The 144,179-nt window shown below is 40.1% G+C and overlaps 5 protein-coding genes across 7 annotated transcripts; 1 reads left to right on the forward strand and 4 right to left on the reverse strand.

Moving 5' to 3' along the window:
• Nucleotides 1–293: 293 nt before the first annotated feature.
• LOC137096982 (fatty-acid amide hydrolase 1-like) lies at nucleotides 294–26,876 on the reverse strand. 2 transcript variants are annotated; one of them, XM_067467903.1, is made up of 15 exons: nucleotides 26,616–26,876; nucleotides 22,498–22,611; nucleotides 20,421–20,564; nucleotides 18,970–19,103; nucleotides 17,525–17,731; nucleotides 16,501–16,541; nucleotides 14,199–14,323; nucleotides 9,577–9,702; nucleotides 7,874–7,971; nucleotides 6,147–6,246; nucleotides 5,262–5,302; nucleotides 3,886–3,925; nucleotides 2,330–2,438; nucleotides 752–897; nucleotides 294–638 (listed from the first exon to the last, which is right to left on the reverse strand). In XM_067467903.1, exons 1-15 carry the CDS (start codon nucleotides 26,868–26,870, stop codon nucleotides 510–512), a joined length of 1,809 nt encoding a protein of 602 aa, XP_067324004.1. In that variant the 5' UTR covers nucleotides 26,871–26,876; the 3' UTR covers nucleotides 294–509. The 2 variants fall into 2 exon arrangements, with proteins under 2 accessions (XP_067324004.1, XP_067324003.1); XM_067467902.1 differs by having other exon boundaries at nucleotides 20,379–20,564.
• A 1,871-nt stretch (nucleotides 26,877–28,747) lies between these two features.
• LOC132773876 (5-methylcytosine rRNA methyltransferase NSUN4) lies at nucleotides 28,748–41,206 on the reverse strand. 2 transcript variants are annotated; one of them, XM_060773438.2, is made up of 6 exons: nucleotides 41,071–41,206; nucleotides 38,038–38,429; nucleotides 36,473–36,627; nucleotides 33,637–33,791; nucleotides 31,664–31,788; nucleotides 28,748–29,873 (listed from the first exon to the last, which is right to left on the reverse strand). In XM_060773438.2, the coding sequence occupies exons 1-6, from the start codon at nucleotides 41,164–41,166 to the stop codon at nucleotides 29,597–29,599; spliced, it is 1,200 nt and encodes a 399-aa protein (XP_060629421.2). In that variant the 5' UTR covers nucleotides 41,167–41,206; the 3' UTR covers nucleotides 28,748–29,596. The 2 variants fall into 2 exon arrangements, with proteins under 2 accessions (XP_060629421.2, XP_067324005.1); XM_067467904.1 differs by lacking the exon at nucleotides 41,071–41,206 and adding an exon at nucleotides 39,980–40,230.
• Nucleotides 41,207–44,246: 3,040 nt separating this feature from the next.
• Nucleotides 44,247–50,898, reverse strand: UQCRH (ubiquinol-cytochrome c reductase hinge protein). The gene is made up of 4 exons (XM_060773437.2): nucleotides 50,772–50,898; nucleotides 46,547–46,573; nucleotides 45,239–45,400; nucleotides 44,247–44,494 (listed from the first exon to the last, which is right to left on the reverse strand). The coding sequence occupies exons 1-4, from the start codon at nucleotides 50,820–50,822 to the stop codon at nucleotides 44,462–44,464; spliced, it is 273 nt and encodes a 90-aa protein (XP_060629420.2). The 5' UTR covers nucleotides 50,823–50,898; the 3' UTR covers nucleotides 44,247–44,461.
• A 68-nt stretch (nucleotides 50,899–50,966) lies between these two features.
• LRRC41 (leucine rich repeat containing 41) lies at nucleotides 50,967–65,792 on the forward strand. The gene is made up of 10 exons (XM_060773435.2): nucleotides 50,967–51,206; nucleotides 53,969–54,055; nucleotides 55,286–55,356; nucleotides 56,688–57,849; nucleotides 58,401–58,652; nucleotides 60,285–60,449; nucleotides 60,668–60,766; nucleotides 61,671–61,793; nucleotides 63,283–63,358; nucleotides 65,512–65,792. Exons 1-10 carry the CDS (start codon nucleotides 51,098–51,100, stop codon nucleotides 65,744–65,746), a joined length of 2,379 nt encoding a protein of 792 aa, XP_060629418.2. The 5' UTR covers nucleotides 50,967–51,097; the 3' UTR covers nucleotides 65,747–65,792.
• A 287-nt stretch (nucleotides 65,793–66,079) lies between these two features.
• On the reverse strand, nucleotides 66,080–89,655 carry RAD54L (RAD54 like). The gene is made up of 18 exons (XM_060773436.2): nucleotides 89,341–89,655; nucleotides 87,163–87,249; nucleotides 82,685–82,804; nucleotides 82,454–82,514; nucleotides 79,907–80,042; nucleotides 79,239–79,308; nucleotides 77,475–77,763; nucleotides 76,549–76,673; nucleotides 74,943–75,093; nucleotides 74,388–74,514; nucleotides 73,750–73,824; nucleotides 73,347–73,477; nucleotides 71,080–71,190; nucleotides 70,845–70,968; nucleotides 70,483–70,561; nucleotides 69,332–69,511; nucleotides 68,492–68,655; nucleotides 66,080–66,869 (listed from the first exon to the last, which is right to left on the reverse strand). Exons 1-18 carry the CDS (start codon nucleotides 89,341–89,343, stop codon nucleotides 66,668–66,670), a joined length of 2,235 nt encoding a protein of 744 aa, XP_060629419.2. The 5' UTR covers nucleotides 89,344–89,655; the 3' UTR covers nucleotides 66,080–66,667.
• Between the last annotated feature and the right edge of the window lie 54,524 nt (nucleotides 89,656–144,179).

Below are 144,179 nucleotides of genomic sequence, written 5' to 3' on the forward strand. Positions count from 1 at the left end.
TGGAACTCTCTGCCCCAGAATGTGGTGGAGGGTCCTTCTTTGGAGGCTTTTAAAAATAAGTTGGATGGCCATCTGTCGGGGGTGCTTTGAATGTGATTTTCCTGCTTCTTGGCAGGGGGTTGGATTGGATGGCCCGAGTCTCTTCCAACTCTATGATTCTATGAATCCCCAAATAACTCTTGCCTGTTAATGTCGATGTTCTGGACAGCCTAATGGTCTGGATGTGTTATGTAGTAGATTTCTATATGTCTGCTGGGAATGTTGGATAGGGATACTTCTACAATATCAGCAGCTGCAATGACTGTACACTCTTTAATGAAACACTTGCAGGTACAATGGGACCAATGCAACACACCCTTTCCATGTTCATGGCAGTCCCATAAAGTAAAGCACGAGGCAGAAAAGCATTTAGGCATTGAATCAAAATTTGGTCTGATGAAATAGTCTGTTATGGGTCTACTAAATCCAGAAGTCAGTTTCCCATTCTTCCGTTTCTAGCAAGTTTACACTCAATGTGTTCTTCTTTTTTCTGAGGTCAGTTTTTCTATTTCCTTCATGAACCGAAGGCACAGTTCTTCCTGCCATGGCAAAGCCACGCACTGGACGGTCACAGGGAGCCCCACGCCCCCTTGCACCGCCTGCAAGGATAAAACACAGGACAAGTAAGGATTTTGTGCTATACTTTTGATACAAAATGTCCAAGAAAAGCGGCTGACAGCCCTTACAAAGCACTAGATGACACAGGACGTACCTTGGCAAAGATTTTGTCCCACATATCGTTATAGTACCCTCTGAAGTTCTTCAGTTCCTCCTCATCTTCCTTTGTCACTGTTGTGACAGGAACCACTCCAGCAGGGAAATCCAAGTAGTTATACAACATAGTGTAAACGGCTGCCACTGGAATGACAAAACCTAATAGGTTACTAAGAGTTATTGATTCAGAAGAGCTGCCAAAGTAAACTTTTTTCCTGACAGCTTGCAATGTTTTTGTAATTACTGATATACTACTTTTGAGAAGGAAATGACTTTATAACCACAGTCTCCTCAAATTTCCATTACAAATCCAAAAGAATGTAATTTTTCCACACCCAGTTTATGGAAATACTGATAAGTGAAGTGCTTTAATCATGGTGTGATTTAAATTTGATTTGGTTATCTGCTTTGAACTGGATTATATGAGTCTCCACTGCCATATAATCTGGGACAAACAGATAATCTGGGATAAGATTCTGGGATATAGTGCAGTGTAGAGGGGGCCACAGACAAACCTCTACATTTTTTGGTTTGGCCTTTGTAGATTTTTCACTGATTTGATTAAAATGTTCTCTCTAGTAATCTCCAGTGCAACTCTATGCCCAGTCTCTGCTTGATGTTGATCATGGAGGAACTAAATATTCCCAGGCCCCTTCTACCTTGTCATATAAAATCCAGATCATCTGCTTTGAACTGGATTATATGGCAGTGTAAACTCATATAATCCAGTTCAAAGCAGATAATGTGGATTATCTGATTTGATAACCTGGATTATATGGCAGTGTAGAAAGGGCCCCAGTGAGGTGTTGTCTCAGGTAAAAAATAACACTGGACTTTTATTTTTCACTTTTGTGAAAGCCCTGTGCCCCTAACCTCAGCAAATATGGAGGGCAGACTATAGTCTGGATATATGATTCAAAGGCTGGCGCCAGTGGAGGGGGACGCCTCTAGGACTCCTAGAAAGGCAACATCTTCAAAACATTTCCAATCTCCCATAGGCAGAGGGGAATTCTTTTTTCCAACACAAAATTACTTAAAACATCTACTTGTGGAATACTGTTGCCTCCTAGGGGTCACTTTCTCCAAAACCGAATAGACAGAGCCTAAAGCCCAAGAAACCTCTAAGACCCAAAGACAAGAAAATCTTGAGACCCAAAGCACCTTTCTCCTGAAATGGCAACCTTACAATATAACTTAAAATTAATACCTAAACACAGCCATAACGTCTAGATTGCCCAATCCTGATCAACACAGAGCTAAGAAACATCTGATAGCATGGGGTACAATGTCACCAGTATACAGATGACATGATTTTCCTTGTTTCCTTACATCACTAGAGTTATAGATATCTCATCTCAGGGTTTGAATTGGGAAAAATAATTTTAAAGGTGTAACACCAAAGAGTTAAACAAAGAAAACAGCTGAAATTATAATGTTCCCGATGCATTCTGACATCTTTGTTCTGAGAAACTAGTCTCTGAAATTTCCCCCAAAGAAGTGTTTCACTTCTGACTTAGCATTCTAAAGATTTACAGTGCCCTCTGGAAATCTGATTTCACACATAATGTCCAAGTACTTGAAATTTTGCCAGGGTATCCAATCTTGTAAGCAGGAGACAGTGCGGGGCAAAGCAACACATCCAGCTGTAGTTTCTTCCACTCTGCAATAAATTTGTAGCAGTATTCCTAAGTAAGGAAGAATGGGAAAAGATAGCAAGATTTCAGTATTCATGTCTTAATTACACTGTTCCTTGACTAAACAATATACTATGCATGCAAGTCCCCTCATTCTATTATTGCAAAATTCACAGGATAAGCTGTCTACTGATATATAGAATGAATATCATATTATTCTGGTACTGGGCTAGTTGCCAGCTGCTTTTTGGGTTCAATTCAACATGCTGGATTTAATATTTAAAGTCCTAAAAAGCAAGACACCTGGCTATTAAAGGGACTCACCTGTTACATTATGAACCTGATTATATATGTTAAGATCTTCAGAAAAGGTCTTCTTCAAAATAACATCACATACATAGGTACACTGAAACTAGGGAGAACTTGTACAAATGCATCTATGTTGCTCCCAGACTTTTTATTCTCTCAGAAATATAAAGTTCCCTCTCTTGCTGCTTTAGTAAAGAGTATGAAGAAACTGTATTTTAAAATTGTATTGATGTTTGCTAATTATCATTTATTTCAATGGCTTCAATGGCCATTAACTTGGTGCTTTGTTTAATTAGGGATATCAGCATCTGCCTTAAGAGCATTTTAGTGGAGAATCACAATAAAATAAAAATATTGTGTTAGTGTTCTAAAAACCTCAAGACCCTAGGAACACCATTATTATTATTATTATTATTATTATTATTATTATTATTATTATGCGACAGCAGAATCAATGAAAAGCAACTGGAAAAGCTTACACGATATGAGGATTTAAAGACTGAACTGCAAAGACTATGGCACAAGACAGTAAAGGTGGTCCCAGTGGTGATCGGCACACTGGGTGCAGTGCCCAAAGACCTTGGCCTGCACTTAAAAAGAATTGGTGTTGACAAAATTACCATCTGTCAGCTGCAAAAGGCCACCCTACTTGGATCTGCAAGCATTATTTGCCAATACATCACATAGTCCTAGACACTTGGGAAGTGTCCAACGTGTGATCCAATACAAAAGCCAGCAGAGTGATCTTGTCTGATGTACTAATCTTGTTGTGTATCTAATAATAATAATAATAATAATAATACACATATAATAAAATACAATTATTTACAATTGAATACAAATACATAGATTAAAACAAAAAAGAATTTAAATGTAAAATTCACAGTTTAAAATTGACTGGGTAGGCCTACTGGAAAAGATAGGTCTTAAGTTCTGTTTTGAATGTTTGAGATGATGCAGAGCCATACTAATGCTAAAATGACTCTGGACTAGTTTTACTTAAGCATGTACCTATGAAATAAAGCACTCAGTAAGGTCTCTGTACATCAGTTTGCTCAGAATACACTTTTTAAAAAGGATGTTAAGTATAAAATAGAAAAGGCTGCGATCATTCTTTTGGACAAACCTAGACACTGATTAGGATTACTTAGACTGCAAATAGACTCAGGGCTCTTAAAATAAAATTTACCTCAATTTCAAAGTGAAGTTCCCAAAGTTCTTTCACAGATCTAAAATTTAAAAGAGAAGAAGGTAGTAACCTGGGAAAGGAATAGCATTGTCCTTCCATGTCCTGTCCAGTCTATATAGCTTTGCTCAACCTTAAGCTCTCCAAATGCATTAAGACTACAAGCCTCATCATCCCCACCTATTAATGAGAAGGCTGTCATCTGAACATTAGGAAGAACTTCCTGGCTGTGAGAGCCGTTCAGCAGTGGAACTCTCTGCCCAGGAGTGTGGTGAAGGCTCCTTCTTTGGAAGCTTTTAAACAGAGGCTGGATGGCCATCAGTCAGGGGTGCTTTGAATGCAATATTCCTGCTTCTTGGCAGGGGGTTGGACTGGATGGGCCACGAGGTCTCTTCCAACTCTATGATTCTATGATTCTATACACTAATAACAGATCTAGACACAATTTTGTCAAATGACTGCTGCTGGGTAACTGAGAAAGAAGTCAATAAGCCACTTGTAGGAATGAATCATTGGACGGGATGAATGGACACTTCAAACTTCTCATGTACACAAATATACCAAAGGTACAATAACTAACCCTGGGAATTGCCCTCTGTTCCTTAGAAAGATGAAGAGATTATGGGTGCATCTATACTGTAGAATCAATGTACTTTGACACCACTGTAACTGCCATGGCTCAATATCATGTCATCATGGGAAATGTAGTTTTACAAATAACAACAACACTAACAATGATAATAACAAAATTGAGGTCACTGAGGTCTCTGCCTCATACTGGGAATAAGTAGTAGGATGTTTATAAGCTATTTACTTCCTATTCAATTAGTTCTGGTGACAAAATTACCATTTGTCAGCTGAAAAAGGCCACCCTACTTGGATCTGCACGCATTATTCACCGATACATCACAGTTCTAGACATTTGGGAAGTGTCTGACGTGTGATCCAATACAACAGCCAGCTTAGTGATCTTGTTTGCTTCGTACTAATCTTGTTGTGTTTCAAATAATAATAATAATAATAATAATAATAATAATAATAACTTTATTCTTATATCCCATCACTATCTCCCCGGAGGGACTCGGGGCTGTTTACAGATGGCACAAAGTGCCTTAAAAAACATGAAAGTGAACACAATATAAAATACAACAAAATAAAACACATGCACATATAAAAACATCAATTCAAACTCAATCAAGCTGTGATCCTCTAACCATGGCCGAGATGTAAACATTGGAATAAAATAAGTCTTTAGCCTGCTCCCATCAAACTACAGCCCACAGGTTTCCACAGAATTGAGCCGTGGCAGTTAAAGTAAGCCAAACTGTGTGGATTCTACAGCGTAGATGCACCCTGAGTTTCCACCAAGAAGTCCTTACCTCTCTGTCATGCTTTCCAGAACTTTTGATGTACGAGGACTCTAAGGAAGTGAAAGAATCGACAGAACAGACTTTCAAATTAAAATAATATACTTTTTATAATATTATAAAATAATACTTTTGCATCAAAGTGTGTCTAGCCAAGAAAAGTAATTTGAGATGGGGCTTTCCCCAGTCCATGAAGCAGACAAGGCCTCAGTAATTGACTCAAGTTTGTTTGTCCCAATCCTATCTACTGCAGACTACAGAATAATCAATACGATAGTCAGAGCCAGGAGCGCTCATATTTCTGCACTTCACCTTCTCCCAAATGAACCCATTATTTTTTGCACAATGACAAATGTGCATTCGAGTATAAGCCAAGTTTTTCAGCCCTTTTTTAGGCTAAAAAAGCCCCTGGAAGGATACGTAAGCACATTTACATTGAAGAAGATTAGAATAATGATTTAATCAGAGTTGGACAATCTTATCGTAAATTACAGTTATATGTAAATATTCAAAAACATTTAACCTACTGATGCCTCAATTAATGTAATTTTATTGTTATCTATTTTTATTTTGAAATTTACCAGTAGCTGCTGCATTTCCCACCCTTGGCTTATACTCAAGTCAATACATTTTCCCAGTTTTTTGTGGTAAAATTAGGTGCCTTGGCTTATATTTGGGTCAGCTTACATTCGAGTATATACAGGTAATTATTTTATTTATATTTAAATTAATTTACATTGCTTTATTTTGCCCTGATTTATGCTCATTATTAGCCGCCTTGAGTCCCAAGGTAAAAAAATAAACAATAACTCTCCTCAGTTCACACCCTTGCAGTGTGCTCCTCATATGATGCTTGTACAGCAAGTTAGGAAAGGTCAGTGAGAAAATAAGCCTTACTATTGGTCTGCTGATCCAGCTTAGGAGGCGTTGTATCCAGTTAGGTAATTTGGCCAAGAGCAAGAAATCCTTTATTGAAGGATCCACCAATTCTCCTTTGCTGAAAAACAACCAAGACCATTCATTATATAATCGTCACAATAATTATCATTTTAACCACCAGTATTCTGGCACCAAGACTTTGACAATTGCAAGGGGCATATTATAACAGGATTATCAACTATCTGAACTCCTCAAGGACTCCCATGCGTGAGTATTGGGACTCAGTAATGTGTAACTTCATCTCTTGTCTCTATTTCATTCTATTCTTGTAACCCAGATAAAGTGAACCCCCAGTGGCGCAGTGGGTTAAACCGCTGAACTGCTGAACTTGATGACCAAAAGGTCGGTTGTTTAAATCCAGAGAGCAGATGAGCTCCCACTGTTAGCCCCAGCTTCTGCCAACCTAGCAGTTCGAAAACATGCAAATGTGCAATCAATAGGTACTTTTTTTTTGTCGTGTTAGGAGCGACCTGAGAAACTGCAAGTCGCTTCTGGTGTGAGAGAATTGGCTGTCTGCAAGGACGTTGCCCAGGGGATGCCTGGATGATTTTTTGATGTTTTATCATCCTTGTGGGAGGCTTCTCTCATGACCTTGCATGAGGAGCTGGAGCTGATAGAGGGACCAATATTTTTCACAATGAAAGACAGTACAAATGAGTAATTTGTATCTTTTCTTAGCTTCCATATCTTCCCCAATGTATAAAGCAAGGGAGGGTCATAAGCAAGGTTTAGACACACAATTGTAATACACCACTGAATGTAATGCACATCTCTATTTTGGCTAAGCAATTTAGCCAAAAAGGTGCGCATAATAATAATAATAATAATAATAATAATAATAATAATACATATGCATTAAAACCAATAATACATATGCATTAAAACCAATCCCACCTTATTCTTTTGCATTACATCTGAGTAAATGTGGTAGTTACAGAGATGCACCTAAGGATCCAATCCAGGATTCCAGTGAACAATCTTAAGCTCATATTCATTTCTTTTATTGTCAGTTACCATCTTCATTTACACAGCCATCGCTCTTTCTTATTTTTCTCATTAGGATAAAATCCCTGCTTTTTGAACATAAGCCTTCCTCTTTGGTATACTTCCCCTGATATCAACAACACAAGCATTCTAGCTCACCGTTAAACATGCAAGCAGACAGGAGTTTTTTCTCCCACCCTGGACATGCCACAGATATATAAACCTCACTTGCCTAGTTTCCAACAGACCTCACAACCTCTGTGGATGCCTGCCATAGATGTAGGTGAAAGGTCAGGAGGGAATGCTTCTGGAACATGGCCCAGAAAACTCACAGCAACCCAATTAAAATTTTACTTGAGATAGCATCTTAAGGGTCTTTTCTAGATCACAAGAGATGCAGGGTGTCTAAGAAAGCTGCGTTAACCTTAATTTGCAGAAAAATATTATGTGTTTAGTACAATTTTGCTTCATCTACAACAGCCTAGAAATCACTGTTAAGCCACAGGCATGACAATTCAGAGGTTAGAAGTATCAGAGTAAATAGCTTTTTCGCATCCAAACATTGTGAGCCTGCCTCTTCCTGCAATGGAGGTGGTAGGAAAATGGAGCAGTAAGAATGGAAGAAGCAAATTTCTTTACACAGAGTCCTATCATCTCCTCTGTCTTATAGAACATTAGGATTTAGGTAACACGGTACTTACAAGTGTTCTAGGTAGGTGGTATAGCCATCAGCAGAGATGCCCCTTGAGCAAAGCTTATACACAAAGTAGTCCATATTAATGGGCTCAAAGGGAACCAGCTGGAGAAAGAATTACACAAACAAATCTAGATGAAAATAATTATTTCTGTAAAATGCCATTGTGAAGATAAGACATAATTTGCCCTGGTAATGATATCTACAAAGATTTTCAAGTTGTTCCATGAAATGGACCCAAGTCATAACTATTCAGCGCAGGCTCTGGCATTTCAGAGACATAGAATTATTATTAGCTCAGCCGCCACACATCCTCTGGTGATGGCATCAACAGATACAGAGAAAAGGTAAAGGTTTCCCCTAACATTAAGTCTAGTTGTATCCAACTCTGGGGGTGGTGCTCAGCTCTATTTCTAAGCCAAAGAGCCAGCATTGTCTGTAGATGCCTCCTAGGTCATGTGGCCAGCATGACTGCATGGAGTGCTGTTACCTTCCCGCCAAAGCGGTACCTATTAATCTACTCACATTTGTATGTTTTCGAACTGCTAGGTTGGCAGAAGCTGGGGCTAAAAACAGGAGCTCATCCCGCTCCCCAAATTCAAACCACTGACCTTTTGGTCAGCAAGTTCAGCAGCTCAGCAGTTTAACCTGCTGCATCAGCGGGGGTCCCTAACAGATATTTATGTCAAATATAGCAATTCTAGAATGTGTGTACTCTTGGATATTTAAAATTTACATGCACATCCTTTCCCACAATACTAAAAGGATATATGGCAAAAGCCTACAGATTATTTCTTCAAGGCATCTGCCACAAGAAGGTACAACAGTATCCAAATTGAATACTCATTGGATTTACACCTTGTAACAATACGGTGCCTGGAAATAATCTGAGCTCAGAGAACATAAATAAAGTGTGTTGTTGTTGTTGTTGTTGTTATGCTTTTAACTGCCTGCTCACGAACCCCTGCTCTCAAGGTGCCCTTAAAATTATATCCTCCAATCACAATACTGCATACAGTTACTAAAATATAAAATGAACACCAAATTATCAGAGAATGAATCATGTAATACAAAACAACTATTCTTCTTTGTCTTCTCTAGGCTTTGCTGTCTCCTCGTGATGTGGCCAAAGTACTTCAACTTTGTCTCTAGTATCCTTCCCTCAATGAGCAGTTGGGCTTTATTTCCTGGAGGATGGACTGGTTGGATCTTCTCGCAGTCCAAGTGGAAGGTAAAAAGAAGAGGGGCCGACCAAGGGCAAGATGGATGGATGGTATCCTTGAAGTGACTGGACTGACCTTGAAGGAGCTGGGGGTGGTGACGGCCGACAGGGAGCTCTGGCGTGGGCTGGTCCATGAGGTCACAAAGAGTCGGAGACGACTGAACGAATGAACAACAACATTCTTCTTTGAGCACATCAGTGATGCATCAGTATAAGGGACTACAGACAGTCAATTGTTGGGTCTTTAAAATGCCCCTGTAATGAAATGTTTTTTATTTTTTTCAGCATCTGGAGTTCCCACCATCATTTGTTTCATGTTGTGATGTTATCACCATTTTTGTCTGTTTTTATCCCATACTAGGCTTTTTTGTTTGTTTTTTATCTCATTCTAGTATCACCTAATTCAACATATTTCATAATGGGCTGCTTTCAAGCCAAATTCTAACATGTATAGTAGAAAGTGGTGAGTTGAAATGGAGGACACATACCACATGGCCAGCCTTTTCCAGAAGCTCCTTGGTTTCCAGTATAGCTCTTTTCATGGAAGGGGTTGGCATAATAAATGAGTCCGTGACATAGTACCCTATTCGGAGGGGATGAGAGCTAGAGTACACCTAGAGCCGTGAGGGAAGGGAAGAAAAGAATTTCAAAGTGATCAGAACACATACAAATGCTATTGGAATCTGCATGGATCAGCCAGCAGGCTGGGTGAGCATGGGTGTGTCTACATTGCAAAATAATGCAGTTTGACTCACTTCAACTGTCATGGCTCAATGCTTTCGAATCATGGGAGTTGTAGTTCTCCAAGGTCTTCAGAATTCCTTGCCAAAGAGTGCTGGTGTCTTATCTAACTCCAGATCCCAGGATTCCATAGCACTGAGTTGTCGCGGTTATAGTGATATTAAACTGCATTAATTCTACAGTGGAGATGCACCCTATGTGAGACAGAATTCATGAAAATCCATGGCAGAACTTGGAGAAATTACGCTTTTGAAATACAGCTCCCAGATTCCCTCATCCAGCCTAGGTCACACTAGTTGGGGAAATTTTGGAGGTTGTATGGATGTGCATTTGTAGAGAAATGTTTATTATAAAGTGTTTATTATAATGTGTTTATATCGGTATTTGTGTTTTACATTGGTGTATGGCCTAGCTGTGAGAGATAGGTTGCCATGGAGACAAGGCAGCAGAGGAGGTGGGCGGAGCTTAGAGAGAAAAAGGTTTGAAAGTGACAGTTAAGTTTCAGTCAGGAGGAAGAGACCCTGAGAAGAGTAGCAGAGTCAGATAGGACTCTGGGAGAGTAGCAGAGTCAGGAAGGACTCTGAGAAAGTAGCTCAGTCAGGAGGAAGAGACCCTGAGAGAGTGCAGAGTCAGTTAGGGGCTCTGTGGAGTGAAGCAGTGTAGAGACAGTTAGTTTTTAGTGTGTTCGTGAATATTTCTTCAGCAAGGGAGCTGAAGGTGAAACCTCGTTAGATTACTTTGAGGAAAAAGAATTTAACAGAGGGGTTTTAGGATCGCCAGTAGTGGAAGACTGGAGATCAGTGGTTTGATCCGGTATAGGACAAACAGTGAGAATATTCACAACAGGGAACACTGAAAGAATAAAGCGCTTCACTAAAGAAAGAGTTTATAAGTTGTAACATCTAAAGCCTGAATTGTATCTCAACCAAGCCATATTGTAACCATCAAGCATATGCCAAGCTCAACATCTTCATATTGAAACAATACGCTTTGTTTAACAATAAACTTGTTCTCTTTGTTATGTTAAAACTGCCTCATCTCCATTGATTTTATGTTCGGTGCATTCCACTCTACCAAAGTTACCTCACAACGCAAACAGAGACTAAATAGAGACTTTAAGACCAGCGTCTCTATACATATTGGTGGCAGTTTAATTTAGTATTCTCGGAACTCCTTACAATTTATGGTGGCATTCGGTGGCATTAATACTTCTTCGCAGCATTTATATGTATGCATTTCTTGAATTATATTTCCACCTTTCTCCTAAAATGAGATTGAAAGTGCCTTACAATAAATTTAAAAGATCAAGCTAAAATGTTAATCTACAAAAGTTAAAAAAAAAAAACAACAACAATGCTATTAAAAAGCATGATTAAAAACACTTTAAAACAAATTTGGCACATTTTAAATTCATATCCAAGCTTTCTTCCAAGCAGAATTCAAAGTGACTTACAAATTTAAAACAGAGCATCTGAAGCAATATGAAGTATAGAATTTGAAAAAGGCTAAATCATCCACCATTTTTTAAACGTGTCAGAAGCGATCTAAGAATATACTGCAAGTCGCTTCTGGTGTAAGAGAATCAGCCATCTACAGAGACGTTACCCAGGGGGCAACCCTATGTGTTACCTGTCAGAGTTTTTAAGTTAGTCATTTCTTAAGTAGAAATAAGAAAATGTAAGTAAATGTAAGGATCAAGCCCAAGCATGCTGTGAGGATGAAGAATAAAACCACCTGGTTAGTCTTATCTAATTTACAGCCAGGGTACAGCAGTTGTAAAGGTACTAAAGTAGTACAAAGCTTCTGTTTTGTTGAGAGTTGGTGTTGAAGGAGTTGCATTGATTGAGAGAAGAGCTGCAAAGTTCCAGAAGAAGGAGAAAGCCTTTTGCAAGTAAGGTTTCAACTTTACCTACTTGGGAGTGCCTGGCAGAAAGGATAAAGAAGAGTCCCAGTATTCTGCTGTATTGTAAATATTCCTTTGTATAAAGCTACTACAAAGACAATTGCTGTATGTCTACTCCTTAAACCAGAGGGGGAGAGCTTCTGCTGAAAAGGAGGTTGTTTCTGTTGCCTCATACAGAACCTTTTTAATTCCACCGCAACATTACCATCCTTTGGGAGACTTCTCTCATGTCCCCACATGGGAAGCTGGGGCTGAAAGACGGAAGCTCACCCCATCTCGCGGATTCAAACCACTGACCTTCAGGTCTTCAGGTCAGCAGTTCAGCCAGCACAAAGGTTTAAACCAGAGGTCCTCAAACTTTTTAAATAGAGGGGCAGGTCACAGTCCCTCAAACTGCTGGAGGGCCGGATTATAATTTGAAAAAAAAAATGAATGAATTCCTATGCACACTGCACATATCTTATTTATAGTACAAAAACACAAATACAATACAATAATTAAAATGAAGAACAATTTTAACAAATATAAACTTATGAGTATTCAATGGGAAGTGTGGGCCTGCTTTTGGCTTATGAGATAGGATTGTTGTTGTTGTGTGCTTTCAAGTCAAATCAAAACATTTATTTCGGTCATTGACCAGCACAGGAAATAGTGTCACATTTCCATACAAACCCGGCACGCCTGGCACATTAAAAATATAAATATAACTACTAAAAACACAATATGGGTGAGGGAGCAGAAGGGGAAACAGGGTGAAAACATACAATGCCCAGATCCATCACCAAATTGTAGATTCAGGGAAGAAGATTACTGGACACACAGTTGACTTTTGGAACTAGTCATTCCCTGGCGGATTTTGTATGCTGCTGCACAGAACTTTGCAACACTGTAGGTTGTAGCTGAATTAGTATCTGCAAGTAGCAGGGAGGTATAAAATTGTCCTGAATGGCCTGGGTGCTTGTCTATCAGAGGTAAGATAAGCCTGGCACGGATATCCCTGTAGAACGGGCACTGAAGGAGCACGTGTTCTATTGTTTCTACATGACCCGAGTCACAGGGGCAGAGTCTCTCTGGGAAAGGGATCTTCCGGTAGCGGCCTTCGAGTACAGCTGATGGGAGAGCATGGCATCGGGCCAGGGTGAAAGCCCTTCGATGAATAGGAACCTCTAAGTATGTTAAATATGCCATAGGGGAGGCAAGGTATCTGCTGTCTTCACTGATAAGGAAGGTTGGAGCCAAGGCCAGATCTAGTTGGCGCTCTGTGTCTGTGATACGTTGTTTAATAAGTGCTTTGGCTTGATTGTAATCCATAGCTAATAGTAGACCTGGAGAAAATCCCAACGAGGAGATTTTGGATGCTACCGCCTGCTTCCATGTGGATTGGAAGTCATCCTCCATGGTTAGTGGGGCAAGGCCAAGGGGTGCACGGGACAGTCTGAGCCAGAGGTTGAGTATGGCCACCCACACCCTGGCCTCCACTCTTATAAAACCCGTCTCTAGTCGCAGGGTGGCATTAGAAACGCATTTAGGTACCTGCAAGGCCGATCTCAGAAACTTGGACTGAACCACCTCTAATGGGGCAAAAATGGGGAAGGGGCCCAGCTGAGCACCATACAAGAATTGGGCTAATGACTTGGCTTCAAACAGCTTGAGCGCTGCCGGTGTGAAGTGGCCCCCTCTTGTCCTGAGATATTTAAGAATGGCAATTGAGCTCCCCTGCGCGGTGTTGGATACTTGATCCCCATGAGCTCTTCTGCTACCATTAGATTGGAAAACTACACCTAGATATTTGAAGGATGTAACTTGTTCAATTTTATGACCATCTATGCTCCAAGAGTAAGTCCTGGGCCTATTAGCGAAAGCATGATTTTGGTTTTATTGTAATTGAGTTGGAGCTTTCAAGTCATTTCAGACTTAGGTTGACCCTGAGCGAGGGCTGGGTAAATGACCTTGGAGGGCCATATCTGGCCCCCGGGCCTTAGTTTGAGGACCCCTGGTTTAAACCATTGTGCCACCACAGCTCTTATCCATTACATTAAGACACTGCTTTTAACATACTGGATTTAAAAACAATGTAAAAGTACATCTCAAAAACAGTACATGTTTTGTCTACCCTGGTCAATTAAGTCTGTTGAAACATGATAATCTTTGCTTGCTGGCCAAAAAACAAAACAAACAAACAAACAAAAAAAACACCAGAAAGGGTGGAAATTGGACCTCCATTAAGGCATTCCATAGCTCTCCACAAATGCTTTTCCCCCACCCAAACAGATAGCAACAAGAAATCAAACAAGCACCTGCAGTGCTGGGCAACAATATTTATTTTGTTCTCTGGTTATCAGTAAGAAAACAACGTTATCACAAATGGCACAGCCATCAAAAGAGAAGGCAGAGAGATTTCTTGAACACTTTACTCCTTTCTCTACATTTTCTACTTCGAGTACCTACACAATCAAGATGTCTTACCTGCTCATTGAAGGGAAGAGGTGGCACCTTGGGATCCAGGCGGAACATTTCCTCACACAGCAGAGCTCTCAGACAAAGAGCAAGGCTCTCAACATCCCTTGCCATAGGTCCTACGGCTGCAACAACTAGGATCAAGAAAAGAATGGTAGTTTTCATAATCTGATCTTTCAGACTCAGGAAACATTTTTGGGAGAAGTAAGAAGTTATGTTTACAACAAGAATCAACAAAGCTCGGGGCCCAGAAAAGATTACTTTTTGCTTATATGGAGGACTTGGCCATGGTGATCCATGCCTTGGTTACATCGCATTTAGACTACTGTAATGGGCTCTACGTGGGGCTGCCCCTGAAGAGTGTTCGGAAACTTCAATTAGTTCAGAGATCTGCAGCCAGGTTATTGACAGGTGCAGGACTCAGGGAGTGTACTATCTCCCTGCTAAAGCAACTGCACTGGCTGCCAATTCCTTTCCGGGCCTAATTCAAGGTGCTGGTTTTAGCCTTTAAAGCCCTAAACAGTTCAGACCCTACTTACCTATCTGACCACATCTCCTTATATCAATCCGCCTGAATGTTATGATCTTCCGGAGAGGCCTTTCTCTCATTGCCACCACCATTACAAATACTATTGGTGGTGGTGATGATGGAGCGGACCTTCTTGGTGGCTGCCCCAACTCTTTGGAACTTCCTCCCCAAGGAGCTTAAAACAGCGCCCTCCCTGACATCTTTTAAAAAGCAGCTAAAAACCTTCCTATTCACCAGGCCCGTAGCCAGGATTTCGATTCGGGGGGGGGAGGGGGGGGGCTGAGTCTGAGTGAAAGAGGGTCTACCCTAGCAAACCTTTTGTATCGTTACCCCAATACCCCCATGCATATGGGATATATTGAGTATGGTGATCAGATCATGATATGAATAAACATAACAGTTTAAATAATGCACCAGTAAGGCCTTTTTGCGAACCACCATGAGAATTTGGGGGGGGGGTGAAGCCCCTCAAGCCCCCCAACCCCCGGCTACATGCCTGCTATTCACACAAACTATTAATGACGATACTTAATTTGGAAGAACAGGAAGGCTAACTTTCAGAGAGTCATGTTAAGTTACCATCTGTATTAATGATTTCCCTGCAGCAACTGTATTTGTTAAATGTTTTTGAAAAATGTTTATAATTAATTGTAAAGTTGGTTTTATAGGTTATTATATATATGCTGACTTGTATTGTTTTTAAAATGTTGTAAGCCACTTTGGATCCTGTTTAGGGAGAAAAGCGGGATACAAATAAAGAATTATTATTTGAAATACAAGATTAGTACACAACAAACAATGTCACTCTGCTGGCTGTTGTATTGGATCACAAATCAGATATTATTATTATTATTATTATTATTATCTTCCCAAACATTAATTTTTTACTATTATCGCTCCAAATCATTTCTGAGGGAATTTGGTAGCCACATTACAAAAATTACAATTATAATTTAACAAGTCCTGATCTCAAAGCGGAAAACAACCTAATGTGCCATTTACTTCTTAGAAGAGCTGAGTGATGCTGGCAGCTACAGCATAAAAAGTAATTTTCTGAAATCCCCACCACTACCCCTCATATGTAGCAAATCAAAATGATTTGAAAAAGAGACAAATCAGATGTTTGTGCACCAGATATTTGAGACAACAACTTTCCTTGCCATCTAAAACTGTCCTACGTGAATGTCACATATTCATTGTTGATATCAATTCAAAACTGAAACCTTAAAAATGTCTTTAATAATTAAATATGGCAAAGGAGATTGTGGAAGAACCTATGTGCACCCCACAGGGATGTGGAAGATGCAATGCCCGGTCAGAGACCTTCTAACCCAGGCGTGGGCAAACTTGAGCTCTCTAGGTGTTTTGGACTTAAACTCCCACAATTCCTAATGGACTCAGGCCCTTTCCTTTTCCCCCTCAGCCGCTTAAGGAAGGGGCTTGAGGCTGTTAGGAATTGTAGGAGTTGAAGTCCAAAACACCTGGAGGGCCCAAGTTTGCCCATGCCTGTTCTAACCCCTTACCACCACAACTGTTTCATTTTCATAAACCACTGCAGAATTACATATCAATATGATAGCACATTGTTTAGAAACCAAGCAAATCAAATAAATATACTAATTGAAAACTCATTCCAACATGAGCAATGTGTGTGAATGTTGTGGTAGTGCTGGTAGGAGGATGATATAATCATTAATGTGTAGACCAGCTGAGGAGTAAGACTTCCACAATGCTGATTATCTATCAACTAGTCTTTCCACTTTATTCAGACAAAATACATACCTGATTTCTGCCCACCAAGGACTCGTATGACTCCTCTCTTGCTGTAAAGATAACCAAAATAAGAAAGGAAAGCAGTAATAGTATGTTGTCTAACCCTCATGCTGAACTATGAGTCATTCGTAAGTTGGATGTTTGTAACTCGGTGACTGCCCGCATATAAAAATTCAACTTAAGAACAAACGGACTGAATTTATCTTGTTTGTAACTTGGAGCCTGCCTGTATTGTACCTTTTAATGCCTACTGTTCTTTTCTTTAGTGGTTCTGCTTAAACTGCTTTTAAATCTATTGATAGTTTAACTATATTTTTGAACATTTGTATTTTTAACATTTTAACTTTTGTAGGCTACATTTAATCACAAGACTGAGGACAAGAGGGATATAAATGCACACAATGTAAGTTGAACATCCCTTATCCACAATTCCAAAATCTGAAATGCTCCAAAACCAAAACAGTGTTCCCTCACTACTTTGTGGTTCGCTTTTCATGGACTTGCTGTTTCACAGTTTAAAAAAAAGTAATTTAAGTAGCGAGGGAACATTGAGCAGAAATGAGAGAGAGAAAGGCACCTCATTGCCGTTTCTTGACACTGCTTGGGCCCTGTGAAGCCTCCGCCACCTCCTCAATCACTCCAGAAGTGGCGGCAAAACGAGGAGGAAGAGGAAGGTAAAGAGGGTGAGAGAGGGGGCGTCCCTACTTCACAGAATTTCACTTATCATGCGTGGTCCTGGAATGTAACATCCACAATAAGTCAGGGAACACTGTATACGGTATTTGCAAATACAGTGCTTCAAAATACGAAAAAATAAATCCAAAATCTAAATCATTTCTGGTCAAATAAGGGATACTCAACTTGTTGTTGTTGATATTATCATCATCATCATCAACAACAACAATAACAGTATTTATAGTGTTGACTTGTAAAGTTCCCATTCATTCATTAAGTCTAGTCTAGTTGGGACAGATAATGGGATATTTCTCCTTAACCTGGCACTATCATTTAAGGACCTAATTTGGCTGAGTACCTTATTCGGTCGCCTGTAGTTTTGAGTCCAGAAATCCCACAGAAGCCAGATGGAATACGGATGCTGCCTCCTATATCTGTGCCGATGCCCAAGATTGATCCACCACTTTTAATAAGAGAGGCCTCTCCTCCTGAAGAACCACCTGGGGTTTTGGTGTGATCCAGAGGATGCACTGTCTGGCCAAAGATTACGTTGCTACAGTCATAGCTGAAAATAAAGAAAAGACAGCCAATAAAACAGACACAGATCACCCCAAATCTTTCAAATAGAGGTCTGGCATACAATTTCAACCACCCCCTGCCTTCAGCAACCCTGTAAATTGCTTGGGAAGAGAAATCTTTATCTTGCTGAGGGACCAGAGAAGCTCCAACTACCCAAAACCCCTGCTTTCACTCTATTCCCCACTAGTGGGAGAAATTCCCCCATCTATCACAACCATTTGCCTGTCTAATTGAATAGTGATAGGCCATTGATATGGGTCCAGCTTGATACAAAAAGCACACCAGCTCCAAGATTTAAGGCTGCTCCCTGTCACTGCCTTAGGTCTTTCAAGGAGGTGTAATCTCCTGGTCTTTTATTTAAACATGGCAAATATAGCCACAAGCTGGCTGTATTGCTGGGTATTGTGAGGGGGGGGGGGGGAGATGAAGGGAAAACAGCTATGGTGACTGGGAAGCCAAAAGGAACTGTTTTCGAACTTCCAATTGAGCATGTAGAGTCTATCTCCTTTCGTACACCACGAAAACAATAACTACTCATTGTATTTCTTGGATGAGGTGGAGTGAGGATGGAGAGATGATTACCAGAATAAAAATGACCACTTTCCAAAATAAAAGATGTGCATGCTCAAAAAAATTAAATATCATTGAAAGGAGTACAGTATAAATTGTTCCTTGGTAGTATGGGAAACATGCAGTTCTCCAAGGTGTTATTGGGTTGCTATTCTCATCAGTCTACATTTCCTTAACCAATGGGAGGGATCATGGGAGTTGTAATCTAGGTTCTCCCTCAATTTTCCATGAAGCATTTGATTGTTATTCCAAAGCTAGTTTCAGTATATGAGAGACGTGGGCTAACAGTCAACAAGCTGATTTTTGCAGAGCTAACACAACCATTTGCCTTGTCCAATTGTCATCACCATAATGTCAAGTGTTTTCATGCTTTTACACACTACAAAGGTGGACTCTAGAAGCTCCATTGTAAGCCAGACAGGGGCCAGATTATGGCATCCAGTTACATATATTGTGCTTTATCTCCCTGGAAACAATTGAAGCTTTGTTCTAAGCAGTATTTGTAAATCTGCTTCGTATCTCCATAAACAAGGGCCTTCAAACAAGTTGCTGGATAGAATTTGGACAGAAATTATTCATAGTTAGTAAACAGAAAGTTGCATTCTGAGTATCTATGTAGAAATCCATATATACAGCAGTTAAGGAAAGATTTACCTCATCAAAGACTGAGGGACATTGGTTTTTACAAATGGAATTGCTCCTTGATGTTTCAACACCTGGACTACAACAGCATCTTCCGTAGCTGGATGGTTGAGACGCTTCACAAAACCCAAAGTAGAGTCAAGGCCCTGGAAAAAATAAAAAGAGATGATTCATATTCCCTGTGGAAACTTTATGTATTATGCAACAATCCTGATCATAATATAAGAGAACATCACAAACAACACAGTAATCATAAATAACATGCAACTCCCATAACCTGTGCACAAAATAGTTTCATTTCATTTTATATTCAGGTCAGGGACATACGTAGGAATGTTTACCATGTGACATTCCTCCAGTTCACCAAAATGTTCACATTAGCAAAACAAGATTAATATCTTATATGTTCTTGTGATTAATTATGTAAAAAATATTATCACATTGTGAATTACTTTGTTACATTTCAAACATACGAAGTAAAAGAAGGAAATATATTTTAAAAACGCATTTCATTATGATGCATATATCTCTTATTTGTTTGCCATACTTTTGAATAGATCAAAATAATTTTGAATATGAATTGATTACTAATATTCTTGAAACCCATGGACAATTGTTTCCCAAAATAAAGTTAATCTCAACTGCACATAGCATGACTAAATGATTGAAAATATATACCAGCAGACTAATCAAGGAAACAATTTTGTTAAGTGTCAAATCCACAACTGTACAGATTTTTCTCAAATGTTTCCAGAATAGTGAGGCTTTGCATGATTTGACATGACAAGATGACATATCATAGGGTGGGAAAAGGACTTTATGATTGAGTTCACTAAGCCATAATAACACATTTCTCTGCTTCAATCTATTTATAAAAAAAAAATGAAATGAAATTTCATGAAAAAAGAATGAAGAAAGGGTATAGGGTTTGGGATCTAGCATCTCAGAGGGACTGGAAATTGCCATTTAGGGTAATTTATAAGATCTCTTAACTAATTGCACTTAGATGATAGATCCCAAGCTCCACATCTATCCTTTGTTTTTGTTACAAAAGTGGATAGTGTCATACTATAACGCCAATCCCACCCACTTCCCTTGGTTCTCAACTTTAGTTTTTCTTGGGAATGTGTGTACGGTTTACCTTTGAAAAAGCATTCTTGTTCCAGGTTTTGGCCAATATATCTAGACACTCCATGCTAAAATGTTCTCAAGACACCTTAGTGCCCATAAAACAGTGGTTCTCAACCTGTGGGTCCCCAGGTATTTTGGCCTACAACTTCTAGAAATTCAAGCCAGTTTACCAGCTGTTAGGACTTCTGGGAGTTGAAGGCCAAAATATCTGGGGACCCACAGGTTGAGAACCATTGCCATAAAGCATGCAAACCATTAAGCAACTCCATGCCGAAATCATGCTTTGTTACATGAATGTGAAGCAACCTGCCCATGGTCCATTCTGGCTGTACCTTGCAGTCAATTGAATCCTTTATACTGACAGGTACTCCATAAAGCAAACCCTTCTTTCCTTGACTTTTCACTTGCAGAAGTTGTGATTCACTGTCTTCAATATAATCAGTCAAACAGTTGACATCTTCAGTCACTTTCAAAGCCTGTGGAAAGCAGGAAAAGGAAGCAAGTTAAGCAAGACAGCTATAGTGGAAATATCGTGGAAGACAATGGTATATTGAGGAAACAGTACAGTGTCACAGTTGTGTTGTCTATTTTCCAAAAATACCTTATGGGTTAAAAGTTTATTTATGATTTGCATTTGCTGAATATGTGTCTTAGAATCAAATTTAATTGGGAACGTATGGCCTTGGGATGTGGGATGCCTTGACCTGGACAGGTCCCAGTCTTGATTATCAAATTTGGCCATTATTCACCATATGGTGATCTGGCTAGTGACTATTTGTTTAATGGTTTAGTTAGTCTATTAGTCACTTGATTGGGTGACCTGGCCAGTATCCTCTTGTTCATAGCTGGCCAGTGTTTACTTGTTTAATGGGTTCAGATAGACCAGAGTTTCTCAAACCATGTTCCCCCAGATGTTTTGGACTTCAGCTCCAACAATTCCAAACAGCTAGTAAGCTGGCTGGGATTTCTGGAACCTGAAGTCCAAAACACCTGGAGGAGCAGAGTTTGAGAAACACTGAGGCAGACCATCATTTACCTGACTGGGTACACTGGCTAGCATCTACTTGTTTAATGCTTTGTGTAGCCCAATTAAAGACATACACTGAGATTAGCCCAATCAATTAAGACAAAGTACTTAGGCAACTGAAGTGCCTAAGGGTCCTTCCACACAGCCATATAACCCAAAATAACAAAGCAGACAATTCCACAATATTTGCTTTGAACTGAGTTATCTGAGTCCACACTGCCATATATTCCAGTTCAAAGCAGAAAATGTGGGATTTTATTCAGCTGTGTGGAAGGGGCCCAAGTTAGCTTTAAGCTGAAGTTCACAATTGATTTATTTAAAACTTTTCTATCCCGATCTTCTCTACCTCCGTAGAGGGACTCAGACCGGCTTACAACAAAAATTCAATGCTAACACTAAAATCTAAAATATCATACATCAACATTAAAATTAATCAATACATATAGGATAAATTACATAACAGCCATTTGCCAAGATAAAATCATATCAACTCAGTCTATATATTGTGGTTAGTAATTTTGGTCAATTGCCAGTCTCAGACATCATTCTGCAAAAGCTTCGTTCCACAGCCAAGTTTTCACTAGCTTCCTAAAGGTCAGGAGGGAGGGGACAGATCTAATTTCATTCGGGAGGGAATGCCATAGCCGAGGAGCCACCACAGAAAAGGCCCTGTCTCTTGTTCCTACCAGACGCACCTGCGAAGGTGGCGGGACCGAGAGCAGGTCCTCTCCAGACGATCTTAATGCAGACTTAGGTCAATGCTATAGGATGCGATTAGGGCATATCTTTCTGTCAGACTAACTGAGACGGACTTGCTATGTTCCCAACAGACTAACTGAGACAGACTTGCTATGTTCATGTGCTTGCTTTGATGTCTTGCTTGTTTTTCAATAAAATCTTGTATCACTTGTATGTTTATTGTCTTTGAATATCGAAAGAACCCTTTGCCTTTGGCAAAACAGCAGCTATCTCAAACACCAGATTCTGGAGGCATACACCAACAGAGACATGTTGCCCAACAGCGCTATGTGTCACTCCCTAAGATACCTTGCTAGGAAGTAGGATTTGACTGGCACTCCACTTGGCTTCTGTTCATGTCATAGTGGGTGGGGTAAAATGTCACCTTATCCTTTGCCTCAGAGATCAAAAATGATTTGAGTGAGCACTGAGATACGTCAATTGTAAGCCAAGACACAAACTGATGGCACTATATAAATATACAGTACAGAAGCATCTCAAAATAAACATTTTCAAAGGCATTTCCCCTGGATTAATGTGGATGTTCTTTGTTCAAGAACAAGGACAGGGTTCACACTGACTATTGTTGGCCTTTTCCACTTACTTCACAGTATTTGTTTGCTTGTTCAGAAGCCATCTCTCACCTTGTCCATGTAAGTATAGAGAACACTTTCAGGCGAAAGCAAACCATCCCTGAGTTTCCTACAGAGTTCAGGCAGGCTCAAAGACAAGATTGATTCTGGTCGGTGGTTTGGATTCTGAATGAGAGAAAGAAATTGTCCATGCATTAACTAAAGCTCCCAGTGATCAAATAACTCTGCCCACCCTGGTTGCTTATACCACAAGTGCCATGTGTCTATGTTTCTTTTGAGAGAGCAGAGCTGAGGACACAGAATTAGGAAATGCTGTTGCATAAACTGATTCAAAGTTGTTTGATTTGCATCTGAAGAGTCTGGTCTTGGATTTCATTTCTCATTGAACCCTAAAATGAGAACAGGAACAGCCTGTTTTGGAAGAGCCCTTGGGAGGCTGCACAAAACAAAGTCATTCAAGATAACCATCTTAGGTTTCAGGTTGCCACACTATTTTAAAATTAATCATATAACTAAGAACAAACGCATATAACTGGGAGGTTGCACAAAACAAAGTCATTCAAGATAACCATCTTAGGTTTCAGGTTGCCACACTATTTTAAAATTAACCATATAACTAAGAACAAACGCATATAACTGGGAGGTTGCACAAAACAAAGTCATTCAAGATAACCATCTTAGGTTTCAGGTTGCCACACTATTTTAAAATTAACCATATAACTAAGAACAAACGCATATAACTGGGAAAAATGCACCATCTTTCTCTCTTTTTAGCTCAAAGCATTGAACCATGTTAAAGTGGTGTCAAACTGCACCTGTGGATAAAGATTCTCAACCTGTGGCAGAACAGGTTAAACCACTGAGCTGCTCAACTTGCTGACTGAAAGGTTGGCCATTTGAATCTGGGGAGCGGGATGAGCTCCCGCTGTTAGCCCCAACTTCTGCCAACCTAGCAGTTCAAAAACATGCAAATGTGAGTAGATCAATAGGTACCACTTCTGTGGGAAGGTTACAGCGCTCCATGCAGTCATGCCAGCCACGTGACCTTAGAGGTGTCTACGGATAATGCCAGCTCTTCAGCTTAGAAATGAAGATGAGTAACACCCCCAGAGTCGTTCACGACTAGACTGAATGTCAAGGTAAAACCTTTATCTTATTGTAACTGGACCCAGTTTGACAACTGACTTGAAGAAATAATAGCTGACTACTAAGCCTAGCCATCCATAATTTAATGAACCCTCTAAATATTCACATATTCAAAACATCTGAAAATGATTTCAGTTCATTTGATTGCAGGTGCTTGTTGTTGTTCATTTGTTCAGTTGCTTCCGACGCTTTGTGACCTCATGAACCAGCCCACGACAGAGCTCCCTGTCGGCCGTCACCACCCCCAGCTCCTTCAAGGTCAATCCAGTTACTTCAAGGATGCAATCCATCCATCTTGCTCTTGGTCGGCCCCTCTTTCTTTTTCCTTCCATTTCCCCTCCATTTTCCTTCCATTTTGCAGATGCTATTTGGTTACAAAAAGTCATTCTGCTTCTTCAATAATGAAATGATCTCATCAAATGAAGAATTATTTTATTCTGTTCTTTTGTTTGCAACCATCCACCAGTAAATATCTCCAGACTCTGGGCATGTTTAACCTGCAGAAGAGAAGGCTGAGAGGAGACATGATGATAGCCATGTATAAATAGATGAGATGAAGTCATAGGGAGGAGGGAGCAAGCTTGTTTTCGGCTGCCCAGGAGACTAGGACATGGAACAATGGCTTCAAACTACAGAAAAGGAGATTCCACCTGAACATGAGGAAGAACTTCCTAACTATGAGAGCTGTTCCGCAGTGGAACTTTCTGTCTCCGAATGTGGTGGAAGCTCCTTCTTTGGAGGATTTTAAACAGAGGCTGGATGGCCATCTGTCGCTTTGAATACGATTTTCCTGCTTCTTGGCAGGCGGTTGGACTGGATGGTCCACGAGGTCTCTTCCAACTCTACAATTCTACAATATGATTCTATGAAATGTGTGTGCACTGCAACATGCTGTGTACATCTTACTGCTTCTCTGCTCCATTTCCCAAAAATATGGACTTTTTCTGACAGTGACATCTAAAAATCATTGTAGGAGTACAGTAACTATGTAATACAATTAATAGTTAGTGAATGTTAGATCAAGACCGACAGCACTAGGGCTCAAAGTCTCTTTGACCAGGAAGCTGGTTTCGTCATAGGGCAGGACCAGGTCTATTGGTTTGAAGTTACTGAACAATAGATTTCAACTGAACTTTAGAAGGCACAATTTGACAGGAAGAGTGGAACTTATTTTATTCCAATGCTTACAAGCCCGGCCATGCCACCAGTAATTTACCACCACAGTTAGAGGACCGCATCTTGACTGAGTCTGAATTGATGTTTTTATATGTGCATGTGTTTTATTTTACTGTATTTTATATTGTGTTCACTTTTATGTTTGTTTTTAGGCACTCTATGCCATCTGTAACCCGCCCCGAGCCCCTTCAGGGAGATGGTGGTGGGATAAAAGAATAAAGTTGTTGTTATCATCATCATCATCATTATTATTATCTGAAACACAACAAGATTAGTACACAGCAAACAAGATCACTAAGCTGGCTGTTGTATTGGATCACATGTCAGACACTTTCCAACTGTCTAGGACTGTGTGATGTATCGGCAAATAATGCAGGCAGATCCAAGTAGGTGGCCTTTTGCAGCTGACAGATGGTAATTTTGTCAGCAGAACTAACTGAATGGGAAGTAAATGACTTATAAATGTCCTACTACTTATTCTCAGTGACCTCAATTTTGTTATTATTATTGTTAGTGTTGTTGTTGTTATTTGTAAAACTACATTTCTCATGATGCATAGTATTGAGCCATGGCAATTACAGTGGTGTCAAAATGTGATGATGATGATGATGATGATGATTAGATTAAGATTTCTGTACCATTAAATTATGGAACACGATTTTGTCCTGGGTGATAAAAGCCATTTGCTAACTGGTTCTGTCATAAAAACATGGGAAAACTGGTTTGTTGTGAGTTTTTTGGGCTGTCTGGCCATGTTCCAGAAGCATTCTCTCCTGATGTTTCACCCACATCTATGGCAGGCATTCTCAGAGGTCGAGGGGTCGGTCAAAGGTTGGCCCCTCAACCTTTGGCATGACAAACACAATACATGCATGCCACTGGTACACAAACTTTGCTTGTTTTAACAACAAACTATTAATCTTTCATCTGTTTTGTGTATTTTATATGTATTTTATAGAAATACGTTTTAATATGTATCTTTTATAGAAATACATTTTAATATGTGGTATTTGTGGTATTTTTACAATGTTTATGTGTTTTTATTATTGTCCTTGCAGTTGTATTGCACAAGCCTCCGTCTCACCCCTTAATTTGGAAATGCCACTATGCTTGGCTACTGGTTGTTGTTTGATGAATTCAGTTTGTAATTATGTTATGATGTTTGTATATGCATTTTATTGTTATATTTCATCTCTGTTGACTGGGCTTGGTCCCCATGTTAGTCGTCGCGAGTCCCTTCAGGGAAATGGTGGCAGGATACAAAAATAAAATTGTTGTTACTATTATTATTAAGTAACCCACCTCGAGGAGAGGTGGGTAAGAAATAAAATTATGATTACGGAATTGCCTGTGAAAAAGTAGCCCATGTAGTTCAAGACTGTGACTTGCAGACTTTAGGTTTGTGGATGTGAGCATGTGGAAAGTGCCAACTGTGACCCCAAAAAGCCCTTTTTAATGTAAACCAATACCAAGGACATGGGCAATTCTGCCAGATCACGTATGTTTTTTGATGTTCTACCATCCTTGTGAGAGGCTTCTCTCATGTCTCCGCACGGGGAGCTGGAGCTCACAGAGGGAGCTCATCCGCACTCTCTCCGGATTCGAACTTGTCGCTCTTCGGTCCGGTTGGCACAAGGGTTTAACCCACCTTAGGCGAAGCACTAGAGCTCTCTAGCTGAGGCTGCATTGAACAGTGTAAGAATAAATGCAGTCTGATCCTATTTGAACTGCCAGAGATGTTGCAGCTTTGCAAGGGCTGGAGCCCCCTCTACCCATGGACAATTCCTAGGATCCCACAGGAGGACGGAGGCATGGCAGTTCAAATGGGGCCAAGCTGCTCTCCGCACCTGCTCCGTGAACCTCCGCGCCGCCGCCCCCATCCGCTCCAGGGCGCCTTCCCGCCTCTGCCGGGCCTCCTGGATCTTCCTCCGGATCTTCCTCCGCCGCTGCCATCTCAGCCACAGGAGCGTGGCGGCCGAGCAGCAGAGCAGCGCTGAGAGGAGGCCGACGACACTCATCCTGCTGGTCTCCCGGTTTCCCTCTCCTTCCTCCCTCCTAGTAGGGCTCTTCCCCTTTAAGAGTAGGGCGGGGGGCGGAGCCATTGAGCCACCCACCTGCCTTCCGGCGCCCGCATCCCAGCGGCCAAGATTGAATCCCACGCTGCAGAATTGATGCAGGGCGTTCTCCTTTAGCACTCTTGCCACTGTTCTAGAGAAAAAAAACCCACTGTCTGCTTCCTGCAGAATTCTGGGGTTTGTAGTTTACGGTGGGGGTTAAAGGCTCCTCCCTAAACTACAAATCCCAGAATCCTGCAGGAAGCAGAAACTGGGTTATAAATGAATTTTTCTTTAATGTGATGAGTCCCTTTTCCCCCACTTCATCACACTAGAGAGAAAAAACTCCATTTAAAATCCAGTCTGCCTCCTGCAGAATTCTGGGGTTTGTAGTTTAGGGTGGCTGCTCAAGGCTCCTCCCTAAACTACAAACCCCAGAATTCTGCAAGAAACAGAAACCGGATTTTAAGTGGATTTTTTCTCTAGTCACTTTTTTCCATGTCATCAGACTAGAGGGAAAAAATCTACTTAAAATCTCTAGTGTGGTGAGTCACTTTTTTCCAACTTCATCACACTAGAGAAAAAAACCCCACTTAAAACCCACTGCCTTCTTCAGAATTCTGGGGTTTGTAGATAAGTGAGGCTGGTAAAGGCTCCTCCCTAAATTACAAACCACAGAATTCTGCAAAGGCAGAAACCGGATTTAAAGTGGTTTTTCTTCTTCTCAAGTGTGATGAGAAAAGACTAAAGACCTTGTGACGCAAGAGCTCCCATGATCCCATAGCCTTGAGTCATGGCAATTAAAGTGGGGTCAAGCTGCTGTGATTTATAAATAACTGTTTTAATTTATATGTTTCAATGGTTCCATTTTAATGTATACATTGCTTTATTCTGATGTGTGTAATATGGTAAAGGTCCTTAATTTAAAGTATACTAGCTAGGGGATCTGGCAGTGCCTGGGCTATTTGAAAAAGGCAGTTTCTTTTGGGGTGTTCAAGGTAAAAGGTAAAGGTTTTCCCCTGACATTAAGTCCAGTCCTGTCTGACTCTGGGGATTGGCGCCGAGGGCTCCAGTATTTGCGATAGAAAAGTATTACTACATAGTAGTGAAAAAAAGATTTCTAGAAATGTAACCTTGGTCTGGTTAACCCCGAAATAGAACCGTTTCAGAAGAAGGTCATGATAAACTCCCTGTGATATTCCTTGCCTTAAAACACTATATGAAATTATATAGGTCTCGGCGGTGGCCGGGAGAGCTTTTGCACAGTTAAAACTCGTGCACCAGCTGCCCCCGTACCTTGGGAAGTCAGATCTGGCTACGGTGGTCCACGCTCTTGTCACATCCTGAATAGATTACTGCAACGCGCTCTACGTGGGGTTGCCTTTGAAGATTGTTTGGAAATTGCAATTAGTCCAACAGGCAGCAGCTAGATTACTCACTGGAGCGTCATACAGGGAGCATACCACCCCCCTGCTGTGCCAGCTCCACTGGCTGCCGATCCAATTCCAAGCACAATTCAAAGTGCTGGTTTTGACCTACAAAACCCTATACAGCTCTGGTCCAGCGTACCTGTCCAAACGTATCTCCTTCTATGTCCCACTTCGGAGCTTAAGATTGTCTGGGGAGGCCCTGCTCTCGGCCCCGCCTTTGTCTCAAACACGCTTGGCGGGGACAAGGGACAGGGCCTTCTCGGTAGTGGCCCCCCGCCTGTGGAATTTGCTCCCCGAGGAAATTAGGTCATCGTCATCCCTCCTCACCTTTAGAAAAAAGGTTAAAACATGGCTGTGGGACCAGGCCTTCGGGCAATCAGGTTAAAGGACAATTGATAATGTTTGACTATGGCATGGAAGAGGATTTGGATAAGTTAAGCGGAGTATTCATTAGTAGTTGGCTAGTTAAACAACCACCAGACGGGCAATAGCTAATCAGAGTGTAAGTATACTGTTTTAATCTTTATTTATTAATGTTCATGTTAATTGTTATATTTGTTATTCTGTATTCTGTATTCTATGATGCGGCATTGGATTATTGCCAATCGTAAGCCGCCTTGATTCCCCCCAGGGGTTGAGAGGGGCGGGGTAGAAAGGTTCGAAATAAATAAATAAATAAATAAATAAAATTGGTAGGGGTTGTCATTATATAAACAAATGACTTGTAAGCACATAAATATGTAATGCATATGTAACTCAGGTTGTGCATCCCTTATCCAAAATGCTTGGGACAAGTAGTGTTTTAGATATAGATTTCTTATATTTTGAAACACCTGTATTTGCATATATATACATGATGATAAACTCCCTGTGATATGATATTGAAGATTGAACCCAACTCTACATATTAAAATAATTTATGTTTCATCTATATCTTGCACACGTCGCCTGAAGATAATTGTAGAAAAAAACAGGGGAAATTGAGGAACAGAAAGTAAAAGCATCAGTATCTCAAACACCCATATGGCCAATTTCAGCATTTCGAATTCCAAATAAGGGATACCTAACCCGTATTCATAAAGCAGTACTGACCACAGTGATGACTATGTACTGTTTTACAAATGTCTGCAAATGTTGGGTAATGCTTGTGTAACAACCATCCTCTCCATGTCGGGTTAAGGATTATTTTCCACTGCATTCACAAAAATCAAGTAAGACATGTCCACAAATGTTGCTGATAATACAAGAAGTTTCAAGCGTTTTCGCAAATTGCATTTCAGCTTTAAATTTTAAAAGGCATTCAAAAAAATAGTTTCCCTTCTGTTGTGTCATGTACTGTCCATTCTAACTCATCCTGTGCAATTTACAAAAATACATGGGTCCAAAATTAGCTGTCAGGTGAGGAAGAACAAGTTCTCCAAATCTGCAATCTGGATAGAAAGAAAACGTGCTCTGGAACAACCTCCGAAAATAGCTCAAGTCTTCAACCTGTACTTCAATGTGATATTGGATTGCCAGTAATTCCACAGCTCTCTCAATTACATACTCATTCTGAAGCTGAGACAAGGAGCATGTTGAGTAGACCACTTCCCCTCCTGGCTTGGCAGCAAGGATTCCAGCTCTGGAAAAGCGGAAGAAGGAATGCGTATTGGAAGAGATAATGTTGCATTTGTCTTTGCAGAATTTTATTTTCTGAATTTCAATTTTCTAGTTTATCAAGGTTGTTCTGAATTCAGTTCTTCTCTTTCAAAGCCAATAAGGATTCTCTTTACCTCAGCCTCTACATCACTGCTAAAAATATTGAAACATATTGAATCTAGAATAGAACCCTGCGACGCAAGTCTGAGACCTTCTTAATGTTTGAAGCAGAGATCCTGATGACAATTCTTTAAGTATGGATTTCCAAGCAATTATGGATCTGTCTGATGGTGTTTCCATCTATTCCATATTTAGTCAGTTTGCTAATCACAATATCATCAACATATTACATGTCCGAACGCATCTCCCCCTATGAACCATCGCGGAGATTAAGATCCTCCGGGGAGGATCTGCTTTCCATCCTGCCATTTTCACAGGCACGATTGGTAGGGACAAGAGACAGGGCCTTCTCGGTGATTGCCCCCCGGCTATGGAACTCCCTTCCTTGTGAGATCAGATCGGCCCCCTCCTTCCTGTCCTTCAGAAGGATGGTAAAAACTTGGCTGTGGGATCAAGCTTTCAGGGCAGGGCAACAAAGCAGCAATAGGAAAGATTACCAGGCCAATTAGATTTGACGCAGATGACTAGGACAGTTTTAAATGGTGTATTTTAATATTTTGATAAATGTTTTTAATGCTTATGTATGCGTATATGAAGACTGCACTTTTACTTTCCCTCTTCCTTATCTTCCTTTCCTTAAATTTATCTATCTACCTACCTACATATTTAACCACCATCCTTTTAAACCCCTAACTATTCCCTCCCCACATCTATTTCTATTCTAATTCTATACTATATATCTAACTCTACTGATATTTTATTATAATTATGTATTCTATTCTATTTTTAAACCAAATAAAGATTACTTTTTAAAAATGTATGCATATATGAATTTGTGTCCCGGCATTTAATGTTAGCCGTATATATGCTGTGCTCCGCCCTGTGTCCCCTTCGGGGTGAGAAGGGTGGAATATAAATGTTTTAAATAAATAAATAACAAAATGTTTTCAAGAAATTCAGCTAAATGACATCCCACCATCTATGAAACAAGCGACTCAATCAAACACCGATAGATTAGTTCAGTGGTTCTCTACCTATGGGTCCCAAGGTGTTTTGCCTACAACTCCCAGAAATCCCAGCCAATTTACCGGCTGTTAGGATTTCTGGGAGTTGAAGGCCAAAACATCTGGGAACCCACAGGTTGAGAACCACTGAATTAGTTTGACAGAATTTGTTTGTGACTAACCCATGCTGGCACTTACTAACCACTGCATTGTAGAGCAGTGCTCCTTTTCTCCTCTCCCTAATATATTCTATATCATAACACATCATTAAAAAGTCTTTTACAAAAACTTAGAGTGGAGGCAGGACATTTCCGGTACATGAGGTAATTACATTAAGCTGAAGGTTCCAATTTGGCTAGAACCTCACCCAAGCTTTTAAATGAATTATTTGACTTTCATGTTTTTCTATAATGGCAAATAAAATTATTGTAATCTCCAAGGAAGAGAAGCATTAGAGAAGCAGTCGCCTTCATTTCCTAAACTATAACTATCCATGGTATGCTAATTACAGGCATGCAAAACATCTACTCCAGCTGCTAACATTGGACAAACCTCTTTACAAGTGTAAGACCAACCTACAACATCGGACAATGTGCACAGATCAATATACATCATTCAAGGTCAACATATATCACTCGAGGCCACTCACACAAGCAACTCCAGTTGTAGCCTGGGCAAGGCCTGACGCTCCCCTTTTCTCATACGCATAAAGATATTGTTTTCCTCTTCCCTGAGTGAGTGTCGATCATTTGTGCATGGCGCATCTACAAGCACCTACATAAAAAAGAAGAGAGATTTTACTCTAAAAATCCCATACAGAATGTTTCAGGAATACGCTGCAGGCAATCATTGATCTGAACATGGTCGAGCTCATAGATATCAATGTGTAATATTAACAACACAGGAAACAAGATAGTGGAGGAATAGAAGTGCGTGTCTCTAGCTCATTCCACTTTCTTCTATCCCATGACATAATCAGTACTATTAGAAGTATTACTGTGTATTCAATAGTATTCACAGTAATATTTCTAGTTCTTTAGTATTATGTCACTAAGGTTATTATTATTGTATATTTTATTCAATATTCTGTAATATATTATTATTCTAAATAAAAACAATAGGAAGGTGTTTTTGGAATAATCATCATCATCATCATCATCATCATCATCATCATCACTGCAGTGATGTTGACCAGTTCTATCTACCTAGAAAGTCTGGTGGCAGAGGACTTTTACAAGTAAAACAAACAGTCAAAGAAGAAAAACATGCCCTGGCAGAATATATAAAGAAAAGCCAAGAACCTGCTTTAACTGAAGTCAATAATCAGAAACTTCTCAAAGCACAGCAGACAAAGAATCAGTACAAGAAAACTGCACTACAAACCAGATCTGACAACTTGCACAACAATGCATTGCATGGGCAGTTCCTTGACAATTCTGAAGGAAAAGTTGATAAGGAGAAGACCTGGTTATGGTTCATGAATGGAACAGCGAAGAAGGAGACAGAAGGCCTGATTCTTGCAGCCAGGAGCAACAAATGCCATTAAGGCCAGGATTGAAAAATCAGCTAATGACCCAAAATGCAGACTGTGCAAGGAAGCTGATGAAACCATGGTTTCAACATACCTTCTAATATTTCACGAATCCTCAGCTCTTGCAAGAAAATTGCACAAATGGACTACAAACCGAGGCACAACTCTATGGCCCAAATGATTCATTGGAATTTATGTCACAAGTAGTGGAAAAGAAAAAAGTTTGGATTATTGATGTCACCATATCGGGTGACATTCGCATTAAGGAAAAACAACAGGAAAAACTCAGCTGTTATCAAAACCTCAAAATCGAACTGCAAAGGCTCTGGCATAAACCAGTCCAATGGTCATCGGCACACTGGGTGCCGTGCCAAAAGATCTCGGCCGACATTTGGAAACAATAAACATTGACAAAATCATGATCTGTCAACTGCAAAAGTCGACCTTACTTGCATCTGCTCGCATCATTCAAAAATACAACACACAGTCCTAGACGCTTGGGAAGTGTTCGACTTGTGATTTTGTAATACGAAATCCAGCATATAGATCTTGTTTGCTGTGACATACTGTGCTTTTGTGTCAGTAAAATAATAATAATAATAATAATAATAATAACAACAACAAACTTTATTTATAATCTGGCCTCTCTCCCTGAAGGGACTCAGTTCAAAAACAGATATTCCAATAAGAATCAAATTCCAACATTCTCTGAATTAAAAACAATACACAAGACAACAGAATAGACATAGTTGTAAGCATAAGCCTTCTTATCTATAGACACACGAGAAAGAAAGCTCCAATAGACACAACAGAAAGAAAGATCAGTATCAACAGTTTAATTTATCCACATCTGAAAAAATATGTCTTTATCTAAGTCTTCCAGGATGACTCTATGGTATTCTTTGGGCAGAAGTCCTTCATTTCAATAGGATTTGCTACTATCAGAAGTTTTGCATATCCACACCTAGTCCAGAAATGTATCCTCCATAGATATGTGATAAGTACATGATAAGGGGCAAATACTATTCTATACAAGAAAAAGGACAATTCTAAAGAGTTTATTCATGTAGTATTCCCCTGGTATTATTTACCCTGTCAAAAGTGCTTCTCTCCAGCTCACCCCACCTCCTTCCATCCCACGATGTAACCCGTACTACTTTTTGGAGCTCTTGTGGAAGGTATCCGTGAAGAATGTCACGCAGCCGACGAGTGCGAGAAGTTGAAAGATCATTGGCGGCCAGCTCTCCTATTGCAAAACAAAACAAAAGGAGCAGCATAAACCAAAGTCAATTAAAAAAATGCAGGCTTTTCAATCACAAACCAAAATCTGCATATGGTTGGGATATGATGGGTATGTAGTATAAATAGCATAGTCTAGTAGTCTGAGCACTGGACTATGACTCTGGAGACCAGGATTTGATTCTCTGTTTGATCAGGGAAACCACTGGGTGTCCCTGAGTGAGCCAGACACTATCATCCTTAAATTAAAAACAACTTGAAGGTACAGAAAAACAACACTGATATAATAAACACATTTTCTCTTCCATACATGCAAGCAGTCTCAGGGTTTCTATACTTGGGGAACAACCAGCACAGAACATTCCCATTGCCCTGACATCTTCAATACAAGAGGAACTACTGCACCTCTTTGATTTAAGGAGTTGACACTGCTCTCACTTAGGTTTGATGTTTCTTAGCCCAGAAACCCCACTGGAAGCTAGGGATATACACAGCAGTCCTCAGCTGCTGAAGCAGGACAAGAACTTTAATTCAAGGGGTATCTCACACAGAACACAAAACTGGCCACCCACATGGCTTTACCTAATGATGAAGTAATATGAAGCCTACTCCCATGACACACAGACTAGAAGTGTATAAAGTTAATACAAAGCAACCTGTAACCTAAACTTCTTCAAACTAAGTTTTCGGGAACCTGATGGGGATGAGAGACAGGGCCTTCTTAGAGGTGGCCCCTCGTCACATGCAGAAGTGGAAAAGGTGTATTAATATAGATTCAAAGGTCCTATATAATTCAATCACCCTATGGCAATTAACCTAAACTTCCTAACCTGAAATGAGGGCCAGAGGGAAGTCTAAGACTGCATGCCCATACATTATCTGAAATCTGGGGGGACAATGCCACATAAACTACTACAGAACTGAACCTTAAAATTCACCAGTCGCCCTTAGAATGACCTGCTGGAAGAGATCCAGCAGCAAAATGAACAGACAGCATTCAAGACAGAACTGAAGACCTATCTCTTACGACTGGCCTCCCCAGTTTTAAATTTGCATTCTATTCATATTTTAATAGATGTATTTGCATTGCATTTGATCCTTGTATTATGTGTTTTAATATAAGTATTTATGATGGTAGTGTTTTAATGTATATATTTTATGGTGATGTGTTTTAACTGTGTTGTGCTGTACCTTGAGCCATGAGGATAGATGGGTAACAAATAAAATTATTATTATTATTATTATTATTATTAGGAACAATACCTCATTTGTGAGACAGACAGAAAGGGGAATCAATAAGCAACTTATTTCAAAAACAACTCCTTTCTTTCTTCTTTTCTAATCTACCTTTCTTAAGTTCAGGAAAACAAGACAAATGTATATATAAGAAAACCTGATCTGCTTTTGTTATTGATTAGCTACAGTTTTGCCAAGTGCAAAGTGTAACACCTACAAACGTTTCATGAATAACTAAAGAAATTAATAGTTATAGGAACAGAAGAAACTATTTTACACAGATTATCCATTTTACTCTGTACTATGTGCACATTGGGGCTTAGGTGGGGTCTTTTCCAGCCTAACATGATGTCAGAGATTGAAGCCAAGATTTTCTCTATGCAAAGCATGGAATCAGTCAAGAAAACCCATACAAGGCACACCACATATGTATCTTTTCTATAGCATTTAAAAGTAAAGCAGAACTGCAGTTATCAAATCTACTCACTAGGATGGAGTTCAGCCAAGATAGGCAGGAGAATTTTTTTAATGAATGTGTTTAAGAATACATTGTTATATTGCTAACTCAAAGTCCTACAATGACCAAAGAGGAAGAGACTTTGTACAGAACACAACTACTATAGTAGTAGTAGTTTTATTCAATGCTTAGACCAGAGGTCTTTCACATATAAGGCAAACAAATAAATACATGAAAACCAGATTATTAAAATACACCATTAAAATTCTATATAAATCATTAAAGTGCTACATATATAAATGTTGAGACACCCTTAAAATACTACATAAGATGTTGTATATTAAAAACCAGGTAAAACCAAGTAAATATAGCATTATTAAAACTTAATCAGGGAATACCTTGGATATAAAGAGCCACTATTAGTTAAAAGCATCCCCAGCACATTCAGCAGCAATATCAGAAATTAGTCTTGCCTGGATTTTCTGTGCTTCTAGGACAAAAAAAGACACCTTGTGAGTAACCACAAGGTTAGTGTCAGCCAAAAGGTAGAAAATCTTTTCTAACACAGTATTGGTTTGAAGGAGATAAAGAATAGGCCCCAGGGTTTTAGTTCTTGGCTCAGAATACAGAAGGCAGGAAAACAAATAGTGAGGAAAATCCTCAGTTTCCAGGGCCTCACAAACACATAAACCAGTGTTTTTCAACCTGGGTCCCCGGGTGTTTTGGCCTACAACTCCCAGAAATCCCAGCCAGTTTACCAGCTGTTAGGATTTCTGGGAGTTGAAGGCCAAAACATCTGGGGACCCACAGGTTGAGAACCACTGACATAAATGAAGATTCAGAGGGGTCTATATACTATAGAGATGGCTGTCCCCCAAATCAGCTGACTAGTGATGATCCCTCACACTGAAAGCTTGTTTTTCTTGTTTCTAACTGGTCCCATTAACACCACAAGTACCACATGAGCACACAGAGAGGAAAATAATGTTACTTACGACAACACCCGGTCTGTAGAAGGGCTAATGTCTTTCCTCCAGGTGCTGCACAAAGATCAAGAACTAGGTCATTCGGCTGTATGTTGAGAGCCAAGACAGGCAAGACTGATGCAGCATCGAGGAGATAATAGCCCAGGATTCCTATCACATCTGGCCTACAAAGGAAGCAAACGCATGAAGCTTAAATACGCAGTAGATATAATAAGGCTTGAGTTCTACAGTGACTTCCACTTAAAGTCACTGAATGCATAGAAGAACAGTAGATTTCCAAAATGTTTCAGGCTCCAGCCTTGGCATTTCCAGGTACAGTGGGAAAAGGCAAATGCTAGAGAGTTACTATCTTCCCCCAACACATCATATTTGCTGTATGAGATAGGTCTCATTCTACCCCATGGCACGACCAGTCCAAGTGAGATTGTGAACATACAAACGAGAGCACAGTATACTACATGGCACTTCAGACCATCCTGCTCCATAACACCTGTTCTCCTGGGGTGGGATGAGAGAAATTGTTTACAGTCCACATTTACAAATTGGAAAAGATCTAAATCAAAAGCCGGGCACATTAAGAATTTGAAAACAAGGAATACAAGTGTTATTATTGACAGCAACCAGAGAACTCAGGATATGCTTTCAAGAAGCATACAGCAAGCCTTTAAGGCAGTGTTTCTCAACCTAGAGGTCAGGACCCAGGGAGGGGGGTGCGAGGGCGTTTCAGAGGGGTCACCAAAGACTATGAGAAAACATATATTTCTGATGGGCTTAGGAACATCTTTGGCAGAGAAGGTTGAAGATCTCTCCACCTGGCCTTCTCTTTCTTTTTGGAAATAGAGTGTGAATCCTCCCACCAAAAGCCCTCCTCTGCTGTGACTGGCTGACCTTTTAACCAAAGGGAGGGCTGTTTCTGAGACTTCAAGTGGGGAGGGAAGAGCAGGTGTGCTCAGTGAATGGCAGCATGGTGCTCATGTGTGGGCGAGGGAGTGTGTGAGGCTGGAGGGAGGCTCGCACCAGCGAATCCCTTCAAGGCATGGGGGTTCTGTATGGGATTTTTGGCCCAATTCTATCGTTGCTGAGGTTCAAAATGCTCTTTGAATGTAGGTGAACAAAATCAATCTCCTCCAACCCCACCAGTATTCAAATCTTGGTGTATCAGATATTTGTGCCAAATTTGGTCCAGTGAATAAAAATACATCCTGCATATTTGATATTTACAGTACGATTCATAACAGTAGCAAAATTACAATTATGAAGTAGCAACGAAAATAATTTTATGGTTGGGGTCACCATAACATGAGGAACTGTATTAAGGGGTTGCAGCATTAGGAAGGTTGAGAAACACTGCTTTAGGGTTTGGCTGCAGGACCATGTGCCAATATATAAAATACTGAGGAGATGGTGTTCCTGATATAAAATGACAAAATCAAGGTTTGCTTTTAGATTGTTTTCAAGATGTGGATTGTTGAGTCTGTGAATGCAGAATCCATGGATACAGAGAGCCAGATATATTTATTTTCATACGACAAATATTTCAATGTCCCTTCCTTGAACACAGACAAACTACTCACTTGGCTGGATGAAAAGTGCTGATGTCTCCTTTGGGAAATGTATAGCATTTGATGTTGGGACTGAGGGAAGGAATAGGCTGCTCTTGTTGCAGGGAAAGCTCAGTCTGGGTTTCCGAGGCAGAGGATAATTCACTGGAACCTAGCTTAGCTACAGAATCAGGTTCCTGTTCTACTGTTTTAGATTCCCAGATGAAATCTGTTGCATTCAAGTCTTCCAGTTGCTGGGTTATCTGCAGCACATCAGAAAAGTTGTTGACAAGAGCACCATATTTCTGCTCGGATAGGAGACTGATGCGGATTGAAGGCCAAAGACTGCCAAACTGTGTCCCGTAGTTCATGTCGAAGATCTGCAGAGCCAGCCTGATGGAAGATACCCGAGGAGCAGTGGTCGCCTGCCAAAATATGAAAATATCTGGTAGGTAAAAGTTTTAAATTCCTCCATTGTGACAAAGAGTTGTAATTGGGGCTGGGATTACTATGGGATGATATACACGACTCTCTCTGCGTACCCCCCATACTCAAATTCATGTACACTGGGAAATATTGTTTACCCAGTCTATGAAACACCAGTGAGTTACATTAGTATTTCCTGCCCCATCAGCATCCTATCAATCTTAGATGAGAATACTCATATGATCAGCCCTTTGCCTGTGGAATCATATTTGGTCTCGGGTGCATAGAGTGCATCTACACTGAAGTATGAATGCAATTTGACACCCCTTTAATCACCATGGCTTTATTTTTTTTGTCGTGTCAGGAGCGACATGAGAAACTGCAAGTTGCTCCTGCTGTGAGAGAATTGGCCGTCTACAAGGACATTGCCCAGGGGACGCCCGGATGATTTGATGTTTTTCCATCTTTGTGGGAGGCTTCTCTCATGTCCCCGCATGAGGAGCTGGAGCTGACAGAGGGAGCTCATCCACCTCTCCCCGGATTCGAACCTGCGACCTGTTGGTCTTCAGTCCTGCCAGCACAGGGCTTTAACCCACTGCACCACAATGCTATGTCATCCTGGTTTCTGTAAGGATGGCTGAAGACCTCGTAAAACTACCAGGATCCCATAGCACTGAGCCATGATTGTTAAACTGGAATCGAACAGCATTTGTTCAGAAGTGTAGCTGCATCCTTATGTCTGCTCAGAGCTTAGCCTCGTTACATCCAATTGGCTGGATCCAAAGTTAAGTCATACAAATTGATTTAATGGGACAAACATATTAGGGAAAGAACGCTTTCGGGTGTCCCTATTTTATATCCGGGGGGGGGGGGAATAGACTGTACTGTACTATTATCCAGGCAGAAGGCAAAAGGGGGCCTAGACAGATGATTGTTCATTTCCCCCTTGGCAGAAAGTCTAATTGTGTCTGACTCTGAGGGGTGGTGCTCATATCCAAGAGCCGTTGTTGTCCATAGACACCCCCAAGGTCATGTGGACAGCATGACTGCATGGAGTGCTGTTACCTTCCCGCCAGAGTGGTTCCTATTGATCTACTAGGTTGGCTGGAGCTAACAGTGCGAGCTCACCCTGCTCCCCGGATTTGAACCGCTGACCTTTTGGTCAGCAAGTTCAGCAGCCCAGTGGTTTAACCCGCTGTGCCACCGGGGGGGGGGGGCTCCTGGAGTTGAAGAAGGAAAACCATTTTCCCCATTTTCACTGGTCATTCCCCCTCCCCACTTCCCATTTAATAAACAAGAGTTGTCTTCACAATGAGAATATGGGTGGAGGGAATCACAGGAAACAGGGGAAAATGGTTTTCCTCCTTCAAACCCCCTTCCCCTGTAAAATGAATTATCCTTCTCTGTCAACCCCCCCCCCCCCCTTTTGCCCTCCTCCCAGATAATGGAACAGTACCAATCATACTTTCCCCTCTATGGCTGTAATTTAATGTCAATTAAGCAAGGTCAGCTCGGACTACTACTTGGATAGGAGACTGCTGAAATATACCTCCTCGCTATATTTCAGCAGAAGGATCTGGCAAAACCACCTCTACACCAGGCATGGGCAAACTTTCTAACTTTTGGGCTGCAAGCTAGCACTCCCTGCTAAGAAGACTGGCTGCTCGGTGATGGAAGGAAGAAAAGAAGGAAGGAAAGAGAGAAGGAAGGAATGATGAAAGAGAGGAAGGGAAGGATGGAATAAGAAAGAGGGAGAGATGGAAGAAGGGGGAAAGAGGGAAGGAAGGGTGGAAAGGAAGAAGAAAGAGAAAGGTAAGGGAGGGAGGGAGGGAGGAAAGGAGGAAGGAAAGACAAAAAGGGAGAAAAGGAAGGAAAGACGAAAGGGTGGAAGGATGGAAGGAAGAGAAGGAAGAAGGAAAGAGAGAAGGAAGGGCAGAAGGGTGGAAAGGAATGGAGGAAGGAAGGAAGAGGGAGGGAGGGGAGACGGAAAGAAAGAGAAAAGCAAAAGAAGGAAAAAGGGAGGAAGGGGGAAAGAGAGAGGAAAGAGGGAAAGAAAAAAGGGTGAATGGGAATGGAGGGAGAAAGGGAGGGGAGAAAGGGAGGGAGAGGAAGAAGGAAAAACAAAAGGGAAGGAAGGAGAGGGAAGGAGAGTGGAAAAAGATAAGGAAGGATGAAAGGGTGGAAGGGAAGGGAGAAAGAAAGAGAAAGATGATAAAAGGAAGGAGAAAAGAGGGAGAGAGGAAAGAGGGAAGGAAGGAAGGAAGGAAGGACGAAAGGGTGGAAGGGAAGGAAGGAGGGAGAGAGGAAGACGGAGGAAAGGAAGGGAGGGATGGAAGGAGGAAGGAAAGAGAAGAAAGTATAGGATAAGATAGGGAGAGAGGGGAGACTGTGGGGGAAAAGGAAAGGGCCTGGGGCTGTCAGGAATTGTGGGAGTTGGAGTTCAAAACACCTGGAGGGCCCAAGTTTGCTCATGCTTGTTCCATAGCATCATGGGAGTTGCAGTTTGGTGAGGCGCCCACACGCTTTGGCAGAGCTTGTAAAACTATAGCGGAGAGGAGGAAGCTGGAAGCCTCAGCAGCCCGCTCTTTCCGGAAGGAGACTCTCCAGCCTTGGGAGGCGAAGCGCTTCCCTCCCACTCACCCATTTCTTCTTGTAATGCCGGCGAGGAGCCGAGGCGAAGGCCGGGCCCGCCAGGAGAAGGCGCTTCCCTTGCTTTGCCCAGCGCGAAGCCGCCATGGCCGTGGCTTGGACGCGCCTCCCAGGCCGAAGCGCCGCCTCTCCAGGCGAGACTGCCCCCTCCTGCTCTGGGGTGGGAAGCTCAGGTGGCAGAAGCAGCACGGCTGCCTATTGCAAAATGAATGCAATTTTAGGTCACTGTTGAACTGCCATGGCTCAAGGTTACAGAATCCTGCAAGGTCTTTAGCCCTCGCCAAACTACAACTCTCTGGATTCCATCGCATTGAGTCAAAGTGCTGCCAAACTCTATTAATTCCAATGTATTGTCGAAGGGGGAAATCACTGGGTTGTTGTAGGTTATTTATCTATTTATAGTATTTATATTCTGCCCTTCTCACCTGGCAGGGGACTCAGGGCAGATTACAATGTACATCTACATGGCAAACATTCAATGCCATCGATGCACAACATATATAGACAGACAGTCAGAGGCTATTTAACATTCCAGCTTTTTCATGAGGTAAGTTCTGGCCCGACTTACCCGTCCGAACGCATCTCCTCCTATGAACCAGCTAGGACATTAAGATCATCTGGGGAGGCCCTGCTTTCGGTCTCGCCGGCATCACAAGCATGCCTGGCGGGGACAAGAGACAGGGCCTTATCAGTGGTGGACCCTTGGCTGTGGAACACCCTTCCTACAGATATCAGATCGGTCCCCTCCTGGTTAGCATTTAGGAGGAAAGTGAAGACCTGGTTGTTCAAACAGGCATTCGATTAGGCAGTGTAATTGATTATAGGAACACGGAATAACGTATGATGAGATTGGATTCTGATTCTATTGATGAGACGTGAATGATTTGTCATATTGATGTTTAATTGTTGTTATGCTATTGTTTTTAAATGTTCCAATGGCTTTGTAATGTGTGCATTGAAATTGCTGCTGTTAACAGCTTTGAGTCGCCTAAGGACTGAGAAAAGCAGTATATAAATGATGTAAGTAAATAAAGCAAAAATAAGTAATTCTGGCCACCAGGGGAGCTCTCACTTCACCGTCCATTTGTGACACTGATGAAGTACTTCCTCATTCTTTGCATGCTTGCTGGAGATTTTTATAGCATTGTAAATTAACCTCCCCACATAAGTGGTACCTAAATTTCCTACTTGACAGATGCAACTGTCTTTTGGGCTGCAAAGGTCAACAGCAAGCTACACAAATTGGTCAGAAGCTCACTCCGACCCGGGCTGGCTTCGAACATATGACCTTTCTTTTGGTCAGTAGTGATCATAATGCAGCTGACTCCCAGCCAGCTGTGCCACCATCCTGGTGCTATATGTCCATGTTCTAGAAGCATTCTCTCCTGACGTTTCGCCTGCATCTATGGCAGGCAACATCAGAGGTTGTGAAGTCTGTTAGAAACTAGGAAAATGGAGTTTAGTTATTTCGTATATTTCTATCCCGCTCTTCTCCCCACAAGGGGGACCCAGGGTGGCCTCACATAGGCATCCACGATGCTTGCAACATATACATCATAAGAATAATTAAAACAGTAAAAACATCATAGAAATCAGCCAATAAGTTCATTTAACAATAATATTATGTCTGTGAAATGTCCAGGATGGGAGAAAGAACTCTTGTCTGTTGGAGCTAGGTGTGAATGTTTCAATTGGCCACCTTGATTAGCATTTGATGGCCTGACAGTTTTTCGGTGTTGCTTGTTAATACGTTTGTAGCCAGAACAAAATCTGGCTACTAGTATTAAAAAAACTCAAAAAATTATAATAGCAAATAAAGAACAACACTCAAACACAGGGGAACTCCAGACAAGAAACTTATCAAGGTCAGCTATTCACCCCTCAACAAAGGATTCCCCCAGACAGTAACTACAAGAAAGGAGATTCCACTTGAACATTAGGAATATCTTCCTGGCTGTGAGAGCTGTTCAGCAGTGTAACTTTCTGCCTCAGAGTGTGGTGGAGGCTCCTTCTTTGGAGGCTTTTAAACAGAGGCTTGATGGCCATCTGCCGGAGGTGCTTTGAATGTGATTTTCCTGCTTCTTGGCAGGGGGTTGGACTGGATGGCCCATGAGGTCTTTTTCCAACTCTATGATTCTAGTGTTGATGATGCACCCTAAAACTCCACGTGTCAATTCAGCCAGTTTTTATTGTGTCAGAAGCAAATTGAGAATATACTGCAAGTCGTTTCTGATACGAGAGAACTAGCCGTCTACAAAGACATTGCCCAGGGGACGCCCAGATGTGTTACCATCCTGTGAGAGGCTTCTCTCATGTCTCCGTGAACAGATGGGAACTCACTATGGACACTCACTAGGGATCCTGTGCAAGTCACTTTGAGCAATGGCAAAACTTCCCTGAATAAATCTCACCAATGAATTTTGCCCGAGGGTTATGAGTTGGAAACGAAGGCACACACCACACATGCCAGCACTTAAAGTAAAGATGGACTTTCAAAGTATTCTAGATTTATAATATCCTTACCCATTATTGTGCCAAAAACATGTGCATGTCCATACCCAAATTTCTTCAGGGAGCTATAAAACCAGCTTCTAAGTTGGCTACCATATTATGACCTGAAAAACATGTTCCGGTGTCCCTTGTGTTATTGCAAAGACTTGAAATATCCTGTTGCTTTAGATCCGGATGAAGTCTGGGCAGTACAGTAGATACTGTACTACATTTCCTGAATACATTTGCTCAATTTCAGCATGCGCTACGATGCTGTAAGGCAGGGGTCCACAAACTTTTTAAACAGAGGGCCGGGTCACAGTTCCTCAAACTGTTGGAGGGCCAGATTATAATTTGAAAAAAAAATGAATGAATTCCTATGCATACCACATATCATATTTGTAGTGCAAAAATCACTTAAAAACAAACAATAATTAAAATGAAGAACAATTTTAACAAATATAAACTTATTAGTATCTCAATGGTAAGTGTGGGCCTGTTTTTGGCTCATGAGATAGGGTTGTTGTCATTGTTGTTATGTGCTTTCAAGTCATTTCAGACTTAGGTTGACCCTGAGCGAGGGCCGGGTAAATGACCTTGGAGGGCTGCATCCGGCCCCGGGGCCTTAGTTTGAGGACCCCTGCTGTAAGGCCACACAAAAAACAAATGCTTTCACATTTCACAGGAAATATGTTTAATATGGAAATCTACAGAAGTTTTTTTAACAGCTGTTAATCTCCCACAGAGCGCAGATGGTATCCTGATGGCCAGAGACTGCCAGAGACCAAGTTCCATTTTTCTCTAGACACAGATACAGAGCAGCACATCTATTCAAATGGAACATTGCTCGGGGATTCAGGTATGAAGGAGAAGCAGACAGACTTGTGAATTGTTACTTCAGTTTTGGGAAGAGCTTATGAGCCACCTGAAAACCAAGAAATGAACACATTAAGGGAAATATATTTGCAATATACATCATTAGTCCCTTTGGGAAACAGTTGCCCCATGCACAATATTTTTTGTTTCTTTGTACTCCAGAGACCTGTTTATACTGTAAAAGCAGATTATTGTCCCATAAAATTTCATAAAACTTTTGCATAGTTACTCAAAAGTCTATCTAAACCACCAATGTAAATGTTTAACATGTTTAAACATCATACATTTTCTGTAAGGAAACTGAAAATTATTCCATGGCTATAGACCCCCCGAAATTGATTTTTTTTTTTGCAAGTTATTAGATACCAGATGCAGCCGGTTAAACCACTAAGCTGCAGAACTTGCTGACCAAAAGGTTGGCAGTTCAAATATGCGGGACGGGGTGAGCTCCCATTGTTAGCCCCAGCTTCTGCCAACCTAGCAGTTTGAAATATGCAAATATGAGTAGATCAAAAGGTACCACTTCGTCGGGAAGGTAATGGCACTCCATGCAGTCATGCCAACCACACGACCTTGGAAGCGTCTATGGCTCTTCGCCTTAGAAATAGAAAGAGCACCACCTCCCAAAGTCAAACTTGACTAGACTTAATCTCAAGGGAAACCTTTACCTTGAGTGGATACCTAGGTTCAATAACTGTTCCTTATTTCATGTTAATGACAAGTTTCTATGATTCAGCAATAGAGCAGCAACAAGGTAACATCCACACCATAAAATCACTCCTAAGCCACTTACACAATGATCTCTGGCATGCAAGAAGTCAAAGAGTTCCTCTGTACACTTTTCTTCCGTACGGGACCTAGAGGACACTCGAGCATCACACTCTTCCAGACGTTCCCTGGCTTTCACGCATTTTTCTGTCTGTTCACAGTGTTCCCTGATAGCAGTTAAGGGATCCTGGAAAGAAAGCAATGTGTCAACAATTAAACCAGATCTCACTTCTAAAATAGTAGTTCATGTTTATCAAGACAAGCTGATAACAAAAGCTTATCTTCTGTAGCCCCACAATTATAACAAGTTAAGATATCCTGAAGGATGCACTTATCATTTCATCAATTTTATACCACTTGAATAGTGTCTTAAAGTGGTGCACTGTGTTAATAGTGTCATTTCAGAATAATGTACTCCTAGTCTACCAACCTTCCTGTTAAAAAGATAGAATTAAGAGACCTAGAATTATAAATGAGTTATATATGACTCCTTAGGGAGCAGACCCCACATATGATGATGATGATAATAATAATAATAATAACACTTTATTTCTAGATTGCCCTCTCTCTCCAAAGGGACTTAGGACTGTTTACATACATATAAAAAGGCAAACATTCAATGCCATAAATAAATCACACAAATGAGAAGTAAACATTAGCAAACTTTTTACAGTAAAAGATATCTGATTAAAATAAGAGATGCAAATACAAGAAAACACAAAAACACATACCCTAATATAGCCTACCGTGCATACAAAATTCATTTTTACTCTAAAATAAAATAATGTAAGTGCTCGCAAAAAACAAACATGTTCTGAGCATTCTAGACAGCACAATTTAAAAGAATATTTTTAAAAAGCATAGAAAACATGCAATACTGATATTTGCTCAGGATATCAAAAAGGTTTAACTAGACTTTACCCCTTCAATCTATCTATTAATTTACCACTGTTCTTAAATTTATCAGTTTCCAAGAAAAATACTGTATACTTCTGGGGATTAAAGCAAGCTGTACTTAGACTTAGCAAGATCAACTTTTCTGAATGTGACAATGTGCAGAAGCCAGTGTAGGGCTCTACCAATATTAAGTTGGCAATATGCTAAGTTCCATAAGAGACTGCATTATGATTCTATGGTGAAGTGTTATTCGGGTAAGACTACCAATATCGAATTTTTACTAATTAACTTTTGTTTCTGAACCTGAATAGTAATTACTACTTTGTGCCATTAACAGCTTTCAAGATCTAATACGGAAATTTGGTAGAAAGTATTTTTTGTTGTTGTTCATGATTGCCAGAGAAACTGGTCAGTTATTATAATTAAAATTACATACCACAAGCTCTTCTTCTTCTTCCTCCTCCTGAATAGGAAAACAAGAAAATCAAAATGGACTTAAGTCTGCTTACATTCACACAATGAGAATATACCCCCAGTCATAGCTAAATCAACAACTATGTCAATACTTTCCATTTTCACTAAATAGTATAGTTTTATGTTACAACACAAGCTTTATATTTGCTTAGTACAGAAACTTTTTTTTTTTAATATAGTGGTACTTGTCTCAAATTTAAGCAAGTTGATTTTCAAAACCAATATGAAATTCACAGTTTTATAGGCCAGGCTGTAAGTAGGAACCTAACCTGAGATATAATACAAATATAAGGGCCCTCAAAATCGTGTGAATTAAATCAGAAGAAAAACAAAGATAAACAGAATCAGCATTGAAGGGGATATTGCATAGAATGTTTTTTTCAAAGTACATGTAAAGGTATACTAAGTACTACAGATATAAAGTCATAACTCTTCTAGGAAATACAATTTAAAGTGTGCCCCATAAAATAGTAATGGTAGATCTGTTTGAAGATCAGATCATACAGGTTCACACACAAAAGAAGTTAACATCTCTATGAAAAGTGGGACAGGGGAGGGCATGATAAATACAGTAATTGTGAAACTAGAATGCTTTAATATAAAAAAGAGAAGGTAGCAAAGCAAGTAGTGATGAAATAGCTAATATAAATTCAATAAAACAACACAGAAATTGTTTAGAATATTTATATGCAGATTTCAGTGAAGCATTTTGTCTCCTGCCATGACCAGTTCTAGGGGGGCTAGCTAATGCACATGTCTATTTATGTATGAATGTAAATTGGTTTGTCTCTGTCTAAGGCTTATCCCCAAAATCATCCCAATCTACTAGTGAAAGAATCAGAAACAGTCACCAAAGGCATCTACACTGTAGAATTGACGCAAGTTTGAGTCCACTTTAACTACCGTGTCTCAATGCAATGGAATCATGAGACTTTTCATTTTACAATGTCTTTATTCTTCTCTTCCAATGAGCGCAGTCATCTTAACTAGGCTATGACAGTTAAGCTGGTGTAGAAATGTACTAATTCTACAGTGTGGATGCAACTGTTGATAACACACTCCTATACACATAGTTCCCAGGAAGTAAGGGCTCTTCCAGACATGCCCTATATCCTAGGATCTGATCCCAGGTTTTCTGCTTTAAAATAGATTATATGTGTCTCCACTGCCAGATAATACAGGATAAACAGCAAAACAGTAAACCTAGGATATAGGGCCTGTCTGGAAAGGCCCCTAGTCTCTTAGGGCTGAAAGAATCATTGATTTTTTGCTCTGAGTAAGTAATTTTAGATAGAGGAGGAGTAGAAGTGAGCATCATAATCAGTGGGAGGACAAATCAATCCAGTGTGTTCATTGAACACTGAAGGAGAATAGGATATACTCTTATGTAAGGGGGGGGGGTCGTCAAAGTATACTAAATCCACTAAAACCTATATGATCTTGGAAGCTAAGCAGGGTATGCCTGGATTAGCAGGTGGAGAGGAAATCAACAAATGCCTGGTGCTGCAGATTATATTTCAGAAGAAAGAAATGACAAAGCACCTCTGAGTCTTTGGGTGCATGTATAACTAATGAAGTTTGTCACCACTTTAATTGCCCATGGTTCAATGCTATGGATTCATTGGAGTTGTAGTTTTGCAATGTCTTTAGCCTTCTCTAATATGTATTTAATGTATTAGAAGCCAACTGAGGTTACAGTTGTATTTTAAAAAGACACAAAGTTTAGAAACTTGGCATTATATTAACTGTCCGTTGACCAGTGGCTGGCCACTTGGGAGTGCCTCTGGTGTTGCTGACCTTCATTGTGAATGTGGCAGGGCTCTGACTGCATTGTAATAGGTGGTTTGCACTTCTACACACTTGCATGTCATAGACTCAACTTCTTAAGGTTAGCTCTGCATCTCGTGGTGCCTTCCAAATTGCCCAGTCTTCTGTGTGCCCAGGGGGAATCTCTCATTCGGTCTCAGCCATGGCTTGAGGCAAGGGTTTTCACCTGTGACTTTTGGACTCTCGCTTGCTGAGGTGTTCCTGCGAGTATCTGTAGATCTTAGAAGACTATTTCTTGATTTAAGGCATTGGCACGCTGGCTGATATCCAAACAGAGGATGAGCCAGAGATGTCACTGCCTTGGTCCGTTCATTATTGGCTGCTGGAAAGCAAACAAAAGCAAACTATTCTATGATTTCCTAGTATGCAATGAGGGCAGTTAAAGTGGGGCCAAACTGAATCACTTCTACTGTATAGATCAGGCATGGGCATACTTGGGCCCTCTGGTAGTTTTCATAGAATCAGAGAATTGGAAGAGACCTCATGGGCCATCCAGTCCAACCCTCTGCCAAGAAGAACAAAAATTGCATTCAAAGCACCCCTGACAGATGGCCATCCAGCCTCTATTTAAAAGCCTCCAAAGAAGGAGCCTCCACCACACTCTGGGGCAGAGAGTTCCACTGCTGAACAGCTCGCAGTGTCAGAACTTCTTCCTATTTATTATTTATTTATTTATTTGATGCACTTATTAACCGCCATTCTCAGCCCATAAGGGCGACTCATGGCGGTGTACAGTACACATAAAAGACAATTACAAAAAAGCCAGTTTCAACAACATATAAACTATACAACAATTACAGACTACACTAAAAATCCGCTTCGTCTCTTAGTGGAATCATAGCCAGTCTCATATTCCTTGTTCCATTCCAGTTCTCATTACCGTATTGTTTAGCACTTAATTAAATGCCCTCTCGAACAGCCATGTCTTAAGGCTTTTTCGAAAGGACATGAGGGAAGGCGCCTGTCTGATGTGTGCAGGGAGAGTGTTCCACAGCCGGGGGGCCACCACCGAGAAGGCCCTCTCCCTCGTCCCCGCCAGCCGTGCCTGTGAGGCAGGCGGGATCGAGAGAAGGGCCTCCCCAGACGATCTCAAGGTCCTCGTGGGCTCATAGGCCAAGATGCGGTCGGAAAGGTATTTGGGGCCGGAACCGTTTAGGGCTTTGTAGGCCAAAACCAGCACCTTGAATTGGGTCCGGTAGCAAATCGGCAGCCAGTGGAGCTGGGACAACAAAGGCGTTGTGTGCTCCCTGCCACCCGCTCCAGTTAGTAACATGGCTGCCGCGCGCTGAACCAGCTGAAGCTTCCGGGCCGTCTTCAAGGGCAGCCCCACGTAGAGAGCGTTGCAGTAGTCCAGGCGGGATGTGACAAGAGCGTGTACCACCGTGGCCAAGTCAGACTTCCCGAGATACGGGCGCAGCTGGCGCACGAGCCTGAGCTGTGCAAATGCTCCCCTGGTCACCGCTGAAACCTGGGGGTCCAGGCTCAACGATGAGTCCAGGGTCACACCCAAGCTGCGAACCTGCGCCTTCAAGGGGAGTGCGACCCCGTCCAGCACAGGCTGTAACCCTATACCCTGTTCGGCCTTGCGACTGACCAGGAGTACCTCTGTCTTGTCTGGATTTAGTTTCAGTTTGTTCGCCCTCATCCAGACCGTTACAGCGGCCAGGCACCGGTTCAGGACCTCAACAGCCTCCTTAGTAGCAGGTGGGAAGGAGTGACAGAGTTGGACATCATCTGCGTACAGATGACACCGCACCCCGAAACTCCGGATGATCATTGATTCCTAATGATCAGATGGAATCTCCTTTCTTGTAGTTTGAAGCCATAGTTCCTAGTCTCCAGGGCAGCAGAAAACAAGCTTGCTCCCTCCTCCCTGTGGCTTTCTCTCACATATTTATACATGGCTATCATATCTCCACTCAGCCTTCTCTCCTTCAGGCTAAACATGCCCAGCTCCTTAAGCCGCTCCTCATAGAGCTTGTTCTCCAGACCCTTGATCATTTTAGTCGCCCTCCTCTGGACACATTCTAGCTTGTCAATATCTCTCTTCAATTGTGGTGTCTTGAAAGGCTGTTAGGAATTGTGGGAGTTGAAGTCCAAAACCCCTGGAGAGCCCAAGTTTGCCCATAGCTGGTATAGATGCACTCTTCCTTGCTGAAGAAAATCCTGTAAAAACCATGGGGTGAGGATAACGTTGTATAGGAAGGGAGGCAAGGAGGAGAACAAGGAAGCAGAGGGAGGCCAAAGGGTGGCCAAGGCAAGGGAGGGGGACTCTCAGAGAAGGAAATAAAAGGCTCGGCGTTCCCTGAAGTGAAAAGATAGGCCTCGCTCCTTCTCGACTGGGAGAAAGTGGGGCTTACCTCCGGGTCCCCGCTCCGTCCCTCCAGCGCGGCCTCATCCTGCCTCCCCATCTTGAATTGAAGCCTCAGAAGGACGCCCAAGGGTCATCCCACGCACGCTCCAACGGATATCCCGCCCTATCCGAGTGCCGCTTCCGGTCGACCTTCAGGTGGCTCCTCCCCCTTCCCGACTCCGCAGGCGTTGGTGGGAGCGTTCGACTCTACCAAGATGGCCGACCTCCTCAATATGGCGGCCGCATCACGCCTCCACCTAACAATGAGGGACCCTCCCAAGATGGCGTCATCCAGCCAAGTTCTTCCAGGAGGTTGCTGTCGCCTGGGCGATCATGGAGGCCGAGTCTGAGGAGGAGACTGAGCGAGGGCCTCTCAGCCTTTTTGAGCTCAGTGGGAAGAGAGTCAGCTCCATCATGGGACGCGTGGAGAAAGAGGTTTGGGGTAAGAAGAGGAAAAAAGGACAAAATAATACACACAGGATGCATCTGTATCAGGCCTGGGCAAACTTGGGCCCTCCCTCCAGGTGTTTTGGATTTCAACTTCCACAATTCCTAACAGCCTGTAGGCTGTTAGGAATTGTGGGAATTGAAGTCCAAAACACCTGGAGGGAGGGCCCAAGTTTGCCCAGGCCTGATCTATATTGTGGAATTAATGCAGTTTAACACCACTTTAACCCCCATGGCTCTGGAATCCATGGGAATTGTATTCTAGTGAGACCCCAGCCCTTTTTTTGGCAGAAAGAGCTACAGATCTTGTGAAACTACAGCTCCCAAAGGTTTCAGCATTGAGTCATGGCAATGGTCCCAAACTGCATTCATTCATTCATTCATTCAGTGTAGAACTAAACTATCATAAGGCAACTTCTTTCTCATCTTTTGAAATTCATCAAAGGACGTTGAGAGATCCCCTGGAGATTTTGCCAGGTGGATTCGGCCTCCACCACACCAGGCCTCAATACCCTAAATTCACCACATCCTACCTAATCTTGGAAACTAAGCAGAGTCACCTCTAGTTGGTATTTGGGTGGGAGTCCCCCAACAAATACCAAGTTATTGTCGAAGGCTTTCATGGCCGGAATCACTGGGTTGTTGTAGGTTTTTCGGGCTATATGGCCATGTTTTAGAGGCATTTTCTCCTGACGTTTCACCTGCATCTATGGCAAGCATCCTCAGAGGTAGTGAGGTCTGTTGGAAGTAGGAAAATGTAGGAAGTAGGAAAAGTAGCAAAAGTCCTTTGTCCCACCCTGGTCATTCTACAGATATATAAACCCATTTTCCTACTTCCAACAGACCTCACTACCTCTGAGGATGCTTGCCAAAGATGCAGGCGAAACGTCATGAGAAAATGCCTCTAGAACATGGCCATATAGCCCGGAAAAACCTACAACCCAAACACCAAGTTATATTTCAGAGGAAGGAATGGGCAAAACTACTTTTGGGGGATTATTTGCCAAATGAAATCCATTCAAAAATCATGTTGTTGACAGGTGCCATGAAGGTAAAGACAGTACAGTCATCCCTCCCTATTTGCACAGGGCTCCTGTGACAATAGGAAACTGCAAATGAAGAAGTTGTTTTCTTTTTTTACCTGAGAGAACATCTCTCTACGAATTTTTGTGTCTTCCAGCTTGACTCTGTAGTCAACCTCTGCAGGAAGATTACCACAGAATTGCATTGGAAAAACTAGAGTGCATCTGCACTGTAGAATTAAGTCCCACCCATGGAATAAAAGTGGGATAAAAATGAATAAACAACCACAACAAATGTAGTTTGACACCATTTAACAACCATGGCTCAATGCTCTGGAATTGTGTGAGGTGTGATTCCGTGAAGTCTTTTGGCTTCTCTGCCAAAGAGTGCTAGTGCATCACCAAAACTACAACTCCCAGGATTCCATGGCATTGAACCATAGCTGTTTAAGGGGTGTCAAACTGCATCAATTCTACAATATGGATGCAGCCTTCGAGAGGTGATCTCCCTATAAATCTCTAGGCCTTTCAGCATGATTGTGGAGGAAGTTGATCAGAAACAGCAGTGAACCTAAAGAGTTCCAGACCCCTTTCACACAGATGTATAAAATCCACATTGAACTGGATTATCCAGCAGTGTAGACTCAGATATCTGAGCGCCCTTCCATACAACAATATAATACAGAATATCAAGGCAGACATTCCCACAATATCTGCTCTGAACGGGTTCATCTGAGTCCTCACTGCCATGTATTCCAGTTCAAAGCAGATAATGTGGGATTTTATTTAGTTATGTGGAAGGGGCCCCAGTTCAAAGCAGATATTGTGGATTATTTGTCTTGATATTCTGAGTTATATGGCTGTATGGAAGGAGCCCTAGAGAACATTTACAATCTAATCTATGAATAGTCAAATCTGCAAAAGTCAGAACCACAAAATGGTTAGGACGACTATATGATCCCAACCGATATATGCAGTTTCACTTATCCATGGTCTCCCTTATTTTCTTAGGGCCTCTTGTACAAACCACAGCCTCATCTCACTTTCTCTGTTGTTTGTCCCATTGACAATAATAGGGTTCGTTTTTATCCACAGTTTGGAATCCACACAAAATCCTAGAACATATCTCCCATGGATATGGGATCATGCATGTGTACTCTTTTTCAAAGGATGTTTATTTATACAGTATGTCCTTAAGCAGGGGTCCTCAAACTAAGGTCCGGGGGCCGGATACAGCCCTCCAAGGTCATTTACCCGGCCCTCGTTCAGGGTCAACTTAAGTCTGAAATGACTTGAAAGCGCGCAACAACAACAACAACAACAACAACAACAACACAACACTCCTATCTCACCAGCCAATAGCAGGCCCACACTTCCCATTGAAATACTAATATGTTTATATTTGTTAAAATTGTTCTTCATTTTAATTGCATTGTTTTTAAGTGTTTTCTGCACTACAAATAAGATATGTGCAGTGTGCACAGGAATTTATTCATTTTTTTTTTCAAATTATAATCCGGCCCTGCAACAGTTTGAGGGACTGTGACCTGGCCCTCTGTTTAAAAAGTTTGTGGACCCCTGTCCTAAAGAGTTAAATTATGTTAGACACAATGAAAGAGATTTTCACAAGGGTGAAAATGCAAATGCATCTGTATCTGGTTTTGTTTTTTGTTGTTTTTTGTTGTTTTTTTTGTGTCAGTGACTGAACTTTGGCTTTGTCTACTCTCCACAAAAGCACTTCCGGGTCCAGTACTCCAGGGCATCTTGCCTCTCCTTAACATTTACTATCTGGAGCGAATTGAAGCGACTGCTGTGAAGAAAGGTCAGTTATTTTGGAAGATGTACTAGAGGAAGGATAAATAATGTTCAACACTATAGTTCCTGATGAAATAGGCTTCCTCATTTTAGATTTCAAAATTGTGCTACACGTCTCAATATCAGGTCTTGTGCATAACAGAACAGTATGCATTATAAAATTGAAAAGTAGTGACACCTTTATTGGGCCAACTTCAGTTTGCAAGCTTTTGGAATTTCAGTGGCTTCATCATCAAGCAAAGATGTTAAAAATCATACAGGAGCAAAATGGTGATACTGTTTGTGACAGGCATTCTGTTTGAGATGTCAGTTCAGATGGTCTTGAGGGATTTCAAAGCAGGCAGAGGTCCCTGTTCTAGCCATGTGAGAACAATGAAAGACATAGTCATAAAATTTCAACTTCAGCAACAGAAACATAAGTTCTCTTGAAATCCAGCTCTTGTCATGTTTCAACTAACTGCTCCTTTCTTAGGCAAAGAAGCATTGAATTTTTCAATGAGTCTCTGTACTGGTACATCTGGGAAATTGTAGGTTCTATATAGTGAAATTGTTATTCCATAATGAAAGAGTTTTATCTTTGTTAGAGATAGAAGAACTCAAAAGAATCAAGTTCCAATGTTTACAATTGCCTTGTTGCAACTAAATTTGGTATTTTGAAATCCAGGAAGTAAAGTTTTGAAACCTTGCACACTGTATTTTATATATTGTGCTTGACCCAATCAATGTGGATTTTGTCATATTTTGCTGCATGGCCAACATGACTACTCCTGAAATAAATAGAGAGGGCGGGGGATTGACTGTGAAAGTGAGAAGAAAAGGGAGCAACAAAAGTTATACAAATAATTTGCATGTTGAATGTTCAGTCTAAATTTGAAATAGGTGTTCTATGGTGAATCTTACAAGAGTGCAGAGGAACAACTTTTGTTAGATATTGAATGCTTAATCCTGTACATATCAGCTCACCAGTAAGGAAGTATAATTGATTTTGGTGGCACTTGCAACCAGATAAATGACAGAGGATTGCAGCCGACAGTGTGTTGATACATACTCCGAATAAGGCATGTGTGTGACTACTCAAAAGGAAATCCCATTGAATTAAATGGGATTGACTCTTAAGTAGGTGGAGGAGAAAAATCTTAATGTGTTATAGATCAAGTTTTATAGTAAATCATATTTTTGTAAAACTAACTGCAACATAGTCCTTTCTGTAAAAAAAAGTGCTATATATTTTTTTCAGGACTCTCAACCCAACCTATATGGTGCAAGCTCTGGTTTGAAATCATCAAAACAAGACCTTCTAGATTAGAGGTAGGTTAACTCACATACACATAACTGACTGGCTTGATTAGACCAACCTTCCCTCATTAATGTCCAATTTGGTTATTAATCTCTGCCAAGTTCTATAATGCTGCTGGAAAACTACAGGAAATCAGTTACTTTTACCGAGGGCAGTCAGCGTAGTCTTCTATTTTCATTTAAAGATATTATCACTCTTACTAATGGTCTTTATTTATCAGTGCATGTAACTAATTGTTTCTGTTTCAAAACAAGCCACAATCTTGCCCATTTTACAAGGATAGTCAGATTAGTCTGTTGTGGCAAAACTGAACAAGAGTCATGACCTAACCAGTCTGGGACACAATAGACCCAAATCCAAACCCCTTCATGATGCTTTATTTCTGGGCCTGTTATTTAGTTAGAACTTTAAAATACATATGTCAAATCCAAGCCTGTGGGCCAATTTTGGCCATCTATGTCATTTTATGAGGCCCACCAGATGCTGGACTACCACTCCTGTATTCCTCATCATTACACATCATGTTTTGAGTTGAGATACAGTAACCTCTGGAAGGCTGCCGTTTTTCCTATTTAGTCAGGATAGACTAGATACAAGACTTAGATACAAGACTTGTGGATATGTAATGAAAAGTGATGGGAGTTGTCATTCAATAACACCCGGGGACTCAAATTTGGTTAAAACTAGAGAGCACCAACAACTATGTAAAAATAATTATAGTTGGCTGTCTGTATCCATGCATTCAATTACCATTTGAAATTAACCATAAAGCTGAAGTGTCCCTAAATAAAAATGAGTTTGACACATCTGCTTTAGAAGCTTAAACATATGGATCTCCACAGTTGTAAGGAGATTGAATATTTGCCCTACTCCTTGACTGCCTGCTGAAATAACCCATATCTTTTGGAAAAGAAAAAAAAAACAATTATTCCATCTTTCAAGGTAAAAACCTTCTCAAGCCAATTTACAGGCAAAAATAAAAAAATAAACTTAACTTGTTCAACACTATAAAACCTTTAGCCACAAATTAAAACTGTAAGTCAAAGAATATAGGCCACCACAGATTAAAGCAGTCAAAAACAGCCACATCTTTTAAGATCCGTTTAAAATTGAGTGTGGAAAAAACAAACAAACTTGCTGTAAAATGTCATTCCTTAATGATAGGACCATGATAAAAAGGAATGGAACAAAAATTGCTCTTTAGCATGCTCACCATGGTTTAATTGGCATTTCTATGCACAGCTTTACCCAATTGGAATCGCTTAGGTTTCTTCTAGAATGAACACAGGTAAGGGCTTGCTGCTTAAGACATTTTTGGTAATTTTGTTTTCTCTGATTGCAGAATATCAAGTGTTGGAGGCGAAAGTTCCTTGAAACTTTCTTCTCAAATGTGTTGCGTGGGATCTTGGATGTGTCTTCACACCAGCGCCTGAATGACCCTTCCTTTTTGCCCTTGCTTTATACTTCTCGGCATGTTACCCAGCTTACCATCTACAACATGCTCGAGAGTGTTTCAGAGCTCATGGCAAAACACAATCAGGATGTTCTAGAAAGCTTGGCAGTGTCACTCAGATCCCTGACATTTCATCACCTTCTCTCTTCCAGTATGTCCACCAGGCACCAGTTGAGTTTGTTCCTTCATCGCCTAATTCATCATGGAGCTGTGGATCATTTATCAATGTCCTCATGGCCAGATCCTAATCCAGTTCTTTTATCCCTTGTTCTCAAAATAAGTGCTGGAGTTTGGCATCCTGGAAAAAATCCAATGAACCAAGAAAACCTTTGTCATCTCTGCAGAGAGAAATCTGCCAAACAGAGACAAACGCTAGATCAAGAGCTTACATTGTCTCAGGATTCAGACAAGCTGCTTCATACCTCAGCTGACCAGTGTAGTGAGGACATGTTGCCCCTTATGTCTCAAGAATCAGTTTCAGACTTTGAAAGCCATGACAGTTTGGTGAGAACTAGCAGTGAGAATTTTCAAGACCCACCAAATTTCAAATTGGACAGCAGTTCTTGCCAAAGTACAGCACAGTACAGTACATGTTCAGAAAGTTGTAATGCTGAGAACCTTTCCACCTTCCAACATGGTTCTCCTTCAGGAAGAGTTAAGAAGTGGCGCAAAGCTGCATCAGCAAAGAAGGGCTGCCATCAGAAGTCCAGCAAAGTGACTGAAGACTCAGAAGACCTTTATGATTTTGTTTTTGCAGTTGCAAGAGAAGAGCAGGAAAAGAGATGTTATAGCAAAAGAAGGGAAACAGAGGAGAGAAATACTCCTGCTAACTCTCCCCCCTTCTCAGCAGAAGTGGCTAGTGGTAGTGGTATGGATTGGGTAGGAGGAAGCCAACCTCTTGGCATCCCCTCTCTGAGGACAGCAGGGCACTTCCGAAGCGTGTCCACACTGGAAGTGTTTTCTATCCCTCTGACTAAGAATATGTGCCAGATGCTTGGTAACCTGCTAAGTTCTTGGGTGTCCTTGGAAAAGCTTGTTCTTACCTTAAATGGTAAGCAATTAACCAAACATTTATATTTAGGTGTTTGTAGCAATTTTGTGCCTTCTAAATTAGACATGAAGAATTTGTGGCCTTCCAAATGTTTAACTTCAGTAGATGAATGACATGTAGAGTGCCATAGCTTCCATACCCCTGTTCTAAAGTACTAAAATTTTGCAATGTTTTGGGTTGTCACAGCAGACAGTATTCATGGCAAGATATTTCCCTGGCAAAAGCAAAGTAGATTTTTCTCTCCACCATGCCCAGCATCCTATTAAGCACACTATTTTATCGCTGACACAGATTCAGGTAAAATTTGGCTAAGCTTTAAGGATGTGTAGTGTTACACTGATTGTGCGAAATTGTAGCTTTTCTCAAATTACAACTAGTGATTTAGTCTATCCTAAATATGTCACATTTCTGAGTTCTGTCATCTAGTAATAGTAGTTTGTTATCCTGAAGTGCCAGGATCCTCTTTTGAAAATGTGTGTAAGGTGCACATCTATTTCGGGTAAAGTAATCTTGCTCTGTGACTATTTCTGTCTTTGAAATTCTGGTTCCAGGCCTAGGTTCCGGGATTTTGAGTATCCTCTCTGGGCTCCGGACCCTCTCCCAGAACAGTGGTTACAGCCTCCGTGTGGTATGCATTAGTGACATGTTCTCATGTGTCCCCTGCATGAACCTTGTGCATTCCTTTTTGGGTGCTGTTCCGTTGCTTCAAACAATCTTGATTGGCTTTGATCTCAAAACTACAGCAGAATGGAGCAAGCTGGAAGAAAACCTGGGCTCATTGTCCTTACAAGAAGCAATTCCAGGTAAAAGATTACTCATCGCCAACTGGGCACTATAAAATGTGACTCTTGTTCCAGTATGTATAATCTATTTAGGTGTGACTTTTTTGAGATGTTCCTATGATAGTTTAGAACCATATGTATATGACTGCTATCATGGTGCAATTACAACATGGTTTGAATGCTCCCCATAAACAGCGGATTCTTCTAATAATGTGATTATTCATTGCACGCAGCCACAAACATTCTATTAAAATTGGACTTGCAAGTAAAACAAAGAATTATTGCATTCTGAACACCTGTGTGTATCTTTTCTTGATGGGGAAAAAAATCAATAATTCACCAGCCGGGCATTAAGATCAGATGGAGAGTGGTTCCCTGGCTCTAGAACGCCGTCCCCAGGGAGATCAGGCAAGCAACCACCCTCATGACCTTGCAGAATGATATAAAAACAAGGTTATTCAAACATACCTTGGAAAATGATGAATACTATCCCCCTTAATGTGGACAAGGTCTTTTTGTTCTATGAAAACTCAGGTATTTTGGGTTTTATCTAGTTTATTTAATATAGTAGAAACACTGTGTTTTCAATGTGTTTTAATTAATGTTTTTACTGTTTATTGTTCAATTTGTTCATTTTGTTATTTGTTTCCTTGTTATTATTTTGTTATCTATTTTGATATATTATGCATTGTATTTATTCATGCAGTGAGCCGCACCAAGTCCTTTCGTGGAGATGGGGTGGGATAGAAATAAAGCTTTATTATTTATTATTACTAGTTCTAGCTTGTCACCTGACTAAAACTCACCCCTCTTTGTATATAGAAGATCCAATCTGTAGGCTGAGATAATAGATGAAGAAGAGCTAGGAATGCCAAAGACATTACTAGGCTAGGTGGACAACGATTTGGCCAAGTCAAATGTAGCTTCCTATCTAGCAAATGCTATTTGCAGGAGTCACTCCTAGTTTGGGTATATAGACTGTGATGGTTGGGTTGAGTTTTGAGATTTATTGCGGCAGCTTAGTTTAATGCTAATGCTTTTACATTTGCTTGTGTTTCTTATTCTGTATTGTGGGAATTTATCTGTGGACCAACCAAAAAGGCATAAAAATACGTATTTCTGAGATCTCAAAATTTTATTGGAAAAGTAAACTGAGGTAAAGATTTTGGAAGCTTTCACAAATGTTTGCTTGGTCTAATTAAAGATACTTGATTTTGCTCTTTTTTTGTAGCCTCAACTATCTAAGCCTTTTCTATATTTCTGGTCTGACTGTTTATTATAATTCTTTATTTCGTGGGTTTTTCATACGCAAAATGAGTCTATAATTCAAATGTTCTGCTTATCTACAAAGCATTGCTTGGGAACATTTTTGTATCAATCCTTGCACAGGGCAGTAATTTATTTCAGCATTTCAATGTACTTCTGTACTGTCTCCCTCAAGTATGGGAGGAATTTATCCTGTTTGTTCAAGATCCTCAGCATCTGCTGGAATGGAGGAAATTGCTATAAGAGTGTGGTGAAAAACCTATTTGGAACCTAAGTCTATTTAAAAAAAATAGTTTCAAAAAGTCTCCCAAAGCATGATTTGCAATTATTAAAAACTACAGCTTTGGCTAGTGAGCAGAGCCTTTATTTTCTCTTCCTCTTGTCTAGAGAGCCAACTGGAAAATCTTGAGATCCGATTTCCCAGGGAACCTCTTCAAACGAGTCTCCTGGTGCCAGTATTGAAATCTTCCAGGTCTCTGCAGAGTCTCTCTCTAGACAGTGCTTCCATTTCCTGTCCACAGGAGGTTGAGCTTCTCCTTTGTGCCCTCAAAGGTATGATGGAAGCCATTTTGACTGCAGAACAGAATATATTAATATCTGCATCATGTCAGTCTAGCATCACAGATTATTGGGTGAAATCTAGGCAAAATAAAAAATGTTAAACTCTACATTTTGAAGTTATGAATGTATTCAATATGCATAGTGATGAAAAGAAAACTTTTAACCACACAGTCCAAACTTTTTGTCTTAAAATCTTGTTTGTCTCGCAGAATATAGTCCAAGCCTGAAGAGGCTAAGCTTTCATGACATCAATCTTTCTGGTCATTCGAAAGAAGTCCTCTTTCTGCTACAGGACCCTGTCCTTCAAGGTATATTAAACTTACTCCAGCCCATGCCTCGGACTGCTTACAGCTTTATGAGAAATTACAGTTGTGTGCAGTTAAGAAAATTAGTTCAGCAGAAGATTGTCAGTTTCATGATTATTCTGTCTTGGAGACTATTACAGAGCTAGTATAGTGGTTATAGTGGGTGGAAATTGTATGTTGGATTGTACCTCCTAGGAGCCTTAGGCAGCATAGCCAGTGACAAATGTGTAGGGTGCATACCAGCATCTGGAGAGTCGCACAATTCCTCTATCTTGGGTTAGAGTGTTGGACTGCATGTTGTGAGTACAGGTTAAGTACCCCAAACCTGGAATTCTGAAATACTTCAAATCCCAAATTGTCCTCACATAGGACTGAGATAGTAACAACTTTGGTTCCAGGTGTAGAGCACTAATTGACTTGGCCCTTCTAGCCCTAACTTAATATCTGGCTCTTGCATCTTACTATCATCCCGTCCTTGCAGTTGTATTGTATAAGCCTTGCCTTTTCAGTTCTGAACATGCCCACTGTGCTCGGCTACTGGTTGTTGATTGTTGATGGTTTATGTGTTTATGATTTTTTGTATATGTATTTTATTGTGCTATATTTTAATCTCTGTTTGACAAGGCTTGGTCCCCATGTAAGCCACCCCGAGTCCCTTCGGGAAGATGATGGCAGGATACAATAATGTTGTTGTTGTTGTTGTTGTTGTTGTTGTTTCAACTTGGAGTGCCAGAATAGAAATGGAGTATTTGTTCATATTTTTAAGATAAACTCATAGGGTATCATTGTGCTCTTTAATTTATAGTATTGACTATTCCAGAATACATTGAATGACACTAATTTGACATTTCAATGCCCAGAAAAGAGGAAACAATGTGTTTTTGCTTTGGCTTTTGTCTTATAATAGAAATCACATTCTCCTTTTGCCGGCTGTTTGAGAACTGTACTTCTGAATTTCTGTCCGAAATAATCAACCTTGTTAAAAAGAACACATCACTTAAGATCCTCAAACTCCCTGGAAATAGGCTGGGTATGTACGACAAATGTATTAGCTATCCTGCTATAATTTATTTTTGTCCTTTCTGAGCAAGGACTCTAGCATTAAACCCTAGCCTAGTCTAGGCATAATTTTGGTTAAAGTTACTTCCTTTCCCATTTTTCAAGCCCAGCTGGCATATCAATGTAAAACAAAAGGAGGAAAGAGGAAAATAAATTATTTTAAATACGAACTGACATGTAAAGGCTACGTGGAATGATTGACAGGGAAGATACTTATGGGATGGGTGATAATAAAAGTGATAACAGGGACCAGTTGAGAGCATGAAGTACCTATAGAATCTTAGAATCATACAGTTGGAAGAGACCACAGTCCAACTCCTTCCCTACAGGAACACACAATCAAAGCACACTTACCAGTGTCATTTGTCCATTCAGTGGAAATAAGACAGGTTCTGTCTTTAGACGAGGTTACAGAGGCATTCTTTTTAGTAAACAAGTAATAAGTCAGTTTAGGTTGCAGATTAGTATTGTCAATATAGAAGCTCCCTGGCCCTCCTTCCTCTTTGTTTAACATTGCTTTGCACCTCCTAAGCAAGGTTGCTCTCTCATCTTCAGTGCCAATTAAGACTGAACTGTCATATTCTCTTGGAAGAATGGTGTATCACCTTATACATTTTCTCAGGAAGCAAAACTAGTTGAGTTCAGCTCTGTTTTGCTGTCCTTGCCAATCTCTTGTTGCAGAAACAATTTGATTCCTTCATTGGACCCTTTGATTGTGAGCTGTAAAGCTCAATGTAGCTTAGGCCTAAGCTGTCTGATACTGCGTTTCACAATATAAGGCTGCCTAGACCCAGAGGTCCACAGGAGAGGTCCTTCTCTGGGTTCTACCACTTATACAAGTACAGCTACTAGGAGCACAAGAGAGAGCTTTTCCAGTGGTTATATGTTGGACCACCCCCGCCACCACCGCCAACTTGGGAAGGCTGAAATGGCTCCTCTCTTTGATGTCCTTCTTCAGCAGGCCAATTTTGTTTTAATCAGACAGGGTTTTAAAATTGGAAAAGAGCTATACTGTATTAAGTTGTATTGTTTTAAAAATGTTTAGAGTGTATTAATACGGTTTTTAGTTTAATTCAGTCAGAATGTGGCTTATTGTATATTTAATTACATCTTTTTGATGTGTAAGCCACCATGAATCCCAGTCTTCAGGAAAAGAATATAAATGAAACTAATCTTCATCTGGTGAAAATATTGAACAACTCAAAAATCGTCTCCTTAGAATTGTTTCATCTGGTTACAAAAGCAGAATATTTTAATCCCTATTATCTGAAGATTGCTGCGCAGAAACTTGGTGTTAATTTACTCACATCTAAACAAAATAAGGTTGATATGACAAAGATATTTTATTGCTTCCCATGCAGTTGGTTCCCAGCATTTATCCTGTTCGTCTTGACTTGCGTTATTCATATTTGCCCTCTAGTGTATATAGTTTGCACTTGTTATATTTCTCTCGTTCTTAGGAAATCACAGGTTGGTGGCACTGGCTGACATTTTTTCTGAAGATTCATCATCTTCCATTTGTCATTTGGATGTGAGGTATGTTTCTCCTTTCTTAATCCTAGAAACTTATATAGTCCATTTTAAATGGGATAAAAGAATGGCAATGGAATAGCTTCGTTTGAACTCATATTCTCATCAGTTATTTTTAAACAAAGTTGTCTGTTTGCAAGAGAGTGAATCTGTCTGCTGTGAATTTCTCAGAAATGCTATGTGATCTTACCAAATCCTTATTTATTTTATCACTTACAAAGATGTGTATAATGTATCTAGGTAATTTACATTCAACATTAAGCCCTGTTTCTGGGTATATGCTATTATCTCCATTTTCAGCAGACAAGAAAGTGAATTTCCCCAATCAATCCAGACTATATTATTGGTTCAGAGAAGCCATTGTTAAGCCGTATGATTTGTCTCTGATCGGAACAAACGATGAGTGAACATTCACTGCATAGAACTTTCTTTTTTTGATCAGCTAGGTAGATATATAAGCCAATAGTGATGTTTATCTCAGCAAATGCTTTCCTCTGGTTCCTACCTGCAATATGAAGGTATAAGGAGAGGGAAGATGATGGCTGAGATTGCTTCCTCCAGCAATATAAATAGATTCCAAAAAATCACAGTATTCAGGGTTTTTTTAATGTCATGAGTGACTTGAGAAACTGCAAGTCACTTCTGGTGTGAGAGAATTGGCCATCTGTGAGGACGTTGCCCAGGGGACACCCGAATGTTTTACCATCCTTTGAGAGGCTTCTCTCTTGTCTCCACATGAGAAGCTGGAGCTGACAGATGGGAGCTCACCTCGCTCCCCGGATTCAAACTGCCAACCTTTCTGTCAGCAGTCCTGCCGGCACAAGGGTTTAACCCATTGCACCACCGGGGGCTCCATTCTCCCAGTGATTAGTTACTGTTCTGCAAGACAATTCAAATCTTTCAAACCTGTCAAAGGCTGTATCTTTGAAACAAATTAAACATGACTGCAATAGGAAGGATGGCAGTTTACTTTTGATTATAGGAGCAACCCTCTTAAAAGTAGTCATTTGATTCAGCCCAGTCTGTCTGAGATTCAAAGTCCTGAGACTGGCAGGAGTTTCTTACAAGACAACGCTGAGAAAGTTTAATCAGAAATAAATTATCTGATTCATCATAGCGAACTTGTGCATAGTCTTGTAGCTATAGCTGTATATATTTTACAAACTTTGAACAGAAATAATGACAATGCATTATTTATAAAACTATCTATCTGGAAACATTTTATTGCGCCACACATTTTATTATGCCCCAACTTTCCAGCTATTGATGTCTGCCTTATCTAGTCATGACTGAGCTATGTTCCAGACGATGTTCATCGTTTGGGATATGTTTCTATAACCCAATTCTGACTAGTGATTCTGCACGCGTTTATCCTGGTCTGTTAAAAGTTTCATCTTCATGGCATTGTCTAGGCATGCTTTCTAATAAATTTGGGAAATTTCAAAGAACAGGAGTGTTTAGGTTGTGATAATGCAAACTGGAAGTACACAAAGTATCTCCCATTTAACTATTTACAGTGGCAGGCACCAGGGTTTACTGAATATCTCAGGAATGGGATTCAAAACTGATATAACCAACAAATGCCTTTCTTTTTACTTAAAACAATGCAATTAAAATACTTCACAATATCTGCTTTAGCTTGTGTTCATTAAGTGACAACAATACCGATTGAAATGGATTTAATTCCAGGTTGACACTTCTGCAAAGGTACCCTTTAGAACACGCATGGGCAAACTTGGGCCCTCTGGGTGTTTTGGACTTCCAACTCAGGCCCCTTCCTTTTCCCCCTCTGACACTTAAGCCTGAGGCTATTAGAAATGGTGTGAGTTGAAGTCCAAAACACCTGGAGGGCCCAAGTTTGCCCATGGCTGCTTTAGAAGGTGGTTGGCAGAAAAGCCCATGGGATGCAAGTGGGACTCAAAAGGTCCTCTAGGGGCAGTGGGGTCATTTTCTTCCCTTTCTAATAACAGAAAGCAACTTGCACTCTTTTTTTAAAGCCACTCCTGGACCTAAAAACATGGTGAAAGTGACCTCTCACATCTTCCAGGTGGCAGGGTTTGTGTGCAAATTTTGGCATTTGTGGTGGTTAGACTCTCGCAACCTTCCAGAGTCACTCACTCTTTGTAAGTAGCAATAGTAATCTTAACGTTCTCTTACAGCTCCAACTGTATAAAACCCGATGGGCTCCTGGAGTTTGCCAGGAAGCTGGAGAGTTACTTAACACAACACAGAGAACAAATCAAGTTTATGAAACTGTGCCTCTATCAGAACTGGCTGGACCAAGATGCTGCAACTGCACAAGAGGCCATTCAGCGTTTGAAAGCAATGTGCAACGTAGTCAGCGACACGTGGGACTCATCTCAGGCCTTTGCGGACTACATCAGTGTAATGTAAAGCACACTTATGGGACAGTATCTTGTAATAAAGCTGCTTAGTGATATACCACGATTCAGATTTCCGTTTTTTTCTAGCCAACTGAAGTAAAAACAAACACCATTTCTTTTGACATAGCAAAAGTTTAATTTTTCAGATTTTATAGTATAACCCAGGGGATAAATTCTAACATCAAAAAGGAACACACATAAGGTTAGTATAGCTTCTATATGAGTGAAATTTGGAACGTAATTCAGCTTCCTGCATATGGAAAAGAAAGCTCATCAGTCTTGTTTTTAAATAGGTATTTTTATATTGCTCCCTACCACAAACATACCAAGTTCAACACAATAATTTAATTTTAATCATGCCTTTATTGTAGAAAACAAAAAATTGCAACAGTAATTTTGATATGAGGTCACCAAATGGGATTTTAATCTAAAATTTATGGTATATCTGATTAAAATTGGTTCATATATTAATCTGCCTTAACAAGATAAGTTAAGAGGGACACAGCTTTCCCAAATGATTAGACAGGCCTTTTTTTCTAGGGAAGTGGCAATCAACTGGACTGATATGGGGGAGGAGGATGCATCATCTTGCCCACTCATATTTTATGACACCAGGGCCTTTTGTGATCGATCAGGAACTGTTTAACCTTTTCCTTGCTGGAAATGTTCAGTACATGGATGCTAAAGGACAAACATTTCTTTCAAGTACTGGTATTGGTTAGTGTCTGCTTCACCAAGTCCATCTGGTAGCCAAATGCTTTTTGGTCAAGTTTGTCTTTTTGAAAGGCAGCCTGTAATATATCATGCAGAGGAGAAAGTTCTTTCGCTACATTCTTCGTGAAGGGATTGTTTATCTTATGAAGATAACCAGCATAGTGGTAGCAAATACATTTTCTTAAATAAATTGAGCTTCAGAAGATGAAATCAACAGTCATGGAATTCCTCGCTGCTCCTCATGGGAATGATGATGGAAAGTGAAGGTGACGGCAGCATCCCAGGCAGCCTTGAGGACAGTATCCTGGAGGCCACGTTTATCAGCACAGTGATTCCACTGAGATAGATCAGAAGTGCAGTCAGACTCTTCCGGAGGTGGCCTGACTTGATGGCCGTTCACACAGCGGCGACACTTGATCCTGCAACAAAGAGCATCTTACATTTGCAAGCACCAAAAACTTGCCATAACTTGATTCCAGACAACCATATTTTAGTTGGGAGGGTTTAAATTTCAAAGCTTAATAAAACTAGAAAAGCAAAACAGTAGATGCAAGTTGTACTCTATACAGGCAGTCCTCGAATTACAAACACCCAACTTACATATGACTGAGTTACAAATGGGGGTTAGATAAGAAATGAGAGGATATACCCCTAGGATGGGAAATTCACTCCTGTAAAAGTTATTCTAGGGAAAAGGTGTCTTTGTGCAGCTTTAGCACTAATCCTTGTTTCCACGACAATACAAAATTTTCAAAATCCAATTATCTCGAAAAAGAAAGTGAGGTAAAAACTCCTGAATATGGGCACAGACAGCAAAGCAATCTTTACAGGTATGTTAGCCCTTCCTTATGCTACCCAAAACTAAAGAAAAAAGAAATAATTGACTGAAGTTACACTTAAAAATATACCTGTTCCAACTTAAATACAAATTCAACTTAAGAGCAAACCTATAAACATATAATGGGAACTGGACAATAGAAAGGCATTCATGAAACCAACTAAAGTAATCATGAGTAGAAAAAATCTAGGCAAAATTTGAAACCGTTCTAGAAAGCATATATACTTATAGAATCAAAGAATCATTGAGTTGGAAGAGACCTCGTGGGCCATCCAGTCCAGCCGCCTGCCAAGAAGCAAGACAATTCCATTCAAAGAACCTCCAACAAATGGCCATCCAGCCTCTGCTTAAAAGCCTCCAAAGAAAGCCTCTACTAATGATCAGGTGGAATATTCTTTCCTGTAGTTTGAATCTCCCTCCTCCCAATGACTTCCCCTCACATATTTATACATGGCCATCATGTCTCCTCTCAGCTTTCTCTTTTATGCAGGTTAAACAGAACGTTCTAGTCTACAAGGCAACATGGTGTGACAACTTATGTGAAGAAACAAAACAGCAGCCAGTTTATGTCTCTTCAAAAGATTTAAACATAATACTAGAATTATCTGCAGGGTTTCAGTCTATACAGCTGTTTGGGAAACCAGCCAATACATTGGACTTAATGTTGTGCCAGCACACACAGGGCCAATCTGATCTCTACTCTGCAAAAATCAAGCCATGGTTCACAAGACCAACATTATAGGCCCTTATATTTTTTTAACTCCAATACAAGACTATACGTTAGCAGGAAGTCATGAACCTTATGTAGATTGAACCTTATGCTCTGGGGTTATATACAGCTCTCTCACAGCTTCATTTTGTGGGCCTCAACTTTTGTAAATGCTTTCTGCAATTCTAAAAAGGCTGAAATTCCTTTTCCAAGCCTTCCTTACTGGTGGAAAAATCTTTAAACTAAAATGTGAGGTTTCTTGGTCTTAATTTTTTGATTTTGTGCATCACTGAAATAAGCCCCCCAAAAAACCCTGGATTCTACCCTTGGTGGAAAGATGCTGCCTGCACTTGGTACATAGCATGTCTTTTTTTTTGTTTCTGGAGGACTTTACAAAAACAAAATTGGCACACAAACACATGCATTCTTCACCCACATCACCCATCTCCTGCACACATAATAAAGCAGTCCACCTAAGGCTTTCCAAGACCTACTTGTCATGAGTATCACTTGTGGTAGTCTCATTGAGTGTGAAAAGCTCCTTCAGTTCTCCAAGAGAGAAGTGTCTTTCCACATCCTGCTCTTCATCGACTACGCAGCTGCTGAGAGCCTTCTTGTGCGTTTGGCGCTGGAAGATTTTTTCCTCAATAGTTCCTGTCTATAGGCATAAAATTAAGGGAGATGATGTGCTTTTGTGAGATCTGTTGAACATGCCCCTTAAACAAATGTAGAAGAATTTATACCTTTCTTAGGCAAAAGAAGCAAAGTATTTACATTAACTGCTAAGCAAGGTGGAAAGAGCCTCCATACATTTTTATCTGCCTGTAGCCTTTCAACAAGAAAATATTTTTTTATAAAGATTCAAGAACAGCTATACAGCTTATCTTGCAAATCTTCCTTTGTCCAGCTTAAGTTTTAGACGGTTCTATAGGCCAGTGATATCCATTATGATATAAAGAAAGCTTTGAAAAGCTATTGTTTGGGACTACAAATCCCAAGATTCTCTAGTAAGCAAGAGAGGTACAGTCCAAAAAGTAACTTCTCTAACCTCTGATCATAACACAATAGTAAATAACTACACTCAATTTTAATGAAAGAAAATAAACTAAAAGGTTTTGCATGTCATGATACCACACAGTCTTTGCACAGTAGGAAACAAATCTAGGATCATTATCCCCTGATGGAGGTGCTACCTTGACATTGCTAATCAAAAAGCAATTTATGCTGACCTGACTCTTCCACCAGCCTGAATTATTAAGAAGCTTCCAACCATGGGCTTCACTACCTATATAACCAATAGCAGTTAGGTTTATTGGACCCAACTCAGATCTTACCGAGAGCAATCGATAGATATAGCAAGTCTTCTTTTGGCCATCCCTCCATACACGGGCCATGGCTTGTTCATCATTGGCTGGATTCCAATCTGGATCAAACATCACAAGTCTGTTTGCTCCAATCAGATTTAAACCACAACCACCAGCTTTGCTGCTCAGCATAAAAATGAACTCAGGGCTCTGTGGAAACAAAAAAATTAAGTGCTTTTCTGAAGTAATTGAAAAAATAAACTTCTCTGCACTACTTTTAAAGTTCAGTAACAAAGTTATAATCTGATGTTTGCAGTGTTCTTTCAGACTCAAGATAATGGAATTTCACTGCTTCTCAGTAGAGGACATTACACTGACCACATAAATATACAATTAAAGTGGAGTCATATTGTCTGGCTGTTTAAATTCAAACTAAGGATACAGCTAATGATATATGAAAGCACATAATGAGATCGAAGAAGCACTAACTGGTGGAAAACCAGCCAAGGATTTTCTAAAAGATAATAATAATATACTAACAACTAAAAGCATTACAATTTAAAGTATAACATTTTGGTTGTAAGGATGCAAAACAAGAAAGAAATGCATTCCTGCTCTCTTGTCATATTATAATCAAGCACAATTGTGTGAAATGGCAGTGTATCTTGATAATAGATTTTACATGCATGCCCCTATGTGTATAGAGCAGTGGTTCTCAACCTAGGGTCCCCAGATGTTTTGGCCTTTAACTCCCAGAAATCCTAATAGCTGGTAAACTGACTAGGATTTCCGGGAGTTGTAGGCCAAAACACCTGGGGAGAAACATTGGTATAGAGCAGTGGTTCTCAACCTGGGGTCCCCAGATGTTTTTGGCCTACAACTCCCAGAAATCCTAACAGCTGGTAAACTAGCTGGGATTTCTGGGAGTTGTAGGCCAAAAATATCTGGGGACCTCAGGTTGAGAACCACTGGTATAGAGGGAAGAAGAGTGTTATCACCAATAAATGTGATTATTGAAGTGACAACCTTTTTGTATATAAGCTATACATATTTAATTGGAAGACATACTCAAAATATCTTCCCCATCTTAACTAGCATAAATCACATGAGCCTAAAAAGTTCTTTGACTAAGAACTATAATCAATCTAAGAAAAGAAGCAGAAACTAGAAATGTTACTTACAGAGACGCTGTTGAAATGCTCCACTACTTTTGCCCTCTTTTTAATGGACATGGTCCCATCCAGACGGACATACAAGTATCTGACAAAAACATAGTAAATTGGCACAGTAAATTGTGTTTTCATCACAACATCCTTTGTATATTGCTAGATCTAGACAGCAGTGTTAAACAACATCAAGTAAGATTTGAAAACTTTGTTGAACATAGTCTAAGCAAAGGCATTATTACCACTTTTTAATAAAAAAAATCAGAAAAAGAAAAAAAAGTTTCTCACAGCTTCTGAAACATCTAAACAGCAGCATGAACAGCAAGTAGTCTCACAACCTAATTCACATATGCACAAATGAATCTCTGTCATTGTACCTCCTATTTCTGCAGAGTTTCTCAAAGAGGTCCAGTGTCTGGGTGTAATTTGATACCAAGACTACTTTATCATTGCTAGTGCTCTTAGTAACTGCCAGAATGTAGTCTAGAACCAGCATCTTCCCTGGAAAGGAAAGAAAAGTATCAGCATGCATGAATTACACAAGTTTTCAGACATCATTCCCAATACAAATCCACCTACTAACTCATAGATCATATTTGCAGCAACATTTACCTGAGAGCTGGGGTTCCAGAGATTTTGTGCTGTAGCCAGGAGGGAACAACTTCAGCGCACCCACAAACCCTTCTTCCTCTTCTACACACTTGTCATGGATGAGGGCGGGGTCTGGAAACAAAGATTAAAGAGTCACTGCATAGCCCTGCAATTGGTAAGCCCGCTAATCAATCAGGTGGAAGGGCTCCCATTAGTTCAAAACCATTCTTTACAGTAATAGATTTGTTGAATAGCAATAACTAGATTTCCAATTTGCCCAAATTTGAACAGATCAAGAATTAACAACCCCATGCTGCAATTAGAACTGATGGGGTAGCCACCAATAGCTACATTTATCACCTCTAGCATCAGAAGCAGTATATCTCGGTGTATCAGTTGCTGGAGAACAAGTGATAGCGGATGTTAGTGTACTCATGTCTTAGGGTGCATTGACACTGTAGAATGAATGCAGCTTGAAGCTACTTTAACTGCCATAGCTTAATGCTATGGAGTTAAGGGAGTTGTAGTTTGCTGAGCACTCTGTGGAAGAAGGCTAAAGATCTTGTAAAACAACAATTTCCCAGATTCCATTGAGTAATTATTGGCTGTTAATCTGGTGACAAACTGCATTATTTTTCCATTGTAGATGCACCCTTACTCATTGGTTTCCATTGGCTGACCATTGTGTGCGAACAGCATGGTAAACTAGAAGCCGTTTGATTTGGTTCACCATAGCTCTTCCTATGTTCTCATTTAACAAAGTTTAATCATTAGCCTTCCACATTTGCCAGTTTAAACTTTTATGGATTTGATTAATGACAAATTTGTTTAATTTTGTCTTTCTAGGAATCTCTGAGGTCCTCTAAGCACAACTTCCTTGACAACAAGACCATAGCATTATCTTGGAGAACCAAAAGATTTCTAGAAAAAATTCCCCAGTTTTTAAAAAAAATGGGTTTTACTCATTATTTTTCAACTTTTGAAGAACAACCCTGGACACCTAACCCCACTTTCACCAAGTGTATCTAATATGCATGTCTACATGGTGACATTAACTGGATCACCAGCTTATATTATTATTAAATTATTATATTATTATTAGTAAAAGTCAGCAATCCAGTAACAGAAAAGTCATGGTAGTCATTCTTTAAATCCTTTCTTTCACGCAAACAACTTTGTGAAATAAGCTTATAATAATTTCCAGCAAGATTGAGCAGGATTCTGAATCTGTTATTTCCTCTTTCATTCAAACTCCAAATATTTATTAATTTACCATATTTCTCTATGTTCGCCCCCACCTCTGGAACTCCTCTGTTTGCCCCACCAGCTCAATAAATATCATGAGCAATCAATTTGCCTCCAAAGAACTGGAAAAATGGATGCTTCTGTTAGATGTTTTGTCTTATGTCTATTATAACAGGCTGTGTTTTTTTTAAAAATAAAATTTGGGTTGTTAAGTCATAATTTGTTTTTATATGTTGGGTTGCCAAATTTAATTACTATGGATGTATTGTTGTTGTGTTTGGGCATTGAATGTTTGCCTTTTATGTCTGCCCAGAGTCCTCCAGGGAGATTGGCTGAATATATATAAAAAATAGTAATAATCTTCTTCATCATCATCACCTTGGAGGAGACTCAAGGAGGCCTTACAACAGGCAACAATCCGATGCCATACACACATGTATCAAATAAACAATTACAATTAAAACCAAATAATTAATATATGAATTATAACAATATCAATTAAAATCGCACCATCCAAAACATATTGTTCTATTTGTCAATCACATTAATTCATGGTCACTTATTGCACTTCTCCAATTACTTGTCAAAAACTTGGTCCCAAAGCCACGTCTTAATTTTTTTTTTCCTGAACGTCAGGAGAGAAGAGACTGATCTGATTTCGTTGGGGATGGAGTTCCACAGGCAAGGGGCCACCACTGAGAAGGCCCTGTCTCTCGTCCCCATCAGTCGCGCCTGCGACGGAGGCGAGACTGAGAGCAGGGCCTCCCCAGATGATCTTAACCTCCGAGATGGTTCAAATGAGATACATTCGGACAGGTAAGCTATGTTCCATACCAATCCGTATATAGTTGGCATCCACATTTGCAGGTAGTTAGGGATGCTGTACCTCCCACCAAACTATAAAAACTGTGAATACAGGCCCACTATTTTTTCATCCTGAGAATACCTCTCTGGGCATTTGTAGGTCCTTTATTGCATTATGTTCTGGATTCTGGGGTCAGTTCCTCATCATTTAAATAAAACAATCCAACGGAACTACTCACGGTTACAGAGCTTCTTCAGAGATGTGATCGAGGAGAGAGAAGACACACTAATTTTTCCCTCTTTCAGATCTTCAGCTGGTTTTGCTTGTTTCAGAAACTGTTTGTACAGCTCAGACTGAAGGGGAGTCAACCTAATCAGAAACAACACCAATCATGTTCACAATCTTTGAGCACTTGGCCATACAAAAATCTACAATTCCACCTATAACAAAATTGCATAGGTGTCAAAGAGGGCTGTAAAAAGAATGGATGGATGGAAGGAAGGAGTTCAATTTTAACAATGCATGGCAAAGCATGCCTCTGTTTTTTGGCAAAGGTCTCCAATACAGTGACGAATCCTCCATACTTCATGATTAAGTGAAAAGACTGTACTTTATTTCTGAATTGCCCCTTCATCCTGTACCTGCAACACACCACTTGCTCGATTTTCACTGGAAGATATTTTGAAAGAATATCCGAAGTCCTCCTTATAAGACATCTAGAAGGAAGCAAAGTACAGTCAGTGCTGTTCTCCTGATGTCCTCTAAAATTAAGACCAATTTTCTGCTGAGATCCTCCCAGATAATAGCAAAGAAATCTTTTGTGCTTGAAATGTACAGCTCTTGATCAGCACTATATATTTAAGAAGGCTCTTGGTACACTCAGGTACATTGTAGAGCAAGTTTCACCAAAAGGTCAGCATCCCTTTTATCATCAACCACTCCTCTCTCACTGAACTTATCAAAGCATTAAGGAGAGATAAGAAAGAATACCACCAAAAAGTGGTGCCACCATTAATCAAGGAGAATAATAGGTGCATGACACAGGAAAATGATGACTTCAACAAACTAAATGGACTGCACGTTTTGAGCTTTTTTAGATGGTACAAAGTCAAAAGGGGAAATGCGCAGAGGACTTCAACAGCCAAATAATTCCCCCTATAATACAGTGTGGCACAAGGTGCTGTAATAAAAGAAAAACATATGCTCCAATAATAAGAACGACAACAGTACCAATAGTAATAACAGCAGCAGCAGCAGCAACAACAATAGAAAACATCACCTGTTGACAATACTGATAAGCTCTTTAAGCCTCTCCTCTCCCTTATGCCTTCCTGCTTCACTTGCATCTGCATCCCTGCCCTTCAGGATGGGAATTTCAAAGTGCTTTTTAAATTCCTGGGCAGTACCTGGTCAAAGAAAAAGCATGTAAAATATTCAGAAAGAAGCTTCCACTAAACACCACTCCAGTATCTAAGTCCAATGCATCTATACAAGGAAATAGGACCTGACAGAATCTCCATCACTGAGCAGGTAGGAAAACACAGTGGACTCCTGGGCCAAATTTGAAAGTGTAGTAACTGAGAGAGTCACCCTGCTTCCAAAGGATCAAGGACTTTGGTACTGGACTCTCGGGAGCAAAAGTATTCTCCTTTTCTTGAACTCTTTGGTTAGCATAAGTCTTCCAATAAAAAGCTCCTACCTCATTAATGCAACAAAGTAGGGCAATTAGTATGCATTTTGAAACCAATAATAAGGTTTTCCCAAGTCCAGTTGGAATCATGAAAAACCTAGGAAGCCAACCTGTTGATTATTACATGGCTAAAATGATCCATACCTAGGATGCCCGAGTTGACAAAATGTACTAAGCTGAAGTATTCAAGGAGATCATTCTGAATCGGGGTTCCTGAGATGAGCACTCGGCGTGGTGTGTTCAATTTGTACAGAGCTTGGTATGTCTGGTTGTCCGAGTTCTTGAGCCTGTGACCCTGAAAAATACGATTAATGAAGCAAGAAGCCAAATGATCCTTAACCAAAAGAACTGGTTCTTTTTTTTTACTCCAGAATGAAAACAATACACCCGTCTCATAAGCTTTCAGTGAAAACTAAAGCAGGAAAAAGTACAGCAAATACTTTTAATAGTATGGTTTCCCCTTGACATTAAGTCTAGTCGAGTCTGACTCTGGGGGTGGTGCTCATCTCCATTTCTAAGATGAAGAGCCGGCGTTGTCCATAGACACCTCCTAGGTCATGTGGCCAGCATGACTGAATGGAAAGGTGTTACCTTTCCACAGAAGCAGTACCTATTGATCTACTCACATTTGCATGTTTTCGAACTGCTAGGTTGGCAGAAACTTTTAATACTGGTGGCGTTACTGAAGCAACAAGTACTTACAAGCAACATATGATTGATTGAATAAATGAAGAAAGAATATGTGGTGATACACTGAAATATTGGCATTCTGGAGAGGAAGTTAATCTAATATGTGAAGAATGATATAGGCAACACAAAGCATTCTTCTCCAATTACAATGCTGACAAAAGCAGTTGGGAATTTCATCTACAGAACTACATAATTCCCAGTCCTTTAAAAAAATCCCCTGGAATATTGATACCTCTTTATGTAATACAATATTTACAAAAAACTAAGCGGAGATGTACTGAACAGAGTCTCTACGGTATTAACAACATATGGAATTTCTTTGGTTCTAATTTTATATTTCAGTAATTATATAATTCCTGAAATGTTGCATGCAAGATCAAAACATCACTATTTATTCTTAAAAAATAGAATTGCAGGTTGAGTATAACTTATCAAAAAGGATTAGGACCAGAAGTGTTTTTGATTTTGAAATACCTACATATGCATATGTACCCATGATGAGGTATCTTGGAGACAAGACCCAAATCTAAACATGAAATTCATTTATGTTTCACATACAGTCTGGATGTAATTTTATGCAATATTTTAATAATAGCATGCATGAAACAAGGTTTCTGTACATTGACTGAACCACCTGAAAGTTTCACGATCTCAGCCATGCATGAGGGCGATTCCAGATTTTGGAGTATTTTTGATTTTGGAATTCTGGATAAAGAATTCTCAGCTGGTGCATGTATTTTTGTGCATATACACATACATAGTATATGCATATAGGGACTGCTGATCACAATTTGTCCTACTGTGGTTGCCAGTAGAGTTTCCAGGTATATTCAAGCCTATAAAAGCATTACCAACACAACACACATTGTCCACTGGGTGCCACTAGTTCAACATGATTGAAAAAGGCAATACATTCTCACCAAATCAGTGTGATGAGAATGTACTGTAATGATGTGGCAACAACAAAACACTGTCATAAAAAGTTTTTTTTTTTCCCTTTTGGAATATTGAAGGAGGAAATTGAAGAGAATCTTTGATCCCTCAGCTGCCTCCCACATACCTCATCACATATGACCAACCCGACACTTCCTTTCTGAAAAACTTCAGCATGAAGACGGAAAGTCTCATAGGAAATAATTAGGATGGGGGACGGGACTCGAAGGCCTCTCTGGTTCATAAACCCAGCTATCAAGAAAATTTAAAAAAAGGGGGGGGGAGTAAATGAGACAGGGGAAAATATTAGGATCAGAAATTTTTCAGAACTGGGCAGCCAGTTAAAAAAAAAACATGCAAAACATCACGGTCAATTATTTCCAGCTCACCTAAACAAAGGGTTCAACAAATCCATGGCTTTGTTGGCACACAGCCCAAGTTATCCAAGTTCAACAAGATACACTCATTTTGGGTTATGGGACTTTTCTCCATTTATCATCTCATCCAGTGGGTTGCAATGAGACTTAGTGATATTTAGAACAGACTGACTGAAACCAATGGGACTTCAGTCATGATGAAACTGAGGAATCATCTACATTGTAGAATTAATATAACTTAATACCACATCAGTCTTCATGGTTCAATGCTATAGAATCCTGGGAGACACCAAAACTATTTGGAAGAGAAGGCTAAAGGCTTGTAAAACTGAAGCTCTCAGGATTCCAGAGCATTGAGTCATGGCAACTGAAGTAGTGTCAAACTGGATTAATTCTACAGTGTAGAAGAATTCTAAATCTCATTGATTTCAGTGGGATCATTCTCAACAGAACTAAATCTGAATCTAATTTTCTCTGCTAAATTTATCCTTTTGTCACCATAAATATCAAATTATTCATTAGGAATTACAAGAATATTCAATTCAATGTAGCCTCTAAGAAAGCAACCACACTCTTAATTTAGCTTGAAAATAATCAGCAATTCATTTCCTTAAATGCTCTTTCTGTTCAACAGTATATATTTTTTTACATTGCACATACAGTACTACCTTCATACCTAGCTTCCTGTCTATGTCCTCTTTAGAGCCTCCATCAATAGCCAGGGGCTGGATCCTTCCTCCAAGCCATTTGCCCACCTCATTGTACCAGTTTTTCACCAGGCTGGAAGGCGAGACGACGATGGCCTTGTCAATTTCAGGCTTGCAGTCTGGGCTCTGGCGCAAGAGCGTCCACATTAGAGTGATGCACTGCAAGGTCTTACCCAAACCCATCTCATCAGCCATGATGCAGCCATGACTTCCGAGGATACGGCGGCCTGTCACACACTCCCACAGGAACTTCACTCCCTGCAGGCAAGAATTTGACTTGGATCAGAAAAGTTCTGCTGAATATTTAAACAGTGATATTTCCTATTTAGGTGAGTCAGGAAACCTACAGGCAGCCCCCAAGTTATGAACAAGATAGGTTCTATAGGTTTGTTGTTAAGCTGGATTTCTCAGAAAAGCTACATTTTAAAGAGTAGCTTCAGCCATACACACACGCGCATGTACCCACACACATATACACATACTTTGGATAGCATAGGAAAGGATTAACATCCTTGTGGTGTTTGTTTTGATGTCTGTGCCCCTAATCTAAAGATTTCACTTCACTTTCCTGTGATAATTGGATTTTGAAAAATGTGGCTTGCTGTGGAAACAAGGACTGGTGATAAAGCTTTAGTGGAGACACCTTTCCCTATGATAACTCTTTCAGGAGTGAATTTCCCTCCTTAGGGGTAGATTTCTCTCACTTGAGGACTACCTGTATAGAATGTCAACAGAATGTCACTAACAGAACTCCAACCCATAATTTCCCTCACTTTTAGTAGGATAGCATAATTCATTATTATAATTATATCAAGTATCCATAGATTACTTGATATGATTATAATACTGAATTATACTACAGTAAAATAAGTCTCCATGTGCAAAGAAAAAGCAGCGTAAAATAATAATAATAATAATAATAATAATAATAATATCACCAAATTCACAGGGATACATTCCCAATTGTACCAGTTACCTGAAACTGTGGATATGACTGAATGCCATTAAATTACCTGACTTCCAGTCTCAGCATATCATTGAGTTGTGCTGGAGGATCTAGAGATCCTCCAATGAGATACTATGGTAGCTTCTTGGGAAAGTATACCATAGATCTGCCTGGAGAGCCTAGCAAATTCCTACAGACAGTATTTTTCCCCCATGTAAGTGAAACTACAGATATGGGTCCCATGTTTATGGAGGTCTTACTATATTTGTAAGGTTCTAACCCTCCTTTTTCCTTGCAAAAGAGGTAAGCAGGATTAGATGAAGACAAAACTACTACCAGACTTCTGACTGGAAATTACTAGTGTATTCAGGCCTTATTAGACCATATTAACCCATTTAACATCATTGGCCACACAATCAATGAACACATCTGTGAGCCTTCATTGGCTTTTGTAAATTAATCTGGACATTTTATGTCCATGTTTTAATGTTAGTTATAATTTTCAATAGATTACAGCTTTATTTAAGTTATAGATGTCGTGTTTAAGCTATCCTCTTCTGTGGGGTTATTTGGGGCTATTAAATTTGTGCTTATTGTTATTGAGGCATTAAATGTTCACCTTTTTATTTGATGGGATCTGCCCTGAGTTCCCCTGGGGAGATAGGGAGGAATGTAAATAAAGTTATTATTATTATTATTATTATTATTATTATTATTATTATTTTAGGTAGCAAGATCACAACAGCAGCAGCAGCAACTTCTGTATTTGGCTTCTCACAGCACTCACCTCTCTCTGATGTGGCCGTAAAACGTGACTGAGAACAGGGTCCACTACAACATGGACAGGAAATTTCTCCCTTCAGGAAAAAAGGAAGGACAGATGGGATGAAGTGTAAAAGTGCATATGACCACTCTGCTTCACAAGAGAGGCTTTACTATTTAAATTATTTGTACATTTAGACATCACTGGATGTTCATGCATTTCTAAGGTGCAACAAACAAGAACAGGTTCTAGTTACATTCTGAGGTAGCTACACAGAAACACATAAGTCTATTAAGCAATTAAACACTGTACACTTTCTAGTTTCTATTAGATAAAGACAATGATACAGAAACATCTGTAAAGTGAAAACTACTATAGCAAGTTCACTGTCATTTCTTGGCCATTTTCATACATGAAACAAGCATTTTCTTGTCCAGAAAAGAAACTTAGAATGGTCTTATGAATGGGATTTGTCACTGAATATGCAATATTTGATATATGGAAGATGACCATGGTTGGTGGAAGGTGCAATTCATGCCAGGTTTTCATGTGATTTATGACATCCAAATCTTAAGTCAAGCCAAAGACCGCATAAGAGTTATTTAATCAAAATGTAAGCAGATATGAGAATCAAGCTGAAACAATGGAAAATGTATACTGGGAGGGAGAATGGGTTAATGGAGATAACTCACTTGTCAATTTTCAGCTGCTCATGAGCACTGAGAGGTGGAGGCTCATACAGCACCAGAGCCCCTTCCTCAAAAGGATCATGTAGGGCATGCCTAACCCCCGCACGTTTAACACCAAGGGCCTTTAAACCCAGAGAGCCTGGAAGATCACAACAAGGGAGGAACATTAGTTCTCTTCTTTACAGCAAATGCAAAACTGTCAAATAAAATGTGGGGAGGTTAAGCTGAAGTACTGAGAGTAAGATATAAATCACACAGTGCAACACAACCCATAAAAAGTCTTGTGCATTATTTCTTATGATTTGCAAATGTCACAAGACTATGCTTTAAAGCAGGGAGTAGCATGATACCAATAATTCTTCTTAAGATGCTGCATAAAAAGGAAACACAAAACCTGAAGGCAGCAGTAACAGTGTCGACAGTAATGTCTGGATATAGCTAACAGCCATGCCAATTATTTTGAACAATTGATAGCACGGTTTCACTTGACTGTATGATTATTACTTCTCTTCACTAGTTTGGTTAGAAATGTTATGCTCCCAAGAGAGAAATATTTTTCATTTCATTTTAGTTTGTCTACAAATTCAGTCAGCCCTCTAAATCCATGGATTCTGCCATCCATGGAATGAAAATATTCCAAAAAGGAAAACTTGATTTTTCTATTTTCTATAAAGGCCACCATTTTACTACACCATTGAACATACATGCACCCCTCAAGTTACAAAAAGGTTTGTTCTTAAGTCAAATTTGTATGTAAATCAGAATTGGTACATTTTAAAGTGCAACTCCAGGCAAATATATGCATATATTAGCTTTAGATAGCACAGTGTGCTGTTTGTTTCTGTGCCTATGATCTGAAGATTTCACCTCACTTTCTCTGTGAGAATTGGATTAAAAAAATAGCTTCTTGTAAAAAAAAGCTTCTTGAGATAAAGCTTCAGTGGAGACACCTTTTCCCCATGATAACTCTTTCAGGGGTGAATTTCTCTCCCGAGGGGCAGATTTTTCTCACTTCCTGTTGTCTCATCCCCGTTATGAACTTGTAAGTCAGATGTTTGTAACTCAGGGACTGCCTTGACATGAAAGCTGCCCCGTCTCAAAAAAAGCAGTCAGATTTCAATGTCTTGCCCATATGATTGGGAAAAGGTATTCATCTGCCTACAAAGATATAGCTAGGAAAAGTGTTCCAGGACTGAACATCTGCAGAGGTTGATGTCCACAGTTGTGTATGTCCTGAAACCAAACTCCAGCATATGCCATGGGTCATATAAATATATCTAAGAAGGTTTCACCCCCCTCTTTTCCTAAGTCACATTTACCTGACTGCATATTAGTGATGTACCTGTTGCTTTCAAATGTGGAAGATGAGATATCTCAAGCTATATTTATCTTATTTACAACTATTTATAAAGTGCTGATATCTAAAGAGCTTGAAGTACAGTAAACAAATCTAGAAGCAGCACATAAAATGATGCATTTGCTATATTCCAAAGAATTTAAATGCATTAGCTAAATTATACTTGCAAGGCTTTTATAAGACAGGCGTGTCTTCAACATGTTCCTAGGGTTCATGTTACATGTCAAGGGAAGCTTACTCCACAGAGTATGAACTATAAGGAGTTAATTGGATTTACAAAGAAAATGGAAAATTCAAGCATCAGCAACAAATGTTCTGACCATAACAATTGGGTTTATTGGAAGCTACAGCAAAATGTAATACTAAATCATGGTATTCATGCTAGCTATGTAACTAATACAGTAAACTTGCGTATGTTTACTTGAAACTAAACTTCAGTAATCAGAATTAAATGCATAGAGGGTCAATGCTACCCATGATTCATTACTGTGAAATTCTTCACATATGAAATTAAGAGCTCATCGACACTGACTATTTAAGAAAGATCAATGTTAGCTTTAAAATGTGGTGGCCAGACAACAAAATCCCGCAGAAGTGCATGAAAGAAAGCCCTTACTGTGCAATAGTGCTCTTGGTTTGTATAATTATCATCCACACCTCAGACTAGTTCCAGGATTTCCTACTTAATCATCTGCACAGCGAAACCACTTTCTCCAATACCAGTTTAAAACAGCATTAAATGGTCAGTGTAGGTGGTGTGTTTATTTTCCTATCTCCCTATGAGTTCTCCCTTACAATTAGTTCTGCCCCCTTATCTCTCCCGGAGTTTTTAAATCATTTTAAGTACATGTGGCCCGCTCTATGTCATTATGTTTGGTTCCTATGTTCTGTGCGTATTGTTTTATATGTTTTGATGTTTTACATTTTAATGTTATGTTGTTTATTTTATTGCAATTTGTATTGTTATATTGTAGTTTGTTGTTCAGGCTTGGCCCCATGTAAGCCACTCCGAGACCCTATTGGAGAGATGGTGGCGGGGTATAAATAAAGATTATTATTATTATTATTATGGAGCCTCTCTTCTATTACACAAAGCTTCATTCTCATCTATTCCATATGAAAGACCAAAAACAAGAACCCCAACAATTAAAAAGAAAAGCTTCATTCTGGGGAAAAAGGAACTCCAGATTTACCTGTATAATTTGGAATGGGAACTTTGAATGGTTTTGACAAAATGCTGCGGATAAAAGCCTCCTGAGAATTGAAATATAAAATGGTCATTAGTTTAACATTAAAGATATCACTTTGGCTAATCAGAGAAGCTTGAGAAATCGTTACACTATAAGCATTTCTATTCCTTTGCCTTCACCTCCCACACCAAAACAGGAATACATTAATTCGCTAAAGTCTTACGATGAACTTACATGTTTGCTGCCATCAAGACAGTGGGGCCGATTGGTTAACTGAGCCAAGGGTTTCCGAAAAGGTGAGATATAGCATTCCTTGTTATCAGCCTTGCTGCCATGTTTCTGCCTTTTTGGAATCTAGAAAAAATCAAACATATTTCCTTGAGCATTTTGAAAACCAAAGAGGTCTGAACTCATTACTATCACACTGCCTAAACATCCAGTTAGTTCTTTGCATTTGAGCACTTGCCTACAATGTTCACTGTCAGTGCCACAACTTAGCAGAGCTTCAAAGATAATTGTGAAGCATGACAGAATCAAAATGTCAAGGATAATCTGCTCCATTTCCTTAAAATCAAGCTTGAAACCTTGCAGACAAGGAGTGGTTAGATAGAGAAAAGTGAAAGAAAATAAAAATAAAAGGTGGTAGCAACCAAAGAACAAGTTTTGAAGATTAGCCTTACACTACATCACAATTCAAGAGAGATATTGACAAGCTGGAATGTGTCCAGAGGAGGGCGACTAAAATGATCAAGGGTCTGGAGAACAAGCCCTATGAGGAGCGGCTTAGGGAACTGGGCATGTTTAGCCTGAAGAAGAGAAGGCTGAGAGGAGATATGATAGCCATGTATAAATATGTGAGAGGAAGCCACAGGGAGGAGGGAGCAAGCTTGTTTTCTGCTTCCTTGAAGACTAGGACGCGGAACAATGGCTTCAAACTACAAGAGAGGAGATTCCATCTGAACATTAGGAAGAACTTCCTGACTGTGAGAGCCGTTCAGCAGTGGAACTCTCTGCCCCGGAGTGTGGTGGAGGCTCCTTCTTTGGAAGCTTTTAAACAGAGGCTGGATGGCCATTTGTCAGGGGTGATTTGAATGCAATATTCCTGCTTCTTGGCAGGGGGTTGGACTGGATGGCCCATGAGGTCTCTTCCAACTCTTTGATTCTATGATTCTATGACTAGAGCAAACTAGCCCTACTATCTTTATGAAAATCACTATTAGATAATGGCTAAGGCTAATTCATGGGAGCCCCCAGTGGCGCAGTGAGTTAAAGTGCTGAGCTGCTGAACTTGTTGACCGAAAGGTCTCAGATTCTAATCCGGAGAGCGGAGTGAGCTTCCGCTGTCAGCTTCTGCCAACCTAACAGTTTGAAAACATGCAAATGATCCATGAAGTCATGCTGGCCACATGACCTTGGAGGTGTCTACGGACAATGCCGGCTCTTCAGCTTAGAAATAGAGATGAGCACCACACCCCAGAGTTGGACACGACTGGACTTCATATCAGGGGAAAACCTTTACCTAACTCTTCCTTTGGACATAGACTAGAGCTTGCAAGTTAACCTCTGCTTTGCCATGTTCATGCATGTCACTCTGCACTCTTTGAAATCAGAGGTGAATATGAATGAGATCATTTGATAGCTTTCAACAAACATTAGTGGAAATGGTTATGTACTGCTTTAAAAAGAAGAGTGGGAGAAAAGGAGAAAGCAGAACCAAAGTTGGAGTCTTATGTATAATATATGCATCGTATGTATGAACCTTATATGTATGCAAATGACATTTAACTCATTAAGACATATTTTCAACTAAACATCCACTCCACTCAGATCCATTGTGAGCACCATTGGATCCCCCACATACAGTGTGGCAAAATTTCTGGCTGCACAACTGCAAACCCATATTGGGCTCACTAAATGACTCAGCCCACTGCATAGGAAAAGAATCAGCAATCTCAAAGTCAGTGCCAATGACAAATTAATCAGCTTTGATGCGGTGTCTCTATTCATCAAGGTCCCTATAACACCTTTATTTATGTATTTATTTACTTTATTTATATACCGCTTTTCTCAGCCCTCAGGCGACTCAAAGCAGTGAACAACATCAATACAAAACATCACGAGACAAGTATAGGGCAATTAAAAACAATTGTAACATACATCATTAAACATCCGTATAACAATCATTAGCACCTCAACAGTAAAATCCGAATCCAGTCACCATCACACGCATCAACTGGAATTTCCCAGAAGACATCAAAGCCCTGTTTCACCATTGCCTCAGCACAAGCTACTTCCAGTGGGACAATGATATCTATGAACAGAAAGATGGAGTAACCACGGGGAGCCCTCTGTCATCACTAATTTTACATGGAACACTTTGAGAAACATGTCCTGGAAACAACAACAAAAAAGTCCACTATGGTTCAGATATGCAGATGACACCTTCAACATTTGGAACCACGGAGAAAAAGAATTAAACACATTCCAGGACCACATCAACTCCATAATGACATGATGGCAACAGTCTTGGACAGCAATGGTTCCCAAAGTGACCCATTTAAGGTGGAATCAGGTGTCAAACAAGGATGTGTTATTGCCCCAACTTTATTCTCCATCTTCATCACTATGATACTTCACCTTGTTAACGGGAAGCTTCGCACCGGAGTGGAAACCATCTATCGGACAGATGGCAAGCTGTTTAACTTCATCAAACTGAAAGCCAAAACCAAGGTTACAACAACATATATTATAGAACTCCAGTATGCTGATGACAACGTCGTATGTGCGCATTCAGAAGAAGACCTACAAGCCACTCTAAATACCTTCGCAGAAGCATACGAGAAGCTCGACCTGTCATTAAACATAGAGAAAACATCGAGAAAACATCTTATGTGTAACATTAGAAAATGTTGACCATTTCTGCTACCTTGGCTGCCACCTCTCCACCAAAGTCAACATTGACACCGAATTACAACATCACCTGAGCTCTGCGAGTGCAGCATTTTTCCGAATGAAGCAGTAAATAAAGAATACCACTCAGCAACAGAATTCCAGGCAGCAAACAATCAAGTGCCAGCCAACACTTCCTAAACAAAGGATGCCTCCAGGCAACAACACTGATTGACTTTGCAGCTGCAAGACTACTCAATGCTAATCAAGCTTGCCAACTGCAATGTTTACACTTGCTTCAAACAGACAAGGGTTCTTCCCCCACTCTGGACAGTTCCCAGATATATATGCACTCCACTTGTCTAATTTCCAACAGACCTCTGAGCAAATCTCTGTGTATGCCTGCCACAGATGCAGACAAAATGTCAGGAAATAATTGTACTAGAATATGGTCATACAGTCCGAAAAACTCACAGCAACCTAGTGATTCCAGCCATGAAAATCTTCAACAACACAAACATGCACGTGCTTGGAATCTTTGTTTAAAGATGCTAAACAATTTGATAAGGCCAATATTAAGTTAGCATTTCCCCTACATTTGGGAGGGGAACATGTAGATCAGGTGGACTTGAACGTCACGGAAGGTTAAAATGACCCAGAAAGCAGGAAGTCAAATGGAAATGTTGTTGTCTATCTCAAACAAGAAAGAAACTTGTCAGCTCTGATCCACGTAAGTCGACTGCTACTATGCAACTAACTACAGAATTATATATTTAAAACCTATGGCAAAATTAAGACTTGACAAGACCTGACTTGTTCACACGCTGACCAATACCCAATTTATATTTATTCATTAACACACTTAGTGCAAATCGTTGTGATCGTAACTACAAGTCCATTTGAGCTAATGGCTCAAAAATAGCTCATCTGTGGACCTACTGTTTTTTTGAAGGACTGTTGTTGTTCATTCGTTCAGTCGTTTCCGACTCTTCATGATTTCATGGACCAGCCAACGCCAGAGCTCCCTGTCGGTCATCATGACCCCCAGCTCCTTCAAGGTCAATCCAGTCACTTTAAGGATGCCATCCATCCATCTTGTCCTTGGTCGGCCCCTCTTCCCTTTTCCTTCCATTTTCTCCAGCATCATTGTCTTCTCTAAGCTTTCCTTTCTTCTCATGATGTGGCCAAAGTACTTCATCTTGGCCTCTACTGTCCTTCCCTCCAATGAGCAGTCAGGTTTTATTTCTTGAAGTATGGACTGGTTGGATCTTCTCGCTGTCCAAGGCACTCTCAGCACTTTCCTCCAACACCACAGTTCAAAAGCATCTATCTTCCTTCGCTTAGTCTTCCCTATCGCCCAGCTCTCACATCCGTAGGTGACTATGGGGACTGTACTCCCTTAAATGAGAGTCAGTGCAATATAGAGGTTTGAGGGTTGAACTACAGCTCTGGAAAATCAGGGTTCAATTCCCCTCTTTGCCATGAAGTGACCATGGGCAAATCACAGACTCTCAGACACAAACCCCTGCAAAAGAGTTGTCTTAGGGTCCCCATAAGGCAAAAAAGACTGGAAGGTACACAGCTATTCCTTACATTGCTACACACTATCTACAAATAGTGGAAGTTGCAGTTCAGCAACATCCAGAAAACCACCAACTTTAGTATTAAGAAATTCTTGGCCTAAGGCCCACCCTACTAGGAGAAAGCTAATCTTGGTCTGGTCAGTAGCTAGTTTGAAGAGCCCCTGAGAAACCTGTGGGCGATATCTTAACATCCATGGTGAAAGCATTAGTAAGAAATTAGCAGGAAACCACAATGCTCACAGCTTTAGGATGCCAATCATCTTCATCCTCAGGACTGTCCTCTCCGGGTTTCCTCTTGCCCAGTTGGCTAGGAGCCAGGCTTCTCCTCTGCAAGAGAAAAAAAAGCAGTAGATCATAGCTACCCATTAAAAATCTATATAAAGTAAAACATGGTTTTCAATAAACTGTTGTTGCTGTTTGACATCCCTAAGATGATTCTATCACAGGGATTTCTTGGCAAAATTTGTTCAGAGAGGGTTGCCATTGTCTTCCTATTAGGCTGAGAAAGTGTGATCTGCCCAAAGGCATCCTGTGGGTTTCCAAGGCTGAGTGGATTCAAGGATTCAAACCCTGGTCTCCAGAATCGCAGTCCAATCCAACCACAAAATCACAGTGACTCAAAAAAGGGGGGGTTGGATGCATTTAAAGAGACAGCCATGGCAGTCAGTTGCATAAGGTGACCAGATGAAAAAGAGGAAAATGTAAACAGTGTAAGTTAAACCTGGACTTCTTAAACTTCCACTTGCAACCCCATTTCCACCAGGGTATATAGGTATACAAAATAGGTATAAAAATCAAACACTTACTGATAACAAATCAGTATTTTAAAGGCTTGCTAAACAGGCTGCTTTTCCTTTTTATGAAGTACAGCTGAAGCAACTTCCATAGAGTCCATTGTGAACCCTGCACACTGTTGCTCATAGTTGTGCAAATGGGTGGCACCTAGAAAGCTTTTACATTGTGTGAAAGGGGCCTCATTTGAGGTTAGAACCCACATATTAAGAAGCAGTGACTTAAAGCCATCCCTGTTAAAAAAAATTCCAAAAACAGTGAGCTAAATCTAATTATTAGTCAGAATTTGTACAGAGCCACTGAATCAATAAAACTTATACTAAAGTTGACATGACATGTCTGTTCTAGTTAGGGCAAACCATTAGGTCCTTTGGCACATTAAAGACACGTAAACAGTATTCTTCATAACCTACAGTCTGGCAGAGACCTTTCCTGCTGTACTGGCAGACATATGTGCAGTATGCATGGTTAATTCCACCAAACATGTCTATGGCTGTGGCTACACTGTAGAATTAATGCAGTTTGACACATCTTTAACTGCCCTGGCTCAATACTATGGAATCCCGAGAGCTGTAGTTTTGTCAAGTGTTTAATCAACTTTGTCAAGGAGTGCCGGTACCCCACGCCTAACTTTGAAATTCTGGGAAACACTTAATGTATTTAATAGTGGACTAGTGCTGGCCCTGTACTATATGGCTGTATGTATATGTATGCGTCTGTGTATATGTGTGTGTGCGCGCGCGCGCATTTATAAGGCATGGGCAAACTTGGGCCCTCCAGGTGTTTTGGACTTCAACTCCCACAATTCCTAACAGCCTGCCAAAACACCTGGAGGGTCCAAGTCATACACAGGCGGCCATAAGTCGGAAACATTATTATTATTATTATTATTATTATTATTATTATTATTATTATTAACTGCAGTTCTCTACCACTTTTCTCATCACTGGGGGAAGGAGCCCTCAGTGGCAAAGTGGGTTAAACCCCTGTGCCGGCAGGACTGAAGACTGACAGGTCACAGGTTCGAATTTGAGGAGAGCGTGGATGAGCTCCCTCTATCAGCTCCAGCTCCTCATGCGGGGACATGAGAGAAGCCTCCCACAAGGATGGTAAAAACATCAAAACGTCTGGGCGTCCCCTGAGCAACGTCCTTGCAGACGGCCAATTCTCTCACACCAGAAGCGACTTGCAGTTTCTCAAGTCGCTCCAGATACAAAAACAAAAAACAAAACCGGGGGGGGGGGGGGGACTCAAAGCGATTTACAACATAATAAATGGCAAATTCAATGGCTCATATATATATATAAATATCACTTATCTAAATCAATAACATATAACTGAAGATAAAAACCATTAAAACTATAAAAACATCAAACATAGACATAAGAATGGAACATATTATTGCTGCAATTAACAATGTAGACCCCTTCTCTGCTCCCCACCCCCACTCCCCAACTCTCTCCATAGCGTTTCAGCCCTTCTTTCTATACCCCCCCCCCCCCAAATCCCAACAGACACAAAGTTACTTAGGTACACATTGAATACAAAACGGGGAGTTGCTGTTTTAAAAGAAGGAAAGGAAATCCATATATCCTGCAAAGGAATGAAAGGCAATTCCTCACTCACCATTTCGTCCCCGCGGAATTATTTTCCATCTGTGCCCCGGTTCAAAGAGGCTGGTAACTGGAGGGGAGTCAGCATGGAGACCAATGCTAGGAATTCAGACGCCCAGGAAACCCAGAGTGTGAGGAAGAAGACAACTCAGCTGCTTAATCAAAATTGGAAGCAAAGGAAGGCGTCAAGAGAGGAAGAATATGGGGTGGGGAGCAATTAAGTCACTGGGGAAGAAGAGATAACAGCGTCTACACGAAAGGCTGACGCGCAACGAACCCGCTCCAGCGGCGACGCGAGGCTGAATATAAAGCCACGCCCCCAACTGCGGCTTTTCCTTTTTCCCGCGCGGAGCCTTCGCAGCAAATAGCCACGCCCCCTCGTCTTAGGCGCACCCAATCACGCGCCGATTGAAGCGTTCGCCCAGCGATTGGCTCTGCGCTCTTGGTGGGGAGAGAGAGGACTGGCAGGAGAGTGGGAGGGCAGGTAGAACGTGCGACTGCGATAGGAGGCGGCCTCGAAGATGGGAAGGTCGGAGGTTCGAGGCCCGCAACCCCCATTATGAACCAAAAAAAAAAAAATTACTCGAGAAATAATTACTATAGTGCCAGGAAGAATCGACTCATTTGTTGTGTACCCGGTGATGTTGCTCATCTGAGCTTCATTGGCAGCACTTCCACCCTTTGGATGTTAACATAGAGTTGGAAGAGATCATAAAGGTCATCCAGTCCAAACCCCTGTCATGCAGGAAAATGCAATCACATCTCATAATAGATCAATGATTGTAAATCAAAGACCACTCATCACAAATCTGGAATCATAGCCATGATGCCCTTCCCTACCCTCCTAATTCTATTTATTTCTTATGATTTGCTATTTTATAAATGGTCACATGCATTCACAGAACAGCCTGGCTTGTTGACAAATGTGTGTTTGCCTTATTCCTTTGTTCCAGTGCAACTCAAAGTAGTGGCCCTTGAACCAGTGATCCCTGAGCCATTGATGCCTAAGCAATGTTAATGAAAGAAACAAACAATTGGGTTGTTATGTGTTTTCCGGGCTGCAGGGCCATGTTCCAGAAGCATTCTCTCCTGAAGTTTCTCCCGCATCTATGGTAGGCATCCTCAGAGGATGTGAGGTTTGTTGGAAACTAGAAAATGCAGTTTATATATCTGGAATGTCCAGGGTGGGAGAAAGAACTCTTGTCTGTTGGAGCTAGGTGTGAATGTAGCATTGGCCACCTTGATTAGCATTTAATGGCCTAGCAGTTTTCAAGGTCTGGCTTCTTACTGCCTGGGTAGCCAGGATTTCGATTCAGGGGGTGGGGGTAGCTGAGTTTGATTCGGGAGGACTGAGTCTGAGTGAAAGAGGGTCTACCCTAGCAAACCTTTTGTATCCCAATACCCCCATGCATATGGGACATATTGAACATGGTGATCAGATCATGATATGAATAAACATAACAGTTTAAATAATGCAGCAGTAAGGCCTTTTCGCGAACCATCATGACAATTTCGGGGGGGGGGGGGCTGAAGCCCCACACCCCCCCCCCCCCCGGCTACATGCCTGGAGGAACCCTTCGTTGGATGTTCTTGGACATTCTACACATATATAAACCCTACTTGCCTAGTAGGGTTTATATATGTGTAGAATGTGTAAAACCTGTGTAAAAACCTTCCAACAGACCTCTCAACCTTTGAGGATGCCTGCCATAGATGCAGGCGAAACATCAGGAGAGAATGCTTCTGGAACATGGCCATCCAGCCCAGAAAACTCACAGCAACCCAGTGATTCCGGCCATGAAAGCTTTTGACAATACAAAGAAACAATCGTAGTCAGTGGGCACAAATGTGGGTACCTGCTCCTGGCATGCTGGGGGGTGAAATCCTGTCCCTTAAGAAGCCCTGCTCTGATCCAAATTTGTTTTCTTTTGCCGTTATGTCAGAAATGGTAGAATCACAAAGGTGAATTGAGTTTTTGTGGCCATATTATCCAATCCACTGCTCAATGCAGGACCTACAATGTCATCAACTATATGACATTTGTATTTCATGCTGTGTGGCCACCAAGCAATACCTAGGAGGAGAACCAGTTGTTGAAACCAGACTTTTGCATATGAGACTATGGCTCCAGCTACACTGCCATGCAATACAGTTTGCCACTGCATTGTATGGTCAGTGTAGACCAGGTATGGGCAAACTATGGATCTCCAGGGGTTTTGGACTTGAACTCCCACAATTCCTAACATTCTCAGGCTTTTTCCTTTTCCCCTCAGCTGCTTCTGTTAGGAATTGTAGGAGTTCAAGTCTAAAACCCCTGGAGTTCCCCAGTTCGCCAATGCCTGGTGTTAAACTGCATTATATGAGTCTCCACTGAGCTGTTTGCATTATATGGCAGTATAGATGGGGCTTATAATCAAGAGTCAAACTGTCACCCCCCTGTGAAAAAAAACTCCACCACTTTTTAAAAAGCCATAAAGAAACAACCAGCATGAGCAAAAAATAAGAATGGTTGACTCAGGCCCCATCAACACTGCCATATAATGCAGTTTCAAACTGCATTAAATGGCTAGTGTGGACTCAAACATCTACAGTGACCATATAACACAGTTGCAAATTGCATTATATGGCAGGGTAGATGGAGCCACCGTCATGGCTTTTACCTTTTTTCCGTGCCATGAGCGACTTGAGAAACTGCAAGTCGCTTCCGGTGTGAGAGAATTGGCCGTCTGCAAGGACATTGTCCAGGGAACACCCAGATGTTTTATCATCCCGTAGGAGGCTTCTTTCATGTCCCCACATGGGAAGCTGGAGCTGACAGATGGGAGCTCACACTGCTCCCCGGATTCCAACTGCCGACCTTTCAGTCAGCAGTCCTGCCGGCACAAGGGTTTAACCCGTTGCGCCATCTGGGGCTCCTGTGGCTTTTACTGAACAACATTTATTATAGATTGACTTGTGGCAACACGAAATAGAAATACCTGCCTCTTTTTTCTTGCAATATCTTTGAAAAAAGGATAGTGTGGAAATGAGAAGATGTTAAATCACAGACGTCAGCTAAGCCGCAAGTTGACCTCGATTTTTCATTTAATGTTGAATTATGGTCTCCGCCACTCCACTTCTGAAGTCCTCTCTAGATTTAGTGATGAATGTTAGCCATTTCTATTGCAGGCTCAGTGGGCACAGAGAATGGTTATTTATAAAGATAATTGGCTATTTTGTTTCCTGGCACAAATAATTATTGCATGAATAGTTCATCTCTCCATGCTGGGAGGTAATTTCTTCCCTGAGCTCTTCAGTCCAAAGACAGGTCATTGAAATATAGGGAACAGGAATTGAATTAGTCCCCTGCTACACCCACCAACATAATATCATCAGAATTAAAGTAATGTGTTCAGTGCTGAAGCTGGGAACACCTTACTTCTCAGTTGTGGACATGTAGGAATGCCATGTGTTTCTGGCTAAGTGCCTCACATTACAGAGCTTGGAAAAGTTACTTTTCTAAATTAAAAAATTCAGAATGCTTCAGCCATTTCACCACTCAAGGGAACTATAGCCCCAAAAGTACCCTTTCCAAGACTTAATCGCATGATATAATATTTATCTGGAAATTCATTCTGTTCCCATCACAATGTACAACTCCAGAAATAGTCACATTGGCTTGGGGATTCTGGGAGATATAGCCCCCAAAATGATTCTTCCAAACTCTGTTTATGTTGCAATAATTGCAAGAAATGTAACATGTTAAACAGTATGGAATCAAAATATTGTGTCTTTTCTGATTTAGGAACTTTTTCTTCCTGCCTTATATGATCTCCCTCATTCTTCATTGAAGACTGTAGTAAACTAATACTACATATTCTATGCCCATGTATCCCTAGCTGGTTAGTTTCAAGCAAGAAATTTTCTAACTCCTTTAAAAAAACATCCAATGGAAATTCAAGCTTCAAGACACCCTGGATGTCTTTTACCCCACTGCTTCTTAAACTGTGGGTCCTGATCCCAAACAGGCTTCTCTTTAGCTCAGTGTTGAGTTCTCCAAAAATTGGCAACAGTAAAGGTTTTATTAATGTTACCTAGTAACTACTTTATATGAATCTGTTGTGCAATGTTTACAGTAGACACTGCAGAAGCTGCTCCAGCTATGCTTCATTAAAAGAAAAATTGGAATATTGAGCAAGGCTTGCAAATACTGTTTTTTAATCAGTAAATGTTTACTTTTTATACCTGTCTATCCATCCATCCCTAGGGTCATGTAGAAATTTCTCAATCCAAAAGTGATCTCAAGTGGAAAAGCTTAAAGAGCCTTGTTTTAGTCTATTTGAGAACTGGGTAAAACTCAGATCTCACAAAGTTGTTCCCTCTGGAAAGAAAAACTGCTTTCCTTGCATTAGCTCAAGAACAGAGCACAATTCTTCCACAACAATAGCCATCCACACCTTTCCACCAGTACTAAGTGATTCCTGTTCTGCCATGCATGTGCGTGCCTTTGAGTCATCTGCTAACTTATGGTGGGCCTAAACTCAAGCATACTCAGAGGTTGTTTTGCCAGTTCCTCCCTCTGAAATATAACCTATAGCACCTGCTATCAATGGAAAGTCTCCCATTCATGTACTAACCAGGGCTGACTATGCTTAGCTTTCAAAATCAGATACTTAAGGCAAAATAAACACTCATACTGCACTCAATAAATGAGAGTTTTCTTACCCAAAACCTTTTTGCTTTATGTTTTGAAGTAACTCTTGGGCTACAAAGATATGGAAATAAAACTACTGTCAAAAACAATTAATATCCAGTGAAGAATAAGAGTTTCCTTAAAGCTTCTTGTCCTCAGCTTCTCTTTGTTTGTTGCTTTCCAGTATATGAACCAATGGAAACTGACAAGTGGGTAGCCTGAAAAGGGAAACACAAAGCAGGCAAGCAAGATTTTCTCCACCTGGAGGGCTACTGTCAGCTTTAGCTATTGTCAGAAGAAAATGCCAGAAATCACAGTGAACAATTGCAGTATCCCTGATTGACTGGTTCCCTTACTTCTTGTGCCTTCAACCCGAAACTAAGATGTCACTCAGTGTCTGGCTGCACAGACTTTACCCTTCTCACTTAGCTTATGGTTAGAGCAAATCAACGGTCCCCTGAAATTTCACGTCCCTTGGTCTGTGTAACCTGGTCCATGTAACTTGGTTTGTGAAATCACACACAGCAGGTGGCTCAATCCTTATTTCACATAATAACATAATCTTATTATTTCCAAAAATACAGTTTTACTACAAAAGACTAACCTAGCTAACAGAGAAAAGCATAGTACCTTGAAGGTTAATAGATGTGTATTATAACACAAGGAAACAGACAGACAAACAGGTATATAGGCACGCACACATACATGTTGGACAATGATGCCCTATATCAGTTGCATGATGTGTTAACCAGAATTGTGAGTAGAAGACACAAGATTGGGAACAAAATTAAATGCAAAAAATACTGACAATTGCATTGCTGGTATTAATGACACAAATGATGCTAATATTGGTCACTGTCAGTGCCTTCTACAGTTATTCCCCTTTTAATCTCACTGTCTACATGACATTTGGATATAATTTTATACAACCAATGAAGATATATATATAGTACATGAGTGTTTGTGCCATAAGACATTTATTAGTCTTTAAGGTGCAACTGAGCTCTTTAGAATTACAGTAGAGTCTCGCTTATCCAACATAAACGTTGAACACATGAAATGTTGGATAATGAGGAGGGATTAAGGAAAAACCTATTAAATGTCAAATTGCGTTATAATTTTACGAATTAAGCAGCAAAACATCATGTTTTACAACATATCAACAGAAAAAGCAGTTCAATACAAGGTAACATTATGTAGTAATTACTGTATTTACAGATTTTGTACCAAAACGTTGCAATGTATTGAAACAGCTGTGGATCTGGGCACGAGGCACACTTTGTTGGTTAATACAGAACACTGGATAAGTGAAGGTTAGATAAGCAAGACTCTACTGTATCATGAAGCTAGAATACAGGGTCCCAATTTAGGCTACAATGTTGCTTGAAGTTGTGTCCCTCTTTTGAGTTTTGCCTTGCAGTACTCTGCTTGATTGGTAAAAGGCTTGAAAATAGTCCCCACTATGAACTATTTGTGTGTGCATATATTTATGTACAGATGAGTTGTACAGTATGTTCTATTGCAGTGTATTTGATTCCTGAGTGAATGCCATAGTTTACTTCTAGACTTAGGGCGCACCTACATTATAGAATTAATGGAGTTTGACATAACTTTAACTGCCATGGTTCAATGCTATGGATTCATTGGAGTTGTAGTTTTACAAGACTTTTAGCCTTCTCTTCCAAAAAATGCTGGTTTTCCTATAGATCACAAAATGCCTGAAAAAACATTCTGCTTCCGTGTCCCAATGGCATCTAAAACCCTGATATTCTCCCTTCACCTCCATATCACCTTTGAAGAGCAAGGTAATTGGTCTGCTGAGTTTTAGGAAGAGGATTACTCATATGCCCCTCTCCCAAATTAGTGATAAGAACTCCTGGACGACATGTATACAGAGTGAAGAGCTTTGTCATGGGCTTCCTCTGGAGTTTGCAGTACATAAATTCCTATACATATGGGCATACCAACATGACTGCCAAACAAAGTAGTCTGGATGTACTAAATTAATCTCAGAACACCTGTCAATCCTACAATATTTAGCTCTAGTTGTGTTCGACTACCTTTTATGTCACAGTTGGCTGTCGTCAACTTCTACTTCAGAAAAGTTTGAAGCTTTTCACAAAGTGCTTTGAATTCTTAGCATCTGGAGGGGAGAAAGACAATGATTTCTCCTAATGCTTTCCTCTAATTCCTCTTTGCATTTTAAAAATTACTCTCAGGCAAACTGGAGAGGCTGCTAAGCAGTTCCCGCAGAGACGCAGGTGCCCAGATTTCTTTTATCAAAGGACTAATCTTCTGTGGATCATGATGCACGCTTGCAGGGAGGCTGAATTAGGTGGTGCTTTTCCCTCCTGCATTATGGAGTCCTGCTGAGAAAAAGAGAGAGGAAGATTGCCAACAGACACGGATGGCACTGAGGGCAAAGTAGAATGTCCCACCTTTCTAAGAAGTAATTTCTTTGAAGTCACTAGACAGAATAATTTCTAAGGTGAAATGAAAGATTAGATTTATGCTGCCATCCTACCCATTTGCTTAAACTCAATGGCATTTACTTCTGAGCAGCTATAAACTTAAAGCTCTTCTTGAATTCAGTGGCATTAAACCAGGACAAACATCCAACAGATCCAAAGTTCCAACAGACCTCATTACCTCTGAGGATGCTTGCCATAGATGCAGGCGAAACGTCAGGAGAAAAATTGCCTCCAGAACATGGCCATATAGCTCGGAAAAACCTACAACAACCCAAGGACAAACATCTCTCACTGATTTAAGAAGGATCTAATTGTGATTACATTCTGACGTAATTTGCAAGATTTATTTTTGTTTTCATGTATTTGCTTTCTTAATTACATCTATTCTATTTCTTTGTTCCCTAAAGCCAGGTTCCCTTTTGAATATATCAGAACAAAAGTAGGTGCTAATCTAACTATCTCATCATACAGCGCTAGATTTGGCGGCAAACACCAATCTAGCCCCAGTCACCCACGGAGCTGGCCAGCTCCCATCAAACAATGTTGTGTCTGCTCAGTGGGTGCAGAGGGCTGGAATCGACGTGCCGCCACCACCCTTGCAACAAAGGAGGCTATCCAATCCTCCATAGTTAGAAGAATAATCTAATCTGTCAAAAAGATACCATCAGCCCTCCATATGGATAGAACCCTCCACAATATATATATATATATCTCCCCAAAAAGTAAAGTTTGATTTTGCCATTTTGTATAAGAGACACCATCTCATTTCATCACTGTACATAATAGGACTTGTATAATCACAGCTCTTGGTCTCTACAGGGGATCCTGGAACCAAACCTCAGCAGAGCTAATGGCCCACTGTAAAGAAACATTTTGAAACAGTTCATTTATAATAAGAATGTTTCAAAAATGCACATTTGAATGTTGAATAAAGCAAAAATTGCCCATCTGGAGATATGTTCCCCTGCCCATGCTGGCAGGAATAATCAACATCAGGGACTAAGGAAGGTAGTGGTTTGTCAAGATGCAAAAGTGAAAAATTATCTTTCCTCCATTTTCTGTGGCAAGAGCTATGAGGCTCATTGGTTGCTCTTACCACACAAAGCCTTTTGTGCAATTCTGCTCCCTTGAACCTTTCGAAGTCTGTCACTTTGTTTCTACTTTATCAGGCCTTCTGTGACTGATAGTGAAGTGTGGCTGGAGAATAATGGGAGCCTTTAATGACGAGAAATATTTTGAGGCCTTGTGTAAGGAAACAGAAAAGGTGTTTTATTAGCATTCACAGGTACCATTCATTGACAATCTAAAGGTAGAGTAACTTTCTTTGCTAGCTGTGATATAGCAACCACAGCCCACTGAGCTCACACTGTATGCTAATGTTTGAAGGATGAACAATTGCAATAGAAGGCTTCTAATTGTGGGTGTCACAGGCCCAATTTTTGTATATACACTCATGCTTTTGAGATAGCTTTTAAGGGCAGATAGAGCAGAAGGAAGAAATAGTGAGCTCATTAGCTAGGATATTCCTGTTGCCTTTGTTTTTCTAACATAGGGCAGAATTCCCATAGAGGTCGATCCCATTTTGCAAGTAATGTTTAATCTGCAAAGTGGAGTAACTGGGAACTGTCCACAGTTCTGAATTCTATATAAACTTAAACTGGGAAATAGAAATATACATGCCTCAAGGATGAATCAAAGGTAAGTTGACGTATAGTTTGTCACAAATAGGGGCTTGATTAGGCAAGATCTCATAAGTGCCAAAGTCTAGGGCAGTGGTTCTCAACCTGTGCGTCCCCAGATGTTTTGACCTTCAACTCCCAGAAATCTTAACAGCTGGTAAACTGGCTGGGATTCTGGGAGTTGTAAGCCAAAACACCCGGGGTCCCACAGATTGAGAACCACTGGTCTAGGGCCATGGATTTGCTTTTATAGATACATGAACATTTACCATGAGTTTCTATTACATGGGCATATTTCCCAATTCCAGCATGTGACTAGCCATACTCAAACTCCTGGTTATGTGAGTTTCAGAAAACACCTGAAGTTTTTGTGCAGGTGTGTTATATAGATTAGCCTTCCACTGAGAGCTTGGCTAAAAGAGAGGTAAACATATTTTTTTTTTAGTCAACATGCACACTAAGCAGAAGAGAGGGCTAATAAACAAGGAGAAAGGTTAACCTTCAACAGGTTGTTCCAGCCCACATGCAAGCATACCATATGAATGCAATCTGAAAATAAGCAGAGTGGTGGGAAGTCATTCCATTGGTCAAACAAAGATGGGTTGGATCTTCCAGATCATCTTTTTCCTGTCCACTCCCTCCACATTTGCAGTCTCCTAACAAACTGGAAATTATATACTTGATTTATTGGAGGAGACAAGTTTACACTATAGCTTATTGTTTTAAAAAAATACAAGACAGAACTGTGATGTCCTTGCTTGATGTGTAAGGTCAAGGCTTCATTTGGAACTTCTGGATACATTTGCATGGCTATTAGCTTTGCAGAACTGCTCTGCATAGGCAAGTAACATTATACGTGCTCCCACAACTCCCTTGAAATGTCCCCCTTCTGAAACAAGAATTAAATCTTCAGGTGTTAGTAAGCAAAAATGCAAGCAAAACAATAGGTTTTTCCTATCATAAAGGATTGGTGTTGTTGAAGGCCATTTTTAAAATCAAATTGTCCAATTAGAGGACTCTAATGTAAGATTTTAGATTTTGTGTTGTCGAAGGCTTTCATTGCTGGAATCACTGCATTGCTGTGAGTTTTCCGGGCTATATGGGCTGTGTTCTAGAAGCATTCTCTCCTGGCGTTTCACCCACATCTATGGCAGGCATCCTCAGAGGTTTAGAGGTCTGTTGGAAACTAGGCAAGTGAGGTTTATATATCTGTGGAATGGCCAGAGAGGGAGAAAGAACTCTTGTCTGCTTGTGGCAAGTGTGACTGTTGCAATTGGCCACCTTGATTAGCATTTAATGCACTTGCAGCTTCTAAGCCTGGCTGGTTGCTGCTTGGGGGGATCCTTTGTTGGGAGGTGTTAGCTGGTCCAAAATTTTTCATATTAGGAATTCCCCTATTTTTTGAGTGTTGCTCTTTATTTACTGTCCTGATTTTAGAGGTTTTTAAAATAGTGATAGCCAGATTTTTTTTGTTTACATGGTTTCCTCTTTTCTGTTGAAATTGTCCACATACTTTAGATTTTGCATAACATATTGTCATACAGAATTGTGCCGCAGGGAGAAAATGCTTTTGATGGGGTGTCAAAGCCAGATCATGAAAGCTGCACCTTAAAAACCCTCAGGGCATCATGTAGCTTTTAGATTGATGGCAGCAATAACAAGGAAGTATCAGGTTTATAGAAGTGCTGAGATGCTAAACTTTCCATATGTTTTATCATATAGTTATGATGCATGTATTGTACAAGTATACCACAGTTGTTTACTCATGCCCAACCCACTTCCTTATCCTCTGTCAAGCTGAACTTATTGAACGGCATTGGCATTTTATAAGACAATATGGATATGGAACAAATACAAAATTAAATTATGTCCAAAAAAACCCATTATTGATTTCAGTGGAAGAAGTGTTTTACAAACCAGATGAGAAGAAATTAGAACAATGGATTACATAGAGATTTAATAGTGTATGCAATTGATAAATACAGATTTAAAACTCAAGCTTAACTGATGGATGGAGGACTCCACTTACAGTAGTACATGTATAGGCAACTGAAAGAAAAATTTACACTAGATAGAAAAAATAATGGATTTGAAAGAGAACAATTGGAATTTGAAAAGGAATTATGTACCAATGAAGAACACCTTATTGTAAAATATATATCTATAGTATTACTGAAGATGGAAATGGAACCAGAACTGAAAAAGTAATATATGATTATATGGACACAAAATGTTGGCCACGACATAGAATTAGATAAATGGGAAAAATGTGGACTATTGGCTAAAAGAAAATTCTGTGTTATGATCTTAAAGAAATTTTGATAAAATGGTGAACCGGTGGTTCCTAACCTCAGCAAAACTTGCTAAAATGCATAAGAGAAGATGTAATATGTGTTGGAAATGTAAGGATCAAGAAGGAACTTTCTACCACGTGTGGTGTTCTTGTAAAAAAAAGGCAAGGGAATTCTGGAGCAAGGTACAAAAAACACTACAATAGCTGGGCATGTTTAGCCTGCAGAAGAGAAGGCTGAGAGGGGACATGATGGCCTTGGATAAATATGTGAGGGGAAATCATAGGGAGGAGGGAGCAAGCTTGTTTTCTGCTTCCCTGGAGACTAGGACAGGGAACAGTGGCTTTAAACTACAGGAAAGGAGATTCCACCTGAACATGAGAACGAACTTCCTAACTATGAGAGCTGTTCAGCAGTGGAACTCTGCCCCAGAGTGTGGTGGAGGCTCCTGCTTTGGAGGCTTTTAAACAGAGACTGGATGGCCATCTGTTGAGGGTGCTTTGAATGTGAATTTCCTGCTTCTTGGCAGGGGATTGGGCTGGATGGCCCATGAGATCTCTTCCAACTCTATGATTCTATGATGCACCCTGATTGGAGAAGGCAGCGGTGATTATAGCCAGGGATCTCCTCCCAGCTGGGCAGGGAGGCCCAGGTCATCCAATGGGCTGGCAGAGGCAGTCTCAGGGTAGGAAAGGTCTCCAGGGGATTATGCCAATCCCTGGGTGGGTAGAAATGGAATGCTGGAGACAAAGAAAGGTCAAAAAGATGATTTGACAGGATTATGCGGAAACCGGGTCTTGCTAGAAAAGACAATGAGAGTTGTTTTCAAAACAAAGAGTCCCAAAGATGTCTATTGGTGATGTGATTACAATAAAAGTTTCATCCTAGACCTTTGTCCCATGGATAGCCAAGATCTCCAAAAGGGAAGTTCTGGGCAGCAGGCAAATAGACTCCTGCTGAGATCCAGGAAGATCCTTTGTTCCCTAGATATTTTTCCATCTCTGGTTCCCACACAGGGTGTGGAATGGGTATCTGGAATTGCTCAAGAGGTTGTTTGAGAGGTTCATGACTTCACATACATTTGCCTTCATTTTATAGAGTTTAATAATGATGATGATGATATAAAAGAGAGTTCATGTAGTATTCTTGTTATAGGGTTATAGAGGCAATAGGGGGTGAAGAGAAGGGGTCTTGCAGTTGTTGAGCATAAGGTGGGAAAGCTTTTTGCCTTCTTTGTTTGTATTTTAGCCCCTCTTGTTGTTGTTTATTTGTTCAGTCGCTTCCGACTCTTTATGACCTCATGGACCAGCCCACGCCAGAGTTCCCTGTCGACCATCACCACCCCCAGCTTCTTCAGAGTCAAGCCAGTCACTTCAAGGATACCATCCACCCACCTTGCCCTTGGTTGGCCCCTCTTCCTTTTTCCTTCCATTTTTCCAATAATCATTGTCTTCTCTAAGATTTCCTGTCTTCTCATGATGTGGCCAAAGTACTTCATCTTTGCCTCTAATATCGTTCTTTCCAGTGAGCAGTCGGTCTTTATTTTCTGAAGTCTGGACTGGTTGGATCTTCTTGCGGTCCAAGGCACTCTCAGAATTTTCCTGCAACACCACAGTTCAAAAGCATCTATATTCCTTTGCTCCGTCTTCCTTATGGTCCAGCTCTTACATCCGTAGGTTACTATGGGAATATCATTGCTTTAACTATGCAGATTTTCGTTGCCAATGTGATGTCACTACTCTTCACTATTCTGCTCATGTGCATATTCGCACAAGGAAAAAAAAGAAAAGAAACGTAGAGCGATACAATGTAGCAAGAGTTTGGAAATGGAGGTGCTTGTCATACACTGTTGCTGCCTGGGTTGTAGCTTGGCTGGGAGGAAAGGGAGAGAGAAAGATTATGAGGCAATCTCCAGTGAAGCTCTGGAGATTCACTGCTGCAGACTGGCTCAGGTTGAACAGATGAGCCACGGGTGTGTGTACATGTGTGGGGGTTTGGAGGCAATGGGGTCAGAATAGCTGCTGGTCCTGGGAGACTCGAGGGAGGCTGTGGGGATAGTGATGGTTTCCATTCATCTGTCCTTCTGTCCTTGGGAAACTATAATTCCCATGGGGACTGAACTGTGTCTTCTTTTTATTAGGAGTGGGGTGGGGGCCTTTGATAACACAAGAAAGATAAACAGCAGCTGCCTCCAAAAGCTCGCCTCATCAACTAGCCTCAAAATGTTAGAAAGAGAAAAAACATATGGAAATCACAAGAAAAATGGAAGCTGGTGAACAGGAAAAAAGGCATCACTGTCCCTGGATGCATTTTGATTGAAGCCTCTGGTTGTTAGTGTTTGAATAAAAAGTTTCCTGAAATATGCTGAGCTCCTCTCCTTTTTGTGTATGACAAGATCCTACAAGGCAGATATTATTTAACTATAACAGAGAGTTTAAGGACAAGACCTAATGAAAAAGGGGCTTTCTATATGTGCTGAAAACCTTCATGTTATTATAACTGAAGCTGGTTCAGGGATAGGCAGTGAAGCAAAAGAAAGCTGTACAAAAAGAGTTCAAAAGGAGACCAGCAGGGAGTTAATCACAATTCTCTGTGTTCTCCCCGGGAGGGTAGCAGGAAGCCATTCCAGCAAAACAATGTTGGCATTTCAAAAAAAGAAAGAAAGGGAAAAAAGGACTGTAATGTTGGCCACTGTACACTCACTAAAGCAGCCCATCCAATCAAGGAACTTCCAGATGTGTTGTATGACAATTCCCAGCATATCTCAGCCAACAGAGCCACAGGACTCTGAGAAATGAGGTCCAACCCATTGGTTGGAAAAGACTATATTATGGCCAATCAATTTCTTGCCACACCAAACTTATGGGAAAGTCAGGAAAGTACTTCAAATATCACAACTCCATGAGAATGCCTCATTCCCAGTTCTTTCCAAGGGATGGTGACATTGCACATGGAAATACAATATCTTTTGACTTCATTGCATGAACCTGCTATTCCACTGTAATCACATTATCTTTGAAAGTGGATATATACTTGGTTAAGCACCTTCAATATTGCACTTTACCGCATTAGCACAAGTATATCAATTTGTCAGTTCATTCTTCCATGATCATACTTCTGTATACCTTTGTAATCGTCCCTTCCCACATTATCACTGGTTTTGAAAAAAGAAAAAGAAAGACAAATACAAATACAAAACATAAAAGAAAAAAAATAAAACAGCCAGCTTAGGAAAAGTCAGGGGGAGAGGAGAAGAATCCTGTCCACTGATGCCACTTTAGTGTCAAAATGTCGGCATGTAAGTGGAAGGGACACACCACACTAAGGTCAGTGATAAGAACATTTAAAGCCCTAAATGGTTCTGGCCCAGTTTACCTGTCTGAACATATCTGTTACAAGCCATCACAAAGTCTAAGATCATCTGGAGAGTCCCTGCTCTTGATCCCACCACCATCACAAACGCGATTGGTGGGGACGAGGGACAGGGCCTTCTTAGCAATGACTCTCCATCTGTGGAATTCCCTCCCCAGGGACATCATACTGGCCACCTCCCTCCTGTCCTTTAGAAGGAAACTCCAGACTTGGCTATGGGACTAAGCATTCGACCATTGAATAGCAGCAATGTGAGAAGAAGATTTAAGCAACTTGTGATAATGAATTGACCCGGACCTGGATTTGGATTTTAATTGGTGTGTTTTAATAGATTGTTTTAGCTGACTGTTCTTAATTAACTGTTTTTAACTAACTGTTTTAATTAATTGTTTAATGTTTTTAATTGTATTGCTGAATGTTTATAATTGTGACAGCACTGGATGGTACTTGCTGTGAGGCCGCTCCGAGTCCCCACTCGGGGGTGAGAAGAGTGGGTTACAAATGCAGGAAATAAATAAATAAATAAACATTGTTGGATGGGGAACTATTAATTGGGAACTATTAAATCGTTTTGAAAATAGAATATTAAAGAATAACCATTTAAAACCTTTTGAAGTTTTTTAAAAAAATCTCATATACTTGTAAAAACCATGAAGAGGTGGCCTTGCTTCAAGAAAGAGTTCCACAACAGTGGTCTGCTCTTTCAAAGGCCTTCTCAAAGTGAAATGGGTCTCATTTGGCAACAGTGAACAGAGCAGAGTTTCTGAAGATGATCACAACTGAATAACAGTTTGTATAGACTTGGGCTGCCCTTCAGATATACCAGACACAAGCCATTTTATTGTTTTACATGTAATAATCAATACCTTTAACTGAGCCACAATCACAAAGAAGCCAATGTCAATGGAATCATTTAGGCAGAATATTTTTAAAGAAATCATGATTGGATGTCTATTCTCTCATTCCAAAATGTATGAGTGGAAGCTTCTGTAGCACATACATCTTGTTTACATAGACATTAAAGGGAAAGGTAAAAGTTTTCCTCTGACATTAAGTCTTGTTATATCCGACTCTGGGGGTTGGTCCTCATCATTTCTAAGCCAAACTGCTGGTGTTGTCCGTAGACATCTCCAAGGTTATGTGGCTGGCATGACTGCATGGAGCATCACTACCATCCTGCTGGACCGGTACCTATTGATCTACTCACATTTGCATGTTTTCAAACTGCTAGGTTGGCAGAAGCTGGGGCTAACAGCAGGAGCTCACTCTGCTCCCCAGATTCAAACCGCCAACCTTTCAGTCAGCAAGTTCAGCAGCTCAGCAGTTTAACCCACTGCGCCATTGGGGGCTCCTTTCATACATTCCAATATTCCAGCAATTTGTATTCTCGTGCCTACCACCAGAAAATACCTGAATGAAAAAGAAACATGAATTAATCTGGATCTGAATTCACAGCATGGGTAACTGGCCGGATTCACCTGCTCTAAAAATGGAGGCAGCAGGTATACCAGACTGGAATAGATGTTCCTAGCCATGAGACAGTAATTCTGGGGGCGGTGGTGTCACTATGGGGTGTGGAGAGTATGGGCTGTGCCAGGCAACCTAATCAGAGGGGATCACAGCAACCACTGGAGTTGGGAGAGAGGTGGGCAACATGGTAGGGAAAGCAGTCAAGTAATGCTGATCGATCAGCTCCCTCAGCTTACTGAAGGCTGACAGGTAAATAAAGCTAGGTCTTTCCCCTCTCAACTGGGTTTCTCTACAGCCATTTCACTTACAATTGTTCCCTCCTTTGTGTATGCTAAAATGGGCTGCCTCTCACCACCCCCCTTTCTTATATAGAACATGTTTCCCTGTTTCATCTCATCTCCTTTGACATCTTCCTCTTTTTCTATAAACCATACTTTTTTAAATTTCCCAATTGTTCCCTGCTCTCTTGTAGATCAGCGGCTCCTCCTGGCATCATTAGGAGCAAGGAACTAGGAGCAGTATGTGTGCCTATATCAATATCCCCTCTGCATTCAGAGATCATACATGTGAGCATTTGCACAATCTTGGGATGCAGTTACTTGAAGATTCTGCTATTTTTCAGTTCTAGCATGGTATAGAGGAATATTATACTGTTTAGCTGGTATTGCACCACCTGACATCCGTTGGGAAGTAGCAGCCAACAATGAAAGGATCAAAGCTGTGACATCTCCAGCCCATCCTCTGTTCAGATATAGGCCAGCACGCCAACACCTTAAATCAAGGAATAGTTTTCTAAGATCTACTGAGATACTTGCAGGAACACCTCAGCAAGCGAGCATCCAAAAGTGGCAGACTAAAACCTGGAACCTCAATCCATGGCTGATACCGAATGAGAGACTCCCTCCTGGGCACACAGAAGAATGGGTGACTTGGAAGGCACTGAACAGACTGTGCTCTGGCACTACAAGATGCAGAGCCAATCTTAAGAAATGGGGCCACAAAGTGGAGTCCATGACATGTGAGTATGGAGAAGAGCAAACCATAGGCCATCTTTATAATGTAGTTTGAGCCCTGCCACATACACTATGGAGGATGTTCTTATAGCAACACCAGAGGCACTCCACGTGGCCAGTTACTGGTCAAAGATCATTTAGTATAATGCCAAGTTTTTAAACTTTGTGTTTTTAAATACATTACAACTTTACCCTCAGTTTGCTTCTGACATGATAAATAAAATAAATAGAAGGAGATCCATGGGGTGACACCATGAGTTATCCATCATATTGATGCTCTATCTTATCTTTATGTTGGCTGTGAATGCTGGGCAGCAGTGAACCAAGATGATAGGAAGAAAATCAATTTACTTTTAGATGTGGAGCTGGAGACTAGTTCTATGGGTAGCGTGGGCTGCTAAAAAGATGATGAAATGAAACCTAGAACAAATCAGGTCTGAACTTTCCTCAGAAGCCAAACTTCTATATTTGCCACGATATTTAACAGAGTCTCTTTCATTGAGCTGCTCTGAAGCAAGTTCTTAGAGTTTACCAGCTGTCCAGGACAGATTTTTTAAATTAAAAAATACAAAATCTCTAACATGATTTCCAACTTTATAAAAACATACTTGGATAGGAGGGAACATGATTCTGGCCATATTTTCTCCTCTTTGCAGTATGTAGTTAATCCCTGGGTTCTCCACTATTAGACAAATAGCCCGTGTTTGATGACCCCTGTTGTGCAAGGACTATTTACTGCCTCCCATTTCAATCTGTAATTTATTCATCCATCATGACAAGGAACAGAAGGCTGTGGCTTCACTCCTTAAATGTAATACACCATTTCCTTTGTGTATATTTGAAAGCGATTCAGTAGAGTGAGACAATACCATTTCTCCCTTTCAAGCCATTCATCCAATTATACTTGCTATCTATAATAGGATTAGCCCATTTTCTTACTCATCTTTCCCCTATTGAACTTTTTCACTAACAAGACAGAAAATGTTGCAACCAAAAGGGACCATTATGAGTTCCTAGCAGTCTTAATCTTGTATGATGAACCTTTCAGATGCATCACGTTGCTCTGTTCACAGTTGCACCCTAACACTTCCATTATTCAGAAATATGTTCCATAAAGTTCAATGAATCTTGAAGGTAAATGGGAATTCATTGAACTTTATGGTGGGGGACTGGAAGCTCAATGTTGTGCATACCGCTCGTGATTTTTTTTAATTTATTTTTTTTGGAATTAAGTCCGCGTTTGTGGTAGAAAGAGCTAGGAAAAGGTTTTTTAAAAACTACAGTTGTAGTCCAGAGAAGTAATCTTATGGTTTGTTGTGCTGCAGGATGAGGTATATCAACAGACACCCAGAGCAACGTGAGGGATTTGCCTCTCAGATAAGAATTCTGCTTTCCAAATGACATTTTTCATCCATATCCAAAAGAGACAAGACACTGAAAATAATTTACACTTAAAATTCTTATATGTATTTGTATTTCATTGGTAACTCTACTTTCCCCATTTCTTTGGATGTCAGAGCCCAGTGGCACAGTGGGTTAAATCCTTGTACTAGCAGGACTGAAGACAGGTCAGAGGTTCAAATCTGTGAAGAGCATGGATGAGCTCCCCGTGTTAACTCCAGCTCCCCATACGGGGACATGAGAGAAAGTTCTCACAAGAATGGTAAAACATCAAAAACATCCCGGCGTCCCTTGGGCAACATCCTTGCAGACAACCAGTTCTCTCTCCAGAAGCAATTTGCAGTTTCTCAAGTTGCTCCTGACATGAAAAAAAATTATTTGGATACCAAATCTGTATCTCTGATCAATTTAACTTTCAAGTTACTGCAATGTTAAAAAAATTGAAGCCTAAAAGAAATTTTCAGAGAAATCAGAAATCTTGTTTGGGTAATGTGTGGCTCTTTAGATACTATTCAGTTACCATGGTGTACACCAGTCCTCTAAAACAAAACTAGAAGATCACTTCTGGTTTTTTTAAAAAATAATGTATGGAGAGGCTGTGGGAGTTAAACACCTTTTAAGTATGGATGTGCCTTGGTTTAAAGGAGAATTGACACTTCAGAAGCTAAAAAGGTGTCAACACAAGGAATATCTGTAAGAATCTGGAGAGGACAGTGGCTACCAAAACGGCACCCTAGCTTCATAATTCTTTCCTTTGGGGTAAATATAACTGATAATACGAGGAAAACAATGTGTTACTAGTCATTATATTGTATTGAAAAAGCAACATCATTACAGTCTTGTTACATCCCAAACTAATGTGTTACAAGTATTTTTTCCTAAGCTCTGTTGGTAATAATTGGATTACAGCCCTAGGGCCACTGAATGAAAGAACAGCCTAATGGAAGTACATAATGAGCAAAGGAAATATTTAGAGGGAAAAAATCTCTAAATGTTTTAGGAAAGATATTTAACAATGCAAATGAATCCAGTTTTTTAAACTTCCTAATAAAATGAAATAAAATATAAAATATAATATGATATAATAAAGGAGCCCCCGGTGGCGTAGTGGGTTGAACCACTGAGCTGCTAATCTTGTTGACCAAAATTGAAAACATGCAAATGTGAGTAGATCAATAGGTACCGCTCCAGCGGGAAGATAACAACACTCCATGCAGTCATGCCGGCCACATGACCTTGGAGGTGTCTACGGACAACGCCAGCTCTTTGGTGATGAGCATCAACCCCCAGAGTCGGACACAACTGGACTTAATGTCTGGAGAATACCTTTACCTTAATAAAATGAAATGGCTCACAGTATTTTGGTACCAGCACAGAGTAGCATTGATGGATTTCCTAGCAAAGGGTACCAGGATCACTGGGGCATACCAAGCTTCACTGCTATGGAAATTGCGGAAGACCATCAAAACCAAGAGATGTGGCGTGCTTACCAAATGTGTCCACCTTTTGCAAGACAATGTACCAGTTCACAACTCACATGTTGCCCACATGGAAGCATGCTGTTTTGGCTTTGAAATTCTACCACATCCCCCTGATTCACCTGACCTAGCATCATCAGACTTCCACCTCTTTCCAACAATGAAGTTATTTTTGAAAGGCAAGCATTATTAAAATGATGAGATTCTGATTTCTGAAGTCACAACAAGGCTTTTGGAGCAATCTGCCAACTTCAACAAGCAAGGTATTTACAGTTGCTTAAAAAGATGGGAGAAGTGTGTGTCCCTAAGTGGCACCTATGTAGAGGGAGCCCTCGGTGGTGTAGTAGGTTAAACCCCTGTGCCGGCAGGACTGAAGACCGACAGGTCACAGGTTCAAATCCGAGGAGAGTGCAAATGAGCTCCCTCTATCAGCTCCAGCTCCTCATGCGGGGACATGAGAGAAGCCTCCCACAAGGATGGTAAAACATCAAGACATCCTGGCATCCCCTGGGCAATGTCCTAGCAGACAGCCAGTTCCCTCACACCAGAAGTGACTTGCAATTTCTCAAGTTGCTCCTGACATGACAAAAAAAACAAACAAAAACAACTATGTAGAGAAAGACTAACTGTGCCAAGTTTCATTGCTCTCAGTCCACAGGAAGTGGGTCAGGGGAAATCTTTAATGAACCCAAAAAGATTTTATTTTATTTCCTTGCCTAATGGTTTTTGCTTTTTCTTAAGTTACAGGAAATAAGTTAATCCCATATAACATTCATGGTAAATTATATCTATATGTTCAAATGTAAAAAAAAAAAAATATCAGGATTTTCCAAGAGACAAAGCCATACTAACAATTTGCCATCCAAATGAAATCAACCAAAATATATACTTCATTTTTTAAAGGTAAATCATGGGAACATTCTCGATTTCTGACCCGAACTTTATTAAAAATGTAAGAATTCACCTAGTACAATCATTATTAATTACATAAATTAAGGTAAAAATACCGTAAAGTGATAGTTCCCTATGCCAGAGTTGGAGGAGAGCTGAATACTGAGCAGAGACATTAGCAAAAGGGGACAAATTATTTTAACCTGTGCAAAAGTTCATTCCTCATTTCACAGATAATGAACTGAGGCTGCAGGAGGATACTGTAGATTTGAGCTAAGTAGCCTTCTGCTAGTTATTTGATATCAGGATGGTGAAGAGAGGCATAATTCAACCTTCCCTAAATAGCTTATAGAAAGGGATGAGGTGATGTCCAAAGCAGTTCTGATGCACTAGAGCAGACTAGTGATTAGACAGACACAAGAAACACCTGAGGCAAGAAGATGAGGAAAGAGAGGAAATCTTTGGGACCATGACACAGTTAGTGAGTCAGCACTTCTATTTGTGGTGAAGAAAATCCAGAGTTATAAAACATGGTGGAAATAAAGCCAGAAGAGGACAACAAAATTCTTCCTCCGAATAAGAAGAAATAGAAAGGAGAAGGGAAATAGGCCATCCAAAGAAAAAGGAATAATCATCTGTAACAAAAAACAGCTGCCTGGAAACACCAGAAAACAAGTATAACTTCTGAAGCAGAGGAGAAGAAGGACTTTATCACACGAATCAGGCAAACCAGCTTTGTATCTTGTGACATTGTATCATGTGATGCCATATGCATGCTGCCACTAATTTGCCTCCCTGCAACAATTTGCCATCCCAATTATTTTGTCCCAGCTATTGATAGCCAAGTAAAGGGAAAGGTAAAGGTTTCAAGGCCACTAAAAGACCGCTAGAGAATTGCAATCTTACCGGATGAAATAAAAGGAAGAAAGACAATGGAATTAATTTAAGATCGTAAGAGGACACAAATAACAGAGGAAGAAGACTGGAAGACCTGAGAAACTCCCCATCTATACTCTCTTTTTTCTTTTTCTTTTCTTTTTTAATTATTAGTATTGTTATTATTTGTTGCTCTGCTAGCTTCCTTCCTATACCCAATTCCCTAGGATCCTACCTACTGTTATCCCAACCCTGTTCCTGCTACAGCTTTTAATAATATTTCTCTCCCCTACTCCAACATTTTTCAATAAAGATTATTTAAAGGTAAGGGTTTCCCCTTGATATTAATTCTAGTTGAGTCCAACTCTGGTGGGGTAGTGCTCATCTCCATTTCTAAGCTGAAGAGCAGGCATTTTTCGTAGATGCCTCCTAGGTCATGTGGCCAGCACAACTGCATGGAGCGCCATTACCTCCCCCCCCCCCGAAGTGGTAACTTTTTATCTACTCACATTTGCATGTTTTCAAACTGATAGGTCAGCAGAAGCTGGGGCTAACAACAGGAGCTCACCCCATCCCACAGATTTGAACCGCTGACCTTCCAGTCAGCAAGTTCTGCACCACCCAGCAACAACTGCCAAATCCACCAATAAATCCCAATCCTGCAGTGTTCCTATCATCAACCTTCGTTCTTGCCAGCAGTAATGTGATATCAAAGGACAGAATTCCCCCCATCCCTTCTACCACCTTGCTATTTCCAAGGTGGCTGTTTTATTTTTATTTTATACTTATCTTTGCCTTGTTTGTTTTTAATGCCGAAATTGCACAATTGCACCAATGATGGTGATGATGCAACTGCAGTAGTGCTGGAAAAGGAGGCTACAAAATGAGTAGAAGTTTGATTGCAAGACCATGGAATGGCAAATTGGCATAACTGCACTATAGGAGAGAAGAGTGATATCAAAACTGTTCAATCTGATATATATCTGTTATCTATGATAGTGTGACTGTAGCAGAATAGCAGGTTGGTGTGATTAAAGTGTGAATTTTCATCAGAGCAGGTTTCTGTGACAGGTTTCCCATTATACTTGTTCTATTCCTGAACATAGTCAGGAGACATATTCCTGTCACATTTTTAGATGCCCAGTGCCCACTATCCTGAATAAACCAGCTGATTGTGTTTCTAGGTTGCTTTGGATTTAGTTGTTAGTGAGTAGAAGTGACAGGTTACTATATACTTTTCCATTGATCTCTACTATGACAAGTGCCAAAGTTGTCCAAATGCAACTTAGATTTCAGTAAACAGGTTGAATCACCTGCTTCCTGCATAGATAAAGTAAACAGACCTGTTCAGAAATCAGTAGGTTGTACTGAAGAATAGACATTACTTGTGTTATCTCCTTGTCCAGAGAACAAAGGAGCTAAGAGCATAAAAGCTTGCATTGTTCAATGACACTAAGATACCTTATTCCACTTTCACCATGATAATCTTTCAAACAATACCACCTAATGGAGAGTCTAACCAGCATAGATTGTAGCATTGTATTTGAGAGCCCCTAGACAGACATTGGATGAAACAATTTGCTTATTCAATGTTCTTGGGATTAATCAGCACTCATTCTTGGAAGCCTGATTGCTATTTCTCCAATTCTTTTGAAAATCAGTGCCAGAATATGTACAGATGTTAAACATACATCGCATAATTTCAGCACGGGAAGATATTACACCAATCTATCAAAATGTGCTCTGGATGCAGCCTAAGGAGGCAGCCAGTAGGGTAACAAAAATGACAAAGTGGACCAGATACTAAGGTGCCAAAATTGACAAGGGAGCCCCCAAGTAAGTGAAATTCAGGTTTAAAATTCATTTACTGTTTGCTTACTTCTAAACAACAATATGTAACTGAAAGGCAATGTTAGTATGAAGGATGACAATACTTTAGTCACTCATTGCTGCTCCACCAAAAGTTGAGGGCTAGTCTTTTTCAAAACGAATTCAGCCATAGCTTGACTGGCTTCTTTATACAATTTGCCTAACCAAATATTCCTTCAGTTGATGCAGTCTATGATCCTACTGGTTGGCCTCTTGTCCTGTTTGTTGTAGTTGCGTCCTTTCAAGCCATTTCCAGCCTATGGCATCCCTAATGTGAAGTGATCACAGGATTTACTGACTAAAGTATTGTCATCTTTCATACTAACATTGCCTTTCAGTTACAATTTTGCTACTGTTATGAACTGTAATGTAAATATTTGATGTGCATTTTCACTCACTAGGCCAAATTGGGCACAAATACCCAATACACCCAAATTTGAATACTGGTGGGGTTGGGGTAGGGGGTGGGTTGTCATTGCTGGGATCTATAATCAAAGAGCATTCTGAACTCTACTAATGATGGAATTGAACCAAACTTGGCACACAGAACTCCCATGACCAACAGAAAATATTGGGTTTGGTAACTGAGCATGCCTGCTCTAAACAGCCCTCCCCTTGGCTGAGAGGCCAGCTGCAAGGCCGGCCAATCACAGCAAGAAAATGTTTTTCAATGGGAGGATCTGTCTCCATTTCCAAAAAGGAAGAAAAGGACAGGCAAAGAGATCTTCAGCCTTGTCTTTCAAAGGGGTTTCTAAGACCATCAGAAATATGTGTTTTCTGATGGTCTTTGGTGCCCACTATGAAACCCCCCCTTGTAACCCCCCCCCCAGGGGTCCCGACCCCCAGGTTGAGAAATGCTGTGGTAGGGACTGCTTCACAGCCCAGGACTAAACCTCTTGACTTGAAAAATTCCATGGGAGTGGGGGTGATCAACAGTGGTCTTCCAGGAGGAAGGGAAGTGACCTTTTGAGGCCTTTTCAGATTGGAAGAGGTTTGATAAATTGCTTTGTCTCTTCTGTGAATACATGCAGTGACAAAAGCTCTGCATCTCCCTTTAGTTTCTAGTCCTTCTGGAGACATGATTGCAACCTTCTAACCCTGGCACCTGGTTAATTGGAGAGAGGCCCTTGAGGGCAGCACGATACAGGCAGTCTTAATTAAAAGTTTTGGAGAGAAACAGGGTGCCCTAGGTAGAGGGACATATGCCTTAAAATTCCCTGTCTTTCACATTCCCAAAACAACAGATGCTATTAAAATACATGGTTAATTAAGAAACCCAGGGTTAAGTAGACTTCTGAAGTTAGGCAGCCCAGCAAACAACTGAGCCAAGTACATACTTAGCCCTAAATTGATTTTAGAAATGCATTTTAATGTAACTTGTAAATTGATTTTGAGAAGTAAGAAAAAGAAGATGGAGGTGGAGTGCAGTGACCTGTATTGCAAGAATTTCTTCTGCGATGTCTGCTAACCATTATTATTTGCATTTGGTCAAAGATAATTAACACACTGGCTTTTCAGATACAATCTAATAATGGCCTTTAATAACTGTTATTTAGACAGCAATTCTCTTGGGTTATTCCTTGGTTAAGTGGCTTTCAATGCTCTCTCCTCATCCACGTTGCAGTGCTTCTCTGCCTCCTCTCTCCCTTCCCCAGCTTTTTAGATCATGTGAACTCTAAACAAACACAGTCGCATTATCTTTGGCTTGAAAGTGGTGGCCATTAACTGTTCAATCAGTTGTGAAATTTCATGCGTCAGACCAAGGCCATAACAAATGAACATTTATAGTAAATCAATACAAAGAGAAAAAAATCCAAATCTGCAGTAGAAGTGAATGCAAAACTACTAATGGAGCAATCTTTAGTTTACAGGTGTTTCTTAACTAAGTTTTTATTGGGCAATCATCCTGCCTCATCCAAATAATTAGAATTTTTTACTTAGGGTACACATCTTTGCATAATTTTTGACTTATTTTGTTTAGTTTTTTTTTCTTACGAGAAAACTTCTGTTAAGGAGGAGGATATGTCAACCCCCCCTTTTGCCATGATCTGTGTTGTGCCAATCAGACACTGGGACCTCCATAGTGAAGAACTGATCCTCTTGCAGCACCAATTGCTGTGTCATTCTTCAACACCCTGCTCACCATCCCCACAAATCTCTGACCCATGGTGCAGCTGACTGGATTTTTAATTATGGTAGGTTTCAGGACAATTTATATTTGTGACAATAGTACCACAATCATAAGAGCAATTAGTTGTATTGGAATAATTGTGGATGTTTAAAAGCTTAAACGTAAAATTTAAGGATTAAAAGAGTTTGAAGGAATTGAAGACTTTTACTTTTTATTATGAATATGAATAATAATAATAATAATAATAATAACAACAACAACAATTTTATTTTTGTACCCTGCCTCCATCCTTCCCAAAGGAACTTGGGACGGCTTACATATGGCACAATGTGCATAGAACAAATTCAATAAAATATAAAACCACTAGCATATAAAACAATGATTTATACTCAAAATAGCACCCAATAACCTATGGTGAGAACTGTCATAAAACAGTAGATATCAGAGCTAACTGCTAATTAACTTTCTGTAGAATAATTAATTAGTATGGTAAGTTATCTTTTATATGTGTACCAACAAAATTCATAGACTATGGTAAGAAGTATTTTTATTCAGTGTTAATGTTTGTTGTGTCTAAGATAAAAAAAGATGAAGAATACTTATTAATTTTTTTATTTATGGCAATTGTGAAAAATATTAGAAGTCACTTTTACTTTTTCATGTATTGTTCCCTCCCCCCCCCCCCTTCCCTGATGTTTACATTGATAGTTAAAATTCCAGGAACAATTCTTGGCTCCAGCCTGTCTAAGGACTATAGGTCTTGGGTTCAGCATGTCTGATGCTCCTTTTCTATCAAGACAGAAAACTCCACATATTCTGCTTTGAACTGGAATATATGACAGTGTGGACTCAGATAACCCAGTTCAAAGCAGATATTGTGGAATTTTCTGTTTTGATAATCTGAGTTATATGGCTGTGCAGAAGGGCCCTGAAAGACTGTATTCTCCATATGGCTCCATGAAGACCCCTTGGAAGTCTTCAGGGGTGTCTATTCACTTTTTAAATAGGTCGCAGAAGAGACTTGAAATGCTTAACATTTCAGAGTTCACATTTTTTTCAAAACCAGAAGTGGACCTTTAGCCACTTCTTTTTGTATTTTCATAGGGAGGAGGCATTCATGTGACCCATAGAGAATCTCAGGGGCAGAAAATTAGCCCTTGTACCTGACACAGTTGTTCACCTGTGTTTAGAGGTTTTTGTAAGGAACAAAAAGAGAAATCATGAACTGTATCCTAAACTCCTTGAAAGAAGAATGTGATGAACATGTAATAGATCCATGAATTTAGGTATACTTTCCTTGACAAGAAAACTGTGAAGAAAACAAACATAGCAGCTGCATTTTACAGAAGTGTAGCCTCCCCCCTCACTGTGTATTTTTTTACATCCTTCATGCAGTTTATTTTCCTCCATATGGCATAATGTTCATACATTTATTTTCCCATTATGGGATAGATTAGCTCTCTTGACAGCATTTCCAGTTTTGTTCTTCATTCTAATAGCTTTTAAAAGTGTGTACCAGTCAAAGATCTGGAGATGTTCACTAAATTATCATAAGTGGCTGCAAGAACCTCTCAATAACATAGCTATAATCATCAAGACAAATGGCCCACTGATGATGATGAGCAACATTCTGCTATTGAAAAGAGATATTGAGTGGGAGAACAATCCCTCCTCAAATTAAAAATGAAACTTTGTTTAGCAGAGAAATGGGCAACTGCACCCTGGAAAGTGTCATTGGACTTGTGAGTCCCAACCTACCTCAATATTGGCAATCTTGGATAAGCATGATATGAGTTGCAGCCCACCAACATCATCCTTTACTTTAGCAGATTAGGAAGCTAGAAGAAAGAGAGAAAAGAAAACGTAGTTTCAGCTGTGTGCTTGTCACAGTCACTGATATCTTCATTTAGATCAAAGATTCAGTTTGGGATTGACTAAGCCGTTGAGCCCACTTGTACAGCAACCAATAATTCCTTTATACTGAAGCTATCTTTATTTTATTGTTTGTTTTCTCTTCCACAGAGTCTCTGGGTTGAAGTGAAAAGCTAGAATATTTCTTTATCCTAAATCTTTATTAAAAGCAGCTGCACCAAAGATACCAAAGCTCATTGTAATAAAGAGTCAGATCACTGTCTTCTCCTCGCTGTCTCCTGGGGCTTAAGACCAATATTATATCAGAAGCTGGCACAAATTAAAACAGCAAGATGGCCAATTAGAATTTCATTGTGACTGACAGCACATGTGTACTAAAGCTCTAAATACTTTGCAGTCTGTTCTTTTGTTGATCTTATAAAGATCTGGGGAAATATATCAGTCTCAGAATGCCCCTGGGCCAGCACAGAACTGTCAAATACATGTGGTGGGTATGATTTCTAATTTCCAAATGTGGGAGTGAGAAATAATAACCCCACCACTGAGATAAAGTAGAACTCCAGCTTTCTAGATTCAGCCATGGCAGTTAAAGTGGAATCATAGTGCTATACTAATGTAATGTAAAGGGACCCCCAGATCTTTCCACCTGAAACATGCCTTCAGTACTCCTAAAGTGCATGAAATCCACATTTATTAATCTAATAGTGAATAGCATGGATGCCCTTCAACCTGACCTTTTTTAAAAATAAGCCATGGTAGCATTCCTACCTTTGTATTGGCAGTTATTGTCCAGACAAAAATCTTCTATCTCTTTGATTGTTAGCAGTCACGTTTTGAAGAAGGCTCTCCATAGCCTTCTCAATGGGACTCTAAATCTTCAAAGATCAGCTTCTTGGGTAGGAGATGGCAGATTTCTTATCAGCGCTTGGCCACATATTTTCTCTTTCCTCCAGTTATATTCAATCAAGATGCCTTCGATTTAAGATTAGAGGACTTCAAAAATAGATATTTTTTTGTGCAGAGGAATACATATAATCAAATCTGACAGGTATGTAAAGAAAAAGGTGACCTGGGACCAAAAGGCTATGATCCTGTTTGTTATTTTCAAGATTTTTGTATTGTTAGATTTATTAGACGCACAGAATGTAGATGCCCCTTTCTGCAAGAAATTTGTTCAAGCCATTCCTTTTATTCAAGCCATTCCTTTTATTAAAGTTCATAAAAGGTTCCATAATAGGTACAGAAAATACACCCAGCCAATGTTTCTGCTACACTTTCTAGAGCTATTCATCATTAACTTCATCCTAACTATTCTCAGACAATACATATTTCAAATGGAACCTAAAATTGTTGGTGTTTGTAAGGTTGTACTGTTTTTATTTATTTGTTTGTTTTATTTATTTATTTATTTAAATTACTTTATTTTACCTGCCTAGCTTCTGATATAGGGACTCAAGGTGACTAGCAACAAATATGACACAATACAAAATAAAAATAGAGCAAATGCATTAATACATGGATACAACTGCTAATAAAGTTGAATGTAATAAATTACAATTAAAGCTACAACTAAAAAATTACACAGCTCTCCCAATTCCACTCACATCATCCCCAGAAACCCTCTTATCATTGTACACCTAATGACATATGTCTGTTAAGCAGGCAGGTGTTTTGGACTTCAACTCTCACAATTCCTCATAGCCTAGCAGCTGTTAGAAATTGTGGAAGTTGGAGAGCCAAAGGAGAGCCAAAGTTTGCCCATGCCTGCTGTAAAAGGATGGGTACATGCTGGTCTCTCCTGGGATGGAGTTCCACAGTCTGGGAGTAGCCACCAAAAAGGCCTTCTCACCTCTTCCCGCCAAATGTATTTGAGTGAGTGGTGGGACAGAGAGAAGGACCTCCCCTGATGATCAAAGAGATCTAGCAGGCTCTTACAGATAAGGTACTTCAAATAATTCCTAGACCCAAACTGTATAATCAACAATGGCCATATATGTCTTATGTGGAGTTTATGTATGCAGAAGCACCATAATTATGGTGCTAAGAAGTGAATTTGGCCTGACACTCCACCAATCCCCACTTACTGGGAAACAGCCATTGCCATTGATGTGGGTTCTCGCCACTTGTTAAACAGCTAACAGCTAACAGTCCCACCTTCTCCTGTGTGAGTGATCTCTTATACGACAGGCAGAAAGAGGGTCCTGGTTGTAATTCCCCCATGTGTGAGAGTGGGTGGAACAATCAGATAGCTGCTTCCCAATTTACAGAGGAATAGCCCCCTGCTGATCACAATGGCTGCTGCCTGATAGGTAGAGACTGGGAAACTCTTGAAGTCCTTATGTAGTCCCTAATAATAGCATTTCCATAAGGCTGTGACAACATGACTTGCCCAAGGTCACCCAGTGGTCAGGTGAGAATTTGAACTCTGGTCACTGGAGACATAGTGAAATATTTAAACCACTGCAACTATCCCTAGTCTAAATTAAAAAGCCTTTTAAAAAGTCAGTATAAAATAATCTTGAAATGGCAGAATTGTGGGAACTGGTCATAGCTGAACATATGCTTTACTACAACTAAAATACATTCTCTAGCATGGACTGAACACTGGGTACTCACATACACACACACTGCCATTCTTATGGGGGTATTGATTTATTATTTGAAGTATTTTTAATTCACATTTCAACTCTAACAGTTTATAGGGACTATCATGCAAAAAAATAAAATAACCTTTTTAATGTTCTTTGTAGTATTTTCTTGTTTCAAACTAGGAGAGTCTCCAGAACAGCAAATATTGGCATCTGCAGCTGTGACTGACAGCCAGAGGAAGATTGAAATGGAGAAAACTGAAATATGGAGGCTGCCAGTCTTGAAATGTTAATTGTGTCCTTTAATGTGTTATGCTACATTTGACTGTTTGTGTCCTTTCAATGAAGAGCAGCTGAAGAACCAGCAGCAGAGAGAGAGGCAGTGGATGACAATGCCTTGGGTATTTCCTCTGGCAGGCTGCCATTCCTCATCACAGTCTCCTGGATCTATTTTTAGGAGCCTTCTGTCCCTGCAGCAGAGAAGCCGCTTTCTTACCTCACAAGGTGTTTTGGAGATAACAAAATGCATTCCAAATTCTAGCCAATTTGCACTGATCAGACAAGAGACAGATGGAGGGAATGTGATGCTGGCAGGCCAGGGAGGCTTCTCTCAGATCATATACTGGTGTGCAATGTACCACTGGTAATCCCAGCTTTACTGTTCAGAAAACCTGCATCCAGAGAAAAGTGAAAGTGAACAACCATCTCTCTGATTGCAAAGGAAACAAAGATACAGGGCGAGGAGGAGAAAGAAGTAGTTGAGGAGGAGGATGTGGTCTTTATCAAATGCCTATACACACATACACACACCAACTTAAGCTGTGTCTTCATACTGGAAAACTTTTCTGCGTCTAACTGCGTGTGTTTCCTAATGCAGAACCAGGAAAACTAATTTTTCTGACCACACCCTCCAGAATCATTCAAACAGCAATATTTGTTTATTTCAAGCTATATGGCCATGGTCTAGAGGCATTCTCTCCTGACGTTTCGACATAGATGGAGGCGAAACATCAGGAGAGAATGCCTCTAGACCATGGCGATATAGCCTGAAAAAACCTAAAACAACCCAGTGATTCTGGCTACGAAAGTCTTCAACAATACAATATTTGTTTAGTTATTTATTTTATTTACCATATTTATACCCCACCCTTCTCAGCCCCAAAGAGGACTCAAGGCAGCTTTACTCATAGTTCAACTATTCAATGCCTTAAAAACAACATACAAATAAAATAAAACATTTAAATTAAGATTAAAATTAATACACATCAAAACAGTTAAAAACATTACATCTTTTATTAAAACCATGCCACCCACAATCATAATCCAGGGCCATTCCAATAGTCATGGCACATATTCCATATCCTTCTATTGCACTTCTCCAAAGGCTTGATCCCAAAGCCATGTTTTCACTCTCTTTCTGAAGGCCAGGAGGGAGGGAGCTGATCTAATATCGCTGGGAGGGAGTTCCACAGCTAAGGAGCCACCACTGAGAAGGCCCTGTCACTCCTCCCCACCAGTTGCATCTGCGCAGGAGGTGGGACCGAGAGCAGGGCCTCCCCTGATGATCTTAATCTCTGAGATGGTTCATAGAGATATGTTCTGACAATAGCTATGGTGGATTGGGCATTCTGTAGTCACAAATTGATCGCCCTTTCTAAACTTACAGTAGAAGATTTTGGGGGGGGGGGGCAAAATGTTAATCTGTTTTGCTTTTGATTCACCTTTCCAAGGGGTATTATTGTGGGCAAGGCAAGATAGAAAGCTCATGACTAATATTAAGACTTACCGATATATTTTATGAGCAATAAAATATGTAGCATATCACATTGCATTTTAATTTTCTATGCCTTCTTTGTAAGTATGAATACACATGTATTATTTCACCTGCTTTTCTTTTAACAGAACCTGAAGAAGGCTCTTCAAAAATGTGTTGGAACAATGCATTGAGACTTTTCTAAGCCCTGTACAGAATTTATTTTTGTACATTTAAAAAAGTCAAACAGATGTGTTCATTCAGAGGGAAATGAAATGGTGGCAGGTATTCTCCTGGAATTGCTGGGTGTGAGGAGCTGTGGAAGTCCCAGAAGATGATAGGAAATAGTTGGATAAATCTTTGCTCTCTCCCACTTTTTTCACTACTCAGGAAATGTTTGTGTCTGGTAGGCTGTAACAGAAAAAATGTGGTTTGGGAGTGAACAAGAAAAGTATAGTTATTCATGTGAGATAATTCCTGAATCTCCAGGTTCTTGGTCTCAGCCCTTCTTTTACACTGGACTCATACTACTTAGCAGAGTGATTCCCAACCTGTGGGCCACAACCCACTGGTGGGCTGTGAGAGCTAAAATAAAGTTTGCAGCTCTAGATTATTAAATATGGCTTTCTGTGGGTGAGCAGTTGTTGACTACTGGATGGCATATGTTCTGTATCAGAAACTAGATCTGATGTGGTATATCCAATGCAATTTTCTGAATCAGCGCCCTCAAATAATCTAACCAAATTAAAAGCTGACCAAAAACTGATTCGTAACCTTTTTTGATACTAATGTTGGAGAGTGGTCCCTGGTCAAAGTGGCCCCTGGTCAAAAAAATATTGGGAACCACTGCCCTAGCATATGTTCTGCCCTTAGTGTGACAAGCAGAAGTTGAGCATGTGGACATTTTTTCTGCATGCAGCAATGGAAAAGGCATCATATACTAGCTTTTGAATGTTAAATTCCCATTAAAGTGGCATTGGAAATCTCCTATAACTTTGAGGTTTGCAAAGCCCTCCACCCCCTCCCCACATAAGACTTCTATGCCTTTAAACATTCAAAGAGCAAAAACTCTATTGAGGGAAAACAGATGAGATTCCTTTTAGGTTACTCCTGCAAAACTTAGGAAGCACCTTCATGAGAAGCCATGCCTCCTAAAATTTGCTCTTCTACAATGCTATTAATGGTGCAGCATCCTCCTTGGAGTTTAGCCAGTGTAGGAGAGAGCCTTTATAGTCTGTGAATCCAGAGGATGTGATGAGGGATCCATCCTAATATTTTAGCTTCACTGTTTTGTCCTTCTGGCTGTCTGCCATTTTGGGCTTTGCAATTATTACAAACAAGTGAAGGTTAAGAGGGGACATGATAGCCATGTTTAAATATTTGGATGAATTTCATATTGAGGAGGGAGCAAGATTTTCTTTTTTACTGCTAGAGACAAGGACATTGGTTTAAACTGAAGTAAAAGACATTCCACCTGGACTTTAGGAAGAACATCCTGATGATCAGAGCTGTTTGGCAGTGGAATATATTGCCTCAGAGCATGATGAAGTCTCCTTTTTTGGAATTCTATGATTTGAAGTGGCCACTGTGCGACTGTAATCACATCATCTCACTCTAATTTACTAATTTACTCTAGGCCTGGGTAACCACGGAAAAATTTGTTTCTAAAATCGATTTGTATTTGGGTTTTTTTTTGTTTTGATATTTAAAATAATTACAAAATTTTCCCTTAAAAAAGTTCGATATTTACGAAATTTCATAAATGGTAAAAAATTAACGAATCGATTTCCGAAACAATAACGAATCGATTTGTTAATGGCGGACGCGACTGCGAAATACGCTAAAAAACCTCCAAAAACTTCTGAAGCTTCCCTCTCCCTCTGTTCTTGACTGTTGGTGTGATATTATAATTTTTTTCACTAATTAAACCATAAAACTGGCCCAGACATGCGGAAATAATAACGAAACGACCTCAAAACAATAACAAAACGAACACAATAACGAAATACGAAGCATTTACAAAATGTATTTAAAAATTCGTTTTTTTAAATAATTGCTCCAGAATGGTTCGTTATCGTTTTGTAATTGAAAAAATTAACAAATTATTAACGAATTACGAATTAACGAAATGAAACCGCCCAGGCCTAATTTACTCCATTGTCCTCAGATCACAGACTTTGGATTTTTGCTAAGTTCTTCAATTCGGAGATTTGGAAAGGTTTAGCGTCTTCTTTTAATACCTGTATGAATTTTGATGTTTGTAAGTCTACCCAAGACAAGACAATATCATTTGAATGGGGGAAAATCTATTTGTCATTTTAAGAATGTTGCAAACATAAAGCTGATTAATCCTTCAAGCAGCATGCATATGTTTGCCAACAGCTAGAATGGCCGTGTTCCATGGTACCAGGAGGCAGGACAGCTGTAGATTTAGCCAGCATTAATACAGGAGGCTGACGTCAGATGGAGCTCATACTTTCTTAATGATCCACTAAGAACAAGGCTGATATTTGCATAGCCAACTGCTTACTGATAGCGCTGCCAACTTTTTCCCATCTCCTGTTAAGGCTTGTGCTCATCCAACATATTTTTTATGGGAGAGAAAGCAACTGATTTCAGGATCAAATGGCCAGATGCCCAAGTGGACAACACAAGAAAATTGCTGAAAACCCTTCTTCTATGAAGCTGGAGTCCTTGCTATCTGACTATCCTACCTCATGCTCTGTTTTATAGGCTTTCCCAAAGCATCTGGTTGGCCACATTGGGAACAAAAAGCTTGACTAAATACAGCTTTGGTCTCATCTAGGAAGCCTCTTCTAATGTTTTTAAAATGGGAGGTGAGTGGGTGATGAAATTATATCTCAATTTCAAGTCACATTTGAAAAAAAAAAAACCCTGTCTAATCTTTTAGCAACCTTTTTTGTCTTGGTAGCTTGTGGCTTCCAGGTCACTGAGGCAGTCAATTTGCTCAGGATACGCTTATGATGAACTGTAAGGGAACTATCCAAGGTGCTGAGCTATGTACTTAAAATAGGATAAGCATTTTGGAGAGCTCTTCTAAAGATCAGATTAAAAGCTAGAGGAGATCCACTGCCATCAACCACCACTGATTTTATTAAAATGAATCACAAAAGATTACAGGGTAAGCATTTCTTGAAGTAATTCAGAACCTACATAAACTTGAATTAAGCATAAGGTTGATGGTAAACTAGGGAAAATAAAAAATATATTTGCATTGTAATATAAAATAACAAAATTAGCAACAAATGAATCAGCTTATTTAATGTCCTTTTTTGTTTTATGAAGGCATTGCATGTATGCCGTTGTATGTTGGAATGCGCCCTGAGTCCCTTCGGGGAAATAGGGCAGAATAGAAATAAAGTTTTTATTATTGCTCAACACACAAAGTTAAACAATAAAATCCACGACATAATATATAATACAAACTTTATGTATCTTCAAGAATAAATATTAGAAATAAACTGTTGTCTTAAATCTCATATCTAAAAGTTGTCCAAGATAGCATGACTTGCCTGCAAGTACAGAAATGTCTTTACCTAGCTGCTGCAAAAGATGATGTTATGGTATGGCAGACCTCATTATGAAGGACATTTCATAGGTAGAGGGATGTGTTGAGCTAGGCTCACCTGTAGCTTTACTCGAGAGAAGGTATTGGTCCAGAACAGGACTCATTTTGGTAATTAATGGATGCAGTGAGTGTAGAAAAAATCCTCTTCAAGAAAGAACATTTTACTGTGCAAATGTAAACAATTATTTAAAACATGCTGAATTGAGAAAGTGAGCAATTGCAGGAGGGGAAACCCCTACACTTCCCCTCCCAGCTAAGTCAAAACATTCTGATTTTAAAAATAAAAAAAAATACTTCGGTCATCTCCTTGCCTTCTGGAATGCTCTGACAAGATAAATGGTAAAAGCGCTAGTAAAGACAAATGACCACATTCATGTCACTGGACAGCTGTAAGATGGTTATCTATGATGCTGGCTGAAACTCCAGAAACAATTTGTCTGAGGCCAGTGTCAGAGAGGGACAACTGAAAATGCTCATAGCATAATGGCTTATTGATGGCTTAGCCATCTATTTCCTGGTTGGATAAAGTCCATTGCAGACCCAGTGATGAGAAGAGAGCTTTTTGTGTAGCAAGAATGAGCACAAACTACATTCTGTTGCAGTGGAAAAGGCCACAGCTTTATCAATTACAGCTGAATAGGCTTAGTTCTCAGTATGGGGCCAGATCTAGGCATCACTTGACCTATCTGTCAGCAAGTGGAAAGTTTGTTCATCCAACCTGTCTGCTGGATAATATTGGACTGACCAATGTCGGAATCCACTTGAGAAGAAGTCACTGTGTGGTTCCCCTTCCACCCAGAATGATGCAGAGCTAGCTGCATCACACCTTCCCATCCTCCCTGTGTCTTTAAAACACACACACAAGTATGTCCCATTGAATTAAATGAACATAATGTATCACTCATCTTTGTTTCTTGTTATGGAGTTTAGAAGCAAATTGGATATATGCTAAAACAGTTCTAATTAAGAATAATCAATCTTTTCTTACTTTGATCTTTGTAGCCAGCCACTTTTTTCTCCAATTGTAGTGTATCATTGTCAAGTAACTGAAATTAACATTTTTTACCAACCTTTGTTGTTGTTGTTGTTTATTTGTTCATTCACTTCCAACTCTTTGTGACCTCATGGACCAGCCCACACCAGAGCTCCCTGTCTGTGGTCACCACCCCCAGCTCCTTTAAGGTCAAGCCAGTCACTTCAAGGATAATATCAATCCATCTTAGCCTTGGTCAGTCCCTCTTCCTTTTCCTTCCATTTTCCCAGGCATCATTGTTTTCTCCAAGGTTTCCTGTCTTCTCATTGTGTTGGCAAAGCACTTCATCTTTGCCTCTAATATCCTTCCCTCCAGTTAGCAGTTGGGCTTTATTTCCTGAAGTATGGACTGGTTGGATCTTCTTGTGGTCCAAGGCACTCTCACAATTTTCCTCCAGCAACAAAAGCATCTATCTTCCTTCGCTCAACCAACCTTTAGTATCACTTTTTTCCAAATAAAAAAGCATTTGAAAGACAATTGAAAGTAAATATTTTGAAGTGAAGATACAGAAAGAAGAGATATGCAAAATAGTGACAAACTTTCAATGAACGGATTGCAAACTGAGATCCTGTATTTTAAGATTCTTTTTAGCCAACATGTGCTAAGACATTCACCATTCCAAGGCAACAACTGTATTTAAAAGTTTAAATCCATCTGGAGAAAATACTGGTTAAAATTCATTATTATAGCCAAGGGCAGTACTTCTTGACTATATCATTTTAAGATTGCAGGTGGACAGCTATATGGTTTTTTCCTCATCAGTAAATAACCTGCATGTAGAAAAGGTCCACGGCAGGGAGAATGGTGTCCCTGACATTCCAGCTTTTCACATACATAGTGATTATTCAAGCAGATATTTCTATATGAAGTTGGCTGTGTTTGGGACATGTTTGTCTGTGCACTCTTTATGCACGCTCATGGGATTTGACAATACACTTTGCGCTTTCCAGATTATATTCTTCTATCAAGGTCTTCAGAGTGTTGCTATGCATAATCAACTGCTGTGTTTAAGAATAAATATGCAAATAAACACAGGGAGCTGACACCTCTAATATAAACTTACATTTTAACAAATGAATTCTTCTTTAGCAAGGCTACTTATGATGTCTTTCATCACTGAAACCAAGAAATCCAATTTGCTTTAGACCATTGAAGTTGCAGGGTTTATTTCACTTTCCATTTTCGTAGGTTGAAAAATGGCATCAAAGTGGTCTGTTTTACAATCTACCTCATAGTCACTTGTTCTGTTTGATTATGGATGGAGTAATAAAAGAAAAACAACATAGTGTCTTTGATTTCAAAAGACCAGAAGCAAGAGGGAGAAAAGCAAAAGTCAGACATATGCATTTTACAGAAAGCATAATCAGTGAGCACAGTGTGAGTTGTGAACAATTAAATACTACTTTTTCTTTCTTTTTGATATTTACAAATCACTTGTATCTGAATATTTCATAATGGTGTTCAACAATGGTAAATTATACAATTTTAATGATACATATTAGGCCTGGGTAACAACGGAAAAATTTGTTTCTAAAATCGATTTGTATTTGGGGTTTTTTTTTGTTTCGATATTTAAAATAATTACAAAATTTTCCCTTAAAAAAGTTCGATATTTACGAAATTTCGTAAATGGTAAAAAATTAACGAATTGATTTCCGAAACAATAACGAATCGATTCGTTAATAGCGGACGCGACCGCGAAATATGCTAAAAAACCTCCAAAAACTTCTGAAGCTTCCCTCTCCCTCTGTTGTTGACTGTTGGTGTGATATTATAATTTTTTTCCACTAATTAAACCATAAAACTGGCCCAGACATGCGGAAATAATAACGAAACGACCTCAAAACAATAACCAAACGAACACAATAACGAAATACGAAGCATTTACAAAACGTATTTAAAAATTCGTTTTTTTAAATAATTGCTCCAGAATGGTTCGTTATCGTTTTGTAATTGAAAAAATTAACGAATTATTAACGAATTACGAATTAACGAAACGAAACCGCCCAGGCCTAATACATATACTGTGCAGCCAGATACTACCAAGCTGAATGTTCTGTTCCAAATGACTGTGAAGCAAATGTGTAAAAGTTTCTAAGCACAAGATTCCAAAAGATTTGTTTTGTTGAAGGTTTTCATAGTCGGAATCACTGGGTTGTTGTGAGTTTTCCAGGCTGTATGGCCATATTACATAAGCATTCTCTCCTGACATTTTGCTTGGAGGTTGGGATGTCTGCCATAGATGCAGGCAAAATGTCAGGAGAGAGTGCTTCTGGAACATGGCTATACATCCCAGAAAACTCACAACTCACAACAACCTTCCAAAGGATTGCCTGGAAATGGTGCATGGATTCACATACAGTAACTACTTATAACACTAGTGGGTAGTACTGAACTAATCCTTTTTTGGATTTCCACGGGATGTTCTGGCACCAAGTTTCTGGAACTGTAATTTTTTTAAAAATAATTTTTACAAAATTAATTTGTAAGAGGTGGTGAGATTTCCAGTGTAAAAGTCACGTGGTCTAAGGATTTGCATTGTATTTATGCAGTTTGCTGTTGGGTGGAACAACAGAGAGTGGAAAAGGAAGACTCTTGCAACTGTTTAGCTGTTGCTGGACTACAAATTCCAGCAAATTTTTCAGTGTAGCCAATGCTAAAAGTATGCTAGGGTTATAGTCGAATTACACATGGAGAGCCACAGGGTCGCCACTCCTGACTCAGAGCGATAGGCAACTTGTTCAGCAATTGATATCCACAGCAGAATGGATATTCATGCTTTCCTCATAGCCATTGTGGTGCCAGAGCTCACCCATCTGCTTTTAGTTATCTACTTGATAGAACCAATTAAGACAGATTAAATATCCCATCTGTATAAGGAAGTGATAAGGTATAATCCCCTCATTGCAGCTTGATCTGTAAGTGTGTTGGTACTTAAAACATCATCAGGCACCAACCTCAGGTCCTACATTTTGGCCCAGACACTTGAGGGCCTGGGATGACCCTTACGTGCAAACCATTCTCCTAATTCTCTCTTCTTCTTCCAATAAGAATACATCTACACATTTAATGACACATTTAATGAGACTCCAAAGCTGCTAAAAATAATCCAACAGATTTGAGAAATAAATGTGTATATTGATGTATATGTATTCTATCAACTGAAATATCACTCCAGCTCCTACATTATGTAGATTCTTATAGAAGACCTTCTGCCAGGCCTTGCGCAGCCCTCCGTCCAATGCTGCCAGTGTTTCTATTACAAGAAAGCTCTTGAATCATGCCATGTGTGTGCCCGTGCATGTTTCTATTAGATCTACATAGTTAATGATCCTTATTAAATTACAATCCATACTATACTGACACAAAAGGCAGAATAGATGAAAAGGCCCACTGGGTATAAATCTTTCCACTATTAGAAGATTAATGACCACTGGTGCAAACAAGTGGACACTAAATCAAAGGCCAGATGTGTTTTGATACTGCTGTCCTCATCAGTGACCAACATTGAAGGCCTTTATATTTAGATGTCTTCTCTCTTTCTGCTTGTCAGAGACAAATTCTCCTAGACAGAAGTTAAGATGTACAAGAAGTACCTCTTAACTTCAACCATGCATAGGCTGACAGGTAATACAAGTATACTTTTAAAATATATCTCTCCCCTCCCCTTCCCTCCCCTAGTAGTCCCCATCACATAATTATGCAGTGGGACTGATTGATTGGCTAATCAGGATAAATAAATGCATGTATTTTTTATCACATCAATCATACTTATCAAAATGGGAATTACTAATGTCAGTATACAGAGACAACCTCTAACCTAGAATGCTTGAAAAAGAAATACTCTGAGGTTATCAGATACTTTCTCATCTTGGAAATTAAGTAGGGGCAGCTCTGATCGCTACTTTGATGGGAGACCTCCAATGAATATCAGATACTAGAAGCTATATTTCAGAGGAAAGAACTGGGGAAATCTCTTCTGAGTATTCCTTACCTAAGAAAATATGAAATTCCTGGTGCCATCATAAATCAACATGCAATGTGAAGGCGCATATACACACAAAGGTACCAATAGAGCCCCTCAATAGATTGTCACCTTATCATGTTGAAGGTTTCCACAGTCACCTACGGACCCACCACTAAGATCCGAAGCTTGGAAGGCCATCCTACTTGGACATGAGTGATTGGCAATGAATGAATGACCAATAGAGCCAGCTTATTGCTATAGTTTTAGTGTCAGACTAATACTCTGGAGGCCAGGTTCTAATCTGCAGTCTCTCAGCCTTTCAGGAAGGCAACAGAAAACTCCTTTTAAACAAATCTTGAAAAAAGAAAGCCCTGTGATAGATTTGCATTAGGGTCACCATGAGGTGGACATGACTTGCAAGCACACAGCAACAAAAGGTGCTATGGTTATTACTCATTATATTAATAGGTAATAACAATTAACACCTTTTGTTGTGTCCGCCTTTCTCATATGCTTCTTGTGGATCACACATAAACATGTGTTTGACTATCGTACAAACAGAATACTGAACTAAATGGGTATTTGGATTCATCCTGTTTGAATCTTCTCTTATTTAAAATGATTTTTATTCCAAAAATGTCTGAAATGGCAATTATAGAAGCAGTCCACATGTAGAGTTATGATTGTGTTGTTTTTTTTTAGTGGTGGCAATGACATCAAGAGCTTTTGGAAAGGGGAAACAATTTAGAGATGACATTAAGGAAGCTCTTAGCAATCAGCTTGTGTTGTTGAAACACAGATAATCAGGTAGACAATAAAAGTAATGGAAATACTGTGTGGGCATATCTGATTAGAGGGCAAGTTGGCAGTGTGGTTACATAAAAAATACATGAGGAAGTGAAGTGGTACAGGACAATATTTGATTACTTAAATATAACAATACAGAAGAATAAAACCCATGCTGTCAGCAATTAGAGGTGCAAATGGACAGTCTGAAATTTAAATAGGCCTGTCCAAAAAGATAATTATTTTGTCTTTTATGAACATGAATTGGTAAAGAAAAATATTATTTTCTCCTGATGTCGGGCCCAGTTTATTTATTTTTTAATTCAGGGCCAAATCCATTGGTGAGGGAAAAGTGTTGCATCTCTACCATAGCTATTACATTGCTATGTAACCTCCAATTTTATTTATGCTGTTACACTTATTAAATCATCAAAAGCTCTTACACTGTTTCAAATGATAGAAACTAGACATCTAAGGGCTCTTCTACACAGCTATATATCCCAGAATATCAAGGCAGAAAATCCCACAATATCTGCTTTGAACTGGGTTATCTGAGTCCACACTCAGATAATGTGGGATTTCCTGCTTTGATATTCTTGGATATAGGGCTGTGTGGAAGGGCCCTAAGATATGACCCATGTTTGTCAGCATCCTGTTAGTAACTTACTTTTTTGTAAAGCCCTAAAGACACCAGGTACACACTGACCTAGCAAGCTAAGAAAAGTCAGCTCTGCTTAGTCCCTGGATTGGAGACTGCCAACAAATATCAGATGCTATCATCTATATTTCAAAAGAAGGGACTGGCAAAACCACATCTGAATATTAGTTGCATAAGAAATGCCATGAAATTCAAGAGTTTTTCACAAGTGACAACAGCAGAGATTCCCCCTGAGTTCAATAGCTCTTGGGAAGTAGGAAGACAGCAAACATAGCCTTCCTACTTTCTCTCAGTGCATGTGCAAAGCTACACGCAGATGTAGGATCTTGGCCACTGCAGGTCATAATGAGAAAGACATTGAGTTTTCTAATGGAGAATTGAGATTTCTAGTTTGAAGGTAAAGGCTTGCAGCATCTACCATCACACCTGTTATCATTCTGTGAAGTAATTGTAAATAAATAGATGCAGATGCTCTGACCCAATATGCCAGCATTTTAGTTCAATCCTATGAGAAGGGCCAGTCCATTGATGACCTCATGCCTGCTCAGAAATGAAAAGCACCTTAACATCCCAGCACCTCCATGCTTCTTCCTAACTTATTGGATGAATAATACAACAAATGGGGGGGAAACCCATGAGTTGCTCCAATCAAAACGTGGAGTCAACAGAGAAATCTCCATTTAGTAACACTTGTAGAATGTTTTCCATCCATATGTGTTTTCAGCTGTCAACAGAAGATGCAAATATTTAGTTCATTTTCTCTGGGAAATCATTGTGTTGAAACAAAAAACAGTATTCCCATTTGTCTTTTTGGGAAAGCTGTGACCAAGTTGATGACACACTGTTCTGTGGTCAATTTGTATTTGTCTAATCACACAGGTTATATGTAGGCTGTCAGCCTACATAAAACACTGCTTCCACCAGAACCCATTTATGGTGCATGGAAGCCTGAAGGTGCTACACTTCCAGTCAATCTCTAAACCATTGGTTCTTAACCAGATCTTTTGGCCTTCAACTCCCAGATATCTAACAGCTGGTAAACTGGCTGCGATTTCTGGGAGTTGTGGGCCAAAACACCTGGGGACCACAGGTTGAGAACCACTGTCCTAAATGGTTCCGACCCAGCTTATCTGTCCAAATGTATCTCCTCCTATTAACCATCTCAGAGATTAAGATTGTTTGGGGAGGCTCTGATCTCAATCCCACCCCCTTTGCAGTGTGACTGGTGGGGACGAGAGATGGGGCCTTCTCAGTAGTGGCCCCTTGGTTGTGGAACTCCCTCCCCAGAGGAATTAGATCAGCTTCCACCCTCCTCTCTTTCTGGAAGAAAGTTAAGTCCTGGTTTTGGGACCAAGCATTTGCACAGTGATAGTGCAACAATTGATATCTGAGTGAAATAATGAACAATTACAGATGGCGATTGGAATGGCTCCTGACTTATGTGCCTGGATTGTGTGATTTTAAATGACTGTTTTAATTGATATTTTTAATAATGTGATTTTAATGTATATGTTGTTTTATGCTGATATGTGTAATACGGTTAAGGCTCTTAATTTATAGTATATATTATTGCCAAGAAATTATGTTTTGGCATTGAATTTTGCCACTTGTATGTTGGAAACCACTTTGAGTCCCCTCAGGGGTGAACAAAGTGATATATAAATGCAGTAAATATAAATAATGATTAAATAACAAATGTCTCCTCTTTGCCTAAGGATGATGAATGTCTTCTAGGAAGAGGGCCACTTTTTCTGTCCGCACATACATGAGCTATCTCTCATTCCTTGGTGTCCTTTATGAGTCATCGGTAGCACATGGGGCTTTTCAGGCTTCGTCAGAAAAGTTCTGAGCAAGTGAGTTCAGCATTGTTAATTATGTCATGTGCAGGCAAGTAGCAACAGCAATAACTAGAATCTTACTTCATTTACCTGCCCATAATCTTGTCTCTGTACCTTTAAAAATACCCAATATTTAAAATCTCTGAAAAGTAGAGATCCATCTGTAGTTTGTTTGTATAATATGACACCTTTCTCTGAATATGGGGCCCAATGCAGCTTATTATATAAATCAGAGCAAAATATAGTATGTCCACAGATTCTACACCCATACATTCAACCATTCACAGCTTGAAAATATTTTTTAAAGAATCTCAACAGCAAACTTTGGTTTAGCCATTTTACATGAGGCATGCAATTTTGTATAAGGGCTGACAAAGTACTAGAATCAAACTTCAGTTGATATCAATGATTCTCTTTGTGTGATGAATCAGTAGTCTTTATGTCAAATAGCCAAGAATTCATAGGTATTTTCATTATGATAGCCAAGGACTTTCTTGCTGGGCATCAGTCAGTAACAATTAAGATCTGAATTAAAAATATGTACTTACTTTACTTAGGCGATCCTTCGTAGATCAAGGATGATGGTCTTCCAGTGTAGTGTCTTGGCGGTGGGTCTGTAGGTGGCTGTGGAGCCCTATTCTTAATCCGCATGTTCTCCCGCAGTGAAGACATTGGTTTCCAGAGGACATTGGTCCCTGTCAGGGTTGGCTTGATGTGCCTTTCTCTTGGCACATTTCTCCCTTTCACCCTCCGTTCATGCTTCTTTGAATTCTGCAGCACTGTTGATCACAGCTGACCTCCTGTTAGAGAGCTCAAGGGCCAGGGCTTCCCAGTTCTCAGTGCCTTAGCCACAGTTTTTGAGGTTGGCTTTAAGACCATCCTTTTAAATCTCTTTTCCTTTTCCAACATTCCTTTTTCCATTCTTGAGTTGGGAGTAGTGTAACTGTTTGGAAGGCAGTGATTGGGCATTCAGATAATGTGGCCAGTCCAGTGGAGTTGATGGCGGAGGACCATTGCTTCAATGCTGGTGCTACCTCTATGGATGTCCCAGACCTCAAACACTCTCTGCTTCATTCAAAAGAATGCTGCACTCGCAGAGTTCAGGCAGTGTTGTATTTCAGTGTCAATATTGACTTTTGTGGAGAGGTAGCTACCAGGGTAGTGGAAATGGTCAACATTTTCTAATTTTACACCATTTATCTGTATTCCTGGCATTGGAGAGGGATTGGCTGGTGCCTGCTGGAAGAGCACTTCGGTTTTCTCGATGTTCAATGAGAGACCAAGCTTCTCGTATGCTTCTGCAAAGGTATTTAGAGTGGCTTGTAGATCTTCTTCTGAGTGCGCATGATGACACTGTCATCAGCATATTGGAGTTCTATAACAGATGTTGTAACCATGGTTTTGGCTTTCAGGCTGCCGAGGTTAAAGAGCTTGCCATCTGTCCGATAGATGATTTCCACTCCGGTGGGAAGCTTCCTGTCAACAAGATGAAGTATCATAGCAATAAAGATGGAAAATAAGGTTGGGGCAATTACACATCCCTGTTTGACACCTGATTTTACCTTAAATGGGTCATTTTGTATTCACAAGTTGGACCTTGATTTTCCTGTTTCAAATTTGGTGAATACCTGTTTAGGCTTCACTGAGAGATGAACCCTGAAGAAAAGTTTTAATGGCAAGACGTCCCCTTTGTCTTGCTTCAGTGCTGTTGGGTGTTTCCCCATTCCACAAAGTTTTAAAGCTTCCAGAGGGGACAACGATGGAACTGTGTATCGTCAAAGGACATTTCAACTGAAAACTAAATCGTTAGCAGAACATTCTCCCATCAATATAAGCCAAACTGTGCAGGTGGTTTCAAAACAAACCTGTGAAAAGTCACAGAAGTTGAAGACACTGAAAAGTGACAAATATGGATAGTGTCCAAACTGCTGCCAAATGAATGAGCCATTTCTTCTTCTTGCTAGGAATACCTAGTACATGAAAATCATTACCATTTTCCCCTTCCTTATTTAATTATCTTTCTGAAGTGTCTTTCAAAGGTGATTACTACTGTTTATTCTTTCCCTACACTCTCTACTTTTTGTTCTGTGGAAGGAAAGGTACCTTCCTCTGCTGCTCCTGCCCCTCCAAATGTCATTTTGATCAAAGGAAGCAAGGGAAATTATCCCCTGCATGTTCTCAAAGCAGCTTGGCATTTAATAAGTACACTCTAATATCTCCAAAGGTCAACTGCACTCAGATTGCTCAAGCACCTCCTTGTTGTGTATTTAGAAAACTAATTAGAAACATAGCTGCTACCAGGCAATTGCTTGACATCCGTGTGTGACAGGATTGGCTGTCCATTTCTAAAACACATATACACACACACATGTTAGAAGCCTGCAAAATGTCAGCAGAGTTTGAAAGTAACACATCACAAACAATGGACTGATTGTGATTAACTCCTTTCCCTGGTACTGATATTATCATAGCTTACTTAGGACTTCATCAGACAGACAGGCAGAAAGTAAAGGAAAGTGAAGGGAACTGTTCTCCAGTCTTTCTTCGTCTTCTGGGATGGCGTCCCATCCCATGAGGTTTCCTGTCCTTTCCACATTTCCTCTTCATGTTCAATGGGCTCCGTTTTTCAACACTGCTGGAATAGATGCCCATGGAGTCTCACTGGAAGTTGCCCCACATCATGTGATTGGCTCTGTGGGACTCCATTTTGGCAATGAGGAGAAGATGCAGAGAAGACTGCATCTGATAAGGTCCCCACATTATTGCTTTGGGTATTCTATACAGCCCAGTGCCAATCATAAAATACACCATAAACCAATGCAGTGCTCTTTTTTGTGGGGTAGAATTCAAAGACATAGACATGGTATTCTGGAATATCAATATACAAGGGAATCCTGTAGCATCTTAGAAATTAATGAAGAGAACAAAGTTGGCAGTGTAAGTTTTTAAAAGTCTGATTCCAAAAGTTCATTTCTTATGATGAATCTGGAGAAATAAATTTAGTGTACAAAAACTTATAATTTGAACTTCATTATTTTAGGGTGCATTTACACTGTAGAATTAATCGAGTTTGACACCATTTTAACTGCTTCAGCCCCCCCCCCCCCCCCCAATTCTCATGGTGGTCCACGAGAAGGCCTTACTGGTATATTATTTAAATTATTATGTTTATTCATATCATGATCTGATCACCATGCTCAATATATCCCATATGCATGGGGGTATTGGGATAATGATACAAAAGGTTTGCTAGGGTAGACCCTCTTTCACTCAGACTCATCCCCCCCCCCCAAATCAAACTCAGCTCCCCCCGAAATCCTGGCTACGGGCCTATCCCCCGCGGCCACTCCTGGGAGTGCATGACTGCGGTCGTTGTGCCTGCAGGTTCATTGAAACACGCAAGCCCCCTCACCACGATAAGGTGACAGTCCATTGAGGGGGGTTGAACATTTAATGAGATGTCAAACTGCATTAATTCTACTGTGTAAATTTGCCCTTAAGTCTCCATGGTTCTACAAGATTTGTCTGCATACTGTACTTTCTTTGAGTTTTGGCATGTCTGACATACAGAGAAATTTACTCTAGATCATTGAGTTATGTGGATTTTTTTTAAAAAAAATCTGGACTTTTGAGGTGGCTTTTGAGTTAAATAATTCTCTTGGTAGAACAAGGGGCCTATTCACACTACATTATAGCCCTTTATGTCATTGTTCTTGGGCTTGCAATTAGCTGGAGCACTAGAGCTCTCTGCTTGAGGATTCTAAATGTTCCAACCTAAACTCTAAGCCTCAGAATTCCCCATCAAGGTACATGGTGATGAAAGTGCTATTGTGACATTATAACTGTGCAGTGTGGATGAGCTCAAGGTGCAAAAAAACCCAAAAAAAAACAAAAAACAAAACGGGAAACCCAACCAAATCACTCTACTGTCCTTTCCAATGCTAGACAGGTTTTCCACCCTGTGAGATTCTTGTTGGTGGGTATGGGCCTTATTGTTATGGTGTAATATGTGCCAAGGAAGAATTAAAAAATTTCCTACCAGAAAAAAGAGATGTAGCAGGAACAAAACGAGTGTCAAGTCCACGTGTTCTTCAAATGTGCCAATTTGATTTCTGAAAGAGTTATCAAGGACAACCTAGCTTTCTCCCTATCATTTTTCAGTTTACACCTTAACCTTTTAAAGACATTCTTCTTTTAGAATATAAAGAGCAAATGAAGGGAAGGAATTTATAGTGATATGCTAATTATCTAGGTTCCTTTGCCCTTCTTGCTTTCCATGGATGGAAAGGAAATTCTACTGAAAGCCATCTTTTCTACTCATCTAGGTGCCTTGTATGATGGGCAATGCAGAATTACCAAGGTCTGTAATTGCGTAGGAAGCTGCTGTGAGCAGGGAAGCAGATGGTTGAGCTGGGCAGCTGTCTAATAATCTGTCAACTAAGGTAACACTCTATGCATCTGAGGAAATGGGCTGTACTCCACAGAAGCTAACGGCATAATAAAGATAATTTGTCTTTATAGTGACCCAGTTGTTTATAGTTTTTCAAGGACCCTTGTAGTTGAAAGATGTTTTTAAGTGATTGGATACAGTTATGCCCCCAATTGTACTGATTCAATAGGTGGCCAGCAACACTAGATTGGCATGGTTTATGTATTGCTGAAGTCTGCATTACTTCAGAGATCAAAAGTGCAGGTGGCATTGGCACTCTTGTAACTGCAGACTGGCTGGTCTTACCTATAAAGTAGGCCTTCATTGCTTGGGATCCTATTTTAAAAGCAGATGATGCACAAAGTACTGCATAAGTTGCCTGATATTGTTAATGTTATTGATATTGTTAATTGTAATGTTATTACAATATGGATCCCCCGGTGGCACAATGGATTAAACCCTTGTGCTGGCAGGACTGAAGAACAACAGTCAGAGGTTTGGATAGCCCTTGATTGCATGATTGTGACAAATACAGGTTTTTTAACATTTTGCTTCAGCAGCTCTATGTTCCATAGCAAGTTTGTGTATATTTTTTCCTGTGAAACAAACTGTAATTCAAAGTTAGGGACTGGCATGGTAGGGATACGTTTAATGCTCTCCTTGTGCATTTACTTGATTAAATTACCCCTGTTCTCCTTTGCAGCTTAATTTAATGGAAACCAACCTTCAATTTGTCTCCAGAAGATACCTATTTCTACAATGGGTCCTTGGTATATGCTGGCATTTGGTTCCAGGACCCCACATAGATACAAAATCTGAGGATGATTAAAACTCATTATATACAGTGGCACAGTAGATTAGTATCTCTTATATACGATGTCAAAATCAGTTTGGGAGGCTGAATCTATGAATACAAGTGGATATGGGGGCTGACTGTACGCAGATGATGTCCAACTCTGTCACTCCTTCCCACCTGCTACTAAGGAGGCTGTCGAGGTCCTGAACCGGTGCCTGGCCGCTGTAATGGTCTGGATGAGGGCGAACAAATTGAAATTAAATCCAGACAAGACAGAGGTACTCCTGGTCAGTCGCAAGGCCGAACAGGGTATAGGGTTACAGCCTGTGCTGGATGGGGTCGCACTCCCCTTGAAGGCACAGGTTCGCAGCTTGGGTGTGATCCTGGATTCATCGTTGAGCCTGGACCCCCAGGTTTCAGCGGTGACCAGGGGAGCATTCGCACAGCTCAGGCTCGTGCGCCAGCTGCGCCCGTACCTTGGGAAGTCTGACTTGGCCACGGTAGTACACGCTCTGGTCACATCCCGCCTTGACTACTGCAATGCTCTCTACGTGGGGCTGCCCTTGAAGACGGCCCGGAAGCTCCAGCTAGTCCAGCGCGCGGCAGCCATGTTACTAACAGGAGCAGGACACAGGGAGCACACAACGCCCTTGTTGTCCCAGCTCCACTGGCTGCCGATCTGCTACCGGGCCCAATTCAAGGTGCTGGTGTTGGCCTACAAAGCCCTAAACGGTTCCGGCCCAAAATACCTATCTGACCGCATCTCGGCCTATGAGCCCACGAGGACCTTGAGATCGTCTGGGGAGGCCCTTCTCTCGATCCCGCCTGCCTCACAGGCACGCCTGGCGGGGACGAGGGATAGGGCCTTCTCGGTGGTGGCCCCACGGCTGTGGAACACCCTCCCTGTAGACACCAGACAGGCGCCCTCCCTTATGACATTCCGCAAGAGCCTAAAGACGTGGTTGTTTGAGAAGGCGTTTGACTAAGTGCTACAACAAATTGGCAATGATGAGTGGAACGGAATATGGATAACGAGATTGGATTGTGATTCTATGATGAGACGTCGCGAATGATTTAGTGTAATGGTATTATTAATAGTGATGTTGTTATTATTGTTTATGATATTGCTTTCATTGTAAATTGTCTTTTTATATGTTGTACACCGCCGTGAGTCGCCCTAGGGCTGAGAACGGCGGTCAACAAATGCAGTAAATAAATAAATAAATAAACAAATAAATAAAAGCAGGTATCTTCAGACAAGGTATCTTCAGACAAGATACCTTGGATGGAATGTTCTCCAGAAAAAGTATCAACTAAGCTGCTTTGTCATAATATCCAAACACATGTGGCAACATCACAATTTTGTCAAATTGTCAGAACTTATTAATGTGAAAGAACATACAAGCAAATGAGAGTGTATGCTTTATCTCTTTTGGCATAAGAATTGCCTGATGGAACAGATTTGAAAGGACTAGGACTTAATTCCTGACCTCAGGATTGCAATGATTCACTCAGTTAAAAAAAAAAAGACAAGATAGAACCAGAGCAGTTTCAGAAGTCAATTTTTGATACTGGAAAACAATACGCTTTGCAAATGGTGAAGAGGAGGCATTCATTTTATAGAGATGTCTATTATACTTGTTTTTATCCTTGAAGTCAATGACATATTATTGTAGTATCTCCTCATTGTGGGGAAAGATCAGTGTCCTTCTGAAGCATTCTCCTTGTACTTAAGTGCCCCAGGTATTGTAGCGGAATTGCTTTGCAAAGAAAACCAGATGGTTGTGTGTGTGTGTAAAATGTTTTTGTGCTTAAAGAACGATGTTTTCTGTACATGAAACTATTGTTTCGTGAAGAAATTGAGGTGAGTGGGCAAAAATCTCTCTTCCACAAAATAATTTTTCTGTGACACTTTGAGAAGTTTGAATACCGGGAGAAAATTCTGCACAATTCTCACTGGTCTAGTATTCTTCCCAATGAGGTTTTGTATTTTTAAACTTCAGAATGAATCATTCTGTATATTCTGACAACTCCTAGCATTTTCTGTAAAAGGAAATTGGCATCTCTTGGAAATTTTCAGGCATAGCAATCCTCCCTTTTATCCTAAAAGAAGATGGTAGGTGTTTTCTTGTTTAATGTACTCTTGAAGGCTTTTGTGGCTGGAATCACTGGGTTGTTGTAGGTTTTTCAGGCTCTATTGCCATGTTTTAGAAGCATTCTCTCCTGAAGTTTCACCTGCATCTATGGAAGACATCCTCAGAAGACCTCACAACCTGAGGATGCCTGCCATAGATGCAGGTGAAATGTCAGGAGAGAATGTTAGTAGAACATGGCCATAGAGCCTGAAAAACCTACAACAACCCACTGTTTCTTGTTTGTTTGGTTTTTCGAAAGGAATCTTGGGAGATCCAGGATTACATAAATTGCCCATGAGTTTGTGTGAGATCTATGTGTTGCACAATTCCACATCTGCCCTTTGGAATGTGTCTCCAATATGACACTTGTTTCAGAGGTCTACAACTTCCATGCTTTTCCTTGAAGGAGGACTTGAAGTCATAGCTCAAATTGACATAGCCTAGAACAATGCCACACTTGAACAGATGAGAGGGTAAGGTGCATTCTAGAAGAATACAATATGAGGGGAATGATTCCAAAAACCAGAACTTCAAAGAACACAGGCATCATGTTACCTTTGATCATGAAAATTCCCCAGAAGGCAATAATGCTTATTGCTAACTATCATCCACTTTGCATTGAATGTGGGATTGTAGCAAGGTTAAGATCCTTGTCTGGAAAGCTGGAGTGATCATGCTGTGTTCAAATGCTGTTTACTTTTATAGGATATCTTCAGGGTATTTAGAAGCCAGTTTCTCTACTTTGCCAGTACGATAAGAATAACATTCAGATGATTTCCATGCATTGGTTTTCCCAGAAGGATGAAAGGTATGTATTAATGCAATAGAAAATATCTTAAAATGCAGAAACTGCATGAGAAATACTAAGAAAGTTTATAGAACAGACGAGACCTGGAATGATAGGTATCGCAATGACATCTATCCTTTACAACAATAACTGGGAAGATCAAGAAAACAAAGTATGGTGTTTTCCTTGGAGAACAGGAAATCAGGAAGGATGACTAAAAGAGTGTGGGGAAAAGAATTGTAGTAAAGTTTGTAGTTGTTTTGAGGGCAACCCTTAAGTATTCCCAATTAACACTTGCTTTCTCCACTACCCCTTATTTCCACAGAATACAGAGACTGTGTTAGGGGATATGACAATAGTAGTTTATCTAGCAAAGTAAACAAATTATCAAGGCAGAAGCCAAACGAGAGCGCTCCACCCACTCACTGGTTCTAACAGAGAATAAGCCAATCTTCTTTGTAAAAGCATTAAGATAGTTTCACTTACTAACAGCTTGTACATAATCAAATGCAGGATAAGCAAGTGAAAAAATAAGTGCAAGTTAGACCAATCCAAAAATTGCAAGTTGCTATTCAACCAGAGAGTAGCAATAAGCACTCTAATTATTACTTAGGGATTCACATTGCTTGACAAACTATGTTTCATGAGCATCTAATCTGTCATGTAGATGGTTGGATTAGGTTTTCCAAAGTAATCAATCAGCCCATTTGGTCCATATTAAGATATTCACTTTTGTGGCACCTGTTGGCTTCTGCATTCCCCTAAAAATTGAAGGCCAAAAGCTGTGGATCTCCACTGCTGATCCTCCAGATGTTTGGGATAACAAATCCATTCTGGATTTTAATCTAAATTATTCAAGTCTCTCAGGTCCCATTTACTCTGTCATACAATGCAGCTTCAAATGGCATTATATGGTCCATGTAGACCAGTGGTTTTCAACCTGTGGGTCCCCAGGTGTTTTAGTCTACAACTCACAGAAATCCCATCCAGTTTACCAGCTGTTAGGATTTCTGGGAGTTGAAGGCCAAAACATTTGAAGACTAGGGCTGGGCGGTTTCGTTTCGTTAATTCGTAATTCGTTAATAATTTGTTAATTTTTTCAATTACAAAACGATAACGAACCATTCTGGAGCAATTATTAAAAAAAACGAATTTTCAAAAACGTTTTGTAAATGCTTCGTATTTCGATATTGTATTCGTTTCGTTATTGTTTTGAGGTCGTTTCGTTATTATTTCTGCATGTCTGGGCCAGTTTTATGGTTTAATTAGTGAAAAAAAATTATAATATCACACCAACAGTCAACAACAGAGGGAGAGGGAAGCTTCAGAAGGTTTTGGAGGTTTTTTAGCGTATTTCGTGGTTGCGTCCGCCATTAACGAATTGATTCGTTATTGTTTTGGAAATCAATTCGTTAATTTTTTACCATTTACGAAATTTCGTAAATATCGAACTTTTTAAAAGGAAAATTTTGTAATTATTTTAAATATCGAAACAAAAAAAACCCCCAAATACAAATCGATTTTAGAAACAAATTTTTCCATTGTTACCCAGGCCTACTGGAGACCCACAGGTTGAGAACCACTGGTGTAGACTCATATAATTCCATGCAATACAGTTAAACAGCATTATATGACTCTACACTGACCATATGATGCAGTTATATCATGGGGCCTCAACCTATTTTGATGATACAGGTCAAAAGATTTAAACATCTCTCTTTTCACATTTAGACTAAAATCCAGGACAGGATCATGCCCCTTCCAACATAAAAAGCCACCCGCTACCACAGATTTTATATAAGATCTCAGGAGAAAAAAAGATTGGTACAACAAAAGTGAAACCTAGCCATTTCCCACACACACACACACACACACATATATATATATATATATATATACACACACACACACACACACACACACACACACACACACACACACATACTTCCAGAAGAGATATTTTACCCTCAAGGAGTTCTTTTACCTGAATTTTCCTCTGGTTAATTTATTTGTTCACCCATGTATTAGCTGGATAAAATGCGATTTTGGGTTGATTCAGCCTGGCTTTTCTCTTACTTAAAATTATTTTTATTTAAAATGGCATTACTATCACTTGATAGAACTATGTGCTTACATGTGTCTATAATTGCTATTCTTCTCTCTATTATATACAGCAGGCATATCTTGCTTGTGGGCTACACATAAGCATATGTTTGGTCAGAATACACATTCAGGATTTGTTGTATGTCAGCCCGTTCAGCCTGTGATTGTGTCTAATGATCAGGTTGCTTTGGATGATGGGAATGACAATGTTGTTCATGTTCAAGTTGATTCCTCTGATGGGAATGGGGATGATGGTCTGTTTCCTAGGCCTGGTTTTAGAGATGTGGAGCCTGAGTGCAGTTCCGTAGATGGGTTATACAGCAATAATGCTGTATTGCTGCAAAAGGATTCTCAAGGTCTTGATTCTGTGAAAGGCTCTGCACCACAGTCCCCTGGTCAGTTCTCTCCAGGTGCAAATTTTAATGAAGCTTTGAACAGAGGAAGTGCTTTTAGCCAGCAAAGACAATCAAATCAGAAATTAAAGCACTCAGCCAGACTAGCAGAAGCTAGAAGTGAAACCAAAGTTAAGGAAAAATATGTTCTTAGCTGTTTGGGAAACAAAGTAGGAATATAAGTGCCAAGTACTGAATCTAGCTTCAGATGAAGCAATGTTGGATTCTTGATAAGTTCTTCATGCCAAGTTCCTGGACCTTTGTTTTTGTTTGATTCCTGTTTTAAGTGCCTTTTGCTGTTACTTTGCCTTTGAAATCATACAGTGTTAAAAGAAAGGAACAAGGTATTACAGGACAAACGAAGGGCTTGTAGCCCAAAGCTGTAAGTCCTATTCTGGAGAAGATCTAAATTTGAGTCCACATGTTTTAAGACCTTACCCAAGTAGATGAGATTTATAGACTTTTCACAAAGAACATAGCACGATTAAATGTGTTTTGGAACTACATTTTTT

The sequence above is a fragment of the Anolis sagrei genome, chromosome 4 (assembly GCF_037176765.1).
Source record: "Anolis sagrei isolate rAnoSag1 chromosome 4, rAnoSag1.mat, whole genome shotgun sequence".
NCBI lineage: Eukaryota > Metazoa > Chordata > Lepidosauria > Squamata > Dactyloidae > Anolis > Anolis sagrei.

Coding starts and splice junctions, on each gene's coding strand:
- LOC137096982 (XM_067467902.1), bottom strand. CDS start 26,870: ATGGCTCCGCCCCCCGCCCTACTCTTAAAGGGGAAGAGCCCTACTAGG. Junction 22,612..26,615: donor CGCGGAGGTTCACGGAGCAG/GTGCGGAGAGCA, acceptor TCTCTCATTCAG/AATCCAAACCACCGACCAGA. Junction 9,703..14,198: donor CTCTTCCCTTCAATGAGCAG/GTAAGACATCTT, acceptor TCACGGCTCTAG/GTGTACTCTAGCTCTCATCC.
- LOC132773876 (XM_060773438.2), bottom strand. CDS start 41,166: ATGGCGGCTTCGCGCTGGGCAAAGCAAGGGAAGCGCCTTCTCCTGGCG. Junction 36,628..38,037: donor AGCACTTTTCATCCAGCCAA/GTGAGTAGTTTG, acceptor CTTCCTTTGTAG/GCCAGATGTGATAGGAATCC. Junction 31,789..33,636: donor AGAGAAGCACTTTTGACAGG/GTAAATAATACC, acceptor TTTTTTATGTAG/GTGCTTGTAGATGCGCCATG.
- UQCRH (XM_060773437.2), bottom strand. CDS start 50,822: ATGGGGAGGCAGGATGAGGCCGCGCTGGAGGGACGGAGCGGGGACCCG. Junction 46,574..50,771: donor GACGGAGCGGGGACCCGGAG/GTAAGCCCCACT, acceptor TTTCCTATTCAG/GAGGAGGAAGAAGAAGAAGA. Junction 44,495..45,238: donor TGCATGCCAGAGATCATTGT/GTAAGTGGCTTA, acceptor CTTGGTTTTCAG/GTGGCTCATAAGCTCTTCCC.
- LRRC41 (XM_060773435.2), top strand. CDS start 51,098: ATGGAGGCCGAGTCTGAGGAGGAGACTGAGCGAGGGCCTCTCAGCCTT. Junction 54,056..55,285: donor AGCGACTGCTGTGAAGAAAG/GTCAGTTATTTT, acceptor TATTTTTTTCAG/GACTCTCAACCCAACCTATA. Junction 57,850..58,400: donor GCTTGTTCTTACCTTAAATG/GTAAGCAATTAA, acceptor TTCTGGTTCCAG/GCCTAGGTTCCGGGATTTTG.
- RAD54L (XM_060773436.2), bottom strand. Junction 82,515..82,684: donor GTCTTGATGGCAGCAAACAT/GTAAGTTCATCG, acceptor TTCAATTCTCAG/GAGGCTTTTATCCGCAGCAT. Junction 71,191..73,346: donor TCTGAAGAAGCTCTGTAACC/GTGAGTAGTTCC, acceptor CTTTGTTTCCAG/ACCCCGCCCTCATCCATGAC.